This window comes from Microcebus murinus, chromosome X (assembly GCF_040939455.1).
Source record: "Microcebus murinus isolate Inina chromosome X, M.murinus_Inina_mat1.0, whole genome shotgun sequence".
Lineage (NCBI taxonomy): Eukaryota > Metazoa > Chordata > Mammalia > Primates > Cheirogaleidae > Microcebus > Microcebus murinus.
Genome location: NC_134136.1, coordinates 43988833 through 44133011, shown reverse-complemented (window position 1 = coordinate 44133011; position 144179 = coordinate 43988833).

The window sequence follows — 144179 nt, the reverse complement described above, 5'->3', positions numbered from 1 at the left end:
AATCTTAAAAAATAGACATAAGACAAGAAACAGACTAGAATCCCTCAACCTTCCTAGAGAGGATTATGAAGGCATATCAGAAATACACTGATATTATAGATCCCCAAAATCCTGATTATTCAGGATTAATTAGCATGAACTTTGTTGGCCAGAGCATGTATGATATCCAGCAAAAGCTACAGAAGTTAGAAGTGGTTCTCAATTTTCCCATGTTTCATTTGGTTAAAGGGGCTTATAAGATCTTTATAAACTGTGAACAGGCTAAAGAACAGCAAAAAAGTAATAGGGAACCGATTGTATAATTGATGAAGCTAAATGCAGAAAATATGAACTGGTACATCCCTAGGGCTCCTCAGAATCTATGGGAATTACAGCCTGTGATTAATATCTCCCACCAGGAACCCAGGGAAACCATAAAAGTGGGAGAAAAACTGATTGATTTCCTGATTGATACCAATGCAACCTATCCTTTAACTCATTTTCTCTGCTTTTTGACTTTTTGTTTTTCCTATCCATATCTTTTTATACCATTAATACCTATCTCACAAAAAGTCATTGTAGTTATTTTTCATAGGTTTATCTTTTTAGTATTTATATTCAAGATACAGGTGGTTTATGCACTGCAATTACAGCAATCAAGTGTTTTATATTTGTGTCCTTACTGTTACAAGTTAGTTGTATACCTTCAGATGATTTCTTATCGATAGTTCATTAACGTCCTTTTCTTTCAGATTGAAGAACTCTTTTTAGCATTTCTTGTAGAATGAGTCTGATGTTAATGAAATCCCTCAGCCTTTATTTGTCTTGGAAACTATTTTTCTCTTTCATATTTGAAGGATATTTTTATAGGTTACAGTATTCTAGTGTTAAGGTTTTTATTTTTCCTTCAGAACTTTGAGTATGACATGCCCTCTCTCAGCCTATAGGGTTTCCACTGAGAAGGCTGCTGCCAAACATATCGATATTCCTTTAAATATTATTTTCTTATTTTTTTCTTGCTTTCCTTAGGATCTTTACTTTATGATCTTTAGGAGCATGATTATTAAATGCCTTGAAGTAGTCTTGTTTGGGTTAACTATGCTTGATGTTCTATGACTTTCTTGTACTTGAATATTAATATCTTTCTCTAGATTTTGAATGTTCTATTATTTTAATAAATTTCTATCCCAATCCCTTTCTCTACCTCCTCTTTAAGGTCACTCTTAGATTTGTCCTTTTGAGAGTATTGTATAGATCTTGTAGGCATGCTTCATTCTTTGTTCTTTTTTCTATTCTGATTGTGTATTTTCAAATAGCCTATTTTCAAGCTCATTCACTCTTTCTTCTGCTTGGTCAGTTCTGCTGTTGAGAAACTTTGATGCATCCCTCATTTTGTCAATAAAATTTTTAAGGTCCAAAATTTCTCGATTTTTAAAAAATTATTTTAATCTCTTTGTTAAAATTTTCTGAAAAGCTTCTGAATTTCTTGATTGTGTTGTCTTAAATTTCATTGAGCTTCTTCAGGACAGCTATTTTGAATTCTTTGTCTAAAAGGTCACATATCTTTTCATTACTCCATGACTGGTCACTGGTACATTTAGTTTGGTGAGGTCATGATTTCCAGGATGTTCTTGATGTTTGTGGATGTTTATTGATGTCTAGCATTGAAGAGTTAGGTATTTATTTTAATCTTCGGAGTCTGGGCTTGTTTTGACCTGTCCTTTTAGAGAAGCCTTTCAGGTATTCAAAGGGACTTTAGTGTTGTGATCTTTGGTCACGTAATCATATCACCACTGGGCATGCCCCAAGCCCAATAATGCTGTGATTCTTGAGGACTCCTGGTCGTATTGCTTTGGTGGACTTGGGTAAGATACAGGAGTATTTCCGGAATTATTAGGCAAAATCTTTCACTCTCTTCCTTCACTCTCTGTGCTGGGCTGCTAGAGTTAGGGGAGGAGTGTTCTGGGCACCCCCTGTGGCCACTAGTGCCGGGTCACACCTGAAGCCAGCCCAGTCTCACCCAAAGCCTGTGGTACCTGTTGCCTTGCTATTACCTCTGATACTTATTCAAAGCCCAAGGGCTCTTTATTTAGCGGGTGGTGAGTCCTGCCACGGCTGGGTTCATCCCTTCAGGGCATCATATCTCCTTTTGGCTCAGGCTGCATCCAAAAATTCCTTCCAGGAACAAAGGCCTGGACTTGGGAGCATCAGGAGTCTGCCTGAGACTTTGTTTCATCATGCTAAGTTGCAAAACAATGTCCTCTGAACTTTTCCCTTTTTTTCCCCAAGTGGAATAAGATTCCCTGAGCCTCATTGCCTGTATTTGAGGGTGGGATTGACACAGGCAATGGCTTGGCTGCCACTACTGGTGTCTCCTTGGATTATGTGCACCCCAAGTCCATAGGCTTGATGAGGTACCATAGCCACAGGAACTGCACCAAGGACTGTACCCTTTGTGGCCCAACTACCTTTATAAATTTTGTCTAGGCCCTAGGCTTCTGTCAGCTGGTGGTGGAGCTAGCTGGAACTTGGTTTCAGGGCAGAGGATTTCTCTCTGGCTGGGCTGGTTTAAATTCTCCCTGTGTGAGCACTGGCAGAATTCTACCCTATGCTATGTTGCCCTCTTCCAGGGCAGCCCTAGGTTTCAGTGTAAAGTCCCACAGTCACTTTGCTGTCTCTCCCCTGGGAACACAGATTCTCTCTCCACTTGGCATGCTGGTGTGGCACTGCTGAGAGATGGGGAAAGAGTGGCATAGGCAATGGAAGATTGTCTTTTCTGCCCTCTGTAGTGCCTAGTGCCTTTTTCATTGATATAATGTTAAAATCAGATAAAAAAAAAATTGATGTGAGGTAGGAAATGGCAGCTTAGTGGTGGCCTCCAGGTTCACCATTCACAGAGGAGGCGAAGACTTCAGATGGCTATACATGAATGGATTGCTCCCCCCAACAACAGCATTATGAATTTGCCAAGAAAAAGCATGGGACATGTAGTGCAGGAAAAAAAGGTGAAAGGGAGATATGTTCAGAAATATTGGAGAGTGTGAGAAATACAATAGGGAATAGAACATGGGAAGGCCACGCCTCCCTGGCCAGCCAGCACTGTGCAGTTTGACCCACAGGAGGACACCAAACATGCCCATGGACCTCCGTACCCACTAAGACAGGGACATGCCTGAAGTTGATGCAGAGCTATGGTATAGAGATAGCAGGCTCTGTGGTGAGGAAACAATAGCCGGAGCCATACTGAACTCTTGGGTGCATTGTCCTGGGACTGCACTTCGTGGGGGAGGGACTAGTCTGAGTAATTGCTTCCCATGACCAAGTACTGGAGTTTGGAGACAGGCACATCGCCCCTGGAGGTCAGCAGGGCCAGTGCACCGGAGTTGAACGGTGAGCGTGGACTCTGTCCTTGGAGACCACCAGAGATTCAGCTGGCTCTGGATGGGACAAAGAGAGCTGTATCCTCTGCTTGACAGACATGCATCTGCAGGACTTTGGTACTGAAGAAATAGTTGGTGGCCTGTTAATTCAGCCCAACAGCCCAGCTTTGGCTGTCTCCTGAGTGCTTGACCCCAGTGCTTGCTCTCCGGGTTAGGGCAGCCGCCATCTTTGGGGTCCCCTGTCTGGAAGTTATGCTCAGTGGCAGCAGTTTTGAGTGCCACTCCACCCCCATCCTGGGGGCTCTCATGTCAAGTTTGGTGGGCTCCACCCTTAGAGATGGGGAGGGGCTGGGGGAGCCGTGTACTCTGCCGGGTGTACCTACAACTGTGGAGCCCTCGTGCTTAAGAGGCAGATACCAGCTTATCTACCAGAGCCCTCCCTTTAGGTTCTTAACCATTCCCCACCCCCAAAGTTGGATTGGCCTGCCATCTGCAAACTCCTGAGCGACTAGAGAATCCTTCCACATATATCAGCCCAGAGACTGCTGCCACCAGTGAACAGGAAGCTTCCTGCGGTGAGAACACCAGGCTCTCAGCCCACCCCAGGGGACTTCCTATCCACTGCCTTGAGCCACACATCAGGAGCCCTACTGCTTCTACAACTACAGGGCATCTTGGTCCTTCCCTACAGGCCTCAACTACTCAGGCTTCATCCTGTGCATTCCCATACAGACATATCTCATCTAAAACCCAGACTATAGGAGTCACAGGAGTCCATTGGATCCTGGGGTGTTCTGGATGACTTCAGAGCCTGGTCATTCTGGATGGACTGCATCTCAGAGAGAGAGAGAGAGAGAGAGAGAGAGGATTGGAAATGACCAGAGTGTGGACTTTCCTATACCCAGCCCCTTTGTGCAGTCGCAGCCAAGCATACTTCAGTTAGCAAAATTACTGCAGTGGAGCAGAGAGAAGAGCAGTTGCTTGCCTCCACTGGGGCTTGGAGAGAGGAGGGCAGACAGGAGCCCCTCCCCATCTCCAGAGCAGTGCAGAAAGCTCGCAGCCCCTAACACAAACCATAAAAACTGGTAAAGTTCTCTGAGCCAAGTGACCTCCTTTCAGCACCAGGGATGCATCTCCATCCCCATCCTCCTGCCCCCAGGCATTTGGTCCATTTACCTGCTGACAGAGCAGATGGCAGATTGGGGCAGTGCAAGAGAGAGACCCCTTTGCCTGTGCCCATCAGGTGGGTGTGGATGTGCTCAAGACAGCAGGGTTTTATGGGTGAGCCCCATCCCCCCTGGTCAGAGCATTGCTCTGGCAAGGAAATCTTGGGATAGGAGGCCCACCTGAATAACCCTGGGATCTAGTGGCAAAAAAGGGGTACACTATTGAAGAATCCCCTATTCACCACTGACACATGGAGATGTACACCAGTGAGCCAGACACATGAACTGTAGGGAAGCTCGAGAGCCCAGCATGGGTAGAAAGGCAAACACAAGTGAACTGATCAGAGGCGAAAGTAACTGGGTTTGTGAATAGGGAAGGAAAACCCTGGCCAGAGACCTCAGCCATCATACCACACTGGTTGATCCCTCCCATCAGGAGCAGCCCTCCAAGTGTGGTGAAATAGCCCTGAAATACATATTAGCAGGTCCCCCTAGTGGCATGTTAAGCAACCATAGAGGCTCACACACCCAGGCTTTCACACTCCAGCTGCAATCTATCTTGCTCCTAACTGTACCTCATGGGGAGCAGGGTCTAAGCAAACCCTAGGAGTGATAAGTCCCTTCCCAAAGATTAGGACAATTGTATAGCCCACCCAGAGGACCAGAGCCTACAACAGGAACAACATATCACCTCAATAACTGGCTTCTCCATATAAACTACTATCAATGACATAGAGTGAAACCACATAACTAAACATATTGTCTTCCATTGTAAGCTATTAGGAAGCAGTGGATTAATACCAACAAGTACAATCCACCACCTTTGAGCTTAAGCTGGGGGCCAAACTCAATAGACTCCATTGGAAATAGGTGAAGACATCAAGTCAGAGGTAACCCAAGAGGTTCAACAAACTTGCTAAAACACTCCTAAGGCAATGCAGGACCAGCACTCCTCTCCCCAGCACTGTAAAAGAATGACCTTGGAGATAGGTACACAAGCCAGCCCTAGAACCCGCAGTTCTTGAACAAGAAGCCAGATGAGAAAGAGTAAGTGACAGAACTCAGGAAACATGATATATTAGAGCAAAATGTCACCCCCCAAAAGAAATTACTAGCTCCTCAGCAACCGATATTAACTTAAATGAAATGTTTAGAATGACAGAGGAAGAATTTCAAATATGAATTGTAAGAAACCTTAATGGAATTCAAGGGCAAATAGAAACCCAACACAAAAAACCACAAGAGCAATACAGGAAATGAATGAAAAAAGTCTCTAAAGAAATAGAAGTATCACAGAAGAACCAACTGAAATATCGGAAATGAAAGAGACATTCAAGGAACTACAAAACACAGTGGAAAGTCTTAAGAACAGGGTGGACCATGCAGAGGAAAGAATCTCAGAGCTTCAAGATAATATCTATGTGCTAAACAAATCAGTTGAACAAAAAGAACACAGAATCAAGAGACATGAACAAAGCACACAAGAAATGTGGAATTATGTAAAAAGACCAAACATAAAAATTATAGGCACCCCTTAGGGTAAAGAAAATACACAAGGGCTGGAAAATCTGTTTCTGGAAAAATGGAGGAAAACTTACCTGGCCTAGCCAGAACTGTAGATATCCACATACAAGAAGTGCGCAGAACTCCCGAAGATTCAATGTGAAAAGGCAATCACCATGTCACATTGTTATTAGGCTGACCAAAATAAACATGAAAGAGGAACTCCTTCAACCGCTAAGCAAAAAACAGCAGGTAACCTATAAAGGAAATCCTGTCAGACTAATTGCAGAATTCTCAACTGAAATCTTACAAGCCAAAACGAATTGAGGACCCATCCTCAGTCTTATAAAACAGAATAATGGCCAATCTAAAATTCTTTATCCTGCACAACTAAGCTTTTTATATGAATGAGAAAGAAAAACTTTTTCAGACAAGCAATCACTGGTGGAATTTTCAAAGACCAGACCTGCATCATACAATTGAACAGTGCAGTAGACACCCACAAGTATAAGATCTCTCTCTCAAAATTAAAGTCCAGAACCTGGATTCCCAATGGCTTTAGAGGTAAAACAAAACAATAAGAAATTACCTAACAGTATAAACAGAAATCTACCTGAAATATCAATTCTCTCAATAATTGTGAATGACTTGAATTGCTCATTGAAGAAACATAGGCTGGCTGAGTGGATTAAAAAAAAAAAAAAAAAACGCAAGCCAAGTATCTGCTGTCTCCAGAAAATGCATCTTACCCACAAGAATGCATTCAGACTCAAGGTGAAGGGATGAAATACAAATTTACAGGCAAATGGAATCTAAAAGTAAGGGTAGCAATTCTTATATCAGATAGCATAAACTATAAAGCAACAAAAGTAAAGAAAGACAAAGATGGTCATTATATAGTGGTGGAAGAAAAAAATACAACAAGAAGACTTAACAATTCTAAATATTTATGCACCCAACACAGAAGCACTCAGATACATAAAGCAAACCCTGATCTATCTAAATAACATGATAAACAGTAATGCCATAGTAGGCAGGGATTTTAACATCCCACTGACAGAACTGGACAGATCCTCTAAGCAGAAAACAAAGAAACAATGTACTTAAACATATCTCTAGAACAAATGGGCCTAACAGGAATCTATAGAACGTTCTACCTAAACAACATTGAATATACGTTCTTCTCATTAGCTTATGGAACTTTCTCTAAAATTGATCACATCCTAGTCCACAAAATAGATCTCAATAAATTTTAAAAAATATAAACTATACCATGTACCTTCTCAGACCATAGTGGAACAAAATTAGAGACCAATTCAAACAGAAACACTCACCTCTACACAAAGTCATGGAAATTAAACAATCTATTGCATCAAAGAGGAGATCCAGATGGAAATCAAAAGATTCTTTTAGTTAAATGATAAAGGGGACACCAGGTGTCAAAATCTGTGGGATCCAGCAAAAGCATTCCTGAGAAGAAAACTAATAGCATTAAATGCCCATATCCAAAATACAGAAATATCACAAATCAACAAATGAACTATTTCAAGTAACTGAGAAAGGAAGAGCAAACCAATCCTAAACCCACCAGAAGAAAAGAAATAACTACGATCAGAGAAGAAGTACATGAAATCGAGAACAAAAGAACTACAAAGAAGATTAATAAAACCAAAAGTAGATTCTTTGAAAAGATAAACAAAATTGACAGCCCTCTGCTAGATCTACCAGAAATAGAAAGGAAAGGACTCTAATAAGCTCAATTAGAAAAGAAAAAGGAGAAGTCACAACACATCACAGAAATATAAAATATCATCTTTGAATACTATAAAAATCTCTATGCCCCAAAACTTGAAAACATGGAGGAATGGACAACAAATTTGTAGAAACACACAACCTTCTTAAGCTCAACCAGGAAGAAATAGAATTCCTGATCAGACCAATATGAACCACCAAAATGGGAGTAGCAGGAAAAAAATCTTTCAAAAAAAAAAAAAAAAAAAACCAGATAGGTTCACACCTGAATTTTACCAAACCTAAAAAGAAGAACTGATACCCATACTGCAAAAAGTATTCCACAACATTGAGAAAAAATGGAATCCTCTCCAACTCATTCTGCAAAGCCAATATCACCTTGGTACCAAAGCCAGGAAATGACACAATGAAAAAAGAAAACTGCAGATCAATATGGATGCAAAAATTCTCAACAAAATCTTAGCAAACCAAATTCAACAGCACATCAAAAAAATAACTGAGGATTACCAGGTTTGCATTATCCCATATATGCAAGGATGGTTCACCATATGTAAATCTATAAATGCAATACAGTACATAAATAAAAGCAAAATGAAGTCAATAAGATCCTCTCAATAGATGCAGGCAAAGCATTTGATAAAATTCAGCACACTTTTATGATAAAAACTCTTAACAAATAGGCATATATGGATCATGCCTCAAAATTATTAAAGCCATATACCATGAACCCACAGCCAACATTGTACAGATTGGGGAAAAATTGAAATCCTTCCTACTTGCTTAGAACTGGAATTAGACAGGTTTGCCCACTATCTCCACTTCTATTCTACATAGTGCTAGAGGTCCTTGCCATAACAATCAACAAGAGCAGGGAATCAAAGGTATCCAAATGGAAGTGTAAGAGGTCAAACTTTCACTCTTTGCTGATTATATGACATTTTATCTATAAAATTCCAAGGATTCAACCAAAAAGCTACTGGAATTGAAAAATGAATTCAGTAAAGTCTCAGGGTACTAAATCAATGCACACAAATCAGTGGATTTCATATATGCCAATAATAGTCAAGCCAATAATCAAACATATAACAGCTTCCAAAAGAGCATCAAAGAAAATTAAATATTTAGGAATATATTTAGCTAAGATGGTGAAAGACCTATATAGAGAGAACTATGAAACACTGAGAAAAGAAATTGTAATGGATGTAAACACATTGAAAACCTCACCATGCTCATGGATTGGCAGGATCAATATTCTTAAAATGTCTATAGTACCTAAAATGATCTATAGAATCAATGCAATACCTATGAAAATGACATCAATATTTTTCACAGGTCTAGAAGAAACAATTCTATACTTTGTATGGAACCAGAGAAGATCCCATATAGCCAAAGCAATCTGAAGCAAAAAGAACAATTGGGAGGCATTAGCCTAACAGATTTCAATCTATACTACAGGGCTATAGTAACCAAAACAGCATGAGATTGGCACAAGAACAGAGATATAGACCATTGAAATAGGACAGAGAACACAGATATAAAACTATCCTCATATTGTTTTCTAATGTTTGACAAAGCAGACAAAAATATACACTGTGGAATAGAATCTCTATTAAATTATGCTGGAACAACTGGATAACCACATGCACAAGACTGAAACTATAATCCACTTCTCACAAAAATCAACTAACGATAACAGACTTAAACCTAAGACATGAATCCTTAAGAATTCTACAAGAAAATGTTAAGAAAACTCTTATAATTAACCTAGGGAAAGAATTTATGAAGAAGACCCCCAAAGCAATCATAGCAGCAGCAAAAATAAATACAGGGACCAAGATGTAAACAGACGGAAAAATCTACCTTGTTCATAGACTGGTAGAACCAATATCATTAAATTTTCCATATTCCCTAAAGTGATCTACAGAATAAATGCAATCCCCATCAGAGTAACATCATCATTCTTTAAAGATCTAGAAAAAAATAATTCTTCATTTTGTATGAAACCAGAAAAAAAATTTCTTATAGTCAAAGCAATCTTAAGTAAAAAGAATAAACTGGGAGGCAACAGTCTTCCTGATTTCAAGCTGTACTATAAAGTAATAATTAAATCAGCCTGGTACTGCTATAATAACAGAGGCACTAATCTTTGGAATAGGACTGAGACTCCAGAGATGAAAGAATCTGCATATGGTAACATAATCTTTGATAACACAGACAGAAATATACATAGGGGAAAAGAATCTCTTTTAAATAAATGATGCTGGGAAAACTGGATAGTACATGCAGAAGAGTGAATCAGGTTCCTTACCTCTCACCTCTCATGAAAATCCACTCACGATGGATAACAGACTTAAACCTAAGGCATGAAACCTTAAGAATCCTAGAAGATGTTGGGAAAACCCTTTCGCACATCGGCCTTGGTAAAGAATTCTTGAAGAAGACCCCCAAAGCAATCACCATAGCAACAAAAATAAACAAATGGGATCTGATCAAATTGAAAAGCTTCTGCACAGCCAAGGAAACTTTCAGTAGAGCAAATAGACAACCTACAGAATGGGAGAAAATATTTGCTCACTATACTTCTGACACAGGTCTGAACAAGAATCTATCTAGAACTCAAAAGAATTAACAAAAAAAATTCGAACACTTTATCAAGAAATGGGCAATGGAAATGAACAGAAACTTTTCCAAAGAAGACAGAATAATGGCCAGCAAACATATAAAAATCCTCAACATCTCTAATCATTAGAGAAATGCAAATCAAAACCACAATGAGATATCACCTAACCCCAGTGAGATTGGCCTGTATCAAAAAATCCTAAAACAATAAATGCTGGCGAGGATGTGGAGAGACAGGAACACTCTTACACTGTTGGTGGGACTGCAAAATTAGCGCAAACTTTGTGGAAAAGACTTGGAGATACCTCAAAGAGCTTAAAATAGAAATACCATTCGATCCAGCAATAGCATTATTAGGCATCTACCGAAAAGAGCACAAGAAATTCTATTATAAAGACATCCACAGCTGAATGTTTATGGCAGCACAATTCACTATTGCAAGGATGTGGAAACAACCCAAGTGTCCATCAATTCATGAGTGGATTATTAAAATTTGGTGTATGTTTACAATGGAATATTACTCAATTCTAAGAAATGACAGTGTGCTAGCACCGCTTATATTATCCTGGATGGAGCTTAAGCCCATTATCCAAAGTGAGGTGACACAAGATCAGAAGAGTGGTATCCACATGTACTCGCCATCAAATTGGTACTGACTGATTAACACTATGGTGCTCAAGTGGTTGTGGTGTTCACCAGGGATTTGGGGGTTGGGGGGGTAGTCCCACATCTTAGAGATGTGGTGAGCATTGTGGAGGGGAAGGGCATGCCTCTAACCCTTGCTAGGGAGAGGCAAAGATATAAAATGCAACCAAAATGTTTGTACTCTTATATTTTCTTGAAATAAAAAAAGCTTCTGCATAGCAAAGGATACTATCATTAGAGTGAATAGACATCTTACAGAATGGAAAAAAAAATATTTGCATGCTATACATCTGATAAAGGGCTAACTATAATCTATATAGAATTTAAGAAATTTAACAAGAAAAATCAAAAGTGGTCAAAAGACATGAACAGAAACTTTGCAAAACAAGACAGAATAATGGTCAGCAAATGTGTAAAAAAGTAGTCAACATCTTTAATCATCAGAGAAATGCAAATCAAAACCACAATATCACTTAACTCCAGCGAGAATAGCTTTAATCAAAAATTCCCAAAACAAGAAATGTGTGGACATAGAGAGATAGGAACACTTTTACACTGCTGGTGGGACTGAAAAGTAGCTCAATCTCTGGAAAGTAATTTGGAGATATCTCAAAGAACTAAAAACAGCAATACCATTCAACTCAGCAATCCCACAAGTAGGCATCTATCCAAAGGAAAAAAAGTCATTTTATAATAAAGACATTTTCACTTGAATGTTTATGGCAGCACAATTCCCAATTGGAAAGATATGGAAACAACCAAATACCCATCAATACATTAGTGGATTAATAAAATATGGTATATGTATACCATGGAGTACTACTCAACCATAAAAAACAATGGTGAACTAACACCTCTTATGTTATCCTGGGTGGATCTAGAGTTAATTCTTCAAAGTGAAGTAGCATAAGAGTGGAAAAAGAAGCACCACATGTACTTGCCATCAAATTGGTGCTAACTGATCAACACTTAGATGCTCATATGGAAGTAATAGATATCGGTTGCTGGTCAAGTGGGAGGGGTTGGTAGGGGTTAGTAAATTCACAATTAATGGGTGTGGAGTGGACTGTCTGTGGGATGGGTATGTTTGTAGCTCTGGTTTGGTCCATGCAAATGCAACATACATAACCAAAATATTTATACACTCATAATGTTCTGAAATTTTAAAAAAGAAAATAATGTTAAAATCAGATAATATGATCACTCACCAGAGTTTTGATTCTTCTGAAAGTGCTTGTGTGTATAGTTGTTGAATTTAATGTTTGTGCAGTAAGACGATTGCTGGAGTTTTCCATTCTACCATTTTTCTCCAACCCCCTCCTGGAGATTGATTTCTGTACTAACAGATGCCTTGAAATTTAAACTACTGAATTATGGTAGCAATTTTCTAGTTTACATAGGAAGATTTTCATAGCAGGCCAGTGATTCTTAACATTTTGTAATGGGACACAGAATTGTATATTTAAATAATTCCCAGGTGCTTCTCATGTGTACATAGAGTTGCAAAACAGTGACGAGTATACTACCGATGTTTGACAAATTTTTTATTACATGAGATTTCCTTTGATTAATGAGGTATTTCCATAAAATAAAGTGTACTGGTTTTAAATGTACAGCTCAATTAATTTTGACAAATTTAATACTTGTGTGATCAACCTTGCCCAAGCTAACTCTGATATAATTTTTGTTACCATAAATTAGATTTGCTTGTTATAACACTTCATATAAATGCAATCATACAGCCTGTAGTCTTTTGCATCTGGCTTCTACCTCTCAGAAAAATCTTAATGAAAGTCATTCATGTTGTTTTATGTATAGTTTGTTCCTTTGCGTGTAGTATTCTATTGTATGAATATATTGCACTATTTATCCATGTTCCTGTTGATAGACATATGCATTCTTTCCAGTTTTAGCTTTTTAAAATAAAGTTTTTATGAAAATTTTAGTGAACACGTGTTTTCATTTATTTTAGGTAAATATCTAAAACTTGGGTAGGTGTATGCTTAACTTTATAAGAAATGAAAAAACAAACCATTTTTCAAAGTAATTGCATCATTTTACATTCTATGCAGTGATATATGAGGATTCTAGCTGTTCAATATTCTTGCCAGTATTTGGTATTAGAGACGTAATTTAAATTTGAGCCATTATTGTATGTTGTGAAGTGCCATCAGATTGTGACTTTAATTTGCATTTTCCTCATGACTAATGCTATTAAGCGTCTTTTCATGTGTTTATTGTTCACTCATATATCTTCTTTTGTGAAGTGTCAAAGTCTTTTGCCCATTTTACAAAATCAACTTTAGTTATAATTTACATAGTAAAATGCATAGATATAAGTGAACAGTATAATGAGTTTTGACAATTATTTACAGCTCTGTGACCATGACCTCAATCAAGATATCAAACTTTTATTTTGTGCTAAAGCAGTGGTATTCCGTGAAATGTTTAACAACTGGTCTTTAAGGGAAGAAAAAAAGGCCTGTTTTTTAGCTTTTGACCAAATCTGTGGAGTAAATCCTCAAGCTAGCAATGACATCATTGAATGCGAAGGTGGAAAAGGATGCACACAAATGGCTCTCTTAAACTCATTTGAGCTGATTCCAGCATACCACTACCTCAAAAAGTCCCCTTGTGCACCTTTACAGACAACTCTTACCTTCAACTGTGGTCCAAGGTAACCATTGATCTACTTTCTGACATTATAGATTAGATTGGTTTTTCCTTAAATTTTATACAAAAATAATCATATAATATGTGTTTTGTGTCTGGCTTCTTTGCTCAGCAACATGTCTATGAAATTTATACATGCTGTTGCATGTATCAGTGAGTGAGTTGGGTTTTGTCCTTCCTTCATATTGCCAAATAGTAATCCATTGTGTGGATATACCACTGCCCTTTTGCCATCACCTGTTGATGGACAATTGAGTTACTAATTATTTTAAATAATGCTGTTATCAAGACTCATGTGCAACTGTTTGTGTATATACATTTTCATTTATCTTAGGTAAATAGTAGTAAAAGTTTTAGGTCATGTGATAACTATATGTTAAAAGAAATGTCAAAGTCTTTGCCAAAGTTTTGAATAATTTTACATCCTCACTATCAATATATTAGAATTCAAGTTGTGCCGTATAGTCTCCAATACTTGGATTGTCAGTCTTTTTAATTTTAGATGTTAGACTAATTGTATCTCATTGAAGTTTTAATGCATATTTCTTTCGTGATTAATGATATTGAGCATTTTTTCCATTTGTTTATTGGCCATTCATTGATAATCTTTTGAAAAGAATCTGTCCAAGTATTTTGCCTAGTTTTTCACTGCTTTTTTTTATCATCTTATTCAAATATAAGAATCTTCATATATTCTGGGTGCAAATTTTGTATCATATATAAGTAATAAAATATTTTTCTTTTATAATTCATACTTTTTGTATTTTTCCCAGTTTTTCATTTTTTTTTTATTATCTTATTCAAATATAAGAATCTTCATATATTCTGGGTGCAAGTTTTGTATCATATATAAGTAATAAAATATTTTTCTTTTATAATTCATACTTTTTGGTCATTTTAGTTTTTATTTTATTTTTGGAGGCAGAGTCTCGCTCTGTCCTGTTGCCACAGCTAGAGTGCAGTGGTGGCATCATAGCTCATTGCAGCCTCAAACTCCTGAGCTCAAGTGATCCTCCTGCCTCAGCCTCCCGAATAGCTGGGACTATAGGCGCACACAACCACACCAGGGTAATTTTTCTATTTTTAAGAGAGACAGGGTCTCATCTTCGCTCAGGCTGGTCTCAAACTCCTGAGCTCAAGTGATCCTTCCTCCTTGGCTTCTCAGAGTGCTAAGATTACAGGCATGAACCACCATGCCTGGCCTTTTTTTTTTTTTTTTTTTTTAAAGAAAATGCTTACTATAAGATCACAAGGATTTTCTTTTATCTTCTAGAAATTTTATTATACTTTTCACATTTAAGAAACTCATTTTGAATTATTTAATTTTGTGTATGTTGCGAGGTAATAATCAAAGTACTTTTTTTCCCCATATACATATCCTGTTATACCAGAACCATGATTTGAAAATTCTATCATTTTCTCATTGATTTCTTTAGTAGCACTTACGATAGGGGTTTCCTGGGAAAGTCTTCACCCTTTCTTTGGGATTTGCGTTGCTTGAACCTCTCCTCTGACATTTGGTATATTGTGTTTTCATTATCTTTCAGGTGAAGTTTTTTTTTTTTTCATTTTCCTTTTATTAATATTTCTTTTTGGTCTGAGGGTTATTTTAGGTGTGTGACATTTAATTTCCAAACATTTGATAATTTTCTAGACATCTTATTAACTTCTAATTGAATTCCTTTGCTATCAGATAATATGCTCTATAAGATTTCAATGTATTTATTTAATGAGACTTAGTTCATCAGTTAACATATGGTCTATCCTGATGAATTTTCTATATGAGATTAAAAAGTTTTCAAATGTTATTAAGTGTCATATTCTATAAATGTCAACTAAGTCTAGTTAATAGTGTTCAGATCATTTGTGTTTTAGTAGTTTCTTTTCAACTTTCATCAGTTACTAATAAAGGGGCATAAAATTTCCAACTAATATCAAAAGGAGAAATTCTCAATTTCTCATTTTAGTTCTGTCAGGTTTTACTGTCTGTATTTTTTAAATTTATTTCATCGTATTATGGAGGTACAAATATTGTTAGGGTTACAAATATTGCCCCTACCCCCCCTCCCTCCCCCAGATGTGTCCAATCCCCCGGTGGTGTGCATCACACACGTTATGGAAGCATACACCCCTTTCCTCCTCCCCCCTACCGCCTGCCCACCACCCGATAAAAAGTTTTTTTTGATTTTTTTTTTTGACATTTTGGTTACATTGTATATCTTTGCCTCTCCCTGAGAAGGGTTAGAGTTATGCCCTTCCCCTCCAAAATACTTGCCACCTCCCTAAGATTGGGAGCCCCCCCCCCGAATCCCTGGTAAGCATTTTAAAAATCACTTATTACAGTCATACACATTTAGAAGTATTATGTCCTCATTTTAAAGTAACCTATTGTCACTTGCAAAAATTCTATTTATCTCTGGTTATTTTACTTGTTCATAATATGCTTTCTCCGACATTAATATAGCCTCTCTAGCTTTCTTTTTGCATTGTTTCATTTTCAATCTATCTATGTGTCTGCATTTAAAGTACAATGCCTGCAGACAGACAGCACATATTTAGGTCTCATTTTTTTATCCAGTTTGATAATAAATGACTTGCAGTTTACTTCTTCCATGTATATCTTATGTATTTATCATTTTAAGTTTATAATTTGCTAATTGTATTTTAGTTGTTTTATGTGTTTTCATTCATCCATTCCTCTTCTCTTGCTTTCTTTTGGTTTAAACAAATATGCTTTACTATTCAATTTAATTTTCACTGTTGTCCCTGTCATACTTTGCTTTGACTCCACCTCCCTGTATTTAGGTCAGAAATTTTGCACTAGAAGATAGCCTAGGGATAACTTGGTATTCATTTTTTCTGTGGCTCCCCTTTTAAACATTGCATCCCATGCTGTCTTTTGCCTAGTGCCTAAAAACAATTGCTTCATATATTTTGTTCAGTTTCATGAATGTTTTTAAATTTTAATACATATATATTTTCTTTCAGAATATTATGGGGATACAAATATTTAGGTTACATATATTGTCTTTGTCCCACCTGAGTAAGAGCTACAAGCATGTCCATGGGAGGGTAAGCCTGCTACCACTTACTTAAACATGGCTGGAAGTGGAATTATGAGGTTTGATTTTTGGATTCTCTTAATCTTCCTTTTGCTTTTTTTTCTATCTTAAGAACCTCCCCCTCTTTTTGTCCTCTTCATAGTTATCATTATTCTAGTGTCTTACTCTCCAAAACTTTGAATAAGTAACTTTCTTAGGGTTTCATCTGATAAAAATCAATAGTGTGATATTTTCAGGAGTCATATTTATGATTGTAGGTATTCTAGAAGCCTCCACAGCCTATAAGATTCATTGGACTTTATCTCTGTCAGTGGAATGCATACATGTGACAGATATTATTGGATAGCTACTGTGTAGCAGCTCTTTTGATAGTATCATCAGAATGCTATCCCATACCTTGCTGTCTACCTCACCTATTTTTGTAATAAATACTGTGGAAAAAAGAAGGAATGTGATGGCTAAAGTATACCTAGAATTGGGCCAAAAAAGAAAGCCAGGAAAAGAATGAAGTGAGACTATTAAAAGTTGAAGGATTTCAGCATAAGAACTGAACTCAAGACAACACAAAGCAGAAGGAGGCAAGGCATTTGGAAATCCATAGCCCATATTTATAGCTGAGCTTATATAGTCTTCCTGACCTACTACTGGACTGAGCAAAATTTTCTTTACTTCCTTGTAGAATGCTTTTCTCTTTATAATGCATCTTGATGAGCACAATATATTTGTTGTTTGGCACTCTGTAAATGTACTACTCAATGAATTTTGTCTACTAAGAATTCATTTTGATATTATGTTAATTATATCTACCCTATCAGACTTTCATTTATTTTGATAATTTAGAACTTCCTTTACAAATAATGTGTTTAATAACTACAGTATAAAAATATTCTGAAAGAACTCCACTTACTGAGGACTTATGATAAACTAAAGAGAATACTATATTGTCAGTCAAGAATCTGGATTTCTGGTCCTAGCTCTGTCATTAAGTGTGTGATCTTTGGAAAGTCATTTAATGTGGAAATTGAGATAGATAGTCCTTGACATATGTTCCAGCTGTAAGATTCCACATGCAAGCTACATTCCTCTATTTCTTCTCTTCTCATTTCAGGGAATGCAGTTTACATTTCTCTTTCATGACTCTTTATTACCTATATATGTGAAAAGAACATGTTCCAGCAGACAAATATGTAAGTCCAACACAAACTTAGCCCCTATCCTTTCGTTTCCCTGGCACACTACATCCTCTAGCATCTTTCCAGACAGTTATGCTGAGATTGATTTGCCAGATTTCAAACTATACTACAAAACTGTAATAATTAAATCAGTTTGGTACCAGCACAATAATAGGGACATAGACGAGTGGAACAGAACTGAGAGCTCAGATACAAAACCATCCTCATATAGCCATCTAATCTTCGACAAAGCAGACAAAAACATACACTGGGGAAAAGAATCCTTATTCAATAAATGGTGCTGGGAAAACTGGATAGCCATATGTAGACGACTGAAGCAGGATCCACATCTTTTACCTGTCACAAAAATCAACTCTCGCTGGGTAACAGACTTGAACCTAAGGTATGAAACTATTAGAATTTAGAGGAAAACATTGGAAACACTCTTCTAGACATTGGCCTAGGCAAAGAATTTATGAAGAAGACACCAAAGGCAATCTCAGCAACTACAAAAATAAATAAATGGGACCTGATCAAACTAAGAAGCTTCTGCACAGCCAAAGAAACAGTCATGAGAACAAACAGACAACCTACAGAAGGGAAGAAAATTTTTTGCATGCTACACATCCGATAAGGAGCTGATAACTAGAATCTATATAGTACTCAGGAAAATCAGCAAGAAAAAATCAACCCAATCAAAAAGTGGGCAAATGACATGAACAGAAACTTTTCAAAAGAAGACAGAATAATGGCCAACAAACATAGGAAAAAATTCTCAACATCTCTAATCATCAGGGAAATGCAAATCAAAACTGTAATGAGATATCACTTATCTTCAGTAAGAATGGCCTTTATCAACAAGTCCAAAAACAATAAATGTTGGTGTATATGCGGAGAGATAGGAACACTCTTACACAGCTGGTGGGACTTTAAACTACTGCAACCTCTGTGGAAAGCAATATGGAGATCCCTAAAAGCAACGTAAGTAGATCTACCATTTGATCCAGCAAGTCCACTACTGGGTATCTACCCAAAAGAACAAAGGACACTCCACAAAAAGACCCCTGCACTCAAATGTTTATAGCCGCACAATTCACAATTCCAAAGTTGTGGAAACAACCCGAGTGCCCATCAATATATGAGTGAATTAATAAAATGTGGTATATGTATACCATGGAGTACTATTCAACTGTAAGAAACAATGGTGATATAGCACCCCTTGTATTTTCCTGGATAGAGCTGGAATCCATTCTACTAAGTGAAGTATCCAAAGAATGGAAAAATAAGCACCACATGTACTCACCAGCAAATTGGTTTCATTGATCAACATTGGGCATATGGGAGGGGGGAGGAGGGGTTGGGTATATACATACATAATGAGTGCGATGCACACCATCTGGGGGATGGACACGCTTGAAGCTCTGACTCCAGGGGGGGGGGGCAGGGGGGAAGGTAACACAGGTAACCTAACCATTTGTAACCCCGTAATATGCTGAAATAAAACCACAAAGATAGAATTATCTTCTTAGTTGCCAACTAAGTAGTGACATCAGACTTCACATTAGAAAATATGTTGCTACTCTTTTTCTTTATTATTTTTTTCTTTTTTATTTTTTTGCAAATGTTGACTACTTCAGATGGCTTTTAGGATAGGACTGATCTCTTCTAAACCAGACAGAAAGTTGCTTTATAGGTACCAAAAGTAGGTTAATGGTTGCCCAAGGCTAGGGTTGTAGAGATGTTAGGGACTGACAGCTAAGGAGTGCAGGGGTTTTTCTTTTTGGAGTAATTAAAATGTTCTAAAATTGATTTTGGTGATGAATTTAAAACTCTGTGATTACACTAAAAGCTATCAAATTGCAAATTTTAAATGAATGAATTGGTTGGTATGTAGATTATATCTCAATAAAGCTGTTTTAAAACAAAAATTTGCTTTGTATCAGGTTTTAGTGGATTAGGACAAGCCTCAAACTGAGATAAAAACATTGTATTCCAAATATTAACCAAATTTGCAGCCAAGTTTTAAATTCATTTTATAGCAGTGTGATCAAGAACCTTATTTGTATATTTTCGTCTTTAGTTTCTTCTTTCCATGAGAAATTTAAAAAAATGATCTCCCTAAGAAATGTCACTTTGCCCCAACCCCTAAATAAGTGGGATTAACAACTTTTGTCAGAACTGAAAATGCAACTGCCAAAGAAAGAGTATCATGCAAACAATTGTTGCATAGTCTCTTTGTACTCATGGCCTCAAAGCTCAAATGCATTCTATAAAGCAGAAAAAGTAGATTTCATTTTGATCCGAAGAATCAGTACGGGTTGTGTTATATCAAAATTAGTTGACAGATGTGAGAGGGATACTTGGCTCCTCATTCCATCTTCTGATCTCTATTCCCTAGTAATCTCCAACTTTGTATGTTTCTTTAGTGCCTCTGAATAGCAGGGCTCACTTCTTTAACTCTTCCCCACAGATATCTCCATTATTTTATATGGCACCTAAGCATAGTAGAAAGAGAACTAGTTTTGGAATAAGAGCTGTGATTAACTTCTGGCTCTCTGAATTACTGTTCTATATCGGGAAAAAATAACTGTTCTAAACTTCACTTTTTTATTTTTAAACTGGGGATATAGTACTCATAGAGTAGGAATGAGATTTATCTTGTGCTCAGTAATAAATGGTAGCTGTTACTGTGTATATCACTCATTGAATAGTAATCTGGAACATTTAGAGCAGGGGTCCTCAAACTTTTTAAACAGGGCCAGTTCACTGTCCCTCAGACCATTGGAGGGCCATTGGAGAGTGTGGCGCACATTCCACACATGCGCACTGTGGGCCCGGGACGAGTCGGCTGCTAAGCAGGACAGGCAGCAGTGGCAAACACACCTGGCCGGCCAGATAAATGTCCTCGGCGGGCTGTAGTTTGAGGATGCCTGATTTAGAGTCTCGTAGTATTAAACCAGCCTTATATAAGCGGCTTATAGTCCCTTTTGCTCTGTGCATATACGTCAAGATGCTGCTAACACATTCTACATCCTGGAAGTCTAGCAATATATGAATTAGCCTAACCAGTAGAATATTATGAGGTTATTAATAGAAATGTTCAATGCTAGGAGGTTGCAATTACAAATATAACTAACCCTGGTCCCATGTTTTTAATGAAGGAAGGGAGTATTGGGTATAGTCTATATTGAAATAGTCAGGAAAACATAGAAAATTCATGAGACATTGTAGAATGTTTATTATTTTTAATATGTTTCAAGGATATGATGAATCTCATAGCATCTACAAGATGGTAGACATTCAAGTGGACTCATTCCACTCAATTTCTCTTAAGCTTCATGGAAGTGGGGCCTTAATCCTAATGCTGTGGGGTTCATTATGTAGCCAGAACTTCATTTATATCTAGTCTTTTCCAACCCTCATATTCTCTTGGTCCTGCCCTTTTGCGTCTGGCCATATGATAGAAATTGTCAGTGAGTTTGTGTGCTGTGTTCAGTTCATCTACTGAATGGAAAACTTGGGACTTTTGATCTTGGGATTTTGAGGGTGGAGGAAGGGACAAAAATATGCCTCATGGAGTCTGTGCATCAGTTCTATTCTTGAAAAAAAGAAACCAAACCAAGCCTTTTATGCTGGAAAAAGTAGCCTCCTCCTAGCATTATCTCCTATATTTTAGTATGTTTAATAAAATAGCATCTTTCTTCTCAGCCTCAAGATATGTTACAGAATTTCCTTTCATAGCCTCCAGCTTTCATAATCTTCAAGAGACAATTTATAAGGAGAAAATAAATCATGCCACACATTGAAAATAATAAACATATGGAATTTGGGAAGTGCATCTTATAAATACTGCTGTTTTATTTCTTAATTTTAAATTCAATGTGTTTTGGACATTTTCCATGAAGCTATGTGCCATTTTTAATGTTTCATAGTATTTTATGCACATGTTACAACTTATATAACTACTTTCCAATGGTTTGGGGTTTGGGCTTTCCTCCATCTGTATGCAGATTCAGTAAAATAAAGACAAGTAGAAAGAATTTGGTGTGGGACTCCCAGGGCCACTTTCTGCCTTTTTAGACTCTTTCTATTATTGGAAATGCTTAGTGTGGCCACTATTGCTTTCATCACAGTACTCTCGGATTTTTATTATGAGAAGATAAAATGGGTATAAAGAAAAACATGATTGCTGACAAAAGCAGAATCATTAGTGGTGCACTTTAATCATCCAACATAAAACCAAGTAACATGAAGCAAAATACATTGAGTAGTTCTTATCAGAAGTCAGCACATCTATCGGGGCAGAATTTTCACTTTAAATGGATCTGTGTGGAGTGACTTAGCAAAGCAATTTATGACTATATATTAGATATAAAGCCCAAATGAGAAGTTGTCACCTTTGTGACTTTCTGGTGTGAATTTAATATAAAACACTGTGTTCAAAAATAATGAGGGAGAAAGCAGAGGAGAACTATAGCATAATAAAATTCCAACTGTGATTTCTTATCTTAAAGTTGATATCTTGGTTAAATGAATTTATTCTTAGAATATGTTCATGAAGTTGCAACAAGTAATGTACAACTTTATCAAATTGCAGATCTGATGGCAAAAGGATTGACTGGGCCTTGCTTGTGAAAATTATCATGAACATTAATTTTTTGTGATTGAACTGTATGAGAGATTTAAGAAGTACATCACCCATCACACAGTCAGGATATTTGGGTCCAAACAATTGATCAGTTCCATCCAAATATGCTTTTTATAATGTCTATAACTTGTACTTTTCATGATTAACCCCCGCTAAAACTCTCATCAGGTCTTTATGGTGCAGGTAATGAGGATTTAATTGAAATTAACCAACATGTTTAGTACCCACTACATGAAAGTCTCAGTCCAAGGCTCCTCTAAGAAGTGACACAGAGGAAAATATAACCATACTGTCAAGAATCTTGTAACTTACCTGGCAGCAGTGTGGAAGAAAATATTGGTGGGGAAAAATATGACAATAGAAGAACACATTGAGGAAGATTGTGATTAGTGCCATAAGATAAATATTAATATATATGAACTATTATATAACTTCAGAAGAGGAAATAAGGAAGGGAAGACTTGGGGACAGGAGGGAAAATGTAGTAAATAATAGTTCAATGCCAACCAAGATTGAGGCACTGTAAAAAGGAGTAGAGTCAAGAGGAGGATGAGTGAAAACATAATACCTGGCTTTAGAAGTCCAAATCTAAAGGGAAAATTAGACCAGAGCATGTTATGCATATGTGCTCATACCCACCATTATGACTTAAGACAGGGTGTGGTAAGCACAAACTCATATCTGTTCATGTTGCTTCTTTGGGCCTGGCTCTGTAACTGGCACTTTACATATTCTCAAAAGAATGCTGAGAGTTAATTATGATTGCTTCTACTTTACAGATGAGGAAACTGAGTTTCAAGATTAAGAATCTTGCACAAGGTTATATAATTAGTAAGTAGTAGAGGTAATGATGACCCAAGATTAACAGCTTCTTAATAGCTATCATTTGCTGAGTGCCTGCTATGTGTTAGTACTATTAGACACTTGATATGCACTACATTTAGGTTTTGTAACAATTTTGCATGGTATATATTATAATCACCATTCTGTAGATCAGGAAATTGAGTCTCAGAGAAATTTAATAACTTTCCAAAAGTCTCAGCTATTATTTGAGCAATTAGGGTTCAAATCCAGGTCTATGTAATTCTAAGTCCTATTTTTTTTCACAATGCAACTGCTCATTGGAGGGATAGAAGAGATTAATTATAAAGATCTTGGGGGTCTTTTGGAAAGGATAGCATTTGATATAGGTTTTTAAAATGGCTATAACTTCAACAGATAGAGTTAGAATAAAAGAGTATTTAAGGTAGAAGAAAACTATAGGGACAGAGCAGTGTAGTGCAAGGTATGTTTTGAAGAATGGGTTGAAGTGGCGTGCCATTGCTAGATTGTAGCAAACCTCCAGCAGAAGGCCGAAAATGTAGCCAGACACTGGAAAAACTATGATATCAGGAAGAGGAATATTCACCTGTTTGTAATAAGGAAATATTGAAGGTTTTGAGCTTAGAAATGACATGATCAAATCTGTGTTTTGTGTATTTATTTTTTTATTTCCACCACCAGATTGATTAATAGGGCAGAAATTTCTTCTGTTTGGAACACTACTGTGTCCCTATTGGCTACAGTAGTGCCTAGAACATAATTAGGAATGCTGCCCACAGCCTGTGCAGTTTATAACCTGCATAATTTCAGTGGGCACTATTCACCGATACTACAATGCATATAGTGTTTCCTGGAATTATACAGTTTGACAACCACTGGGCATGATGGGCACTCAAATACTTTGGAATGAATGAATGATTACTTATTATTCTTCAGGATGAGTCTGAATGATGTTTATAGGCTCCATTGCAGGAGTGAACAAATTAGGGAAGACAGAATGTTAGTACAATTTTTAATTAGTCTAAGCAAGAGATAGTGATCTGAACTACTTCATTGGAAGTAGAAATAGAGGATAGTGGCAAGACATGCTTCCCTGGTAGAATTAATGCTCTTGGGTACTGATTGGATATTAAGGGATAATAGGTAGAGAAAAGTTGAAGATAATGCAAGGAATTTTAGCTTGAATTTCTGGGAGGATGATAGTGGCACTAACTTAGAAAAGAAACAAAAAGGGGGAAGCACATTTTTTGGATGGGATAAATGGTAGATGATGAATTAATTCAGATGCACATGCTGATTTTGAGAAGATATACGTACATGGAACTGTCTAGGTACTGGAATTTGGGTAAACTGATCTAAAACTCAGGGCAGGAATACAAAGATAGATGATGGAGCCTTTGAAGCCATGGGAAGAGCTAAGATGTAGAGAAAGTGTAGAATGAGAAGAGGCAGCAAAGGCAGCACCTTGAGAAATGCCTATGGTAAAGAAGTGGACAGTTAAAGTGAATATACAAGGACATCAAGAAGATATGGTTAGTGATAGCAGAAGAATAAAAACATTAAGTGTCACAGAGACCAAGAGAGACAAAAGTAGCAATCTGTGCTGACAGCTGTCAAGAGGTCAAGCAAAATGAGAACTGAGAAGTCATCACTGGATTTATTAATTAGAAGGTCATTTTTATAGAGCAAATCCAATGAACTAGTGAAGCAAAAAGCTAGATTGCAAGTTATTGAAGATTGAATGTTAGGTGAGAAAATGGAGACAGTGAATGCATATTACAAATGAAAAGCTGAAGGAAGTAGAAAGATGGGACTGGGACTTGGAAAAAAGCAGGATAAGGAAAAGTTTTATAGGGTAGGGGAAGATTTGATTATGTCTGCCCACTAAGGGGGCATGGGAAAGGGAAATGCTGAAGATGGAAATGATTGATCAAATGAAGTGCCAGAAAGACAGAAGAGATGCAAACAAAGGCACAGAAAAAACATTAGTCTTAGAATATAGAAAGGGCACATTTTAAGATAGGAGGGACAAAGAAGGGATAGTTAGAGATAGGAAATATAAAATGGAAGCAAGGCAATTTTCAGGAGTTCATGTTGTACAGCCTCAATCTTCTCTGTAAAGTAGGGGGCAAGTCTATCTGTTAGCTATGGACTCTTTCTTAGATTAAAGGCTTAAGATATTAAAACACAAATATCTCTAGGATAATTTACCCCTTGAAAGTGTATTGTGAACTTTCTCTTTACCTGTTTTACAACCTAACTAAATTCTATTTAAATGTGTTTTTAAAAGTTTTGTTCTAGAAATCTTAGTTTGGCAACTGTAAGCCCTTTATCAGAAAGCAGTCATATAAGACAGTAGTTTTATTTTACATCTAACCCTATGTGTGGTTGCTATGGAAACAATTGAATGCAAACTTTATTTTATATAGCACCCAGCTAAGCTATTGATCAGGTGGGAGGGAGAAAGCTTCAAGCCATTTCACTCAAGGAGAAGAATAAAGAAAAATTAGAAAGGGTGTTAGGTGAAGAGAAACCTTTTGGCTGCAAAAAATTTAAAAAGACACAATTATGGTTTTCATATATACAAATATAGGACATAGGTGGCTGAGGCTTTATCTTTCTGCTTTTAACAAACAAAAAAAAAGGGTTGGAATTTTGAGTGTTCAGAGACAGGCAGAAAAGATGACATGAGGCCATAGCAGATAGAGAGTGGTAATAAATAATATTAAACTCACAGATGTGAAGGAAGCCATAGGACAGGGTCATTTAAGTCCAAGTGAAATTAGAGCAGAACCAATGCCTGTGCTTCAACATTGAAAAGAGCAACTAAGTGGAGAAGAGCTATATTCTTAATGGGTAGAAGTGAAAAAAATCTAGAACACAGCAATGTAATATCTCTCTAATTATTGGAATTATAAAAATATGTTTATAAGAAGAAATCAAATGAAAACAAAATTATTATTGGTATTTATACCAGACTGTAGTTGGGATCTATACAAAGGTATTTAATTCCCCTATACTTCTCTATCTAAACAGTGTTAGGGTTTATGGAATATGTGGGCTATAGTTAGGGAATTGCACTCCCATCTCTCCATGTCCTTGAAATAGAAATTTTTTTGAAGGCCAGGAAGAACTGAATGTAAACTCAATACATTAATGTAGCCCAAGAAAAATGTGTGTCCATCATAAAGGGGGTTGATCAGCCATATCAACATAGAAACAAAAGGCCATAAAGACAACTGTCTGAAGAAGTAACAATAATTTGAATCCTATAAATAACTCCTCTCAAAGTCCATGTTCACAATGCAGATGTTTTTGGTTAATGTTATAACATTCAATTGTTTGCATATTTAAATGCACTATATAAAAAGTATTGTGTTCATTATATCCATTAGGTAGGTTTTTTCGCCTCCCTTCCTCACTCACTCATGCTTGATTTTCACTGATTTTTACTTCCGTGTATGCATATGTGTGCTTATCAGTTAGTTCCAATGCAATAGTCAGTACAAGTGGAGTTTGTTTTTCCATTTTTGAAATATTTCACTTAAAATCTTGGTCTACAGTTCCATCCAGATTGTTACAAAAGGTATTAATTCATCTTTTTTATGGCTCAGTAGTACTCCATAGTATACATATATCATATTTAATTAATCCATTGATGAATTGATTGGGTTGATTCCACATCATTGCAATTATAAATTGTGCTGCAATAAACATTCAAGTGAAGGTGTCTTTTTGATGAAAAGTTGTCTTTTCTTTGGGTAGGCATACAATAGTGGAATTGCTAGATCGAATGGTAGGTCTACTTTTATTTATTTGAGGAATTTCCATATTGTATTCCATAAGGGATAATTTGCAGTCCCAACAACAGTGTGTAAGCATTCCTTTCTCTATGCATCCATGATAAGATCTATTGTGTTTGGACTTTTTAATGAAAGCCATTCTAACGGGGGTAAGGTAATATCTCATTGTGGTTTTAATTTGCATTTCCCTGATGATTAATTATGTCAAAGATTTTCTTATATTTTTATTGGCCATTTGTCTTTCTTCTTTTGAGATGGCTCTGTTTATGTCTTTTCACCACTTTTTAATAGAGTTGTTTTTTTCTTGTTGATTTGCTTGAGTTGTTTGTAAATTCTGGATAATAGCCATTTATCAAGTGTGTAGTGCTTAAATATCTCCCAGTCTGTAGGTTGTCTATTTGATGTGTTGATTGTTTATTTAGATGTGCAGAAGCTTTTTAGTGTAATCAAATCCTATTTATTAATTATTTTCAGGCATGGTGTAGTGCTATTAAGTAGATGGTGCCTGTATCTCTCAAATGCTATCCTTTTAAACATATACAAATGTACCAGTTTTGTAATAGTCAATTATTTTTATTTATTATTGAATAATATGTGAATATAATGAATTTTGGTACTTATTTTTTTATAATATATCTAGATTCTCTTTTGTTATATATAGATACTCTTTTCTTCCAAACTTTGTTTTACAGTTTTGCTATTTAACCTTACACATGAATTGCTTCTTACATTAAAAAAACATAGGTTTATCATAATTGACTGAATTTATACGTTAAATTTTTGGAAGAATCACAACCTTTATGAAATTTATTCTTTTTATCAAGGAGTATTTATTATACTAAACATGTATCTCTTTTAGGAAAATTTTGAAGATTTTCTCATATACCCATTGCATTTTTCTTCTTTTCTTCCTAGTTTTTTTTTTTTTAATTTTTTTTTTATTTTGGCATATTATGGGGGTACAGATTTTAAGGTTTCAATAAATGCCCATTTCCCCCCCTCCCCCCAAAAGTCTGAGTCTCCATCATGACCATCCCCCAGATGGTGCACATCTCACTCACTATGTATGTATATACCCACCCCCCTCCCCCCTCCCACCTGCCCAATACCCTATTACTGTAGCACCTATGTGTCCACTTAGGTGCTACTCAGTTAATACCAGTTTACTGGAGAATATATCTGGTGCTTGTTTTTCCATTCTTGGGATACTTCACTTAGTAGTGTGGGTTCCAGCTCTAACCAGGAAAATATAAGGTGTGCTATATCACCATTGTTTCTTAGAGCTGAATAGTACTACATGGTGTACATATACCACAGTTTATTAATCCATTCTTTGATTGATGGGCACTTGGGCTGTTTCCACACCCTTGCAATTATGAATTGTGCTGCTATAAACATTCGAGTGCAGGTGTCTTTTTTGTAGAGTGTCACTGGATCATTTGGGTAGATGCCCAGCAATGGGATTGCTGGATCAAATGGTAGATTCACTTGTATCGCTTTAAGGTATCTCCATATTGCTTTCCACAGAGGTTGAACTAGTTTGCAGTCCCAACAGCAGTGTAGGAGTGTTCCTCTCTCTCCGCAACCACGCCAGCATTTATTGTTTGGAGATTTTTTGATAAAGGCCATTCTCACTGGGGTTAAGTGATATCTCATTGTGGTTTTGATTTGCATTTCCCTGATGATTAGAGATGTTGAGCATTTCTTCATATGTTTGTTGGCCATTCTTCTGTCTTCTTTAGAAAAATTTCTGTTCAAGTCCTTTGCCCACTTTTTAATGGGGTTATTTGATTTTTTCTTCCTAATTTTCGTGAGTTCTAAGTATATTCTAGTTATCAGTCCCTTATCGGATGCATAGGATGCAAACATTTTCTCCCATTCTGTAGGTTGTCTGTTTACTTTCATGACTATTTCTTTGGCTGTGCAGAAGCTTTGTAGTTTGATCATGTCCCATTTATTTATTTTTGTTGCTGCTGTGATTGCCTTTGGGGACTTCTTCATAAACTCTTTGCCCAGGCCGATGTCTAGGAGAGTGTTTCCAACTTTTTCCTCTAGAGTTCTAATAGTTTCATATCTTAGGTTTAAGTCTGTTATCCAGTGTGAGTTGGTTTTTGTGAGAGGTGAAAGGTGTGGGTCCTGTTTTAGCCTTCTACAGGTGGCTATCCAGTTTTCCCAGCACCATTTACTGAAGAGGGATTCTTTTCCCCAGTGTATGTTTTTGTCTGCTTTGTCAAAGATGAGATGGCTATATGAGGATGGTTTTATATCAGGATTCTCACATCTGTTCCACTGGTCAACATTCCTGTTTTTGTGCCAATACCATATTGTTTTAATTACTACAGCTTTGTAGTATAGTTTGATATCTGGCATATTAATGCCTCCCATTTTGTTTTTGTTGCCTAGAATTGCTCTTGATATTCGGGGTCTTCTTTGGTTCCATACGAAGCGTAAAAGTATTTTTTCTATATCTGTGAAGAATGCTGATGGGATTTTAATAGGTATTGCATTGAATCTGTAGATCAGTTTGGGTAGTATAGACATTTTGATGATATTGAGTCTGCCGGTCCACGAGCATGGTATGGATTTCCATCTGTTTACATCCTCTGCTATTTCGTTCCTCAGTGTTTCATAGTTCTCCCTGTAGAGGTCTTTTACCTCTTTGGTTAAATATATTCCTAGGTACTTTAATTTCTTTGTTGCTATTGTGAAGGGAATTGAGTCTTTGATTTGGTTCTCAATTAGATTGTTGTTGGCGTATATGAATGCCTCTGATTTCTGTGTATTAATTTTGTATCCTGAGACTTTACTAAATTCATTGATCAGTTCCAGGAGTTTCTTGGTTGAATCCTTGGGGTTTTCTAGATACAATATCATATCATCAGCAAACAGTGAAAGTTTGATCTCTTCTGCCCCTATTTGGATACCTTTGATTCCATTTTCCTGTCTGATTGCTGTAGCCACGACTTCCAGCACTATGTTGAACAGAAGTGGAGATAGTGGGCAGCCTTGTCTGGTTCCAGTTCTAAGTGGGAATGATTTCAATCTTTCCCCATTCAGTATGATGTTGGCTATGGGTCTGTCATATATGGCTTGTATCATTTTTAGGTATGTCCCTTCTATGCCTATTTTCTTAAGTGTTCGTATCATGAAAGGGTGTTGAATTTTGTCAAAAGCTTTTTCTGCATCTATTGAAAGAATCATGTGGTCTTTGTTTTTGCTTCTGTTTATGTGGTGAATTGCATTTATAGATTTACGTATGTTGAACCATCCCTGCATCCCTGGGATGAAGCCCACTTGGTCGTGGTGGATTATTTTTTTGATAAGTGTCTGGATTCGGTTAGCTAAGATTTTGTTGAAAATTTTTGCATCTATATTCATTAGGGATATTGGTCTGTAGTTTTCTTTTTTTGTTGCATCCTTTCCTGGTTTTGGTATCAGAGTAATATTCGCTTCATAAAAGGTGTCGGGGAGGTTTCCGTTCTTCTCGATGTTGTGGAATAGTTTCTGCAAGATAGGTACTAGTTCTTCTTTGTAAGTATGGTAAAATTCAGGTGTGAAGCCATCTGGACCGGGACTTTTCTTTTTAGGGAGATTCTTAATTGCTGTTTCTATTTCAGCTGTTGAGATTGGTCTGTTCAGGGAATCTATTTCTTCCTGGTTGAGCCTAGGGAGGCTGTGTGTTTCTAGAAATTTGTCCATTTCCTCCACATTTTCCAGTTTGTGTGCATAAAGATTTTTGTAGTATTCATAAATTGTATCTTGTATCTCTTTGGGATCAGTTGTGATATCTCCTTTTTTATTCCTGATGGAGCTTATTAGACATTTCTCTTTTCTGCTTTTCGTTAGCTTAGCCAATGGCGTGTCAATCTTGTTTATTTTTTCAAAGAACCAACTTTTTGTTTTATTAATCTCCTGAATAGCTTCCCTGTTTTCAATTTCGTTTAGTTCTGATTTGATCTTGTTGATTTCACTTCTTCTGCTGGGTTTGGGGTTGGTCTGTTCTTCTTTTTCCAGCTCTTTGAGTCGTTTCATTAGATTGTCTATTTGTGATCTTCTTGCCTTTTGGTTATAGGCATTTATGGAGATAAACTTTCCTCTCAGAACTGCTTTAGCTGTGTCCCAGAGGAGTTGATAACTTGTCTCTCCATTGTCGTTTTCTTCATAGAAGTTTTTTATTTCCGTCTTGATTTCTTCATTTACGAAGTAATCATTTAGTAGGAGGTTGTTTAATTTCCACGTTTTTGTGTAGAAATGTGAGTTTCTGTTAGGGTTGATTTCTAGTTTTATTCCACTGTGATCCGAGAAGGTACATGGTATGATTTCTATTTTTTTAAATTTCTTGAGATTTTCTTTGTGTCCTAGGATATGGTCAATCTTAGAGAATGTCCCGTGAGCTGATGAGAAGAACGTATATTCAGTGGATTTTGGGTAGAATGTTCTGTAGATGTCTGTCAGACCCAATTGTTCTAGAGTTTTGTTTAAGTCCATTATTTCTTTATTAATTTTCTGTTTGGAGGATCTGTCTCGTGCCGTCAGTGGTGTGTTGAAATCCCCGGCGATTATGGAGTTGCTATTAATCCATTTGCTTAGCTCCAGTAAGGTTTGCTTTATGAATCTGGGTGCACCTAAGTTGGGTGCATATATATTTAAAATTGTTATCTCTTCTTGTTGGACTGTGCCCTTCACCATTATATAATGACCCTCTTTGTCTTTTACTACTTTTGTTGGTTTAAAAACTAAATCGTCTGAAATTAGAACTGCCACACCAGCCTTCTTTTGGTTTCTATTTGCTTGGAATATTGATCTCCACCCTTTTATTTTTAGTCTATGTGCATCCTTGCAGGTTAAATGTGTTTCCTGAAGACAGCATATACTTGGCCTGTATTTTCTTATCCATTCAGCCAGCCTATGTCTCTTGAATGAAGAGTTTAAGCCATTCACATTTATTGAGAGAACTGATAGATAAGGTAGATTACTGATCATTCTGTTGGGTTGGATGTTGTTGCTATGATTTCTGTCTTGAGCCATTGTAATATCTGGCCTTTAATATCTTTGGGTTTTGGTTGTTTTTATATCCGTGGATTATTATTATGATGTTCCGTGCATAACGCTGTTTTAAGTACTTCTTGTAGGGCTGGTCTTGTCTTGGTGAATTCTCTGAGCCTTTGCTTGTCTGAGAATGTTTTTATTTCTCCTTCATATATGAAGGTTAGTTTTGCAGGGAATAATATTCTAGGCTGGGCATTGTTTTGTTTCAAAAGAGTGAGAATGGGGCCCCAGTCTCTCCTTGCTTGTAAAGTCTCATTAGAGAAGTCTGATGTTATTCGAATTGGCTTTCCCTTGTATGTCACTTGCTTCTTTTGTCTTACAACTCTTAGAAGGGCCTCTTTAGTTGATACTTTGGTCAGTCTGATGACTGCATGACGTGACGTCTTCCTGTTTGCATTGAATCTCCCAGGGGTCCTCTGGGCTTCTTGAACTTGTATATCGAGATTTTGAGCAAGGCCTGGGAAATTTTCCTCTATTATATCTCTAAAAAGCTTGTCCAGCCCTTGAGTGTTGTCTTCCTCCCCTTCGGCTAAACCTATGACCCTCACGTTAGGTTTTTTCACATAATCCCACAGCTCTTGTAGGCTTTGGTCTTTTCTCTTGTTTCTCTGCTGTATTTCTGTGACTGATTTATTTAATTGGAAGGTGTTATCTTCAAGCTCTGAGATTCTTTCTTCTGCTTGATCTCCCCTGTTCTTGAGACTTTCCACAGTATTTTGTAGTTCTCTGAGTTGATTCTTCATCTCCAGGACTTCGGTTAAAGTTTTCTTCACTGTGTCAATCTCTTTGTTGAACCTTTGTTCCATTTCTTGGAGGTTTTTTGTGTTTTCTTGGTGTTGGTTATTGAGTTGTTGTTGCAACTGGGTGAGTGTTCTTATGATCCACATACGAAATTCCTTTTCTGTCATATTGGTTGCCTGATTTTGGTCAGTGTCCGTTTCTAGGGGGCTGGTGCTCCTCCTTGGGGGTGTGTTTTCCGTTTGGTTCTTCATATTTCCTGAGTTCTTTCGCTGATTTCTTCCCATGTCGATCAGTTGTTGTTTCTTTCCTTAGGTTATTGTTTGAGTATTCACACACCTTGTTTAGTTTCTGAGGCGTTAGGTGGTGCCTGTGGGTGAAATTGGACCACTCCCTGTATATTGAGTCAGTGGATGCCGTGGCAAGGCTGTGCAAGATGCTGTCCCTGTCAGTAGGTGGCGTTTGCTTGGAGGAACAGGCTATGGTGTTGATTTTGAGTCCTGTTATCAGCTCTCATTCTGGGCGGAGCTGGGTTGGATAAGCCTGCCCTCAGGCCGTTAGCAGGGGTCAAAGTTCTGTTCTCAGCTTCCAGGGAAAGCTGTCAGGGCGGGGCTGGAATGGTCCCGCTCAGCCAGAAAGTCTGGGGGTGGGGGTGGGGCTGTCTGAGACCCGCAGTCTGCAGCAGGCCTCGCTTTTTTCCACCCTCCCCAACTCTGTAGCTACTCCTGGGCCTCTGCCAGCAGGCCAGACCACAAGCCACCAGGCCTCCCCGGACTGTGGTGCCGGCGGGGAGGTTCCCTGCACAGGAACGCCACCTGGGTTGGGCGCACGGCCTCCTCCTGGGAGGAGGGTTGTCCTCTAGGGCGCCGATCCGCCCCTGGAGGCACACAGCCCTCAGTAGGCTGTTCACGTATAACTCTTCTGTGCCCTGGGCAATGCTAGCCCTCGGTGCAGGGGATCTGGTCTGCAGGTCCGACCTCTGGGTCCCAGAGTTCAAACTGTATTCCCACCAGGGAGAGGATTTCCGGTCCTAATTCACCCACAGGGAGCCCAAGCTGGGTCTATGTCTCTCAGCCTCTGAGTCGGCACCGTTTTCCTGGGAACACGGTGCCAGCAGCACCTGGGAGGGCGGACGGGGTCCCAAACGGGAAGGTCCCGTTCCCTGGAGGTGCCTCCGGCTGGTGGCTGTATTTTCTCTCTGGGCAGCCGCGGGTAGGGTCGGCGGAGGGGAGGAGGAGGCAATATGGCGCCTGCCGCACGGCTCGGGTCCGTGCACACGGAGGTGCCCGGAGGAAGTTGGGAACCTGGTGCCACGTCTGCTACAGGCTCACTGTTGGCAGGCGGCGGCAGTCTCTGGGCTGATGTCCGCAGGTCTCTCCACCCGCTGGGGAGCCCACCAGCAGTCCCGAATGCAGGGGAGGGGAAACAGCAGATCCTACCCTTGCTGCTGGTCTCCGGGCTGCTCCGGTGGTCTCAGCCTCCAGTTCTCCTCCGCAGCCTCCTCCCGTGGAGTCTCCCGGGGTCTCAGGTACCCCTCCTTCTGGCCCTTGTCCGCTGTATGCTCGTCTTCTTGCTTCTTTCCTCTAGTTTCTGCTAGAATCGGTCTTTTCTGCAGAGACCCTCTGTCTGGTGGTGTTATTCTTCTGCCATCTTGCTCCGCCCCCCCTCTTCCTAGTTTTATGCATTGATTTTATACACATACAAACACACAATGGAATTTCATAAATATGAAATATATGCATAAATTAATGTATAAAGAATGGAATAGTCTTCCCTATATCTTGTGACTATATATAGCATTAGGACAGTTAGGGTAGTAAGAAGCAACAGCTCTCTATATGAGAAGGAATTAGCAAAATAACTCTGGAAGTATTAAGAATAAAAGCAAAAGTATACCCCCAAAAGGGAACACCAGCTCTCTACCAATGGATATCAACCAAAATCAGAACATTGAAATGATAGATGAAGATTTTTGAACATGAATTGTAAGGAAACTCAGTGAAAAGCAAGATAAAATTGAAACCAAACACAAAGAAACCATTAAAAAGTGGAAATGAATAAAACATTCACTAAACAAATTAAAATATTAAATAAAAATCAAACAGAACTTCTAGAAATGAAAAATTCATTGAAGGAATTACAAAACACAGTGGAAAGCCTCAAGGTAGGTCAGATCAAGCAGAAGAAAGAATCTCAAAGATTGAAGACAATGCCTTTCAACTAAACAAGTCAGTCACTGAAATAGAGTGGAGAAATAAGAGAAAAGAGCAAAGCCCTCAAGAAATATGACATTATGTGAAGAGTGCTAACATAAGAATCATAGACATCCCTGAGGGTGAAGAAGAAAATACACAAGAGTTGGATAATTTATTAGAAAAAATAATGGAGGACAATGTCCCTGGCCTTGATAGAGGTCTAGATGTCCAGGTACAAGAAGCTCAAATGATTCCTAGGAGATTCATCACAAAGAGGAAAACACCATAACATATTCATCAGACTAGCCAAAATAAACATGAAGGTGGCCCTCCTATGAGTTGTCAGGTGAAAGCATCAGGTAATCTAGAAAGAAAAATCCATCAAACTACCTTGATACTTCTCAACTGAGTCCTTTGAAGACAGAAGGGACCAGGGCCCCATTCTCAGTCTTCTCAAATAGAATAATGTACAGTATAGGATTTTATATCCTGAAAAACTAAGTTTCATATATGATGGGGAAATAAATTCTTTCTCAATAGCAGACACTGAGGGAATTTGTCAAAATAAGACCTGCCCTGCACGAAGTACTCAGAACTGCATTACACATGAATCAGCACAGTAGACATTTTCCAGTGTAAAACAATTAAAAAGCTAAAGGTTAAAAGCCAGATACCAAAATGGCTCAAGACATCAAACAAAGCATCAAAGTTATACTGAACAAGATGAATAGAAATCCGCCCTACACATCAATTGTTTCAATAAATGTCAATGGTTTGAACTATTCACTGAAGGACATTGTCTGTCCAAATGAAGAAATATACACAAGCCAAGTATATGCTTGTTGGGAAAATATGATTGAATTAATGAGATGTAGCCCATAAGACCATTATTTTATTGTATAACCTAATATTAGTGTATTAAAGACAGAAACAGGTGTTCCTCAGGGTTTTGCCCTAAAGGAATGTGTGGACTCAATGATTCACTTATTAGAGGCTGCTATCATGGTAGAGCTCTAAAATCTCTGGTAGGGATGTTTTCCAGGGAGGCTTCCCAGTATCTCAAAATCTGTGAGCTCACCTGTGTCTTGAAAGACAAGGCAAGGCAAATATCGCCCACAAGATGGGAGCCAGAGACAATGAGTGACCTTTGCCCAGAGTTGTGGCCCAGTGGTTATAAACAACCTGTTTTATAGAGATGGGTTTCCTGCTCTCTCCTGTCTATCTTTAAGCCCACAATTATTAATCAAAGAAATATAGAGTAACTATACCTCTTTTGTTATACCTTTGTTAATTGACAACTACCTCTTAGAATTTAGAAGTTAGCCTCTAAAAGACTTCATACCTGTTTGTTCACCTATATAGATTAGAATCCCCTTGAGAGGACTTTTGACCCCAACCCACTACCTATCTCCCCTAGCAACTGCATTCCCTGATATGCAAATATGTTATCCTGACAATTGGTAAATGATTTCTGTGATTATAAAAACCTGTATGAATCTAACCATATTGCTGGTGTTCATGGGGATACGCCAGTCTCTTGAGTATCCCTCTGTATTATATCTGATCTTTTTATATAAAACTATAAACTATACTTTATTCTCTGTGTATTCTTTTATTCTCTCTATTTCCTATCAATATTCTTATCCTCTGTGTCAACCCCTATCTTAGGGACTTGGCTCCATGGGGAGAAGTAGCTAATTTCCTTGCGGGCCTGCCTCAACTACTCTCCTCCACAGATGCTGTCTTCAGGAAACACATCTAATCCACAAGGACTCATTCAGACTCAAGGTGAAGAGATGGAAAACCATATCCCATGCAAATGGAAACCAAAAGAAATCTGGTATAGCAGTTGTGATATCAGATAACTTAGTTTTCAAATCAATGAAAGTAATGAAAGACAAAAATGGTCATTATATAATGGTAGAGGGGAAAACTCAACAAGAAGACATAATAATTCTAAATATTTATACACCCAACATAGGTACACCCAGATTTATAAAGCAAATCCTACTTTAAGCAACAGGATAAACAACTGTAGTGTAATAGCTGGTGATATCAACAGCCTTCTCACAGAACAGGACAGGACTACCAAACAGAAAATAAACAAAGAATCAATGGACTTAGATACAACTCTAGAACAAATGGGCCTAACAGACATTTTAGATCTTTCTAACCAAAACCCACTGAATATACACTCTTCTTATTATCTCATGGGATGTTCTCTAAGATTGATCACATCCTAGGCCACAAAACATGTCTTAATAAATTTTAATAAAATATAAATTATACCATGCATCTTGTCAGAACATAGTGGAATAAACTTAGAAATCAACTCCAACAGAAACCCTCATCTCTACACAAAGTCATGGAAACTAAACAACATATTGCTGAACAACTGTTGGGTCAAGGAAGAAATTAAGAGGAAAATCAGAAATATTCTTTGAAATAAATGATAAGGGGGACACAAGTTATTCAAAATCTGTGGGATATAGATAAAGCAGTCCTGAGAGGAAAAGTCATAGCCTTAAATGCCTATATCCAAAATATGGAAAGATCACAAATCAACAATCTAATGAATCACCTCAAAGAACTGGAAAAAGAAGAGCAAACCAATCCAAATCTCAGCAAAAGAAAAGAAATAACCAAGATCAGAGTATAACTCATTGAAATCAATAACAAAAGAACTATTTGAAAGTTCTTTTTCATTAATCAAATGAAACAAACAAAGATCTGGTTCTTTGAAAAGATAAATAAAATTGACACACCTCTCCCTAGATTAGCCAGAATCAGAGAAGAAAGGACTTTAATAAACTCAATAAATAATAAGAAGAAATTACAACTGATACAACAGAAATACAAAATATCATCTACGAATACTATAAAAATCTCTATGCACATAAACTTGCAAACATGGAGGAAATGGACAAATTCTAGAAACATATAGCATCCCAAGACTCAGTCAGCAAGGTATAGCACTCCTGAAAAGACCAATGTCAAGTACCAAAATTGAATCAGCAATAAAAAAAACAAACAAACAACAAAAAAAAACTTTCCTAAAGAAAAAAAACGTCCTGGACCAGATGTATCCACAGCTGAATTTTACCAGTCCTGCAAAGAAGAGCTTTTTCCTATCCTGCAGAAAATATTTTATAATATACAAAAGGAAGGAATCCTCCCCAACGTGTTTCATGAAGCCAACATTACCCTGATACCCAAAGCAGGAAAGGACTCAACAGTAAAAGAAAACTACAGGCCAATATCCCTATGAATATAGACTCAAAAATTCTCAATAATATCCTAGCAAATAGAATTTAGATGCTCATCAAACAAATAATTCATCATGACCAAATGGTCTTCATCCAAGAGATGAAGGGATGAATCAAAATACACAAATCTATAAATGTAATTTACCACATAAAGAGGAATAAAAACAAAAACCATATGATTCAATAGATATATAAAAAGAATTCAACAAAATTCAGCACTGTTTTATGATAAGAATGCTTAAGAAAATAGGCATAGATGGTTCTAACTTCAATATGACAAAAGTCATATATGACAAATGCACAGCTAACATCATGATGAACAGGAGAAAATTGAATGCATTTCCACTTAGAACTGGAATGAGACAAGGTTGCCTTCTATTAACACTTCTATTCAATATACTGGTGGAAGTCAAAGCAAGAGCAATCAGAGAAGAAAAGGAAATTGAGGGTATCCAGATGGGGGCAGAAGAGGTAAAACTATTCCTGTTTGCTGATGATATGATCTTATATCTAGAAAATACCAGAGATTCTGCCAAGAGACTATTGGAATTTATAAATAAGTTCAACAGTGTTTCAGGTTATAAAATCAATATATGCAAATCAATAGCATTCATATACACCAACAACAATTCAAACTGACAACCAAATCTAAGACTCAATACCTTTCACAATAGCAACAAATAAAAGAAAATACCTAGGAATATATTTAACTAAGAAGGTGAAAGTCCTCTATAGGGATAACTAAGATAAAACACTAAGGAAGGAATAGTAGGGTATGTACTGATGGAAAACCATACCATGCTCATAGGTTGGCAGAATCAACTTTGTGAAAATGTCTATACTACCCAAAGTGATCTACATATTCAATGCAATCCCTATGAAAAAAACCAATATTATTTTTCACAGATCTGAAAAAAAAATATTTATGCTTAGTTTGGAACCAGAGAAGACCCCATATAGCTAAAGCAATCTTAAGCAAGAAGAATAAATTGGAGACATCAACTTACCAGACTTCAAGCTACACTACAAGTCTATTGTAACTAAAACAGCATGGGACTAGCACAAGAAAAGATACATAGATCATTGAACAGGACTGAAAACTCAGATATACAAGCATCTTCATATAGCCCTCTGATCTTTCACAAATAAGACAAAAACATACACTAGGGAAAAGAATCCTCATTCATTAAATGGTGCTGGGAAAATTGGAGAGCCACATGTAGAAGACAAACAGGATCTGCACCTCTCACCTCTCAGAAAAATCAACTCTTGATGGATAACAGACTTCAACCTAAGGTGTAAAATCTTAAGAATTCTAGAAATAAACATTGGAAAAACTCTTATAGACATTGGCCTAAGCAAAGAATGTATGAAGAAGACCCAAAAGGCAATCATAGGAACAACAAAAATAAATAAATGGGACCTGATCAAATTTAAAAGCTTCTGCAAATCAAAAGAAACTATCATTACAGCAACTAGACAACTTACAGAATGGGAGAAAATATTTGCATGCTATACATCCAATGATGGGTTGATAAGTAGAATCTATATATAACTCAAGCAAACCAGCAAGAAAAAAATTACACAACCCTATTAAAAAGTGAGCAAAGGACATGAACAGAAACTTTTCAAAAATGACAGACTAATTGCCAAGAAACAGGAAAAAAATGCTCAACATCTCTAATCATCAGGGAAATGCAAATCAAAACCACAATGAGATATCATTTAACTCCAGTGAGATTGGCTTTTATCAAAAAGACCCTAAACAAGTAATGTTGGTGTGGATGTGGAGAGATAGGCACACTCATATCCTTGTGGTGAGACTGCAAACTAGTATAACCTCTTTGGAAAGTAATATGGAGATACCTCATAGAACTAAAAGTAGAACTGCCATTTGATCCAGCAGTCCAATGGGTATCTACCCAATGGAAAAAAAAAGACATTCTATAATGAAGATGTCTGCACTTGAATGTTTATAGCAGCACAATTCAGAGTTGAAAACATGTGGAGACAACCCAAGTGCCCATCAATATATGAGTGGATTAATAAAATGTGGTCTATGTTTACCATGGATTACTACTCAGCCACAAAAGCAATGGTGAACTAACACCTCTTTTATTATCCTGGTTGGAGCTGGAGCCCATTCTCCCATGTGAAGTTTCACAAGAATGGAAAAATAAGCACCACATATACTCACCATCCAATTGGTATTAATTGATCAACACTTATGTGCACATATGGAAGTAACATTCATCACGTGTTGGGCAGGTAGAAAGTGCCAGGAGGGGATGCATATATTCACACCTATTGGTTGTGGTGTGCACTGTCTGAGAGATGGAAACATTTGTTGCTCTGACTCAGGTGGTACGAGGGCAATTTATGTAAACTAAACATTTGTACCCCTTTAGTATTCTGAAACTAAAAAACCAAACTTGGGAGTCAACTCATTGTGTTCAAGCCTAAGTCATTATCTTTAAAAGTTCATTTTCACAGCCTTGAAGACATAAGTAAACAGTAGGGGTGGGAGCTATATGCCTTAGTCCCTGCCAGGACCACATTTCAAGGTAGATAAGCCAGCCACATAGAGAAAAGAAAAAAAAAAAAAAAAAAAAAAAGGAATGATGGCTTCCTGCCACTCCTGTTATAAGTCTGCTTTGAAGAATAAACAAAAAACAAAAAAAAAAATTTTTTACCTTTTAAAATCCTGAGTTGCTTTTCCCCAGCTGCCAGCACTTTCCACCTTTTTTCTTATAGTGCTATGCCATTTTCCTTCTCTCTCTTTCTTTCCTTCTCTCTCTCACCCTCTCCCTTTCTTTTTTTCTTGAGAAAGTAAAATAAACTTTTTACTACTCCCCATCCTAAAGGTAGAAAAAAAAGAAAATTACTCATTTAACTGAGTTTCTCAGATTTATGCTTTAGATTTAAAACAATGTTTATATTTTAATCTGCGGTTATATCACCTTTTACCTTTGTCTTAATCTGTTTAGCTCCTATAGCAGAATACAACAGACTGAGTAATTTATAAAGAATAGAAATTTATTCTCTCACAATTCTGAAGACTTGTAATTCCAAGCTCAAGGCATTAATCCATTCATAAAAGGAGAGAACTCATGACCTATATACCGCCCAAAAGGCCCTACCTCCCAAAACTGCTACACTGGGGATCAAGTTCCTAACATATAAATTTAATGGACACATTCAGATGATACCAACTCTTAAAAAATGTTAGTTGTTTCCACTTATTTTTCTCTTTTTCTTGATCAAGGTCTTATAGAAGTATGCTTTTACTCCTGCCTCAAAGAAGCCACATGTTTTTGTATCTTATTGATAATAAGAAATAATTTAAAATAAATTTCCTCTGTTTCCTGTTTTAAATAAATTTGAGATGTATATTTCTCTTTTTAAACTTATAATAAAATTCCCTTTTTCTGTTCGATAGTATTTTGATAGTCCATAGATAATATTTTTAAATTATTTTTATCTTTGCTAGAATTACTTATGAGCTAAAGAGAGATCTCATTAAAATCATTCTGTGCCAATAAACAAGCATGTAGCTTGTCCTTTCACTTTCAAATATTCATTTGAGCAAAGTTTCCAGATCATTTCAAAAGAAATACTATGTAGTAAAGTTCATACACCTATTAACCACACCCAACTGGCATAGTATCACATGGTGCAACCTCTAGATTCTTGTGTGTGGATTCCTTCAGAGTATTGTCTTATTTCTGTGGCAGAAAAACTGAAATTCCAGACTCTCTTATTAAAAAGCAGCTAGAATAAGGCAACTCTACCCATGGATATTAGCATAATCTTTCTCTGATCTACCCTTGAGAACAGGTTAATGTAGATATCTAATTATTTGATTTCTGTTTATTAGTTTGTTTTAATGTGTCTCTGCTGTATTGAGGTATAATTACCTACTTCCTTTAGGACAATGCTTACACCATGGTGCCCTGCAAATCTTACAGGTATTCACATAGGCCATACAGGCAAAGGCTTGTATAAAAGCTTGTCTGAATCTTAGTGAATATCTTGTAATCCTCCTGGAATTTGAGAGGATGGGAAGCCTGTGAGTAGGTGCCACCTTATAATCACCTACCTACCTTCCACGTGAAGATGTCATGAGAAAGTTGCTGATTATCTATGATGTTCTGATGAGATATTGGGCTTTCTGTCCTGTCCCCATCAGAATAGAGCTGCAGATTGTAAACCTCTTAGCTGAAGTCTGGAATTGTCTCTTCAGTGATGAGGTATCCCACAACTCATGTTGCAGTCAATTGGCCCCTTTTGTATCAGTGTTCTTTGTGGTATGGGAAAGAAGGATTACAGTGACCTGGTACCTTTGGCTACTCTTCCTTTCACTTTCTATCTAAGTACTAACCTTTCTGAATCTGAAAGTTCCCCCTTGTATCTATCAGGCAAATAGGTCAGGCCTTGGCCTTAGCCTTTCATTGCCTATCTTGGGTGATTGACACCTTCACTACCACCTTTTTTGATGCTCTGAACTAAAGAATTCAATAAAGTAATATAATTTATAATATTTCTGTAATAGAGATATAGCTCACAATTTTCAGTTTGGTATAACCCTTGGATCTTTAGTCATCCAGGGTGCAATAGGCAAAGGTCTGTGTGCCTTCTGATTGTTCTCATGGGAATTGGGTTTCTCTCTCTCAAGTGACAGTGCTTTAGTCAGTTTCTAGTAATGGTTATGATTTCCATTTTAAAATAGTAGGCTTTATAATTAGCAAAAATGTCTCAAAGGCTATGGCAATAGGCAAAGCTGTTGGTTTTGATTTTCAGAGTAGTTGCCAAATTTTGCTTTTGCTAAATCTTCATGGAGAGCTGAGCCAGGGTCATTGAAATGTCAAATGGTATCTATCTCAAACAAGAAGCCTCAGCAAGCAATTTTTTATAATATCAATAGTAATAATAATAATATATAAGACATATTGAGGACTTAATGTGGGCACCTTTTACTTTCCAGTGGAACATCTATAAACACTGATTATGTGTTTAGAATAATCATGTGTGTAGCCTATAATATTCTTACTCAGAAGAGAAAGAATGTTATATTTATTATATTTTCCTTAGCAAGTAAATGCAGTACATATGATTGAATTAGTGCTCTAATAAAGACTGAAGCTAAACAGATTTTCTGATCATTTTTCAGATAATGGAAAAGACTTCATTGATAAGACCAACCTCATTTCATTTAAATAGGATTTCATTGTTGATACCTTTTGACTATAGTGGAGCTGGAGGGACATGTGTGTCATAAAGCTGGGAGGCCTGGAAGCCTCTGATATTCAGTGGTTGCCCCAAAGATTTCTATTGTTAGTTGTCTACCACACAAGTCAGTGCAGTGGATATATCCAGGTCCAAATCTTTTTTCCAAATAGGGTCCCTGTCTTAGTCTATTGTGTGCTGCTAAAGCATAATACCAGACTGGGTAGTTTATAAACAACAAAACTTACTTTTTTACAGTTTTGGAGGCTGGGAAGTTCAAGGTGAAGGGGCCTGCATGTGGTGAGGTCCTTTGTGCTGCATTATACCATAGCTATGTCATCCAATGGCAGAAAGGTAAGAAAGCATGCATAGAGCAAGAGGAAGCTGTACTTGCCTTAGTAACAAGCCCATTCTCATGATAACTAATCCACTTTTGCTATAACAACATTAATCCTTTCATGAAGGCAGAGCCTTCATGATCTAATCACCTCTTGTAGGTCATCCTCTCAGCAATGTTTCATTGGGATTAAGTTTCCAACACAAACTTTGGGGGGTGCATTGAATCTATAGTGTTCTAAGAAAGTATGTCTAATAAATTCTCAGGCATCAACATCTATTGCTTTAAAGTTGAAACTTTAATTTTGATGTAAACTTCAAAGTAGTTAAATGAACACATTTATTTCCTCCCTATCAAGTTTTGTCCTTCACTAGTTCACCCTGCCCAGACAAGCAGAAAAGACTTGCTATTTACAAATGATAATAACCTGGCAGGGCCAATTTGCTTGCTATCTCAGGTCCCTGAGGTGATGCATTGTGCTAATCTTCTCAGGGTTCATTGCCCTTTATATGAGGCTCTTGAAGAGGAATTGCTTATCTCATTGGAATGTGTATCCAAAGCACTCTTTTTTTTGTATGATGCATTTTATTTTTATTTTTTTTTTATTTCAGAATAGTATGGGAGTACTCTTGCAATGTGGTTAAGAGCACGGAATTTGGTGTCGTAGAGTTGTTTGTTCCAATCTCCACTACATCACTAACAAATGTGTACTTTGCACAAGTCCTTAATCTCTTAAATCTTCAGGTCTTTATCAAATTGAGATAATGAATTTCTATCACATGTGATGTGAAATGTTTACCATATTGCTTGGCAAACAGTAACTACTCAAAAATTTTTGGATATTATTATCATAAGTAATGTTTTGCTCTCCAACACACTTAAGGATACAGCATATACTCATAAATGACAGTGGCTCAATTAATGGCAGTAATTAAAACTGAAGAGGAAGGAGGCAAAGTCTCAGAGAGAAATAATCTGAAGAAAAGCCCAGGAGATTCCACAATGTTTCCCAAAGGAAGTATGCCACCACAGAGGGAAAAAAATTATTGCATCAGTGGTAAGATTTCAGATATTGTGGCACTGAAATTACTTGAAAATTTTAAGATAGCTAGGGAATTTCAAATTACCCATGAGATCATGGAAATGTTATTATTTCTCAATATGTGGTCTGTGGGTTTTACCTTCATCTGACTTGCCTAGGGAACTGGTAAAAAAATAATACAGATTCCTAAGACCTTCCCCACCCAAAACCTATTGCTGTAACAGAATATCTGCAGGTACAATCCAGGGCTATATATTTTCAACAGGCTTTCCAGGTAGATTCTGCTACATTAAATCTGAGAACCATTCAATAGTTCAGCTCCACCTACATTAAAGGACAGTCTAGAGCCTTGGGGGAAATGATTTGTCTCTGACTATAATCAATATAGCAATAATAATGACATATTTTGCAGAGCTCTTTGCTCTAGTATAGACAGCTATGAGAAAAGAAAATACCATGGGAAATCACAATAGAATATTCTGTTCACTAGTTTTGGGGGGAGTCCTAACCCCATGAGGATAATTCCTTCTCAATTAGAAGCCTAGAGAAAGCAATCTCAATTTGACCCTTCATTTCACTGAAGACTATACCTGGCTTGTCTCTCTCTTCAAAACACCTCAGAGGATGCTTAGTCAAGTCAATTCTCTATTTACCATCTTTCCCATTGTTAGGACTATTTAGCTATTCAGTGCCTCCTCTTGAAGGCATTTTGACCTTACCTTATCGAGCAACAGTTTAGGCAGCAATATAAACCCACCAGTATCTGTAGTACAATTCAAGGCTTTATTTCTTCTTTTTTCACCATTGCCACCATAGAAAACATTGCTAGGCAACACCACTCTTTTTTTTTCCTTTTATTTCATATTATGTAGGTACAAATATTGCCCCTGCCCTCCTTTCTCCCCCCAATATATTCAATCCCCAGGTGGTGTGCACCACACACATTAAGTAAGCATACGCCCCTTTCCTCCTCCCCACTCCTTCCTGCCCACCACCCAATAAAAAGGTTTTTTTTCTTTTTTGTTTTTGGGTTTTTTTTTGACATTTTGGTTACATTGTATATCTTTGCTTCTCTCTAAGAAGGGTTAGAGTTATGCCCTTCCCCTCCAAAATGCTTGCCACATCCCTAAGATTGGGTCCCCCCCACCAAATCCCTGGTGAGCATTGCCACCATTTGAAAACCATAGTTTTAATCAGTAAGTACCAATTTGATGGCGAGTAAATGTGAGGCCCATTTTTCATGTCTTGTGTCGCCTCCCTTTGGATAACAGGCTTAAGCTTAATCCAGGATAGCATAAACGGTGCTCGCTCACAGTCATTTCTTAAGATTGAGTAATATTCCATTCTGAGCATATACTACATTTTAATTATCCACTCATGAATTGACAGGCACTTGGGTTGTTTTCATGACCCTGCAATAGTGAATTGTGCTGCCATAAACATTTGGGTGCAGATATCTTTATAATAGAATGTCTTACGCTGTTTGGGGTAGATGCCCAACAATGCTATTGCAGGGTCGAATGGTATTTCTATTTCTAGCTTTTTGAGGTATCTCCAAATTCTTTTACACAAAGGTTGCACTAATTTGCAGTCCCACCAGTAGTGTAGGAGTGTTCCTGTCTCTCTGCATCCTCATCAGCATTTGTTGTTTTGGAATTTCTTGATATAGGCCATTCTTACTTGGGTTAGGTGGTATCTCATTGTGGTTTTGATTTATATTTCTCTTAATAATTAGAGATGTTGAGCACTTTTTATATGTTTGAAGGCCATTATTCTGTCTTCTTTGGAGAAGTTTCTTTTCATTTCTGTCGCTCATTTTTTGATGTGCTTGTTTTATTTTTTCTTGTTAATTCTTTTAAGTTCTAGATAGATTCTTGTTATTAGACCTTTATCAGAGGTGTAGAGAGCAAATATTTTCTCCCACTCTGTGGGTTGTCTATTTGCTCTACTGACGGTTTCCTTGGCTGTGCAGAAACTTTTTAATTTGATCAGATCCCATTTGTTTATTTTTGATGCTGCAGTGATTGCCTTGGGCATCTTCCTCAAAAATTCTTTGCCTAGGCCAATGTCTGATAGGGTTTTCCCAACATCTCCTTCTAGGATTCTTAAGGTTTCATGCCTTAAGTTTAAGTCTGTTATCCATCTTGAGTGAACTTTTGTGAGAGGTAGGGATCCTGATTTGCTCTTCTGCATGTAGCTAACCAGTTATCCCAACACCATTTATTGAAGAGAGATTCTTTTCCCCAATGTATATTTTTGTCAGCTTAGTCAAAGATTAGATTACCGTATACTGATGGTTTCATCTCTGGTATCTCAGATCTATTCCAGATATCCATTCTTCTGTTCTTGTGCCAGTCCCAGGCTGATTTAACTATTATTGTTTTATAGTACAGCTTGAAGTCAGGAAGACTGATGCCTCCCAGTTTGTTCTTTTTATTTAAGATTGCTTTGACTATACGAGGTTTTTTCTGGTTCCATACGAAATGAAGAATTATTTTTTCTAGATCTGTAAAGAATGCTGATGGTATTTTGATGGGGATTGCATTGATTCTGTAGATCACTTTAGGTAATATTGACATTTTAACTATATTGATTCTACCAATCCATGAACAAGATAGATTTTTCCATCTGTTTAAATCTTCTGCAATTTCTTTTTTTAGTGTTTCATACTTCTCCTTGTATAAATCTTTTGTATCTTTCATTAAGTATACTCCTAGATATTTAATTTTCTTTGGGGCTATAGTAAAGGGTATTGCATTTTTTATTTGAGTTTCTGCTTGATGGTTCTTGGCATATATGAATGCTTCTGATTTGTGTATATTGATTTTATAACCTGAAACTTTACCAAATTCGGTTATCAAGTCTAGGAGTCTCTTGGAAGTGTCCATAGGGATTTCTAGGTATAATATCATATCATTGGCGAAGAGTGAGAGTTTGATTTCATCTGTCCTCGCTTGAATGCCCTTAATACCCCTCTCTTGCCTGATTGCTATTGCTAGGACTTCAAGCACTATGTTGAATAGGAGAAGAGATAGTGGGCATCCTTGTCTAGTTCCAGATCGAAGGGGGAAAGATTTCAATTTTTCCCCATTTAGAATGATATTAGCAGTGGGTTTGTCATAGATGGATTTGATAAGTTTAAGGTATGAGCCATCCATGCCTATTTTGTTAAGAGTTTTTATCATAAAGGTGTATTGGACTTCGTCAAATGCTTCTTCTGCATCTATTGACAGAATCATATGGTCTTTGTTCTTGATTTTATTTATGAAGGCAACACCACTCTTAATCTCTCTCCAGGAGCTAATATTTCTTTTTTTTTTTTTTTTTTTTTTTTTTACTTTTTGTACAAACCAACCATAAGAACAATAACCAACAATACAATAATCAAATAAAGACTTAAAACTTTCCCATGATATGCACCTGGTTCCTCTCAGTTTTCTCCTCATTTATTTCAGAATGGTGAATAATAACATTCTCTTCAGTTACTCAGGAAGGTGTTTGGGTTAAGACAACTATCCTAGTTATTAACAAAGAATTACTAGATAATGTCCCTTAATTTTTATTCATAGCTGAAGAAAATTTAGTATAATAATTCTAAAGATACTAAACTATCATTCCTATTAGTAGCATTACTATTATTGCTACTACTACAGCTATTATCATAACTAATACCACCACCAGTGCTACTACTGGTTGAAAGTTATTGAATGCTTACATTATATTGTTCCAAATACCTTACTTACAATACAGTATTTAATCCTAACAACAACAATATGAGTTAGGTTCTATGATTTTCACTATTTTTTAAAATGAGGAAATTGAAGTATAGAGAAGTTAAATTATTTCTGAAAATTCATACAGCTTATAAGTAGTATAACTGGAAGGTTTTAATTAATCCAATCTTCCATCAAGAGAAAAATATTTTTTTCTCTCTAAATAGTCCTGGCCTGTGTGTATAGCCTTTTAGAAGATGTGTGCAGTGTGTGATACATTTTGTCCATGACTTCCCTTATGCATGGGGAAGTTTTCTATCATAGATTTCAGTGTTGGTTTAAGAAGTTCTTGGTTATATTATACTTTTTCTTGGTGAGAAAAACAGGACTGGGTTTTTTACCAACATTTTTTATATTTTGAAAACCGAGACTTGAAGAAAGTAACCTGAAGTTTGTATTGGCAAAATCAAGACTATAGACAGACTAGAATGACTATAAGCCAGTATTCTATTGCCAGATTAAAGATTAGCAGAGATAGGAAGAGGCAATAAAGTCTTACTGTAGGAACTATAAGGTCCATGCCATGGCAGTATTTTCTATCTAGTTATTCAATAGAAACAAACAAATCACAATCCAAATTTAGGTTGCAACAGAAATTAACTTCCTGTCATCTATTGTGAAATATTAATTGTATTTATCATGTAAAGATAGAGTTAAAGGCTTTTATGATCTTTGAAGATACAATTCGTAAAACACTGATGTGTGCCTTAACAACTCAAATACATTTCTTGGCATTGAGCATTGCTTTTATCTAGCCAAATTGTGACTTGTGTTGTGTCCAAGTCAATTAATCAAAATGAAAGTTATTGGGAAGAAAGGACAAAAAAGTGAGGAGACCAGCTGGAAATACAAATCCATGTTTATTTTCAAAACAAAATGTAAATGATAGAAATAGCCAGGTTTTGTAGCCTTGAAATATTTTGTGAAAACTGTATTTTGCAGGAGACAAGATTGAATTTAACTGGTAGAAGTAACTTCCTTATATATGAAGGTGCATGCTTAAAATCAACATGAGTTACTTTGGTCTATTATTTCTTTGTACTAGTACAAAGAAACATAAAAATGAATGAATTGTAAAGTCAGAAATATGACAGACTATCTGATATTTTGAATATGAGAACATGACTAAGGAGACCACAATATCACTTCTTGACTTTGGCCTTGTGAAAGAAGGCAATCTATTAATAATATTTTCATGACATACTGATTCATTTAGACATTGGATATTTTGAAAGTGGACTAGAAGTGGGTACAGATGAAAAACCAAGAAGTTTTTTTCATTTGCATATGTATGATGTAAGATATTTATAATTTAGAAGCCAATGGAATTAGTCAAAAGCATATGTATCCAGCTAAATCAAGAGTTTTATATTTAGCATCACAGATACAAAATTGAAGCAGTTGAATTATACAAAATCTTCAGAAACACTTAGCTGACAGAGAGAGTATACTACCTGAGTGATAAACATAGAACTTAAATAGAATTTCTGGAGACCCAAGATTAGGTCTGCTATAATAATGGAGAGACAGCTGAGAATTGTAATCATGACCATGATTAAGTGGTATAATTAAGAATAAATATAGAACTGTTGAATGAAAGACATGGAGAAACCATTTGACATCATTTTGATAATGTTAGACTTATTGTATTAATTACTACAGGTTATAATACTGGGTTGAATAGTGTTTCCCTAAAATTCATGTTTACTTGGAACTAGTAAATGTGACTTTATTTGGAAATAGGGTCTTTGCAGATGTAATAGAGTTAAAATAAAGTCATACTGGATTAGGGTGGACCCTAATCTAATGATGGATGTCCTTATAAAAAGAAGGAAATTTGACACAGATATACACAGAAGGAAGATGGCTATCTTAAGATGGATGCAGAGATTGGAACTATGCTGCCAAGCTGCAAAGAGTGCCAAGGACTGCCGGAAACTATCAGAAGCTAGAAGAGGCAAGAAAAAATTCTTCCCTAGACTTTGGAGTAAGCATGGCCATGCTGACATCTTTATTTTAAATCTGTAGCCTCCAGAACTATGAGAGAAAAAATTTCTGTTGTTTTAAGCCACTCAGTTTGTGATACTTTGTTATGGTAGCCCTAGGAAACTAATATAGCTATATTCTTTGAATTCTGGTTACAATGTCATATCAAAGTGAGAGAGGACTAATTTAACTTTGTACAGCAGAGTTACTGCAAGGAAAAACTATTTAAAATTTTGATCCTAAGGATGGCAATTGAAGGCATCATTGGAGGCAATAACTAAAGATTTGAGTGTGTTCTTTGGGATGCCACATGAAGGGAATGACAATACCATACAGGAGAAAGAAGCACAGACCAATAAAAATATTGTCTGGAAAGCTAATGATCCAACTTATCTGAGGCCTTCAACAAATGCTAGGAACAGAAATAAGGACAATTAAAGCTAGAGTGACCAACCATCCCAGTTTTTCCAGGACTAAGGGATTTCCAATAACATGAGACTTTCAGTGCTAAAACCAGAACAGTCCTAGGCAAACTAGGATGAGTTGATCATTCTGTAAAGCTGTATACAGAACATGAGCTGGCCAAGAAAGAGATTTACTTGCTACTTGGGGTAGATCAGGTAATGTTTATAAATGATAGAAGGAAATCACATTATTTAACTCTTAATGGACTCCTATGTTCTCTGTCAGGGGGTATTATTTTTACATAGAAAGGGAGATAACAAGCATGGCTACAAGAAACTTGAAATTGGTGGAGAGAGAGGAAAGCACCTAACTGCCTCAGATTAGTTCATATTTCATTCATTCAGCATTCAATGCACCAGGCATCATTTTAAAGTCCTGGAGATTAGCAGTAAGCAGTGTTTCACACTGTCCACTTGGCACTCTGTAACCAACAGTGGATGAATCTGAAAGCCATCATTGACACTGTCTATTCCCTTTCCTCCTCAAGCCACCCTGCAGAACCTCTGAGGCCCTACTATTCTGCCATGCTGCCATCCTCCAAAGATTCATGACTGCCAGGATGCTCAGCTCTAGAAAGGCCCAATTATTATCTGTATTTACCCTTCCAAATACAACCAGCTCCCCCCTCCTCTGGGTTTGCCCCCTGATCAGAGCCTTCATTTGCATTCTGGTTTTGAATCTGAGTCCCTCCTTTCCTTTGAAACAAGCTCAAAACTCACCTCCTCCAAAAGGTTTTTCTTGATTGAGTTCACTTTTATCCCTCATTATTTTATGTCTCTAAAGTAATATATTTACTAAATGAGTATATTAATTGTAACTACTACAATCACAACAGTAATTGTGTATCTTGCCCATGACCCATATGACATACACTGTTATAGGCTGTCCAGGATTGTGTGTCTGACAGGAGCCAAGGTATGGGTTACCAGAAAGTAGAATGATCATCTCTGCTCACTTGTGCTTTACCTTGTACATGCTCTTGATTACTGCCTCTCAAAGGAATAGGTAGGATGCTTAATCTCTATCAGGGTACAGCAAGGATGAGGGCTGAGTATCCTGTCCTATACACTGTCATCTTGATGACAAGCTAATTCATGGGGGCTGATCTTTCGAACTGATTAGAATATGCTTACCTAAGATTACTTTTCCACATAGGGATGATTCTAGAACCTCTTTATTTAACATACTTTCCAGCCTCTAGACTCAAATGAATGATATTTCTAAGGCATTGACAGATATTGTATTGTTTAACAGTGCTGAAGGCTACCGTACTACTTTTTATTTATTTTTTATTTTTTTATTTTTTTTGCAATCACACAAGAGGAGGTTTATTTTCTGGCTAGCCAGGGTCCAAGCCCCAGAGCGCCAACGCAGTGGCCACTCTCGCAGGCAAGGACACCGACCGGAACAACGGCATGCCTTTTATCCCCATGGTGCACAAGCTGCGCACAAGCTGACTATGCATGGATCATGTGTTGATCTTTAAAATGATTGGTTGCCCACTATTGCCTTTTGAAATATTTGGCGGGTTGGTTGCCCTCTATTGCCTGATGGGCCAGTTGCCCGTGCTTCAATGACCTCATCCCATAATTCCCCATACAGCGGTGTAGCAAGCAAGCAATGACCAGAAGCAAAAGTTTGCGGTTAGCTCATTGCCCCACCCAAGTAAATTCCCGACAATTGGAAAAATTCCTCTGCCCTTCCTCTGCCCTACATTCCCCCCTTTCTCTAGGTAGCAGACGAGCACTCCTGCTTGTCCTCAAGGTCTCTTAGGTGCTCTAGTTCTATAGCACTTGACCATAGCTGCTGATATTGTTGTTGCAATACTAGTAGCTGGACAGTGTTTATCCGTTCTTTTACAAATGTCACTAGTCTATTAACTACACAAGGCCCAAACGTGAGGACTAAGAGTAACATAATGAGTGGGCCTAGTAGGGTAGATATCAGTATAGTTAACAAAGGGGAACTGTTAAACCAGGACTCAAACCAGCCTGTTTGCTGCTCGTATTCTCGTTTGCGGCGGGCAAGCCCTTCTCTGACCTTAGCCATAGATTCTCTAACAACTCCCATATGGTCTGCATAGAAACAACATTCTTCTTTGAGGGCAGCACACAGTCCTCCTTGCTGGAGGAATACTAGATCTAACCCCCTCCAGTTCTGGAGCACTACCTCGGATAGGAAGGTTAGTGACTTTTCTAGGTGTGAGATTGAATCTTCTATCCTTGCAATATCTTCATCAACAGCTACCCTCAGAGTATTAAACCCTCTTTGCTGCATTGCCAGAGAAGAGATACTAGTTCCTGCTCCTATTGCCCCTAAGCAAAAAAAGAGTAGCCAGGGTTATGGCTGTGAAGGGCTCTCTTTTTCTTTCAAAAATTAGATTGGTGACCCTTCACCCTACTATGCCCTCATACATTGTCTCCTCAGTGTGGTATATTATTTTTGGGAACACTAACACCATTATACAGTAATCTTTAGACTCATGTAAGATTATGGGGTTGGTGGGGGTTCGGGGCAGTAAGTACAGCTGTAGGTCTCCATCCCCAAAACATTAGACCCACAACAACCAACCCCCACTGTGACCCATCCATGTTTGTCACCCAGTTCAATCCTTAGATGCCACAACCCCAGTCCAAGTCTGTGTCAGCAGTCCTGGGCTGTCGCTGCCACGCGGGTCAGTCTGGTCTTCAGAGGATTCTTCGGGTCTGCAGTCGCTTTCCACTGGTCCTGGAACCGCTCCTGGTCTTTTTTATTAGCAGGTCTCACGTGGGAGTGGTGTATCCAGGTCGCTATTCTATCGACCTTAAGAGCAGTGGGGGTAACAAGAATAATTTGATAGGGGCCCTTCCACCTAGACTCGAGGGTTCTGCCGTTATGCCATTTCACCCACACCCAGTCCCCCGGCTGGTGTGGGTGAAACAGGTGTCCGGCACCCTCCTCCTCAGACCGGTAGATAGCATGGAGGGCCGGCCATGCTTGACTGTGGACACGTTGCAGAGCCTGCACCGCTTGTAACACTTCTTTGGGATGTCCCAGAAGAGCCTCAGGGCTCATCCTAGGAACTACAGGAGGGGGTGTGCCGTACATGATTTCAAAAAGGGTTAAACCCAAGTGATAAGGGGTGTTCTGGGCTCCGAACAGGGCGAAGGGAAGGAGGGTCACCCAGTCTCCGCCAGTCTCCAGGGCCAATTTAGTCAGGGTCTCCTTTATTGTTCTATTCATTCACTCTACCTGCCCAGAGCCCTGGGGGTTATATGCACAATGTAATTTCCAGTCTATCCCCATAGCCTGGGCCAGCCCTTGACTAACCTGACAGACAAACGCAGGTCCATTATCTGATCCTATCCCTTCTGGCAGTCTATACCTGGGGACTATTTCTTCTAATATTTTCTTAGCTACTGTCAGAGCTATTTCTCCTTTCGTAGGGAAAGCTTCTACCCATTCGGAATACGTATCTACCATGACCAGTAAATATCGGTACCCGTATTTTCCAGGCTTGACCTCTGTGAAATCCACTTCCAAAAATAGTCCTGGCTGCCTCCCCCTTTCCCTTGTACCTGCGTGTGTCCCTCTGGTCCTCCTTGGCTACATAACCTGACAGGCTTGGCAGCTTCTGATGATGTCATCTGCAACCCATCCTTGTGACTTGAACCTTAGTTGAGCAGTGTCCAGCAGTTGCAGCATCCTTCTCTTCCCTAGATGGTGTAGGTACTCCGACAGGTGGCGCCCTAAGGTCTCTGGCACTATCAGACAATGCCCTTTGTCCCGAAACCAGCCATCCTCGCCTTGTGTCCCATGCAACTGTTCTGTAACCCAGGCTTCATACCATCCCAAAGGCATAGCGGCTATCAGTGTACACTGTCAGCCTTTTCCCTTGGGCCTAAGAGCCTCTGTTAGTGCTATTATTTCCGCCATCTGTGCTGATGTCCCTTGAGGAAGGTGTGCTGCCCAGATAAGTTTGCCCTGGTCATCTACTATGGCTGCCCCTGCGTACCTGCATCCATCCCGGACGAAACTGCTTCCGTCCATGAACCAGGTCAGGTCGCTGCTTGGAAGGGGGCCATCTGGGTTTCAGCCAGGATCTCAAGGCAGTCATGCTCAGGTGTGGCTGAATCGGGGCCAGGCAGAAGCGTGGCCAGATTCAAGGTGACAGGTGTTCAGAACTCAATGCAGGGGGCGTCCAACAGAAGCCCCTGGTAGTGTGTCAGCCTCGCATTTGTGATCCACCATCCCAGTGGCTGCTTCAGGACCCCCTCTATGGCGTGCAGGGTGGTGATCTGCAGCCGCTGCCCTAGGGTGAGCTTATCAGCGTCCTTGACTAACAGGGCTGTGGCTGCGATGATTTGCAAGCACGCTGGCCACCCTGCCGCCACTGGATCTATTTTTTTTTTTTGACAAGTATGCCACCGGTCTCTTCCAGGGTCCCAGGGCCTGTGTGAGTACCCCCTTGGCTATTCCCCTCTTCTCGTCTATGAATAGGTGAAACTCTTTTGTAGGATCAGGGAGTGCTAGGGCCGGGGCTTCCAGCATGGCTGCCCTCAGGGCCTGAAAAGCGTCTTCCATTTGCACAGTCCACTCCCATTCTCACCCCGCCTTACACCCTTCATACAGAGGTCGAGCCTTTTCCGCAAACCCTGGAATCCAGAGACGGCAGTAACCCACCGACCCCAGGAATTCCCTGAGTTCTCGGCTCGAGGCTGGAGTGGGTATCCTCAACACAGTCTGCTTCATTGCCTCGGTTAGCCACCTTCGGCCACCTTTTATTTTATATCCCTAATAGGTGACTTCATCCTTGCAAATTTGAGCCTTCTTTGCACTGGCTGGGTACCCCAACTCACCTAATACTTTGAGTAAGTCTTTGGTGCCCTCTAGGCAGGCCTGGGGGTTAGATGCAGGTAACAGCAAGTCATCCACATACTGCAGCAAAGTCACCTCTGGGTGATTAGTTCGGTACTCACCCAGGTCATCATGGAGGGCCTCGTTGAACAGGGTAGGCAAGTTTTTAAACCCCTGGGAAAGTCTCATCCACGTCAGCTGCCCATGAATTCCTCTCTCATCGTCCTGCCACTCAAAGGTGAAAATCTCCTGGCTGCATGTCGCCACCGCCAGGTTAAAGAAGGCATCCTTTAGGTCTAGGATGGTATACCAAGACAGCGTGGGAGAGAGAGAGCTCAACAGAGTATAGGGGTTAGGGACTGTAGGGTGGATATCCAGGGCCCTTGCATTGACTTTCCTGAGGTCTTGCACAGGCCTATAGTCCTTACCCCCCGGTTTCTTCACCGGCAACAGGGGGGTGTTCCAGGCTGACTGGCATTTCCGGAGAATCCCACTGTCCAGGAGTCTCCGAATGTGGGGCGTAATTCCCACTCTGGCTTCCTGGGACATGGGATACTGTCTGACTCGGGCTGGCTCGGCTCCGGGTTTTAACTCAACGTAAAGAGGCGGCCAGTGTTTTGCTCATCCTATGCCCCCTGTCTTGGCCCACACCATGGGAAATTCACAGAGCCATTGCTCCATGCCTTCCTCTCTGGTTTTTATGGGCTGGTACAGTCTATATTCATCTGCCTGTGTCAGGGTCAGGATCTGAGTGACCCGGGGGCTGTTGATGAGATTGCCTTTATTATCAGTTATTATTACTCCCTCTTCTTCAAAATGAATTTGAGCCTTAAGCTTGGTAAGGATGTCTCTTCCCAGTAGTGGCATGGGGCACTCAGGGATGACCATAAAGGCATGACTCACTTGTCCTGATCCCAAATCCAATCTCCGCCATGTGGTCCACCGATATAGTTTGGCTCCTGTTGCCCCCTGCACCCAACTGGTCTTACTGGACAATTTTCTTGTGTCTTCCGTTAGTACTGAATGTTCTGCTCCTGTATCTATGAGGAGGCTGACTGGGTTCCCCTCCACTTGCAAAGTTACCCTAGGTTCAGGGAGGGGGACCGAACCCCGTCTTCCCTATTCGTCTGTCACCTGTCCTGCAACCATGACTGCAACCATGACTTTTTCAGGACCTCCAAGTCTTTGCCCTCCTTTCTTTTGGTTCACTCTCGGGCCCAATGCCCATGCTCCTTGCAATTGGCACATTGATCCTTGCCTAGCCTCTCCCGCCGGGGCCTTTCCCTATCCTCTGACCCTATCTGCCCCCCTCTTGTGGCGGCTAGCAGGATTTTAGCCATCTCTTTGTTTGCTTTCCGTGCTTCCCCAGCTTGGAATTTCCCATCTTCTATCCTGATCCTCTCTAACCTCTCTTCTGGCGTCTCTCTATTGTTATAGACCTTCTCTGCCACTTCTAACAGGTCCTGCAGAGTCTTCTTGCCTAATCTATCTATTCTGTGCACCTTGTGCTTGATGTCTGGGGCTGCCTGATTAACAAACGCCATCATAACAGCTGCCTTGCTCTCTTCCATAGTGGGATCTATGGGAGTGTACTGCCGGAAGGCCTCCATGATCCTCTCTAAGTATGCTGCCGGGCTCTCCTCCGGCCCCTGACGAACATCTCCTACCTTGGCCAAATTGGTCGGCTTTCGCGCCGCCATATGAGACCGGCCATTAGAGTCTGGCGGTAGACCCGGAGACGCTCCCTACCTTCAGCCTCATTGTAGTCCCAAAGCGGCCGTTCAAGGGGAAAAGTTCAGTCGATTATCAGATTTGTAGTAGGTCTGCCGTCCTCCCCCGGAACCAGCTTCCACGTCTCCCCCTGAATCCTTTCTCTTTCCTCCATTGTGAAGAGCACCTTAAGCAACTGCTGGCAGTCATCCCAGGTGGGCTGATGAGTGAAAAGAACAGAGTCTATAAGATTAATTAGGTCTCTCAGATTCTCAGAGAAGTTTGAGTTCTGAGATTTCCAATTATAAAGATCACTGGTAGATAAGGGCCAATATTAGAATGTCTGTGCTCTGTCCTCCCCCAGGGGTCCCACTGCCCTCAGAGGGAGGGCCTTTAAGGGCTCCGGATCTGGGGCCCAGCCACTCCGCTGTCTGGTCCCATAGGCCGGCCCTCCTGCCGGTGGTCCTGTGTCCTCCTGGGCCACAGGAGCTGCAGAGGCTGCCCCAGGGTTATAGGGCAGAGGCATATTTCATTCGAGACCTGTTAGGTCTGGGTAGAGATTGGAGTCTGGCAACACTGGCGTCCCAACGGACCGCAGACTCCATGCCCTGTCCTTTCTGACTTCTTTAACTGCCAGAACTTCCGCCTTTCCCCTCAGGGCAGGTAGGAGGGCCTTCAGCTAGGGTGGCGGGTCTAGAACCAAGTCTTTCCAGACCACAATATAGGGGATCTGATCAGGGTGGCCGTGGTGGCCAAATACCACCCCTTTTACCTTTTCGATCAAGGAGGCATCAAACGAGCCCTCCCTAGGCCACCCCACTCCAAACGTGGGCCACTCGCCTCACAAAGGGTAACAAACTTTCCCTTCTTGACCTCCAGGGACAGGTTGTGTGCCCTTGCCCTGACATCCTTAAAATGGCTCACCAGGATGGACAACGGCATTGTTAGAGCCTGTCCCATGGCTAGTCGATAATAGGCAGATGTGCAAACCGATATTCTACAGTTGGGGCACTAGGGACAAGGATCTGAATCCCTAGCCTTTCACACTCCCTACGGAGGTAACGGCCGTGCCCCTCCCGCACTAGTCACTCCTGGCACGGGCGGCAGGAGATACACTGTGTGCTGCCAGCCCCTGCAGGGGAATACTCACCTGGAGGTTCTAGTCGCCCCTGCAGATCTTTTCGTGGGTCCCCTGATTCCACAGCCCCAGCCCGAAAACCCATGCAACCCTGATGGGTTCTCGGGCTGAAACCACAGAACCCAGAGACTCCAACAAGCCAACGAGAGATGTCACATTCACTCACACACACACAGAAAGCTGGCAACAAACAAAGCAGACAACAGGCAAGTGGACAGTGAGGTAAACAGACAACCTAACCTGGTCCGGACCTACTCCCCAGTCTCCTCCTGACCGAGCCCTTGGCTACAAGGTCAGCTCCAGCTCCTCCTGACCGAGCCCTAGGCTACAAGGTCAGCTCCGGAGTCCCAACGGGGACAGAGGACATCTCCGCCTGGCTCCGACCAGCGACCCACCAGCGCGTCTGCCTAGGTCCTGTGCCGGCGTCCTGATCCAGGGTCCTGCAAGGGGATTCCATGTCCCTTGCCCAACACCACACCCGGTTAGTCCGGGGGTGGATTTTCACATTCCTCCCTCAGCCCTGAATTCTATCCGGTAGTCTGTGGGGAAGGCAAATCCCGGACGAGCCCCCAAATGTTAGGGACCGACCTTCCACAGCCCCACCGGACAGAAAAGCAGAGACATCGAGGATGCAATCACACAAGAGGAGGTTTATTTTCTGGCTAGCCAGGGTCCAAGCCCCAGAGCGCCAATGCAGTGGCCACTCTCGCAGGCAAGGACCCACACTACTTTTTATTAGTGTCACCATATTGAAGGCTCATTCTCTTATGTATGCAGTCAAAGGTTTTTATGAGCATGTTTAATATAATTAAATGTTTCAGTATCCTCCTTATTATACATTGGATGATGGGAAATTAGTAATTAGCCAAAAGCATCTCAATTTTTAACAAAAAAAAATATGCCTGTCATTCTTTCTGAGCTAAATTCTAGAATGATTTATTAAAAGCATATTTTGTGAGCTGTTAGATATATGCAATTATCACTAGGGCTCAGGTTGGACTTACTAAGTCAGACCAATATAAACTAAAACTTTTTTTGACAAGATAACTAGTTACTTTGTCTAGTAAAGTTAACTAGACTGCGATATCAGGGACATTCATTAAGCAAATCTTAACTTCATCAATGAGATTTGGGTTGATAATTTGATTAGATATGTAATGAGATATATGTTTCAAATGGAAAATATGGCTAGTTGTTAGTACTACTGGGAGAATTATTAATGGCTCAAGTGGCCACACCCAAATGGCCTGATTAGAATATTACTATTCCGAAGAGAAATTTGCAGTTAGAAATCTGTCCTCAATCTGATTATTCCATTAAGGCTTTCATGTTGTATGAAAGATATAAAATCTATATATGTGAAGGAATTGAGAAGGCAGTAAATGCATTAAATGGTAGAATCAAAATAAAATGTGATCTGAATATACTAGAGTGATAGCCAAATCTAAGAAGGTATGATTTAATATGGTTAAATACTAGGTTATATATATATTTGTTTAGAAAACCAACAGTATGTGTATCCATTTGGGAAATATAACAGCCTCTATGGAAAACAGGCTGAAATATTTTCACTGGCTAGTATAGTATTAGTCAGTTCTAAGATGTGGCTCCTAAGAAAGATACTGCATTTTTATTAATATATTATAGTTTAGGTTGCATTATCTGGATAGAGCAATGTGACAGGTCCATAGTCTCATAGTCTTTTGTGCTTAAAAGACCACACCAGAAATACTGTGATAAATTCTGGGCCTTTCTCTTTTAAGTGAGTCTTTTTCTTCCATTCCACACCTCAAGGCAAAAGTTTCAATTGCATCTGGAAATTATTAATTCCCAAATTTACATCTATAGTAAAAACTTTTCTCTAGTTCTCACATCTACATTTCTCTATTTCCAGCTGCTTACTAGACATTTCTAGTTTGTTATGCACTTGGCATCTCAATTTCAAGAAATCAAAAATTAAACTTATCATCCCTACTGCTTATGCCACTATCATCAGTCCAGCGTTTATACAATAAAACCTATTATTTCATGAGTATGTGTAGGTTTTCATAGTAGTCACAGATGATACTTTATATCTGTGGTATCAGTTTTAATGTATGTCTGCTTTTTCATTTCTGATTGAGCATAATATCTAGTCTTTCACTATTAAGTATCATGTTTGCTATTTATTTTTTATAGATGCCCTGTATCAGGTTGAGGAAGTATCCCTGTATTTTGAGCTTGAATGTTTTATCATACAAATATACTGTATTTTTTCAAATGCTTTTTCTGCATCTATAGAGATAATCATGTAATTTCTCTTTGTTTTTTTATTCTATTAATGTGATATATTAATAGATTTTTGAATGTTGAACTATTAATAGTTTTAAATTGCTAGGATAAATTCCATATGATTATGATATAGAATTCTTTTTATATGTTGAAGGATTTGATTTTCTAGGATTCTATGGAGGATGTTTGCATTGATATTTATAAGAAGTACTGGCTTGTAGTTTCTTCTGATGTCTTCATTTGAATTTGTTGTCTGAGTAATACAGGCTTCATACAATAAGTAGGGAAGTCTTCTATTTTTGGAAGAGTTTGTGTGAAGAAATGCTATCTTTTTTATTATTATGTGGTGGACTTTAGTGATGAAGCCATCTGGGTCTGTATATTTATTTGTAGTTAGTTGTTTCATTACTAAAGCAATCTCTTCACTTGTAGGTATATTCAGATTGTCACTTTCTTTTTGAGTCAGTTTTAGTAGTTTGTATCTTTCTAGGAAATTTCCTATTTCATATAAATTATATAATTTGTCAACATACAATTATTCATAACATTTGATGTGGTTAGGAGGTTTAGCCCCTTCAAATCTCATATTGAAATTTGATACCCAGCATTGGAAGAGGGACCTGGTGAGAAGTGTTTGGGTCATGGGGGCAGATTTCTTTTTTTCTTTATTTTTTTATTTTGGCATATTATGGGGGTACAGATTTTAAGGTTTCAATAAATGCCCTTTCCCCCCCGCCCCCCACAAGTCTGATTTTCCAGCATGACCATCCCTCAGATGGTGCACATGTCACTGATTATGTATGTATATACCCGCCCCCCTCTCCCCTCCCCAATACCCTATTACTGTAGTAGTACCTATGTGTCCACTTAGGTGCTACTCAGTTAATACCAGTTTGCTGGTGAGTATATGTGGTGCTTGTTTTTCCATTCTTGGGATACTTCATTTAGTAGTATGGGTTCCAGCTCTAACCAGAAAAATATAAGACAAGCTATATCACCGTTGTTTCTTAGAGCTGAATAGTACTCCATGGTATACATATACCACATTTTATTAATCCATTCTTGGATTGATGGGCACTTGGGCTGTTTCCACACCCTTCCAATTATGAATTGTGCTGCTATAAACATTCGAGTGCAGGTGTCTTTTTTGTAGAGTGTCATTGGATCTTTTGGGTAGATGCCCAGCATTGGGATTGCTGGATCAAATGGTAGATTCACTTGTATCGCTTTAAGGTATCTCCATATTGCTTTCCACAGAGGTTGAACTAGTTTGCAGTCACACCAACAGTGTAGGAGTGTTCCTCTCTCTCCACAACCACGCGAGCATTTATTGTTTGCAGACTTTTTGATAAAGGCCATTGTCACTGGAGTTAAGTGATATCTCATTGTGGTTTTTATTTGCATTTCCCTGATGATTAGAGATGTTGAGTGTTTTTTCATATGTTTGTTGGCCATTCTTCTGTCTTCTTTAGAAAAGTTTCTGTTCAAGTCCTTTGCCCACTTTTTAATAGGGTTATTTGATTTTTCTTACTGATTTTTGTGAGTTCTAGGTACATTCTAGTTATCAGCCATTCATCGGATACATAGGATGCAAAAATTTTCTGCCATTCTGTAGGTTGTCTGTTTACTTTCATGACTGTTTCTTTGGCTGTGCAGAAGCTTTATAGTTTGATCATGTCCCATTTATTTATTTTTGTTGCTGCTGTGATTGCCTTTGGGGACTTCTTCATAAACTCTTTGCCTAGGCCGATGTCTAGGAGAGTGTTTCCAACATTTTCCTCTAGAATTCTAATAGTTTCATACCTTAGGTTTAAGTCTGTTATCCAGCTTGAGTTGGTTTTTGTGAGAGGTGAAAGGTGTGGGTCCTGCTTTAGCCTTCTACAGGTGGCTATCCAGTTTTCCCAGCACCATTTATTGAAAAGGGATTCTTTTCCCCAGCGTATGTTTTTGTCTGCTTTGTCAAAGATTAGATGGCTATATGAGGATGGTTTTATATCAGGATTCTCACATCTATTCCACTTGTCAATAATTCTATTTTTGCGCCAATACCAGATTGTTTTAATTGCTACAGCTTTGTAGTGTAGTTTGATATATGGTATATTGATACCTCCCATTTTGTTTTTGTTGCCTAGATTTGCTCTTGATATCCGGGATCATTTTTGGTTCCATACGAAGCGTAAAATTATTTTTACTATATCTGTGAAGAATGCTGATGGGATTTTAATAGGTATTGCGTTGAATCTGTAGATCAGTTTGGGTAGTATAGACATTTTAATGATGTTGAGTCTGCCGATCCATGAGCGTGGAATGGATTTCCATCTGTTTACATCCTCTGCTATTTCCTTCCTCAGTGTTTCACATTTCTCCCCATAGAGGTCTTTTACCTCCTTGGTTAATTATATTCCTAGGTAGTATAATTTCTTTGTTGCTATTGTGAAGGGTATTGAGTCTTTAATTTGATTCTCAATTTGATTTTTGTTGGCATATACGAATGCCTCTGATTTCTGTGTATTGATTTTGTATGCTGAGACTTTACTAAATTCATTTATCAGTTCCAGGAGTTTCCTGGTTGAATCTTTGGGGTTTTCTAAATATAATATCATATCATCTGCAAACAGTGAATGTTTGATCTATTCTGCCCCTATTTGGATACCTTTAATTCCATTTTCCTGTCTGATTGCTGTAGTCAGGTGTTCCAACGCTATGTTGAATAGAAGTGGAGATAGTGGGCAGCCTTGTCTGGTTCCAGTTCTAAGTGGGAATGCTTTCAGTTTTTCCCCATTCATTATGATGTTGGCTATGGGTCTGTAATATATGGCTTGTATCATTTTAGGTATGTCCCTTCTATGCCTGTTGAATTTTGTCAAAAGCTTTTTCTGCATCTATTGAGAGAATCATGTGGTCTTTGTTTTTGTTTCTGTTTATGTGGTGAATTGCATTTATAGATTTATGTATGTTGAACCATCCCTGCATCCCTGGGATGAAGCCCACTTGGTCATGATGGATTATTTTTTTGATAAGCGTCTGGATTCAGTTAGCTAAGATTTTGTTGAAAATTTTTGCATCTATATTCATTAGGAATATTGGTCTGTAGTTTTCTTTTTTTGTTGCATCCTTTCCTGGTTTTAGTATCAGAGTAATATTCGCTTCATAAAAGGTGTCGGGGTGGTTTCCATTCTTCTCGATGTTGTGGAATAGTTTCTGCAAGATAGATACTAGTTCTTCTTTGTAAGCGTGGTTAAATTCGGGTGTGTAGCCATCTGGACCGGGACTTTTCTTTTAGGGAGATTTTTAATTGCTGTTTCTATTTCAGCTGTTGAGATTGGTCTGTTCAGGGAATCTATTTCTTCCTGATTGAGCCTAGGGAGGCTGTGTGTTTCTAGAAATTTGACCATTTCTTCCACATTTTCCAGTTTGTGTGAATAAAGATTTTTGTAGTACTCATAAATTATATCTTGTATCTCTTTGGTATCAGTTGTGATATCTCCTTTTTTATTCCTGATGGAGCTTATTAGAGATTTCTCTTTTCTGTTTTTTGTTAGCTTAGCCAGTGTTGTGTCAATTTTGATTATTTTTTCAAAGAACCAACTTTTTGTTTTGTTAATCTCCTGAATAGCTTTCCTGTTTTCAATTTCGTTTAGTTTTGATTTGATCTTGTTGATTTCACTTCTTCTGCTGGGTTTGGGGTTGGTCTGTTCTTCTTTTTCCAGCTCTTTGAGTCGTTTCATTATATTGTCTATTTGTGATCTTCTTGTCTTTTGGTTATAGGCATTTGTGGAGATAAACTTTCCTCTCAGAACTGCTTTAGCTGTGTCCCAGAGGAGTTGATAACTTGTCTCTCCATTGTCATTTTCTTCATAGAATTTTTTTATTTCCGTCCTGATTTCTTTGTTTATGAAGTTATCATTTAGTAGGAGGTTGTTTAATTTCCACGTTTTTGTGTAGAAGTGTGAGTTTCTGTAAGGGTTGATTTCTACTTTTATTCCACTGTGATCTGAAAAGATACATGGTATGATTTCTATTTTTTTAAATTTATTGAGGTTTACTTTGTGTCCTAGGATATGGTCAATCTTAGAGAATGTCCCATGAGCTGATGAGAAGAACGTATATTCAGTGGATTTTGGGTAGAATGTTCTGTAAATGTCAGTCAGTCCCAATTGTTCTATAATTTTATTTAACTCCATTATTTCTCTGTTAATTTTCTGTTTGGAGGATCTGTCGTGCCGTCAGTGGGGTGTTGAAATCTCCGGTGATTATGGTATTGCTATTAATCAATTTGTTTAGATCCAGTAAGGTTTGCCTCATGAATCTGGGTGTACCTAATTTGGGTGAATATATATTTAAAATTGTTATCTCTTCTTGTTGAACTGTGCCCTTCACCATTATATAATGACCCTCTTTATCTTTCACTACTTTTGTTGGTATAAAAACTATATCGTCTCAAATTAGAACTGCCAATCCAGCCTTCTTTTGGCTTCCACTTGCCTGGAATACTGATATCCACCCTTTTACTTTTAGTCTATATGCATCCTTGAAGATTATATGTGTTTCCTGAAGACAGCATATACTTGGCCTGTGTTTTCTTATCCATTCAGCCAGCCTATGTCTCTTGAGTGGAGAGTTTAAGCCATTCACGTTTATTGAGAGAACTGATATGTAAGGTAGATTACTGTTCATTCTGTTTGTTTGCATGTTGTTGCTTTGATTTCTCTCTTGATCCATAGAAATATCTGGCCTTTAATCTTTGGGTTTTATTTTTTTTATATTCATGAGTTTCTATTATGGTGTTCCGTGTGTAACACTGTTTTGAATACTTCTTTTAGGGCTGGTCTTGTCTTGGTGAATACTCTGAGACTTTGCTTTTCTGGGATTGTCTTTATTTCTCCTTCATATATGAAGCTTAGTTTTGCAGGGAATAAGATTCTAGGCTGGACATTGTTTTGTTTCAGAAGAGTGAGAATGGGGCCCCAGTCTCTCCTTACTTGTAAAGTCTCATTAGAGAAGTCTAGTGTTATTCGAATTGGCTTTCCCTTGTAAGTTACTTGCTTTTTTCTTCTTACATCTCTTAGAAGGGCCTCTTTAGTTTATATTTTGGTCAGTCTGATGACTGCATGACGTGACGTCTTCCTGTTTGCATTGAACCTCCCAGGGGTCCTCTGGGCTTCTTGAACTTGTATATCAAAATTTTGAGCAATGCCTGGGAAATTTTCCTCTATTATATCTTCAAAAAGCTTGTCTAGCACTTGAGTGTTGTCTTTTTCCCCTTCTGCTAATCCTATGACCCTCACGTTAGGTTTTTTCACATAATCCCTCAGCTCTTGTAGGCTTTGCTCTTTTCTCTTGTTTCTCTGCTCTATCTCTGTAACTGATTTATTTAATTGGAAGGTGGTATCTTCAATCTCTGAGATTCTTTCTTCTGTTTGATATACTCTATTCTTGAGACTTTCCACAGTATTTTGTAATTCCCTGAATTGATTCTTCATCTCCAGGACTTCGGTTAAAGTTTTCTTCACTGTGTCGATCTCTTTAGTGAACCTTTGTTCCATATGCTGGAGGCTTTCTGTGGTTTCTTTGTTTTGGTTATTGAGTTGTTGTTGCATGTCGGTGAGTGTTCTTATGATCCACATTGGAAATTCCTCTTCTGTCATTTTGGTTGCCAGGTTTTGGTTGTTGTCTGTTTCTAAGGGGCTGGTGCTCCTCTTTGGGGGTGTGTTTTCCGTTTGTTTCTTCATATTTCCGGAGTTCCTTCGCTGATTTCTTCCCATATTGCTCAGTTGTTGTTTCTTTACTTTGGTTTTCGTTTGGGTATTCACACGCCTTTTTAGTTTCTTAGCCAGTAGGTAGTGTTGCTCACTGGCGGCAGCCGTCGCTGCGGTGGTGTCTGCAGGTTTCTCTACCCGCTGGGGAGCCAACAGTCCGAGATGTAGTGGAGGGGAAACAGTCAATTACCCTACCCTTCCCGCTGGTCTCCGGTCTACTCTGTTGCCCTCCTGTCTTCTGCCTCCTGAATTACACAGGTGGAGATAGATGGCAGGAACGGGAGCTGTTCCTATCTCAGCTCCACCCCCAAGGCGGGGCTAGAAACTTTGGAACTGAAGGCCCAGCCCCAAATCACCAGAGTGTGTGGGTCGTAACGTCTCTCTGTCTTGTATTCACCAAATGCAGTCTCCTATTAGACTAGGCCCTGCCCAGGCAAACTCCAGGGCCTGGACACCGAGCGCAGAAGACCTGTGCAGATAGAGACTGACCTGAAGCTAGCAGGCCCGTAGCCAAACCCACAGATCCCCGTCTTCTGTCTCTTTAATTGCACAGGTGGAGATAAGCAGTAGGAATTGGAACAGTTCCTATCTCAGCTCTGCCCCCAAGGCAGGGACAGAGACTTTGGAGCCGAAGGCTCAGTCACAAGACACTGGAGCGTGGTGGACATAAGTTCTCTCTGCCTTATAGCCACTAAGGGCAGTCTCCCACCAGACTAAGCCCTGCCCAGGCGGGCTCCGCACTCTGGACACAGAGCGCAGGAGACCTGTGCAGGGAGAGACTGACCAGAAGCAGGCAGGCAGTCAATGGGACCCACCTATCCCTGTCTTTTGTCTCTTTAACTACACAGATGGAGATAAGCGGCAGGAATGAGAACAGTTCCTATCTCAGCTCCGCCCCCAAGGCGGGGACAGAGACTTTGGAGCCGAAGGCTCAGCCACAAGACACCGGATGATGGTAGATGTAAAGTCTCTCTGCCTTATAGCCACTAAGGGAAGCCTCCTACAAAGGTAGGCCCTGCCCAGGAGGGTTCCGCACTCTGGACACAGAGTGCGGGAGACCTGTGCAGTGAGAGATTGTCCTGGAGCCAGGCCCACCAGGCCCCGTCTTCTGTCTCTTTAATTCCACAGGTGGAGATAAGCGGCAGGAACAGGAGCAGTTTCTGTCTCGGCTCTGCCCCCAAGGCGGGGATACAAACTTTGGAGCCAAAGGCCTAGCCCTATGGGGGAAGATTTCTGATGAATAGCTTGGTCCCCTCCCTGGGATAATGAGTGAGGTCTCACTTTATTATTTCACATGAGAGCTGGTTGTTTAAAGGAGCCTGGCATCACCTTTTCCCTCTCTTGCTCTTTCTCTTGCCATGTGACACACTTATTCCCCTTTGCTTCCCCCCTTGATTGGAAGTTCCCTGAGGCCCTCACCAGAAGTTGATGCTAGTGTAATACTTCTTGTACAGTCTGCAGAACCATGAGCCAAATAAACCTCCTTTCTTCATAAATTACTCAGCCTCATGTATTTCATTTATAGCAATGCAAGGTGAACTAACACAGCATTCATTTTTATATCCTTTTATTTAGTAGGCCACGTAGTTATGTCCCCTCTTCCATTTCTGATTTTAGTAATTTGAAGTAATTTTGGGGGGAGTCAATCTAACTAAAGGTTTGTCAGTTTTATTGATCTTTGCAATGAACTAGCTTTTGGCTTCACTGATTTTCCGGTATTATTATCTATTCTCTATTTTATTAATTTATGTTTTAATCCTTATTATCCCTTTCCTTCTGCTTGATTTAGGTTTAGTTTTCTCTTATTTTTTTGTGGTTAAGGTTTAAGTTTAGGCTATTGATTTGAGATCTTTCTTCTTTCTCATTATAGGCATTTATAGATATAAATTTAACTGAGCACTATTTTAGCTGTATCTTACAAGTTTTGATATGTTGAGTATTTATTTTCATTAACCTCAAAGTATTATATGATATCCCTTTTGATTTCTTCTTGGACCCATTGGCTATTTATAGTTTTTTATTTAATTTAAATTAATTTTATTTAAACTTAATATTTGTAAGTTTACCCTAGTTCTTCCTTCTATGTATTTATAATTTAATTCTATTTTTGTTGGAGAATATACTTTGTATTTCCATGCTTTTAAATTTATCGAAGTTTGCTTTATGTCCTATCATGTAGTCTATCTTGGGCAATGCTTCTTGTGAATTTGAGAGAATATATTCTGTTATGTTTGCTGGAATGTGCTATTGATGTCTGTTATGTCTAGTTGATTTATAATGTTGATAAAGTCTTCTATTTTCTTGTTGATCTTTGTAATTCTTCTATTCATTACTGACAGAGGTGTTGAGATCTCCAACTATTATTACTGAATTATCTAAATTTCTATTTCTTTTATTTGGTATTCTGCTCATATATGTTTATAACTGTTGCATCTTCCTGATGTGTTGGCCCTTTTATCATTATAAAATGTTCTTCATATCTGGGAATATTTTTGCATTAAAGCACATTTTATCAAATATCCATTTAGCTATTCCAGTTTTCTTGTCATTGCTGTTGGTATGAAATATTTTTACATCATTTATCTTTCCATCTATTTTCATCTTAATATCTGAAATGTGTCTCCTGTAGATATCATGTATGTGGATCATATTCTTTTTATTTATTTCAGATTATTATTGGGGTATAAATATTTTGGTTATATATAATGCCTTTGCCTTGTTCAAGCCAGGGCTACAAGCATGCCCTTTCCCATATAGTGTACTCCACATCCGTTAGTTGTGAGTTTACCCACTCCCACCACCCCTATCCCACCTGACTGGCATCCAATGATTACTATCATGGGAGCACCTTAGTGTTGACCAGTTAATACCAATTTGATGATAAGTACATGTGGTACTTATTTTTCCACTCTTGTGATAGCTCACTTCAAAGGTTGGGCTAAAGCTCTATCCAGGATAATATAAATGATGCTAGCTCACCATTGATTTTATAGTTAAATAGTACTCCATGGTATCCATATACCACATTTTATTAATCTATTCATGTATTGATGGATACTTGTGTTGTTTCCACATCTTTGCAATTGCAAATTGTGCTTCCATAAACATTCAAATGCAGATGTCTTTATTATAGCATGTCTTTTTTCCCTTTGGGTAGATGCCTAGTAGTGGAATTGCTGGATCAAATGGTATTTCTATTTTTAGCTCTTTGAGATATCTCCAAATTACTTTCCACCTGGGTTGTACTAATTTTCAGCCCTACCAGCAGTGTAAAAGGGATCCAATCTCTCCACATTCACGCCAGCATTTGTTGACATAGATGGGACATACCTTAAAATAATTAAGGACGTATATTATAAACTCACAGCCAATATCATGCTGAATGGGGAAAAATTGAAAACATTCCTGCTTAGAACTGGAACCAGACAAGTTTTCCAACTATTTCCACTTCTATTCAACATAGTACTGAAAGTCCTTGCCAGAGCAATCAGATAGGAGAGGGGAATTAAGGGTGTCCAAATAGTGGCAGAAGAGGTCAAACTCTCACTCTTTGCTGACAATATGATATTGTATCTAGAAAAATCCCAAGTATTCAACTAAGAGACTCCTGTAATTGATAAATGAATTCAGTTAAGTCTCAGGATACAAAATTAATTCATGCAAATCAGTGGCATTTATATGCGCTAATAACAGTCAAGCCGAAAATCAAATCAATGGCACAACACCTTTCACAATAACATACTCTTTCTGGTTTTTATCCAGCTTGATAATCTCTGCCTTTTGACAAGGGTATTTAATCCACTTATGTTTTATGTTATTATTCATAGATGTTAGGTCTGGAGCTGAGAGAGAGAGACAGAGACAGAGAGAGAGAGAGACACATGAAGCCTCATGTGTAGCAAAAATACTGTTTATTTTGAGCATCTGGGTGCAGATGGGTGGAGGCCAAAGAGCATCCACCCTGAAGGAGGGGAAAGCCTCCCTTTTATAGAGGGTTTCTCAGAGAGGAAATGAATACTTGGGCCAGAAGACCCATTGCAGTAAAAGATTTTGGTTTTCAAAAGACCAATTTCTGAGACCCCTGCATCAGTCTCATCCTGTAGAGATAAGGGAGGAGGGTAGTTCGTTCCTTATCAGGGAGAATAGGAATGCCGCCTGCAGCTGTCTGTTAGGTTTACAACCTCCCGCAATTTCCAGACTCCTGCAACTATTCTTTCACAAGCCTAAATTTTGCATTAACCACATTCTGTCCTATATATACTTTTCAGGTTCCCACCTGGAACAAACCTACAATATAGTTGTATTTCTGTCTGCTATTTAGCTTTTTGTTTTTTTGTATGCCTCATGACATTTTTTGTTGTTCTATTCCTCCTTTACTGCTTTTTTTTACCTTAAGTAAATATTTTCTAATATAGTATTTTAATTTTTAATATTATTTTTCACCATTTTTTGAGTTATAATCATAGTGGTTATTCTAGGGATTACCATATACATCAGTATACTCAGTGTGCTAACTAAAGGAGAGTGTTCCATGGGTATGGTTGGGCAGAAGAAAGCCCTAACTTCTCAACCAACTTGCCTGGGACTTAGCCTCACCATTAAGTAGCTGCAAGCAGGATGAGAAATGCTAATATCCTTCTCCTCCTAAAATGAAGCCCTGTGTCTGGGCATTGTGAGGAGCAGGAGTAATGTATTCTTGCCTAATGCATCCTGAGTAGAGCCTCTGTATTGCTAAGCTGGGATGGGGAAGAAAGAAGTAGTTTTGGTTAAACTAGTAAAGTCTCTGGCCTTTCTTACTGAGTTTCTACAGATATTTTTGAATAGGTTTTTCTTCATTTGCCATTTGCCTTTAGGACCATTTCTAGAAGCTTTAAATGTTTTTGTTTATTTGTTTTTAGTTCTTACCAGTTTCAGTAGGGACTGGATCAGTGGAATTGCTAATGCTATTTTGATAGACGTCAAACTCCATGGTTAATATTTGATATAGATCATTTTGGTAGCTGTGAGTAGAGTTGATGGGTAATGAAAACAATTACAGTAAGGGAGGTGAGTTAGGGTTTTATCACCCAAGTCCCAGATATAGATAATGAAAGCCTGAATTTAGGTAGTGATTTAAGAGAGATTTGAGAGACAGAAGGAAAAGAATTAGTATATAGGATTTGGTGGATACATGTATGGAATAGGGAGAGAAGTCTGGAATGCCCCTGCATTTATAATATAGGTGATTGTGTAAGTAGAGCTAGTTCCATGAATGTAATAGACATGGGAGGAGAACTTCAGTTTGGACATAGTGAATCTGAGGTGCTTGTGGATCATCTAGGGGAAAATGTCAAGTAGGTATTCATTTCACACTATGTATGGAGCCTAGAAGAGCATTCTGGGATGGAGTTATATGTTTGGAAATCATATATGTTTGGAAATCATATATGGACACCACACAAGTAAATGAAATTCCTTTTTCATTTGATCAACACTTACGTGCACATAAGATAGTGACATTCATCAGAAGTCAGGAAAGTGGGAGGGGGAGCAGGGGATGTATATATTCACACCTAGTGGGTGAGGTGTATACTGTCTGGGGGATGGGCACACTTGTTGCTATGACTTGGGTAGGGAAAAGGCAAGTTATACAACCTAAACATTTGTACCACCATAACATTCTGAAATAAAAAACTATAAATTAAATTTCTAAAGGAAACTATATATAGAATGAGAAAAGCAGTGTATAGGTGTCAAAGACCTCAAGAAGACCAACAATGAAGGAAAAGAGACAGAACCAGAAGGAGCCAGTAAAAGATAAAAAAGAATGGTTAGAGCAGAATGTAGTAAAATAGAAACCTAGTGTTTTAAGAAGGAAGTGATCAACTCATTGTCTGATATAACAGAGGTTACCTAGCATAAGAATATTAAAATACCTGTTTAGCAATTTTTGCTCCCTCTCTCTTTGTTCAAATGGACAATTCCTATGGAACATTTAAGACACTACTCAGTGATCACACACTAAGCTGTCTCTGAACCTTTCCCTTGCTACCCACTCTCCCTTCTCTTTTCAGATATGCTTAGACTCTCCCTCCTCCATGTACCTAAAGGACCCTGTTCAAAATTTTATTATAACACTTGTCACAGATCTTAGTATATGTTTACCCTCTTATCTATTTTCCCTCATTAAACTAATAATATCCTGAGGGATGGGGAATTTTATACTATTTATTACAATGTCATTTCACCTAGCACAATGCTTGACACATGAAAGGTATAAATTCAATATTTACTAGTGTATGAGAAGACTTTAAACAATATTTCATATAAAATGGTTGAAGGAACTGAAAATATTTATTAAATATGAAAAATAATATCAAGATTGGCCTGCTGTGGTCATATATTTGAAGGTTTAACATATAGAAGAGGGATTTAACTTGTTCTTTGGACCCATCAAGACTAAGAGGAATAAGAAGAACCTTCAAGAAAAGAGAATTTGTTTAATTTGACAAACAGCTTATTAAATAATCAGTACATACATCAAATGAGCTGATTTTTAGGTAGTGGGAATTTCATGCCATTGAAAGTGTCCGGTAATAAGATGGATGACTGCTTATAAGGCATATTATACAGAGCATTTTTATATCAAATGTGTGACTGCATTTGATAATCTGAAAAATTCCCATTTATCCTGCATATATTTATTATCATGTTTCATAATTCCATGTATTATCAGTTGACCACATACATCAAGCTTAACAGACCATGCTCATAGGATCTTGGTCTCAGAAGAATATGAAAATATAATCAGGGTTGCCAGATTTAGTGAATAAAAACACAGGTGTCTGGTTAAATTTGAATTTCAGGTAAAATAAAAGAGAAGTATTTCAGTATACATATATCTCATGTAGTATTTGGGATGGAATTAGACTAAAAAAATACTTGTTTATCTGAAATGCAAATTTAACTGTTATTCTGAATATTACCTGGCAATACCATCTATAATGTTATATATAAACTATTCAGCTGTTACTATCATTGAGGATGAGATAGCACATGGATTTTTAATGTTATATCATAGGAAATGTTATAATTCTCATGTTTGAAGTTTATATGTGAAATCAATAATTGTTAATAAAATATTTAAAGTAAGAAATGGATAGCCCAATGCAAAACAGATGGCATGAGACAGCTCATATATAAAGGTGTAATCACTCCAATATATAAAAAGTATCCTTAAATGAATAGGAAAAATAAGCTAATAGAAAAGTAGGTAAAAGCAATAAAGACATAGTTTACAGAAAAGAAAGTACATGTGGACTTGATTTGTATTTAAATTTCAGGTAGTTTTTCATACATTATAAGAGACCTGCAAACTAAAACTACATTGAGATGACATTTATTACCTTTCTGATTGAACAAAAGTCTATAAGCTAGAGAGTTTGAGGCATGAGGAAATAGGAACTCTCACATATTGTTAAGGGTAGTGCAAATGGCATAACACATATGTAGTTCAATCTGGTGATATCTCTATACATTCAAATATATTTACTTCCAGGAAATCAATCTACAGATATATTCTCCCAATATGCAAAATGAAATATCTTTTGATATATGTACATGCTTACAAACTTCATCATTATTTATAATACCAAAATCAATATAAATGTCTGCTGTTGGGGGCTAAATAAATCAATCATGGTACATCCATACAATGAGCTATTACAGAGTTGTAAAAATTAATGAGGAAGCTCTCTATCTAACAAAAAATTTCTGTAAGACATATGTTAATTGAGGAAAAAAGGTACAGAAAATTGTGTTTAGTATGCTGCCATATTTATAAAAAGCAGAGAGCAATGAGATTTATATTCATATTTGTGCCCAAAAAACACCAGACAGCCACACAAGAAACTAAAAAGACTTACCTGTGTGGGTGAGTGGGGTTTCCACTTACCTGTGTGGAAGTAGGGTTGGAATTGGGCAGAGATAGAAAAGGTATGAGGAGGAGATCTTTCACTGCATACATTTTTATATTTAATTTTCACATCATGTGAATGATCATCTTCAAAAAATGTAGGAAGAATGCCATAATCATTATCTTTGGTTGAGTAATACATATCTTTTAAGAAAGTCTTTTTATCATAATCACTTGGACCTGTCCATCTAGAAACTGAGACACATATGTCCTTGAACAGTATATTGGGCTAGATTGTTGCAGTGCTGGTAACATCTGACACGATTGAGAAGAGCTCACCCTTTTAAATTAACCAAATCTAAATATCCAAAACGTTAATATGTTAATGTGAAGCTTTTTTTCTCTGAACATGTCTTTGTGTGAAATTGTGGACTTGTTCTAATTCTTTTGCTCTGTGACATTAACATTTTTCTCTTCTTATGAGTCCCTATTCACCTGATCTCAGTGACTTTAATTTTTGGTAACCATCGTTTAAAATATTTCCTTTGCTAGTTATACTTCACCTCACTTTGCCTCTTCCTTATCTCCCCGTTCTTTCATTTGAACATACCATTTCTATCAATCTAAGACTTCCAGTATGAGTGTGTACACATGTGCAAACATGCACATCTGTATGGAATTGAGTATGCTTTTTACTGATTCTTCCATGAATCACTGTTGGAGGCATAAGCCTACTTAAATTTTTATTTACTCTCATTTTTCCAACTCATTTCCAGTTAAAAGTTCCAATAAACTAAGAGATTACTTTTATAATCTCCTACATATATGAAATGATAGCTTGATGGCTTAGAGTATATACTGTTTAAAAAAACCCTATTATTTCTTTCTTCTGCTCTATGAGATTAGTTAGTATAGGATGGTGTAGATATTGATAATATGAGTCCTGACTGTTCGAGTTGGCTCAGGAATTGGAGGGGGAGTGGCATGAGCATACTGATGGGCCCATCAGATAGGGAAAGTGAGTGCTGAGTGAAATAAAACAGGGGCTGGAAATCTGTGATGGATGGTAGATTGATGTTAACCCTCCTCTGGAGTTTTGTATAAACCAAAGATCCTGTTCATAAATTAGGTATGTTTTAGCTATGGAATTTCTATCATCAGCCTGCAGGTAGAAAACATATATTTGAGGATGGAGAAAGAACAGGTCTTTTATTTTTCTTACATCTGATATTTACTTCTGTTAGTTCTATGAAAAGTTGGCCTCATTGACCTCATTTTTATGTCAGCTGTTGATTCAAGAAAATAAAAAAGGAAAAGGAACCTCCAACAGGGGCTATTGGCCTATCATTTATTGGAATGACTCAGGCTTACTTGAGGTGATATTAAAGAAGTAGTGAGAGAAAGGGGTTGGAATTTTGTTCTAGGACCACATGTGGGTGTCTAATCAGTGTTGACAGAGCTGAGGGGATGGCTTTCTGTCTTAGTCCATTTTGTGTTTTCATAATACAAAATACCTGAGACTGAGTAAGTCATAAAAAACAGGGTTGTTTAGTTCATGATTCTTCAGACTGGGAAGTTCAAGGGCATGTCTCTGGCTTCTGGTGAGGCCTTTCCTACTGCACCATAACATGGCAGAAGGTCAAAGGGAAAGTGGACACATGTGAAGGGGCAAAACACCTTCACTTTGTAACAACCTGCTCTCATGGGAACTAATCCAGTCTCATGAGAGCAAGAACTCATTCTCTATCATGAAAATGGCACCAAGCCACCCAGGACAGCAAAGGCCCCATGACCCAATGCCTCCTAGTAGGCCTCACCTCTTTAAGGTTCCACCTCACAACATTACTATACTTGAAAGTAAGGTTTTAACATGAGTTTTGTGGTAAAAATAAAAAAGACTATATTCAAACCATTGTGTCATCCACTCAGGATTGATAGAGCTGAGGGGATAGTTATCTATATGATGAGTAAAGGCATGATATACCTGGTCACAGTGTAGGCTAAAGATGGTTTCAATATTTCTTTTTTCCCCTTTTATTTCATCATATTATGGGGGTACAAATATTGTTAGGGTTACATATATTGCCCCTGCCACCCCTCCCCCCTGACGTGCCAGAGATTCAAGCATGTCCAATCCCCAGGTGGTGTGCACTGCACCCATTATGTAAGTGTACACCCTTCTCCTCCTCCCCCCTCCCACCTGTCCACCACCCGATAAAAATTTTTTTTATTTATTGATATTTTAATTACATTGTATATCTTTGCCTCTCCCTAAGAAGGGTTAGAGGTATGCCCTTTTCCCCCACAATGCTTGTCACATCCCTAAGATGTGGGTCTCCCTCCCCCCGAATCCCTGGTGAACACCATTTGAGCACCATAGTTTTAATCAGTCAGTACCAATTTGATGGCGAGTAGATGTGGAGCCCATTTTCCATATCTTGTGTCACCTCACTTTGGATAATGGGCTTAAGCTTAATCCAGGATAGCATAAATGGTGCTAGCTCACTGTTGTTTCTTAGAATTGAATAATATTCCATTGTGAGCATATAACACATTTTAATTATCCACTCATGAATTGATGGGCTCTTAGGTTGTTTCCATGACCGTGCAATAGTGAATTGTGCTGCCCAAATCATTCAGGTGCAGATGTCTTTATAATAGAATGTCTTATGCTCTTTTGGGTAGATGCCCAACACTGCTATTGCTGGGTCGGATGGTATTTCTATTTCTAGCTGTTTGAGGTATTTCCAAATTCTTTTCCACAAAGGTTGCACTAATTTGCAGTCCCACCAGCAGTGTAAGAGTGTTCCTGTCTCTTCACATCCTCACCAGCATTTATTGTTTTGGGATTTCTTAATCCTCAATAAAGCACCCAGATGGTTTCAATATTTTAGTCAGGTAGAGAGAATTCAGTCCATCAATACTGAGTACAATGTAAGGGAGGTAGATATATGGGTGTAATTATCATCTTTGAAGCAAGCTGAATCGAGCTGTCCCTGAGTCACATTGGTCTAGACCCAAAGTCAGCAGCACGGGAGCCCATTGCTTGTTCCCACAATTAGCACGATGTGGCTTGTTGACCAGTGGAAAAGAACTGTTTCTCCAGGAAAATGGCCAAGGGCCTGTGGTCTCGCATGTGAGCCAAGGTTGTCTGGTATCCTGCACGTGGTGCCAGATGTTGCAAGACGGCCAAGGACTTATGGTCTCACACTTGAGCCGAGAGTGTTTGTTATCTGTAAACAGTATCAGGCATCAGAGGGCTATGTCTTGCAGAAGGCCATCTCTGATGCTTTGACTGGAGAAACAGGTGTTGTTGGCTGTGGGAAGTCACGTACCAAAAAGTGGCTGGGAAAGTAGCTGGCATGAGAAAATAGTTGCAGGACGCTTGCCCAATTAAACAGTATAAAAATAAAATGACTGGCACTTTACGGTGCTGCAGTTTTCAACCGTGTCTCGTCTCTGTGTACTTTATTTTCTGGGTCTGTAGCCAACTCTGTCTGTCTGTGTCTTATGTCTATGTCCTATGTGTTCATTCCCTGCCCTACAATCAGGCCAGGACAATCTTGGAGATCTGTACCTGAAGAGAGACTATAGCTTACAAGGGTAAAGTAGTAGAGCATTAGCTCTATTCTTCCTCACAACTCCTCATCCAGCTACTATGCTGGGTAGAGCTCATGGAAAGGTCTTAACCTATAAAGAGATCAGAGTATCAAGCAATTTAGTTGGATGACTAAGGATAATGGTAATAATAGGTAGGTTTTAGTATGTACTTGTTATGTTAAGATACTCTGTTAATGTTAAGTGCATTAGATGGATCATATCATTTAATCTTTTCAATGGATTTATGAGGCCTGTATGATTATTATCCTAATTTTATAGTTTTGAAAATTAAAGTTCAAAAAAATTGAGTTATTTTCACTGGTATTATTGCAAGTCAAGGATAGAGTTAGGATATGAACCAAGAAACCTGACTTGAGAACACAGCTCTTAAATTTCAAGGACCAAAGCAAAAATCACAGATTCAATCAGTACTGGGATGCCAGTGGACAGGGAAGCCTGAAAACAATCCAGGCAACAATATGTCTTTAGGCATAAAATCACCTGTATATGTGGTAGCCAAGTAGAACCAGAAAATAATTTAAAGAACCCTAATGTGTAAATGAAATGCAGACTGGGAATGGTAGTTTACACCTAAGGCCCATTGATTATTGTGGCTGAGAATACAGATAAACTGTCTGTCTTAGTCTGGAGCTTACACAGATTTGCCTAATGAAAGCACCCATAAAACTCAGCTTCGAGGAACTAAGGGAAGCAAAGATAACATTATGAGGTAAAAAACCCTGCTTTCACAGCCTAGTGTAAGTCCTTGTCACACAGGAAGAAGGCTTTCTCCAAGGCTCCAATCTTGGAGAAAGGGAGAATTTGCTACCATTTTTTTTTTTTCTGCCTGGAAGTCTTGTTCTTCTGTATTTGTCATTCAGTTTTTATTGTCTTCTTTTGCATCTGGACATTCTTGCTTGATAAGTACTATTATCTTTTAGATCATCATGGTAACTTTCAATAAAGGACTTAGAATTTGTTCAATATGACCCTTTATGATCTAAAAGGCTAAACATTCACTTTGAAAGTTAATACCACTCAGAATCTATGGGGAAGCACAAATCCCTCTATCTGAGTATAATCACTACCCCCTACAGCAGATCTGTGGCCATCAGACAAGCTTTTATCAGACAAGAGCAGCTGTTGAAGAAGGATTGTGGCTTCTCTTATTGTGAATCACTAAGAACCATAGACATTTCAGGAAGAGATTTTGAATTATGTATCAGAACATTCATTGGCATCAGTTTATCTCTGAATCCTCAGTGCTTCCTCCTTAAGCATTAGCACCTCTTCGTAGGTCCTGATTGGACTTTCCAACAGTGGCAAATAAGCAGGAGGCATGAGTTTGTGGCATTTGCTTTTTCTGTGTTTAGACAAGCAGTGAATATAAAAATAAAAATTAATATATGACCTGAGTCATTGTGTATCTTTTTTTAGGTTGAGTACTATAGCACAAAAACAGGCTGAAATCAGCACAGTTTCAAAAGACATTGGGATTCTGTGTTGTCACTTGTTCAGCAATCAGCTAATGGGCAGACCTTGCACAATAACTTGCTCACTAAGAACATTTTCACTTCTCAAAGAGTACCAGGGCCTGCAAATTGAAAGACAGAAGTGAGATAGTCTCTATAGCTAGGGACTTCAAGTACTTTTGCTCTTTGAAAACTTTTTCAAATTCTCATAGTGTGTCTTATTTGATAGTTGCCTTGAGAGGTGATACCACTGACAGACATTTTGGTCAGTTATCAAGAAGGAAATTTAGTAGCCCTCTCACTCTCCTTTTTCAGAGCGCTCTTGATAGATGCAGAAATCATCTGCATTGTGGAGGCTATCGGTCACCTGGATGTTCTTGGGGGACAGGAAATAAGAAGTCATACTGATGGATGAATCAAGAAAGACCTCCTTAAAGATCACTCACTGCCTGTGGGCAGCCAAGAAAAACTGTTGGATACAATGGCCTAGAATCTCTGCAAACATAAATCTGAAGAGCCTTGTCAAATGTTTTACAAAGAGTAGCACTGTTTTATTAAAATACAAAAGCTTCAGATTGAAATTCCTCCTGAAATCTATTCCTTAAAGAAAAAGCCCTGACCAGATCACAGGGCCCACCTCTCAGGGTAGAGTGTTGAAGTCCCTGTTTCAAATACAGATTTGAGTGAGAGTATAGTGGTGCTATAGTTCACAGTCTGAATTCAGAAAATCTGTGTTCAAATCCTAGAACGTGTCAATTACTAATTAAGCAGTTTAGCCATGGCAGTGCCTTTATCTCTGCCTTTCTCTGCCCATGATTCTCATTAGCCACCAACTGAAGACACCCCAATAATCTAAGATAATGTATTTACTCTGATAACTGAGTTTCAGGACAAGTCCTTTGCTTCTTCCCTTTGTTTACCACTCTTAAATTTATCCTTTACAGAAATTCTGGAGCCATTCTTTGACCTTGGTCAAGGTACTTAAACTTTCATTTAGAAAAAGATATGATGTACTAACCCGCATTTCAATGTGGGGAGTTTAAATTAAATAATTTATGTAGAGAACTTACCATAATGTTTGAGATATATTTATATTTATCACTCAATAAATGGTAGCTTATTATAACTTTTTCAAATTAGCGCAATTAATATTATTAATAGCAATAAAAATAATCTTTGTTTTTATTATTGGTTATATTTAGCTTGACTCAAGTGTTGTACTTCTCCCTAACTCAAAGTTACTTCCTGATGCTTTCTTTTGTGCTTCTAATGATATTTATACCATGTAGAAGACATCCACACTTGAAACTCTTTAAGCAATTAAGATTTATTGCATGTACACTTAATTCTTCATATTAAGCATTCATTATTTTCATAACCATTTCAAATATGTATTTATCCCTACTATGTGCAAGGTTCCATGCCAAACAGTATCATATTTAGACCAGACTTAATTTGTTTAATGACATTAAGATTGAAAGGTCTGAGGAGATCAGGACCAAAGAACTCAATGCCTCCCTTGGATTAGAGTGGGCTCTGGTGAGGCTAACTCAAATGTGGGTACTGGAAAGAAGTCTAATCCAACAAACAAGATATGATATTCAGATCACAGGCAAGTAGTTCACTACCATAGTCAACATCAAGGACTCTATCAGGGAGTAATGAAGTAGATGGGCCAAGGACATCCAATAAGGAACTCTGCATCACCAGACAGGCAACAATTGAGGCAGATCATTGGAATAGGGATGTTTGCTACATGACAATGTAACAGATCATGTCTAGTTACATCACTCCAGACACTAGCTTAGAATATACTATCAAGAATTCATCGAGGAGAATCAAGATGGCGGACGAGAAACACCACCAGAAAGAGTGTTTCTGCAGAAAAGACAGATTCTAGCAGAAATTAGAGGAAAGAAGCAAGAAGGCAAGCATACAGCAGACGAGGGCCGGAAGGAGGGGTACCTGAGACCCCGGGAGACTCCATGGGAGGAGGCTGTGGAGGAGAACTGGAAGCTGAGACCACCGGAGCAGCCCGGAGACCAGCGGGAAGGGTAGGTGGATAAATCACCTTTCCCCTCCCCTGCATTTGGGAGTGCTGGTGGGCTCCAAAGCGGGTGGAGAGACCTGCGGACACGAACCCCAGAGACGGCCGCTGACAGCTAGCAGTGAGCCTGTAGCGGATGCGGCACCAGTCTCCCAAATCCCTCAGGGCACCTTCGTGTGCACAGACCCGAGCCCCATGGCAGGAGCCATATTGCCTCCTTCTCCCCTCTGCCGACCCACATGCGGCTGCCCAGAGAGACAATACAGCCACCAGCCGGAGGCACCTCCAGGGAACGGGACCTCCCCTTTTGGGACCCCACAGCTGACTAAGGGGAACTCAGACTGTGAGCTACCTACCTGCCAGCCCTCCCAGGTGCTGCTGGCATGGTGTTCTCAGGAGAACGGTGCCAACTCAGAGGCTGAGACACACAGACACAGCTTGGGCTTCCTGTGGGTGAATTAGGACCGGAACTCCTCTCCCTGGTGGGGATACAGTTTGAACTCTGGGACCCAGAGGTCAGACCTGCAGACCAGATACCGTGCACCGAGGTCTAGCATTGCCTGGGGCACAGATGGGATATTTGTGAACAGCTTGCTGAGGTGTGTGTGCCTCCAGGGGCAAATCAGCGTCCTAGATGGCAACCCTCCCACCAAAGGGAGGCCGTGCGCCCAGCTCAGGCAGCGTTTCTGCGCAGGGAACATCCCTGCTGGCATCACAATCAGGGGAGGCCTGGTGACCTGTGGTCTGGCCTGCTGGCAGAGGCCCAGGAGAAGCTGAAGAGTTGGGGAGGGTAGAAAGAAGCGAGGCCTGCTCCAGACTTCAGGTCTCAGACAGCCCCACCCCCACAAGCAGACTTTCTGGCTGAGCGGGAGCATTCCAGCCCCGCCCAGACAGCTTTTCCTGGAAGCAGAGAACAGAACTTTGACCCCTTCTAACAGCATTGGAGGTGCCTGAGGGCAGGCTTACCCAACCCAGCTCCGCCCAGAACAAGAGCTGATAACAGGACACAAAAACAAAAGCATAGCTTGTTCCTCCAAGCAAGCGCCACCTACTTACAGGGACAGCAACCTGCACAGCTTTTTCACAGCACCCACTGACTCATTATACAGGGAGTGGTCGAATCTCACCCACAGACACCACCTAGCGGCTCAGAAACTAAGCAAGGTGTGTGAATACCAAACAAAAACCTAAAGGAAAGAAACAACAACAGATCGACATGGGAAGAAATCAGCGAAGGAACTCAGGAAATATGAAGAACCAAATGGAAAACAAACCCCCAAAGAGGAGCACCAGCCCCCTAGAAATGGACACCAACCCAAATCAGGCAACCAAAATGACAGAAGAGGAATTTCATATGTGGATCATAAGAACACTCACCGAGCTGCAACAACAACTCAATAACCAACACAAAGAAACCACAAAAAGCCTCCAGGACCTAGAACAAAAGTTCACTAAAGAAATGGACACAATGAAGAAAAGTTTAACCAAACTCCTAGAAATAAAGAATCAATTCAGGGAACTACAAAATACAGTGGAAAGTCACAAGAACAGGGTAGATCAAACAGAAGAAAGAATCTCATAGATTGAAGATAACACCCTACAACTAAATAAAACCATCACAGAGATAGAGCAGAGAAACAAGAGAAAAGAGCAAAGCCTACAAGAGCTGTGGGATTATGTGAAGAAACCTAATGTGAGGGTCATAGGCTTATCAGAAGGGGAAGAGGACAACACCCAAGGGTTGGACAAGCTATTTGAAGATATAATAGAGAAAAATTTCCCAGGCCTTGCTCAAAATCTCGCTATACAATTTCAAGAAGCTCAGAGGACCCCTGGGAGATTCAATGCAAACAGGAAGACGTCACGACATGCTGTCATCAGACTGACCAAAATATCAACTAAAGAGGCCCTTCTAAGAGCTGTAAGACAAAAGAAGCAAGTGATATACAAGGGAAAGCCAATTCGAATAACACTAGACTTCTCTAATGAGACTTTACAAGCAAGGAGAGACTGGGGCCCTATTCTTACTCTTCTGAAACAAAGCAATGCCCACCCTAGAATCTTATTCCCTGCAAAACTAAGCTTCGTATATGAAGGAGAAATAAAAACATTCTCAGACAAGCAAAGTCTCAGAGAATTCACCAAGACAAGACCAGCCCTACAAGAAGTACTCAAAACAGTGTTATGCACGGAACACCATAATAAAAACTCACGAATATAAAAACAACCAAAACCCAAAGATTAAAGGCCAGATAATACAATGGCTCAAGAGAGAAATCAAAGCAACAACATCCAACCCAACAGAATGAACAGTAATCTACCTTACCTATCATTTCTCTCAATAAATGTGAATGGGTTAAACTCTCCACTCAAGAGACATAGGCTGCCTGACTGGATAAGAAATGCAGGCCAAGTATATGCTGTCTTCAGGAAATACATCTAACCTGCAAGGATGCATATAGACTAAAAGGGTAAAAGAGTGGAGATCAGTAAAAGGGTGGAGATCAGTATTCTAGGCAAATGGAAGCCAAAAGAATGCTGGCGTGGCAGTTCTAATTTCAGACGATTTAGTTTTTAAACCAACAAAAGTAGTGAAAGACAAAGAGGGTCATTATATAATGGTGAAGGGCACAGTTCAACAAGAAGAGATAACAATTTTAAATATATATGCACCCAACTTAGGTGCACCCAGTTTCATAAAGCAAACCTTACTGGATCTAAGCAAATGGATTAATAGCAACTCCATAATCGCCAGAGATTTCAACACCCCACTGACGGCACGAGACAGATCCTCCAAACAGAAAATTAATAAAGAAATAATATACTTAAACAAAACCTTGGAACAACTGGGTCTGGCTGACATCTACAGGACATTCTACCCCAAATCCACTGAATATACGTTCTTCTCATCAGCTCATGGGACATTCTCTAAGATCGACCATATCCTAGGACACAAAGTAAATCTCAAGAAATTTAAAAAAATAGAAATCATACCATGTACCTTCTCAGATCACAGTGGAATAAAACTAGAAATCAACCCTAACATAAACTCACATTTCTACAGAAAAACATAGAAATTAAACAACCTCCTACTAAATGATTACTTCATAAATGAAGAAATCAAGATAGAAATAAAAGAATTCTATACTCCTACACTGCTGGTGGGACTGAAAATTAGTTCAACCTCTGTGGAAAGCAATATGGAGATACCTTAAAGTGATACAAGTGAATCTACCATTTGATCCAGCAATCCCATTGCTGGGCATTTACCCAAAAGATCCAATGACACTCTACAAAAAGGACACCTGCACTCGAATGTTTCGAACTCCTGACCTCGAGCAATCCGCCCGCCTCAGCCTCCCAGAGAGCTAGGATTACAGGCGTGAGCCACCGCGCCCGGCTTTGCACTCGAATGTTTATAGCAGCACAATTCATAATTGCAAGGCTGTGGAAACAGCCCAAGTGCCCATCAATCCAAGAATGGATTAATAAAATGTGGTATATGTATACCAGGCAGTACTATTCAGCTCTAAGAAACAATGGTGATATAGCACATCTTATATTTTCCTGGTTAGAGCTGGAACCCATACTACTAAGTGAAGTTTCCCAAGAATGGAAAACAAGCACCACATATACTTACCAACAAATTGGTATTAATGAACAACACCTAAGTGGTCCCATAGGTACTGCAGTAATAGGGTCTTGGGCAGGGGGAGGGGGCGGGTATATACATATATAATGAGTGAGATGTGCACCATCTGAGATATGGTCATGCTGGAGACTCAGACTTGTGGGGGGAGGGGGGAAATGACATTTATTGAAACCTTAAAATCTGTACCTCCATAATATGCCGAAATAAAAAAAAAATTCATCCTTCAAGTTGAGAATATAGAATAGTGGAAGAGACAGATTCTGGAGCCACATAAGTATGGTTAAACCTCCAAGTCTATCAATTATTTGGTAGATAACTTTAAACACATTATATAATCTCTCTTAGTTTCAAGTTTCTTATCTCTAAAATAGAAGTAATAAGATTAATGGTTTCGAATTATCCTGAGAATTAAAGCAGCTTGACTACGTCTGGCATTTAGTGGAGATACTCCCCTGTTTTTAATGTTTAAGAAAGTTGTGAACAGAAAGTAATAGCTCCAGTTTTGAACTTTTGTGTTGAATGCTTTTAGTACTTATGAAGGAAATTAGCAAGGGCAAAACAGGATTTCAGTCTTTGAAAAACTATGTCTGAGACTGTTATAAATCAGGGAACTGCACTCTGGCACAGGAAACAAATATGAATAGGAATGCAACTATAAGAATAAAGATTCACGGTTGTCACTTTGTCCTAAAAATTGGTATTAACTGATCAGCACCTAAGTGGACACATAGCAATTACACTAATTGGGTATTGGGCAAGTGGGAGTGGGGAGGAGGGTGCAGGTATGTAAATACATAATGAGTGAGATGTGCACCATCTGGAGGATGGTCACACTCGAAGCTCAGACTTGTGGGGGGAGAGGGGAAAAGCGCATCATTTGAAACCTTAAAATTTGTACCCCCATAATATGCTGAAATAAAAAAAAGTTAGAAATCCAGTAATCAGAGCTGGAGCAAAAGGTAAGGGTGGGATTATGGGTAAGAATAACTCAATACTGAGTCTTGTGGCACTGAATAGAACTCCTAAAATCCCTCTTGATATACTAGATTATAATTAGTTCTAGAAACAAGGCTGGGCTCATAGATGTATGTGTGTGTGGAGGGTGTCTTTAGATAGTAGATTAGAAAGATTCAGAAACTGGAAATTAAAGAGGACCAAATATCAATGTATAAAGCACTGGACTTACACTCTAGGTCAGTGCTATCCAATAGAACTTTCAGCAATTACTGACATTTTGTATATCTGTAATATCCAATGTGGTAGCCACTAGCCACAAGTGGCTTTGTACACTTGAAATGTAGCCAGTGCAACTGAGCTATTTTGAAATTATATTTAATTTAAACTGCTTAAAGTTTGCTGAGCTTTTTAGATATAAAAAAAATAATGTTTTTTTTTCCAGAAATTTTTTGACATTTTAAACCATCATTTCTTCAAATATTTTTTCTTCTCCTTTCTTTATCTTCTTTTTATCCTCTTTCTGGAACTCTATGTGTAGCTTAGTACCTTCACATTTTTCCACAGGCCCCTGAGGCACTATTTTTCTTAATTCTTCTTGTTTCTATTTTTATATTGTATAATCTCTATCAATTCATTTTCAAGTTCACTGATTCTTTTGTTTGCTCAAATCTTCAGTTGAGTCCTTCTAGTAATCTTTTTACTTCCATTATTATACTTTTATATACTTTAATAGATTAACTCCAGAATTTCTACCTGGTTCTTTTAAAAATGATTTATTTCTCTATATTTATAATGTAGTAATATATTGTCTTAAAACTTTCATTTAGCTGTTTAGACATTATTTCCTTTAGCTCTTTGACCATATTTAAAGTAGCTTATTTGAAGTCTTTGTTTAGTATGTCCAACATTTGAGCCTCCTAAGGGATAGTTTCTATTAACTGATTTATTTTCTGTATATGGGAAATACTTTTCTATTTTTCTGACTATCCCATAAATTGGACATTTTAAATAATGTCATATTTAAATGTGATATTTAATGGGAAAACTCTGACAATCATACCCCCCACCCAAGGTTTGCTGTTGTTTTGGTTTGCTTAGTGGTATTTCTGAACTAATTCTGTAAAAATCTGTATTCTTTGTCATGTGTGGCCACTGAAGCCTCTGCTTGATTTTCTTAGTAATCTGCTAATAATTGGTTAATTTAAATTAAGTTAAATTAAATTTAAATCTAAATAATCACATATAGCACTACTCTATTAAACAGTGCAGCTGTAGGTTTTTGTAATTATTTGGATAATACACATATTTTTTTTTTTTTGAGACAGAGTCTCGCTTTGTTGCCCAGGCTAGAGTGAGTGCCGTGGCGTCAGCCTAGCTCACAGCAACCTCAAACTCCTGGGCTCAATGGATCCTCCTGCCTCAGCCTCCCAAGTAGCTGGGACTACAGGCATGTGCCACCATGCCCGGCTAATTTTTTGTATATATTAGTTGGCCAATTAATTTCTTTCTATTTATAGTAGAGACGGGGTCTCGCTCTTGCTCAGGCTGGTTTCGAACTCCTGACCTCGAGCAATCCGCCCGCCTCGGCCTCCCAGAGAGCTAGGATTACAGGTGTGAGCCACCGCGCCCGGCTGGGATAATACACATATTAAAAGCTAATAATACATCAGTATGAAATAATTTTCAATATAGTGTTATCTCACAGGATGAAAGAAAAAGCCTAGCCTTCAGATAAATTTGTGAAAGAGAAATCTTTCCCAAAGTGGTAGGATTTGATTTGGGCCTTAAGGGATTTTTAAGAAGAGGGAATACAGCCTTTAAGTGATCAGGCAACTGATGTAAGAAAAGAAAGCCACAATGAGAGGCATGTTGCAGAGACCATGATCAGATTAATTTGTCTTTAACGAATAGATTACAAAGGATTGAGCAATGATAACTTTGAATATGTATGTTGAGGACAGATCAGCCTTCAATCCCAGGCTGAGATTTTTTTAAACTTGGTAAAGTGGGTGCTATTAGAATTTTAAAAATGCATATAGAATTTAGTGTTTTCCTTTTTGGTTAGAGAGGTAAATACATTTATATTGATTTAATATTGGTTTTCAAAGACAGAGGCTGCTACTTTCTTCCATTATTTATACTATTTCTCAATTATACCAACAACACATAGGTATTTTAGTACATGCAGAAAACATAGAAAAGTATGAAGAAGAAAATAAAAATTGTGCATAATCTCAAACCAATACAGGTTTTCCAATAAGAGATTAAAAGAGTGTTTGGGCTTGGTAAAGTCTCAGGTTACAAAATCAATATACACAAATCAGAGGCATTCATATACGCCAAGAACCATCAAGCTGAAACTCAAATCAAAAGTACAATACCTTTCACTATAGCCACAAAGAAAATTAAATATCTAGGAATATATTTAATGAAAGATACGAAAGACTTACACAAAGAGAACTATGAAATGCTGAAAAAAGAAATTGAAGAAGATGTAAACAGATGGAAAAATCTACCTTGTTCATGGATTGGTAGAATCAATATCATTAAAATGTCAATATTATCTAAAGTGATCTACAGAATAAATGCAATTCCCATCAAAGTAACATCATCATTCTTTACACATCTAGAAAAAGTGATTCTTGACTTTGTATGGAACCAGAAAAAAACCTCGTATAGCCAAAGCAATCTTAAGTAAAAAGAATAACTAGGAGTCATCAGTCTTCCTGATTTCAAGCTGTACTATAAAGCAATAATAATTAAATCAGCATGGTACTGCCATAAGGACAGAGGCACTGATCTTTGGAATAGTACTGTGATTCCAGAGATGAAAGAATCTACATACAGTAACCTAATCTTTGATAAAGTAGACCAAAATATACAATGGGGAAAAGAATCTCTTTTCAATAAATGGTGCTGGGAAAACTGGATAGTACATGCAGAAGAATGAATCAGGTTCCCTGAATCAGGTTCCCTACCTCTCACAAAAATCCACTCAAGATGGATAACAGACTTAAACCTAAGGCATGAAACCTTAAAAATCCTAGAAGAAGATGTTGAGAAAACCCTTTCACACATCGGCCTAGGTAAAGAATTCTTGAAGAAGACCCCTAAAGCAATCACCACAGCAACAAAAATAAACAAATGGGATCTGATCAAATTAAAAAGTTTCTGCACAGCCAAGGAAACTATCATTAGAGCAAATAAACAACCTACAGAATGGGAGAAAATATTTGCTCTCTATACTTCTGATACAGGTCTGATAAGGAGAATCTATCTAGAACTCAAAAGAATTAACAAGAAAAAATCAAACAATCCTATCAAGAAATGGGCAATGGAAATGAACAGGAACTTTTCCACAGAATAATGGCCAGCAAACATATATAAAAATCCTCAACATCTCTAATCATTAGAGAAATGCAAATCAAAACCACAATGAGATATCACCTAACCCCAGTGAGATTGGCCTGTATCAAAAAAATCCCAAAACAACAAATGCTGGCAAGGATGCGGAGAGACAGGAACATTCTTACACTGCTGGTGGGACTGCAAATTAGTACAAAATTTGTGGAAAAGAATTTGGAGATACCTCAAAGAGCTAAAAATAGAAATACCATTCGATCCAGCAATAGCATTATTAGGCATCTACCGAAAAGAGCACAAGAAATTCTATTATAAAGACATCCACACCCGAATGTTTATGGCAGCACAATTCACTATTGCAAGGATGTGGAAACAACCCAACTGTCCGTCAATTCATGAATGGATTGTTAAAATTTGGTGTATGTTTACAATGGAATATTACTCAATTCTAAGAAATGACAGTGTGCTAGCACCGCTTATATTATCCTAAATTAAGCTTAAGCACATTCTCCAAAGTGAGGTGACACAAGATCATAAAAATGGGCTCCATAGGTACTCACCATCAAATTGGTATTGACTGATTAACACTATAGTGCTCAAAGGGTGGTGGTGTTCACCAGGGATTTGGGGTTGGGGGGATAGACCCACATCTGAGGGATGTGGTGAGCAATGTGGAGGGGAAGAGCATACTTCTAACCCTCGCTAGGGATAGGCAAAGATATAAAGTGCAATCAAAATGTTCATAGTTTCATATTATCTTGAAGCAAAATAAAAATTAAAAAAAGAGAAATTACTGCTATGGAAATAAAGCAAAATGTAAGCCAAAAAAATGATTAATAGGCAATAGTGTAAAAGATAGATTTAAGGATGTGGCAGATACCTATTCTGTTCTAAAGCAAAGAGGTTGATGAAACATGGAACATCTTGGAGTATGTCTCTAAGAAATCTCGAGTAATACGTACTATTGGGACCCATGTATAGGTAAAAACATTATAAAGGTAGAAGAGTAGTCTTCTAAATAGGCTGCTCAAAACATAATTCTTACAGTAAGAACATCTCTTATAATTATGATTTGACAAAACAGAAACAATTCTATATTAGACAATATATCCAAATTTAAAATGCATATACATTCTGACCCAACAATTCCACTTCTATAGTAGAAGTTTATCTTAGAGATATTCTTACATAAATACCCAAGTTGTATGAATGTTGTTTAATGACAGGAAAATTGGAAACACTCTTAATATCCATCAAAAAAAGGAGTGATTAAATATAATAGAATACTACACAAATGTTAAAAGAAAAACAATAGGTCTTTATATACATGGGAAGACACAGAGCAGTGTAACTAACATGATATGATCCATTCTTTTAGCAAACACTATTGAACCTAGTACTGTGCTAGGCATTAAAAATCCAGCAGTGATAAAGGGAGACATAATCATTGCCTTCGGTGAAGTTTACATTATGCAGGAGGAATTGTAAAATTCATATAATAAGAAAGCACTCTATCAATTACAAGCTTTTTCCTTCTTAGTGATTCATAACATAATATTGTTAGTAAATGTCAATGTCATTTTAGGTTTTATGAGGTATGTTAGACAAATGAAATACAAATTTTAATGTATAATAAAGAGCAAAAAAAGAAAAAGTGAACCAAGTTGATGAACAATAGAAATGGGAAAGCTTGCTTTAGAAAAGGTAGGCCTCTCTGAGCAGATCATAGCAATCCTAAAGAACTGCAAAGAGCTAGTCATAAAAATAATTGAAACATATTATAATGTTTTATATGATTTGATTTTTAAAAACATGAACACATTGTTTGCAAACTTAAAATATAGTAATCAATGAGCTATTAAAAATAACCCCGGGGGATGGAGCAAGATGGCGGACGAATAACATCGCCAGACAGAGTGTCTCTGCAGAAAAGACAGATTCTAGCAGAAATTAGAGGAAAGAAGCAAGAAGACGAGCATACAGCGGACAAAGGCCGGAAGGAGGGGTACCTTAGAACCCGGGAGACTCCACGGGAGGAGGCTGCGGAAGAGAACTGAAGGCTGAGACCACCGGAGCAGCCAGGAGACCAGCGGCAAGGGTAGGTGGATTTGCTGTTTCCCCTCCCCTGCATTTGGGACTGCTGGCGGGCTCCCAAGCGGGTGGAGAGACCTGCGGAAGCCAAAAGACCGCCGCCAGCCAGTGGTGAGCCTGTAGCAGATGTGGCACCAGGTTCCCAACTTCCTCCGGGCACCTTTGTGTGCACAGACCCGAGCCGCTCGGCAGGCGCCATATTGCCTCCTCCTCCCCTCCGCCGACCCTACCCGCGGCTGCCCAGAGAGACAATACAGCCACCAGCCGGAGGCACCTCCAGGGAACGGGACCTTCCCTTTTGGGACCCCACAGCAGACTCAGGGGAACTCAGACTGTGAGCTCCCTACTCGCCCAGCCTCCCAGGTGCTGCTGGCATGGTGTTCCCAGGAGAACGGTGCCGACTCAGAGGCTGAGAGACATAGACCCAGCTTGGGCTCCCTGTGGGTGAATTAGGACCAGAAATCCTCTCCCTGGTGGGGATACAGTTTGAACTCTGGGACCCAGAGGTCGGACCTGCAGACCAGATCCCCTGCAACGAGGGCTAGCATTGCCTGGGGCACAGAAGGGTTATACGTGAACAGCCTACTGAGGTGTGTGTGCCTCCAGGGGCGGATCGGTATCCTAGTGGGCAACCCTCCTCCCAGGAGGAGGCCGTGCGCCCAAGCCAGGTGGTGTTACTGTGCAGGGAACCTCCCTGCCGGCAACACAGTCCGGGGAGGCCTGGTGGCTTGTGGTCTGGCCTGCTGGCAGAGGCCCAGGAGTAGTTGCAGAGTTGGGGAGGGTGGAAAGAAGCGAGGCCTGCTGCAGACTGTGGGTCTCAGATAACCCCACCCCCACACCCAGACTTTCTGGCTGAGCGGGACCATTCCAGCCCCGCCCTGACAGCTTTCCCTGGAAGCAGAGTACAGAACTTTGACCCCTGCTAACTGCCTGAGGGCAGGATTACCCAACCCTGCTCCGCCCAGAACAAGAGCTGACAACAGGACACAAAATCAACAGCACAGCTTGTTCCTTCAAGTAAACGCCACCTACTGACAGGGATGGCATCTTGCACAGCCACGGCACCCACTGACTCAATATACAGGGAGTAGTCCAATTTCACCCACAGAGACCACCTAACGCCTCAGAAACTAAACAAGATGTGTGAATACCCAAACAATAACTTAAGGAACAAAACAACAACTGATAGACATGTGAAGAAATCAGCGAAAGAACTCAGGAAATATGAAGAACCAAACGGAAAACACACCCCCAAAGAGGAGCACCAGCCCCCTAGAAACGGACACCAACCAAAATCAGGCAACCAATATGACAGAAGAGGAATTTCATATGTGGATGATAAGAACACTCACCCAGCTGCAACAACAACTCAATAACCAACACAAAGAAACCACAAAAAGCCTCCAGGATATGAGAAAAGAAATAGACACAATGAAAAAAAGTGTAACCAAACTCCTGGAAATGAAGAATCAATTCAAGGAACTACAAAATACAGTGGAAAGTCTCAAGAACAGGGTTGATCAAACAAAAGAAAGAATCTCAGAGCTTGAAGATAACACCCTCCAATTAAATAAATCAGTCACAGAAATAGAGCAGAGAAACAAAAGAAAAGAGCAAAGCCTACAAGAGCTGTGGGATTATGTGAAGAAACCTAATGTGAGGGTCATAGGCTTACCAGAAGGGGAAGAAGACAACACTCAAGGGTTGGAAAGCTGTTTGAAGATATAATAGAGGAAAATTTCCCATGCCTTGCTCAAAATCTTGATATACAAGTTCAAGAAGCTCAGAGGACCCCTGGGAGATTCAATGCAAACAGGAAGACATCACGACATGCAGTCATCAGACTGACCAAAGTATCAACTAAAGAGGCCCTTCTAAGAGCTGTAAGACAAAAGAAGCAAGTGACATACAAAGGAAAGCCAATTCGAATAACATCAGACTTCTCTAATGACACTTTACAAGCAAGGAGAGACTGGGGCCCCATTCTCACTCTTTTGAAAAAAAACAATGCCCAGCCTAGAATATTATTCCCTGCAAAACTAAGCTTCATATATGAAGGAGAAATAAAAACATTCTCAGACAAGCAAAGGCTCAGAGAATTCACCAAGACAAGACCAGCCCTACAAGAAGTACTTAAAACAGCGTTACGCATAGAACATCATAATAATAACCCACGAATATAAAAACAACCAAAACCCAAAGATATTAAAGGCCAGATATTACAATGTCTCAAGACAGAAATCATAGCAACAACATTCAACCCAACAGAATGAAGAGTAATCTACCTTACCTATCAGTTCTCTCAATAAATGTGAAAGGCTTAAACTCTCCACTCAAGAGACATAGGCTGGCTGAATGGATAAGAAAATACAGGCCAAGTATATGCTGTCTTCAGGAAACACATCTAACCTGCAAGGATGCATATAGACTAAAAATAAAAGGGTGGAGATCAATATTCCAAGCAAATAGAAGCCAAAAGAAGGCTGGTGTGGCAGTTCTAATTTCAGATGATTTAGTTTTTAAACCAACAAAAGTAGTTAAAGACAAAGAGGGTCATTATATAATGGTGAAGGGCACAGTTCAACAACAAGAGATGACAATTTTAAATATATATGCACCCAACTTAGGTGCACCCAGATTCATAAAGCAAACCTTACTGGAGCTAAGCAAATGGATTAATAGCAACTGCATAATCGCCAGAGATTTCAACACCCCACTGACGGCACGAGACAGATCCTCCAAACAGAAAATTAATAAAGAAATAATGGACTTAAACAAAACTCTAGAACAATTGGGACTGACTGACATTTACAGAACATTTTACCCCAAATCCAGTGAATATATGTTCTTCTTATCAGCTCACGGGACATTCTCTAAGATTGACCATATCCTAGAACACAAAGAAAATCTCAAGAAATTTAAAAATATAGAAATCATACCATGTACCTTCTCAGATCACAGTGGAATAAAACTAGAAATCAACCCTAACAGAAACTACATTTCTACACAAAAACATGGAAATTAAACAACCTCCTACTAAATGATTACTTCATAAATGAAGAAATCAAGACGGAAATAAAAAAATTCTCTGAAGAAAGCGATAATGGAGAGACAAGTTATCAACTCTTCTGGGACACAGCTAAAGCAGTTCTGAGAGGAAAGTTTATCTCCATAAATGCCTATAACCAAAAGACAAGAAGATCACAAATAATGTGATCTAATGTGATCTAATGAAACAACTCAAAGAGGTGGAAAAAGAAGAACAGACCAACCCCAAACCCAGCCCAAGAAGTGAAATCAACAAGATTAAATCTGAACTAAACGAAATTGAAAACAGGGAAGCTATTCAGGAGTTTAATAACAACAAAAAGTTGGTTCTTTGAAAAAATAAACAAAATTGACACACCATTGGCTAAGCTAACGAAAAGCAGAAAAGAGAAATCTCTAATAAGCTCCATCAGGAATAAAAAAGGAGATATCACAACTGATCCCAAAGAGATACAAGATACAATTTATGAATACTACAAAAATCTTCATGCACACAAACTGGGAAATGTGGAGGAAATGGACAAATTTCTAGAAACACACAGGTTCCCTAGGCTCAACCAGGAAGAAATAGATTCCCTGAACAGACCAATCTCAACAGCTGAAATAGAAACAGCAATTAAAAATCTCCCTAAAAAGAAAAGTCCTGGTCCAGATGGCTTCACACCTGAATTTTACCACACTTACAAAGAAGAACTAGTACCTATCTTGCAGAAACTATTCCACAACATCGAGAAGAACGGAAACCTCCCCGACACCTTTTATGAAGCGAGTATTACTCTGATACCAAAACCAGGAAAGGATGCAACAAAAAAAGAAAACTACAGACCACTATCCCTAATGAATATAGATGCAAAAATTTTCAACAAAATCTTAGCTAACCGAATCCAGACACTTATCAAAAAACCAATCCACTACGACCAAGTGGGCTTCATCCCAGGGATGCAGGGATGGTTCAACATACGTAAATCTATAAATGCAATTCACCACATAAACAGAAGCATAAACAAAGACCACATGATTCTTTCAATAGACGTGGAAAAAGCTTTTGACAAAATTCAACACCCTTTCATGATACGAACACTTAAGAACATAGGCATAGAAGGGACATACCTAAAAATGATACAAGCCATATATGACAGACCTATAGCCAACATCATACTGAATGGGGAAAAATTAAAATCATTCCCACTTAGAACTGGAACCAGAGAAGGCTGCCCACTATCTCCACTTCTGTTCAACATAGTGCTGGAAGTCTTGGCTACAGTAATCAGACAGGAAAACGGAATCAAAGGTATCCAAATAGGGGCAGAAGAAATCAAACTTTCACTGTTTGCTGATGATATGATATTGTATCTAGAAAACCCCTAGCATTCAACCAAGAAACTCCTGCAACTGATCAATGAATTTAGTAAAGTCTCAGGATACAAAATCAATACACAGAAATCAGAGGCATTCATATACACCAACAACAATCTAATTGAGAACCAAATCAAAGACTCAATTCACTTCACAATAGCAACAAAGAAATTAAAGTACCTAGGAATATATTTAACCAAGGATGTAAAAGACCTCTACAGGGAGAACTATGAAACATTGAGGAAGGAAATAGCAGAGGATGTAAACAGATGGAAATCCATACCATGCTCATGGATCGGCAGACTCAATATCATCAAAATGTCTATACTACCCAAACTGATCTACAGATTCAATGCAATACCTATTAAAATCCCATCAGCATTCTTCACAGATATAGAAAAAATAATTTTACGCTTTGTATGGAACCAAAGAAGACCCCGAATATCAAGAGCAATTCTAGGCAACAAAAACAAAATGGGAGGCATTAATATGCCAGATATCAAACTCTACTACAAAGCTGTAGTAATTAAATCAATATGGTATTGGCACAAAAACAGGAATATTGACCAGTGGAACAGATGTGAGAATCCTGATATAAAACCATCCTCATATAGCCATCTCATCTTTGACAAAGCAGACAAACACATACGCTGGGGAAAAGAATCCCTTTTCAATAAATGGTGCAGGGAAAACTGGATAGCCACCTGTAGAAAGCTAAAACAGGACCCACACCTTTCACCTCTCACAAAAACCAACTCACGCTGGATAACAGACTTAAACCTAAGGTATGAAACTATTAGAACTCCACAGTAAAAAGTTGGAAACACTCTCCTAGACGTTGGCCTGGGCAAAGAGTTTATGAAGAAGTCCCCAAAGGCAATCACAGCAGCAACAAAAATAAATAAATGGGACATGATGAAATTACAAAGCTTCTGCACAGCCAAAGAAATAGTCATGTAAGTAAACAGACAACCTACAGAATGGGAGAAAAATTTTGCATCCTGTGCATCTGCTAAGGGACTGATAACTAGAATATTCTTAGAACTCATGAAAATCAGGAAGAAAAAATCAAATAACCCCTTTAAAAAGTGGGCAAAGGTCTTGAACAGAAACTTTTCTAAAGAAGACAGAAGAATGGCCAACAAACATATGAAAAAATGCTCAACATCTCTAATCATCAGGGAAATGCAAATCAAAACCACAATGATATATCACTTAACCCCTGTGAGAATGGCCTTTATCAAAAAATCTCCAAACAATAAATGCTGGCGTGGTTGCGGAGAGAGAGGAACACTCCTACGCTGCTGGTGGGACTGCAAACTAGTTCAACCTCTGTGGAAAGCAATATGCAGATATCTTAAAACGATACAAGTGAATCTACCATTTGATCCAGCAATCCCATTGCTGGGCATCTACCCAAATGATCCAATGACACTCTACAAAAAGGACACCTGCACTCGAATGTTTATAGCAGCACAATTCATAATTGCAAGGCTGTGGAAACAGCCCAAGTGCCCATCAATCCAAGAATGGATTAATAAAATGTGGTATATGTATACCAGGCAGTACTATTCAGCTCTAAGAAACAATGGTGATATAGCACATCTTGTATTTTCCTGGTTAGAGCTGGAACCCATACTACTAAGTGAAGTATCCCAAGAATGGATAAACAAGCACCAGATATATTCTCCAGCAAACTGGTATTAACTGAGTAGCACCTAAATGGACACATAGGTACTACAGTAATAGGGTATTGGGCAGGTGGGAGGTGGGAGGGGGCAGGTATATACATACATAATGAGTGAGATATGCAGCATCTGGGGGATGGTCATGATGGAGACTCAGACTTTTGGGTGGAGGGGGTGGAAATGGGCATTTATTGAAACCTTAAAATCTGTACCCCCATAATATGCCGAAATAAAAAAAAATAACCCCACCATACTTGTTATTCTGTATTCAGTATTTATTATCCTAAGTTGTAATAATGATGCCATTTTACCTATTGTCATAGATAAATGTAAAGGCCCATCCAAATGGCAGGATGCTTGTGAGTTCACAATGTGTTGCTCTAAGAGTTTCAGGAGAACTTGAAAAAGGTGCTTCTCCTGACTTTTTATATTAGAGTAGAGTACCTGGCAGTTCAGTCCATCAATGGCATGTGTTGTTTGAGGAAACTGAGTAACTTTTTATTCTTTCTGTGCCTGGCATGTAGTTGGGGTGGGGCAGTACCTTCAGGGATATAATCAAAGCTTTTATTCTACATGCCTCTTAACTCCTTGAGGAGACTTAGTGAATTTGGAAAACAAGGTCCAGTGTTTTCCTCTTTTCTTTTGTTTTTGTTTTCCCCAAAGGGTGAGGCGATAGTTGGGGATTTGGGTGACAAAACTTCTTATTTTAAATTATTGTGTCTAAGAACTGAAAGGAATTCTTGGGGCTGATTTTTGCTGCATTTGCAGTCTGATCCTGATTGCAATTTTTCCTATTAAGTTGCTATCCACAAGACAATGAATTAGACTGATTTGCAAGGATCCTAGGCATGGCTTGAAAATATTTCTAGTGAATTTGATTACTTGGTTTGGGAAGTAGTATCACAAACTTTGAACTGTCTATTTGGGTATGTAAATAGCATCTTTATTAGGAAATCAACTATGTAGTAAATGATTCCATTGCCCCTCTGAATAACTCCAGGTTGCCAAGTTACTCAATTTTGCGCTCCTGTCCTTCTGAATTTTCCCAGTCTGTTGTTAAGAATTATGTTATTGTAGTAGTCCAATCCATTGCTAGAGCCAGATTATTATCACCAGAGGATTGGGGAAAAGCGAGTAAAGAAAATGTAAATAGTAGAATGTGATAACCTTGATGAAGTTAGGTATATAGGAGAATATTTGTATGTGATAAGAAAGCCATTGTGTCTCTTAGCTGTTGCCAGGTGTTTGGGACATTTCCCAGTTCAGCCTTTGTCACCCCACCTTAGAAATCATATGTAGGAATCAGGCTTCAAAATATATTTCTCTTATTTAGTTACAGTGAACCATGTGCTGGTAAATGTTTAAGAACTGGCTGGAGGGACAAGATAACAGAGGCTAATTTATAACATTTGTTGATTTCCATAGTATAAATATAGACTTACATGACTTATTTCAAGCTACCAACATAACATCCCTGAACATATTGTTGGGAAAAGATGTACACGATCAGCTCTAAAAATCACTGTTGATTCTATTAAAACATAATAAGAATTGTCCCAGAAACTGCCACTAGTATTAATTACAAATAATCCCTATTTCAGGCTCTACTTCAAAGGAACCAAACATAAGACAATATCCCAAACACTTTCTGCCTTCACTGTTTAAATAATTGCTGAAAACTAATTGCTAATATTTATTGAGTTCTTACTATGAACAAAACACTATGCTAAGTGCAATTTGTGTGTACAACGTTTCACACAATACTCACAGCAACCTATGGTCGTTATCACCATCATTTTATGGTAAAAAGGACTAAAGCTTAGAGAGGGGAATCAGTTTATATAAAGTCACACAGTTTTGGATGGTATAGCTGGGATCTAAAAACACAGTTCTGTCTCGTTTCAATGCTACTATGGTCTATGACAGTGTTCAGAAGGTTTGTTGGCCTGCATTTTCAGGATTAGGGCTTCAATTACTGCTTTTACTTCATCATTTTGCAAATATAGACCTATCTCGTGGCCTGTAAGTTGTCTCATTAGTTATCCAACTGAGCTTTCCAAGTTTTCTCTTTAGACAAAATATGTTAGTCCTGCCCACATGCCTTGACCTGTCTGGATGTCCTGGCTCTCTCTCCATTAGAGAAGGCAAATACAATTAGACTTTTCATCACACAATGGACATCTGCTCACCAATGCCTTTTTACCTATTTGGAAGCCAAGGGCAAATTGAAAACTAGTATTCAGCTACTAGGGAGATGTTTGAGCACTGTGATGCTCTGTACTAATGCCATGATGTCTGAGTATGAAAATTCCAAAAGCTAGACTCTATAATATCCTCATTAGGTGGCCAGAGGAGTCATTTTTCTGCTTTATTGTCCACAAGAAAAACAACCATATGTAGAAACTTCTTTTCCCTCTAGTTCCCTAACAACCCATATGTTTTATCTCCCTTCTTTGCCTTTAGACTTATATCAGGCTTGTGATAAATTCTTAATTTTTGACCAAAAGCTCAGCATTTCATCAAGAATGATCTTGTCAATGATGCTTTATCAAAGGGTAGCTGGTTTGACCTTCAAGCATGAGTGAAAATCATTTAGTTTAAGAACATGTCAATAAGCAATATATCCAGTCCTTGTACATTTAATAGCATCTATCAAACATTTTCCCGTAAGAATTTGCTGACCTTCCTGTAAGAAGATGTTCTCTAAAGCATAGAGGTTCTATTCATCACATTGATTCAAGAAGATTGACATCTAACTCATTTCATTAGCTTATAAATTAGGTCAATAATTAGTAGCAGCAGTGAAGTTTCTAAGTTTATTCCTTTGTATTGTATTAAACACAGTACCTCAAGTCATCTTTTAAATATAAGAACATTAATTTGCATGCCTTCTTTTGATATCAACAAGGAGAAAAAAATCTATAACACAATGTTGATGTTATCTTTGCTTCAGTATCAAGGGTCAGTAAGTAAATATATAATAAGTCAATTCTGAAATATCAAACATTTAACAATAAAATATATTTCAATGAATCATTTGTTCAATTATTTTATACTTATCATACTATAGAAAATGTCATGTGGATTGAATAACTTGCAATTCTTAATTTAATAAAATAGTTTATGAGAATGAAGTTTCTTTTGGATCTAGACTTTTCTTTGATTCAGATTAATTTCAAACCTTTTTGGGAGAAAATTTTTAACTCCTGGAACAGATGTACTCTCCTTTTTCTAAGGGAAAGAAAAGATAATATAAATCTAAATACTGACTTAAACATATAAAACTGAATCCACAAAATCTTCCTATAAAATGAATTCTACTGGCATCTAAAAGTTACAAAAGGAATCAGCTCCAAATAAAAGCTTGCAATCAAACCATATTTGGGTTTTTTGATTAATAGATTATATACTTTGATAAAAATCATAGTGCTGTCTGTAAGGTATATCAATAATTTCAACTAGAATATCTGATGAAGAAAAGTAACAGCCATGATTTCTAAATTAAGACAAATTACATCAACAAAGCATGTAGTATCTGTCCAATATTACTTTATTTCATTGACTAAAATACCTGCATTTGAAGAAACAAGCATCATGAGACTTTTCAGTAGTAGCATACTTTTCAAATACTTAAATGTGTCAATGTTTCTAATACATTCTAAAGCCGTACAGCTCTCCAATCTCTCTGTCACTGAGATAGAACTTGCAGATGCACCAAAAAACTGAACAGATGGTGTGCTGGAGGAGTTTGAATATTGACAGGCCTTACAGAATAAAAAAGCATGTTTATGAGTCCATTATGAATTAGCTGAAAGGGCAATTAATTTTCATTTATCTCAAATTCTATGTAAATATAGTGCATTTCTATTTAATGTCATTTTGCTAGAGGTCCTTCCAAAACAAATTGGGAAAAGGCAATGTGGATGTTCATACTCAGATCAAATCCTGAGCATTAAGTTAAGTTATACAAAATTCTCTATCCAAAACTAGTTTTTCAAATGTTTTCACCACTCAATTATGCTACTTTGAGAAACTATTCATGTTCATCTCCTTTCGCAGTTGTCTTCCAAACTCCTTTTTTTCCCAACTACATATCAAGTAGTCTTTCTTGAGAATGTCTCAAAAATTACAGGCAAAGAATTAGAGAACACAACTTTTTCTTAGAAATAATGAGAGATAATTGGTATGTTTTCACCATAACTGAAATTATGAGTCATATGTCTGAGAGCATCCAAAATTTTATGACTTTGATTTTGTAAGGCTAACTTTATAGTCTATAACATAGACTTGTGGGATATATCTGTATCACTTGACAATGTCTTAAAATGTAGATTACTGTACCACACTCTCAGGGATACTTTTTCATTAAGGTTAGGGTTGAGTTGGGAAGTCTGCATATTTAAAAATCACCACATTTTGTGAAACACTAAGATGATGTTCACAAAACATCTAGCCCTGTAATTTTTATCATACAACTCATATTATGGCCCACTCTTCAGGACTCGGTTTAAATGCAGCCTATTCTATTAAGTCTCCCATGAATCCTGTCTCCCAGACACAAAGCTGTGTTCTCTAGTTATGATGGTATAGAATGAGAGGCTGGGGGAAAAGGTGAGAGAGTGAGAGTGGGGTGATCATGAGTACAAAGAGTATTATTGGATATTGGGATGGAATTGCATGGATGGATCTGGAGTATTTTATTCTGAGATTTGTCACCTGAGTTTGTGTAATGGAGTTGAGGTTGCTATAAGGGTAATAATATGGATAAAACAATAACAACAATCACTCTGCCTCTGATTAACTAGAGCAAGGAAATCCAACCATACAGTTTTCATTTCTGTAGAAGAGGTATAGCAGCCATGTTATGAGAGTGTACAAAGGAAACAAAATGGTTATCTATTAGATAATTGTACACATGCGGTGAAGAAGGGGAGGGTAGCACTCAGTGAGGTAACTTAGAACGAATGCACCAGGCCGGGCGCGGTGGCTCACGCCTGTAATCCTAGCACTCTGGGAGGCCGAGGCGGGTGGATTGCTCGAGGTTGGGAGTTCGAAACCATCCTGAGCGAGACCCCGTCTCTACTAAAAATAGAAAGAAATTAATTGACCAACTAAAAATATATATACAAAAAATTAGCCGGGCATTGTGGCGCATGCCTGTAGTCCCAGCTACTTGGGAGGCTGAGGCAGCAGGATTGCTTGAGCCCAGGAGTTTGAGGTTAAGTGAGCTACGCTGACGCCACGGCACTCACTCTAGCCAGGGCAACAAAAGTGAGACTCTGTCTCAAAAAAAAAAAAAAAAAAAAAAAAAAAAAAAGAAAGAATGCACCTAGTCAGAGAATAGGCAATCAAAACTCAAAATTTTGCAGCTTTGAGCTATGAGAAATTTATATAACAGATGAAGTGTGTGGGTGGGGGTAGAGAAAATGTGTAAGAGAGGTAAGAGTTGGGAATTGATGAGACAAGAGTAGGGTGGAGTCCCCCAAAGATAAAGTCATTAGGTGACAGAAATAGGAGTTAAACATAAGTCTGCCTTATTCCAAACAGCAGGGTATTAACATTTCTATCATTGTTTTTACATTTAATGAACATAAGAGTCTCTATATTTAAAAGTACAGTTTGTCAGATGCCACTCTTAGAGGTTCCTTTTTAGTAGGTTTGGCATGCGTACTGGGAGTCAGCATTTTAATAATTAACACAGGTGAATAGGTTGCAGGTGATGCTCAGGATTGTCTTTCAGAAACACTAGTATTGTTATTCCTTACTTCTTGCAGATTATGCTTAGTGATTAGAGTCATATAGATCACACTTAAGATACATATAATATACTGCAAGTTCCACTTAGTCTTCCTGCTAAAGGAAGCTATTAATGTGCTTGAAAAAGTTTTGCTTTTTCAAAAAGTAACCATCTCATTTTCTTTTTCTGCTTACATTTATTTTATTTCATAATTTTATGGCGGTACATACATTTTGGTTACATAATTTGCTCTTGTACAGTTTGAGTCAAAGTTATAAGTGTGCCCTTCAGTTAATGTGCATTGTAGGTGTGAATTTACCCATCCCCTCCTCCCCCCCCACCTACTTGACTTTCCTTGAATTTTACTCCATGTGTGTGTGTGTTGATAGATTAGTTCCAATTTAATATTAAGTACATGTGGTGTTTGTTTTTTCGTTCTTGTGATACTTCACTAAGAAGAATGGTCTCCAGTTCCATCCAGGTTGTTACAAAAGATAATAGATCACCATATTTTTATGTCTGAGTAGTGTTCCATGGTATATATATACCACATTTTATGAATGCACTCATGTATTGGTGGGCACTGGAGCTGATTCCACATCTTTGCAATTATGAATTGTGCTGCTATAAACATTTGAGTGCAAGTGCCTTTTTAAATAGGATGTCTTTTATTCCTTTGGGCAGATATCTAGCAGTGAAATTGCTAGATCAAATGGTAGGTCTACTTTCTTTCTGGTAGGTCTAGTTCTTTGAGGTATCTCCATATTACTTTCCATAGAGGTTGTTCTAGTTTGCAGTCCCACCTACAATGTATAAGTGTATCTTTTTCTATGCATCCTCACTAGCATCTGTTGTTTTGGGGACTTTTTGAAAAAAGCCATTCTCACTAGAGTTAGGTGATATATCATTGTGGTTTTAATTTGCGTGTCCTTGATGATGGGAGACATTGGGCATTTTTTTTTCGTTTCTATTTTATTTTATTTTATTTTTCTATTAGAACATGATTTTTATTTCATCATATTATGGAGGTACAAATATTGTTAGGGTTACAAATATTGCTCTTGCCCCCTCCCTCCCCCCGAAATGTCCAATCCCCTGGTGGTGTGCATCGTACACGTTATGGAAGCATACATCCCTTTCCTCCTCCCCACTCCTGCCTGCCCACCACCTGCTAGAAAGTTTTTTGTTTGTTTGTTTGTTTTGTTTAACATTTTGGTTACATTGTATATCTTTGCCTCTCCCTAAGAAGGGTTAGAGTTATGCCTCCCCCTCCAGAATGCTCATCCCATCCCTAAGATTGGGTCCCCCCCACACACCGAATCTCTGGTGAGCATTGACACCATTTGAAAACCCAAGTTTAAATCAGCCAGTACCAATTTGATGGCGAGTAGATGTGGAGCCCACTTTCCATGTCTTGTGTCACCTCCCTTTGGATAACGAGCTTAAGCTTAATCCAGGATAGCGTAAATGGTGCTAGCTCACTGTCATGTCTTAGGATTGAGTAATATTCCATTGTGAGCATATACCACATTTTAATTATCCACTCATGAATTGATGAGCTCTTGGGTTGTTGCCATGACCATGCAATAGTGAATTGTGCTGCTATAAACATTCGGGTGCAGATGTCTTTATAATAGAATGTCTTATGCTCTTTTGGGTAGATGCCTAACAATGCTATTGCAGGGTCAAATGGTATTTCTATTTCTAGCTGTTTGAGGTATTTCCAAATTCTTTTCCACAAAGGTTGCACTAATTTGCAGTCCCACCAGCAGTGTAGGAGTGTTCCTGTCTCTCTGCATCGTCATCAGCATTTCTTGTTTTGAGATTTCTTGATATAGGCCATTCTTACTGGGGTTAGGTGGTATCTCATTGTGGTTTTTATTTGCATTTATCTGATAATTAGAGAAGTTGAGCATTTCTTTATATGTTTGCATGCCATTATTCTGTCTTCTTTGGAGAAGTTTCTTTTCATTTCTGTTGCCCCTTTCTTGATGGGATTGTTTGATTTTTTTCTTGTTAATTTTCTTGAGTTCTAGATAGATTCTTGTTATTAGGCCTTTATCAGTGGTGTGGAGAGCAAATATTTTCTCCCACTCTGTGGGTTGTCTATTTGCTCTACTGATGGTTTCCTTGGCTGTGCAGAAACTTTTTAATTTGATCAGATCCCATTTGTTTATTTTTGATGCTGCAGTGATTGCCTTGGGCATCTTCCTCAAAAATTCTTTGCCTAGGCCAATGTCTGATAGGGTTTTCCCAACATCTTCTTCTAGGATTCTTAAGGTTTCATGTCTTAAGTTTAAGTCTGTTATCCATCTTGAGTGAATTTTTGTGAGAGGTAGGGATCCTGATTTGCTCTTCTGCATGTAGCTAACCAGTTTTCCCAGCACCATTTATTGAAGAGAGATTCTTTTCCCCAATGTATATTTTTGTCAGCTTTATCAAAGATTAGATTGCCATATACTGATGGTTTCATCTCTGATATCTCAGATCTATTCCAGATATCTATGCTTCTGTTCTTGTGCCAATATCATGCTGTTTTGGTTACTATAGCTTTGTAGTATAGCTTGATGTCTGGTAAGGTGATGCCTCCTGATTTATTCTTATCACATAGGATTGCATTAGCTATTCGAGGTCTTCTTCTACGCTTTGTATGGAATCATCTTGTTTTAAGTTCAAACAATTACATCAATAAAACTAATACTCTAGATTTTAAGAAAGAAGCTTTAAAAATAGAAGTGTTTCACCTTCACAGAGATCCAAAGCTAGAAAATGAATTGATGAATGCGAAAGGCCTAAAACGCTGCAAATCTTTTGGCTATTGTAAGTAATGTTGCTATTATTGCATTTATTCTACTTGAACTTCTCAGATTTGTACATCCATGTTTTTCTTCAAATTTGGGACATGCCATTTATTCCTTCAAATAATCTCTCTTCACCTTTTTCCCTCTCTTTTCTTTCTATTATAGAATTTCCGTAATGATTATAGTGATTTTCTTGATGATGTTCCATATGTCTTTATCACTCTATTTACTTTTCTTTATTATTTTTGCTCCTCAAAATAAATAATTTCAAATGACCTGTCCTCTAGCTTGCTGACTCTTTCTTTTGACTCTGAGTTCACTGATGAACCATCTAGTAAAGTTTTCATTTCAGATATTGGATTTTTCAGTTACAGAATTTCTGTTTGTTTCATTTTTATACTTCCTGTATCTTTGTTGATGTTCTCATTTTGCTCATATATTGTTTTCCCAATTTCCTTTAGTTTTTTGCCCATGGTGTTTTTGTTTTTTCTTTTAGCTCTTTAAGCATATTTAAGACAGTTGTTTTAAAGTCTTTTTCTAATAAGTCTAAAGCCAGTGTCTTCAGGAATGGCTTTTAGAGATTATTTGCAAGCCATGCCTGATCCTTCCTAGGACTTCCTCTAGCCTGAGATTCTAGTTGCTGTTGGTCATCTGAACTCTGAGTTAGCTTATAGAGATACCAAACCTAATGGCAGCCTACAGATAGGTTAGTATGTTGCAAATTCAGTGTGCTCTGCTCTCTCCAGTTCACAGATGATAACTGGGGATTGGGACATCACTTCTCCTAAATCACATCTCCTCATATCAGAGAGGAGGTGGGCCAAGAGTGAGTTTAAAATCCATAAATTCTCCTACCATTTGAATATGACTTTTTATGAATTTAGTGTTAACTTGGTTGTTGTAGATCTTTAACTGATTTCAAGAACTCTTATAAAGTTATTTTATCCAGCCTTTTGTTTGTTTGTTTAATGTTTCTCGGGGGAAGAAGAAGCCTAGAGCTTTTTAGTCAGCCACCTCACTGATGTTACCCTCTTCTCAGATGACTTTTAAAATTCTTTCCAAGTCTAAAACTCCATTATCTTATAGGTACCACTACCTCAATAATTAAATAACCTAAATCTTTATGGGGTCCAAAGATATGTAATTCATTTCCTGATCACTTAAAACATTTTAATAACTAAATACTTCCCAGAGGGTGCCTGTGTAGCCATACTTTGTCTTAAAGTAGCTTGTCCCATATGTATTGAAGAATTTTCAAAGGCTCTAATCATATAAATAACAAAGTTTCTGTGTTATAGTGGACCACCTATTTTCTGATGTTGAAATTAATTTCATCTTCTCTTCTAGTCATATTACTCCTGTACTTCAAATTCTTTCATAGATTTCTATTTTCCTCAGTCTATTATGAACACAAAAACCACAATGTCCTATGCCTGATGAATATTATTTCTATATGTGCACTTAGGTGTTGATCAGTTAAAACCAATTTGATGGTGAGTACATGTGGAGCTTCTTTTTCCATTCTTGGGATACTTCACTTAGAATGGGTTTGAGCTCTATCCAGGAAAATACAAGAGATGCTATATTGTACCCCCATAATATGCTGAAATAAAAAAAAAACCACAATGAACTTTTAAAGAGAAAGTCAGATCATATCACTTTGTTGAATACCTTTTAATGGTTCCCATCTCACTCAGAGGTGAAGGTAATTATGTGGGCCTATAAGTCTATATAGGATTTGCTCCCTTATCTAACTTCATCTCCCAATTATCTTCTTTTCACTCATTCCATTCCAGCTGCATTAGAATCCTCAATGTCCTCAAAATGCCATATATATTTTGTTTGGAAATCATTTCCTTCAAAGATCCTTGTGGCAGACACACCTTAACGTGAACCCAAATGAGTCATATCCTTCTATAATCCCTGTATTTTGAGTACAGGTGGAACCCATAACTTGCCTCTAACCATTAGAATATGATAAAGAAGGCAGATGTCATGTCTTGATTCCGTTATGTTACATAGCAAAGGCAAAGAGATTTTTTAGATTGAATTATATCTCCTAATCAGGTACCTTGAAGTTCATCAAAAGGAAGATTTTGCTGGGTGAGCCTAACCTAATCAGTGAGCTTTCTAAAAGGATCTAGGCTGGGTGTGGTGATTCACACCTGTAATCCTAGTATTTTGGGAGGCCCAAGGTTGTAGGATTGCTTGAGGCCAGGTGTTCAAGACAGCCTGAGCAAGAGTGAGACACCCTCTCTACAAAAAAAAAAAAAAAAAAAAAGGCAGAAAAACTAGCCAGGTGTGGTGGCACATGCCTATAGTCCCAGATACTCAGAAGGCTGAGGCAAGAGGATTGCTTGAGCCCAGAAGTTTGAGTCTGCAGTAAGCTGTGATCATGCCGCTGCACTCTAGCCCAGGTGACAGAACAAGACCCTGTCTCAACAACAGCAACAACAAAAAACTTTATGTAAATAAATAAAATAAAAGATGATCTGGAGATCATCTAGAGACTCTAATAGCAGAAACTCGCTCTTTGCTGATGGCCTTTAAAGAAGCAAGCTACCATGCTGCAATGAAATGAATCCTACCAATAATTCCATGAGATTGGAAGAGAACTTTAAGCCTCAAAAGAGGCTACAGCCCCAGGCAATACCTTGATTGCAGCTTGTTCAATGGCTGTTCCCTGCCTCTGAATATTATAGATTTTATTTATTTATTTAATGCAGTTTTCAATGGTTTTCATACCATTTATTTTTTTCCATTTTTTTTATTTCAGCATATTATGGGGGTACAAATGTTAAGGTTACATATATTGTCCATGCCCCCCCTCCAGTCAGAGCTTGAAGCGTGACCATCCCCCAAACATTGCAGTTCTCACTCATTATGTTTGTATATACCTATCCTCTCCTCCCCCCTCCCACCTGCCCAACACCCAATAAATGTTATTCCTATATGTCCACTGAGGTGTCGATCCGTTAATACCAATTTGCTGGTGAGTACATGTGGTGCTTGTGTTTCCATTCTTGAGATACTTCACTTAGTAGAATGGGTTTCAGCTCTATCCAGGAAAATACAAGAGGTACTATATCACCATTGTTTCTTAAAGCTGAACAGTACTCCATGGTATACATATACCACATTTTATTAATCCACTCTTGGATTGATGGGCACTTGGGTTGTTTCCACAGCTTTGCAATTGTGAACTGTGCTGCTATAAACATTCGAGTGCAGGTGTCTGTTTTGTAGAGTGTCATTTGTTCTTTTGGGTAGATGCCCAATAGTGAAATTGCTGGATCAAATGGTAGATCTACTTGTATTGCTTTAAGGTATCTCCATATTGCCTTCCAAAGAGGCTGAACCAGTTTGCAGTCCCACCAGCAATGTAGGAGTGTTTCTATCTCTCTGCATCCATGCCAACATTTATTGTTTGGGGACTTTTTGATAAAGGCCATTCTCACTGGTGATAAGTTATATCTCATTGCAGTTTCGATTTGCATTTCCCTGATGATTAGAAATGTTGATCATTTTTTCATATGTTTGTTGGCTTTTATTCTGTCTTCTTTTGAAAAATTTCTGTTCATGTCCTTTGCCCACTTTTTGATAGGGTTGTTTGATTTTTTTCTTGCTGATTTTCCTGAGTTCTAAATAAATTCTAGTTATCAGCCCTTTGAATATTATAGATGTTTTGAGGAAAGAGACACTGTCTTGTCTACCTCTGTATCTCCAGTGTGTAGGATATTGCCTGACACTGTGAATGAATGAAAGTAGCTATTTCAATGAGCAATCTGCTAAACATGATGGGAAGCCTATTTGCTTTTCTCTTGTTACTTAACCTGCTTCCTAAGCACTTTTAATAAATGTTTCAAAAGCATTGAAATAATATATTCCATAAAACTCTGCTTATTTATTTATTATGCTTTATACTCAGAAGGACGTTTCTTCTCACTGGGATGGTGCCTTTCCCCTATCTTGAAGTTTATTTTTAATATATTTTGAAAAGAACAAAATAAAATAATATTTTATTTTAAAAAATACACTTACATAGTTTTTTTCTTCCACTGTTGGGTAATTTGCTATGCATGAGAAAACATCCATAATAATCCATGTGACTGAAAGCAACTGGTGATGACTGAATATTATAAAGACAGAGGTCAAAGACCTTGAAAAAAATCTTTAATTCCTCAAAGTGAAATAAATAAAAAGTTATTTGTAATAATAATAAGCTATTATTAGCTAATACCACCATTTTTTCTAATAGCTAATTTTAGCTCTAATATGTGTGTGTATATATATATGCATGTATATATGTATAAACTATGTAATGCTATATTTAATGTAGCACTCACCTGTAGACCTATTAATTGAAATATTTGTAAGAAATTTTCAAGTATAGACTACATTGCAACATTTTAGAGTGATATATATCTTATAGCTAAAGTATGTAAATTTGAGTATATGTCACTTTATTTAGCAGCCAATGGTTGCCTTTTATGGAATTATGAATCATCATCATCACCACCACCACCAATCTGCATAAAGATGTTGGTGACTATTACTTCCCTGGTATCATTATAAGACTTTCCTTTGGAGTGTTACTGGGTTGTGGTATCAATGTATCTAGGGATTCATATGATTCTTCATTTAGCCAAATTCTGTAGATATTAGGGTTTTATGAAAGAAGAACTTTAAATAATAAACATCTATAATATTGAAAGCCTATTCAAGAGAGAAATGGAAAGCCGTAAATCCCTAATATATTTTCAATTACAAACTGAATTCTAAATTCATCATTTGCACCTAGGTCTAATTTATACTTTTTTCAAGTTTCATGCATTTATCAGATTGATTTATTTTCTGTTTTCCTTTTTTTGACTACTAAGAATAATCCCAGATTGCAGTATGAGTTCTAGGCCTGAGCCGCTCATTCGTACAGTTGTAGTTTAATCCCTTGAGACTAATGTTTTTCTTAGCTGAACTGGATATTTAGGCCCTTTACTTCCCCTACTTTGAAATTTTTGCTTAGAAATAGCTGGTTATGTTTACAATCTAGCTGCATTTTTACCTTCTTACATCATACTGGTTAATGCAAGGAAGTTAAAATGAAATAATATAATTATGATACACAAAATTAAGATGTGTTTGGTTTCTTCTTATATCAGTTTCTACTTATTCCTTTGTGGAGATGCCTCCTTTTAACCATGTCTTCCTAACAGGTGACTATTTTAATTTTCATTCATCCTCCTAGTTATCAGATAATATCTCCCCATTCTAATTAATTCATCTTAATATGTATGCATACCATAGCTTCTTTCCTATGGTAATAACATTTTTGAAAGTAGGAATCAGATAATATTTATTTTTGAATCCCCTCAAAGTACATCATATATAGTAGAAACTCAATATGTTTGTTAAAAGTGAATAAATCAATGAATAAAAAATCGTAGACTGTGTCCCTACACAAGAACATTGCTATATTAATAAGAAACTTAGGCAGATAAGAATGCTTGGGCCCAAGAAACTTTTTGATTGCAGCCCTGTGTGATGCCTATTAAGCACACTGTGGAAGCAGCACCTACTCATTAGGCTGCCTCTAGTAACCACTGTATAGATTAGTACAATCAATAGCTCAATTTCATAAATGGCTTCTTGCAGTGTTGCAGGGATTTACAATCTATGAAATCAAAGGAGTTTGTCAAGTATTTGTACTAAATGACCAAACACATCAATTTCAAAGCTATTTTACCTTCTCAAATGGAGGCAAAATTTCTCTCAATGATTTTGAAGAGAGCAATATTGGCATTTTCCCAGTGGACAGTCTTAAGTCTTCAAATTTATAGGAATTATACATATATGTTTAAAAGATTCAACTGAGTTAAATTTAAATGAACTGATGTTCTCAAGCCAAAATATAAAACACATTTTTCTATCAAAGATCCATAATAGGCATCTTGTCTCTTAACTCCTCTTTTTAAAAAAGTCTTCATCATATAATACCTGCATGCATTCATTGTAATGATGAAATATTATTTCTAAGTGTTGGTCATTTTGTACACTCATTGATTAGCTCTTATGAGCTAATCAATCATTCTGTATCTCATTCTCAGTTCTCCACTTAGAATTTCAAGATGCAGTGGGGGGTGGTTAGGCTAAACTCGCTAGCATTTTCAATTAGTATAACTTGTTTGTTTCAGGAAATACAATAAAATATATGAATGTGAAGGCACCCTGATTTGGTCTCAATAGCCCTTCTTTGTTTTAGTTTTTTTTTTCTGACAGTGTTCTGTAGACATAGCCTTATAAAATATGTTTGCAAGAGATTTCCAGAGATAAAGAGAACTTGGGTTCTCATGGTCATGTGAGATCAAAGGAACTTCACTTTGGAGACTTCTAAGTGAGATAGACTTTGAGAAGGGCAGATCAAAGGAAATAAATAAGCTTATGTGCCTGGCATAGGAATAATTTAATCTAATGTTTCTTTTGGGTGGCTGGACTGAAGAGCTCATGGATTAAGTATTTTTAAATACTAAGAGACATAATCAATATATAAACCATTTCCTCAAACTAACAATTACATTAAAAAAGCTAGTTTGTTTCCTTTCCACTAAACTATGGAACTGAAAGAAATCACATGCATCATATATTTATTTTAAGTAATGGGGGCTGAGATCACAATTATTTGTGGCTCCCTAATCTGTATGCTGTTAGTAAGGACACAAAAATACTGAATAAAATGCCCAAATAAAATGTCTTATGGAGTTAGTCCAGATTTGAAATATATTTTGTCACAAAGGAAATAAAAACTATATTCACATACTAGGATAATCTTGGTTTAGAAATTTGAAGAGCTGACTTGACAGGAAAATTATGCAGCCAAATATTCTCATATAAAAGACCATTGAAACTCTGTTACAGTTGTGGTTTGTCACACAGGTTTCTGCTATTTCTTCCATTCTGCTAACATTAATTTAAATTCTTAGCTCCATATAAATTCTCATTATCAGCCCTTTATTGGATGTGTAGCATGTAAATATTTTCTCCCATTCTGTAGGTTGTCTATTTGTTCTAATGATAGTTTCTTTGGCTGTCCAGAAGCTTTTTAATTTGATCAGGTCCCAATTATTTATTTTTGTTGCTGCTGTGATTCCTTTGGGGAGCCTTCTTTATAAATTCTTTGTCTAGGCCGATGTCTATAAGAGTTTTCCCAACATTTTCTTCTAGAATTCTTAAGGTTTCACATCTTAGGTTTAAGTCCGTTATCCATCATGAGTTGATTTTTGTGAGAGGTGAGAGGTGGGGATTCAGTTTCAGTCTTCTGCATGTGGTTATCAAGTTTTCCCAGCACCATTTATTGAATTGAGATTCTTTTCCCCAGTGTATATTTTTGTATGCTTTGTCAAAGACTTGACAATATGAGGATGGTTTTATATCTGGGTTTTCGGTCCTGTTCCAAAGGTCTATATTGCTGTTCTTGTGACAATACTATCCTGTTTCGGTTACTAAGAATATTAACAAGAAAAAATCAAACAATCCCATCAAAAAATGGGCAAATGACATGAACAGAAACTTTTGAAAAGAAGACAGACTAATGGCCAAGAAACATGAAAAAATGCTCAACATCTCTAAACATCAGGGGAATGTAAATCAAAACCACAATGAGATATCACTTAACTCCAGTAAAAATGGCCTTTATCAAAAGGTCCCAAAACAACAAATGCTATTGTGGATGTGGAGAGATTGGAACACTTACAGTGCTGGTGGGGCTGCAAATTAGTAAAACCCCTGGGGAAAGCAATTTGGAAATATTTCAAAGAGCTAAAAATAGAAATACCATTTGATACAGCAATCCCACTACAAGGCATCTACCCAAAAGAACAAAAGACATTCTATAATAAAGACATCTGCACTCGAATGTTTATGGCAACACAATTCACAATTGCAAAGATGTGGAAACAGTCAAGTGCCCATCAATACATGAGTGGATTAATAAAATGTGGCATATGTATACCAAGGAATACTACTCAACTACAAAAAACAATGGTGATCTAGCACCTCTTATATTATCCTGGATAGAGCTTGAGCCCATCCTTGGAAGTGACGAATGTTAAAACAAGCTCCACGTGTACTTGCCATCAAATTGGTATTAACTAATCAAAACTAAGGTGCTCACGTGATAGTAATATTTAGTTAGGTGGGAGGGCGTTTTTGGTGGTGGGTAAACTCACAACTAATGGATGCACAGTGCACTGTAAGGGGGAAGGGCACATTTGTAGCCCTGGCTTGGGCAAAGCTAAAGCATTATATGTAACCCAAATGTTTGTACCCCCCATAATGTTCTGAAATAAAAAAATACAGCTTTCATTACCATCAAAATCTTTTGCTGCCATAACTGTTTCAGTTTTATGTGTAAAAGAATCATTAATTTGTTTTGGGGTCGGGAAGTGTCTGCAAGGTGTCTTGGGTTTATTTTGGTTCTTTAAAAAGGGAAGTCTTGAGGTTTTAGAAGTGTGAATTATCTTTCATCAATGTGCAGAATCACAATGTGAATTATCAAGTTCTCCTTAACCGCCCCCAATCCTTTGCTGCTATCCACTGTGATATTTATGCATTAAAAGCACATTTCATGTGTATTAAACCCTAAGTAAAGTTGAATGAAACTTAGAGTGAAATTGCTATGTCTTTCTAAATGGCCCATTTTCAAAAAAGATAGTGTTGAATAAACATACCTATGTGATAAAACAATTTACACTGAAAATAATTTTTTTTTAATTTCTACTTTAAAAAGATTTATTTAGAATTATGAATTGACATAATCTTGGGTAATAAAATGCAGATCTGCAACATATCTTTTACAATGCTCTTTTCTAAATTATTTCTAAGGTTGTGCTCATATTTTTAGTTGTGAAAAGTTGAATTTTTCTGTTGCCTTCATTTTCATCTTTTGGTTTATCCATTTTAATAAATGGCCTTACATTTTAAAATTGTAAAGAAATGTATACCACCGATTTAGAAATTGTTGCCTTTTCTGTCATTAAACTCGGGTATAAATTGGCATAACATATATAGACCTATGGAACTAGAACTATTATTAAAGAAATATTAGATGATCATAAAAAATACAATAAAATTTAAAAAATAAATTCTTACTCAGATCTTGAGCTGGTAGTTTCATTGTCTTCAGTTTATTTCTATTCTTCTTTATTATCAGATACCCTTTTAATCAATCATATTGGCCATTACATCACTTGCAAAGAGTTCTGTTTTGTCCTTACTAATAATATTTCATTATTTTCCTATGAAAAATGAAGAGTTAGATTCTTATCTCCCTTGCAGTTCAGCTATAAGAATAGTATAATCTTGTCCATACTTGAGTTTTAGCCATTATGTGGCACTCATTCACTTGGTAACCAAAATAGAGAAAAAAAAGAGCTTTATGGTCAAATTAGTGAATAGTGGGTGACCCTGTTTGCACAATGGAAATGGTTGATTTAGTGGACTTCAATCCTGGGGACTGCTATCAACTTACTGAAAAGGTCTGGCTAACGAACCCATATAAGGGTAGATATAATACTTCCAGGCCTCCCTTCCCTATACCAATCTTGTCAAGGTGGGACTAGGAGCCAGACACATCTATCAATTAGACCCAATCACAAACAGACAGTCTTAACAGAAGCCTAAGCTACATGAAAAAGTCCTCTTTTTTGAATTAACCTTTCTCTTTCTTTCTTCTAGCCTCTCTTTTCCTTCTTCCCTCCTATCTCTTCCCTTTCCTTCTTTAACCCATACCCCATTTTACCCTTTTTCCTATGATCACACGTAGGCACAGTATCAGTAGAGCTAGTCAAGAGAAATGTTGAAATTGAATGGTTTGAGAATTTCATTGCCCACTGAGTCAACACTGCCACAGGGTCTTTTTCTTCCCTCCCTCCCTCCCTTCCTTCCTTGCCAGAGTTTTCTTCTAAACAGCTATAGCTTCATTCTATTGTGCTTCTTTATTGAAAACTTAAGCAGTTTTTCAAGAGATTTTAAATACCTCTTTCATATTTTTAGCCATTTTTTTGTCAAAATGTTGCCTTCTGACTGGACTAACATTTGCTGACAATGAGATAGCCAATCATGATTATAGCTCATAGCAAGAGGATCTTACATGCAACTCCACGAGTTTGTCTAGGCTCTGAGTATCAGGTATTAGTACCCTACCATTGTAAATGTATTAAACTGGGGCAACCTTCTTCCTTATCTCTCCATCGCAAACTATTTTGGAAACAATTTGCTCTGCCCTTTGGAAAAAGTTGAAAATAGTCTCACTGGTCTTAGTTTTTGCTCCATGTTGCTAAGCATCTAGATGAAGAATGAAAAAATGAAGTCAATTAACAAGATTTTTCTGAACATCTGAGCATGTAGTATCATAGAAAAGATCTGCCTTTCTCTATATAAAGTTTAGGGGAGGTTCGCACTATCTCTTCATGTCATTCAGGCTAAGATATACTTAAGTTTGAATGTTCAGATAATTACAATGAAGGTGCAAAACTTCTGGAATTATTTAAAAACACTACATATCTCTTCACTTTGCATGTTTAGAGACAGCCTTTGCCAACATCAGTGCCAGCTGCTAGAATGCTTTACATATTTGGCTTTTTTCCCCTCTGCATTGAATTCAAGCTCTTTGATGTAAAATTTGTTTCCATTTGAGAACAGCAATTTTCACTTTCTAAAAAAGGAATGTAATGCTTCATCAAAGTTACAGAAGATGTTTTAAACTATTTAGATTATAAAAAAGCAAGAACTTTTTGGAATAAAAACGTTTTCCAGTATAGGTAAACTACATGGAAATGTTAGATGCACAGTAAATCTGGTCAGCTTTGCCTTATGAATAGTCAATGGAAATCTCTTCCCTCAAGCCAAACCTACCATTTAGGCTGAGCACCCTTTTCCAGAAGCCCATTGCAGGATATTCTGGCAGATCAAGTTGGGATTCTGTCAGATTCTTTCCCTGCCTATTGAAAGTCATCTCCCATAAGACTTCAGAATTCAGTATTAGATGAAATGAATGTCTTGACTCCATATGTCATTTATTAGGTGATTTTTCTCCCCAAGATATAAACTGAGACTCTTCATCAACCTGTCACGTGAAACACCTAACTACTCTGCAGGTTCTAGTTACCTTTTTATTAAATGTCACCCAGTATGTCCCAAATCTGCTTTTGTCCATCTTCTATGCCCTTTGTATTGTCATTTCCCAACATTACCTTGGAATAGTGATCAAATATTAACCTTATAGTATTTCTTGCATTATTTGATAGACAAATATAGACTGAGACAAAGATAGAAATGGTTTACTATGGAATTGCCCTATATAACAAATATTCTCTCCCTAAAGGTCATAATGGATTTGTTTGGAAATAGAAGATTTGGCTTGGAATTAAAATCTAGTATATCAATTGAGAATTTCTCTAATACATGAATTGCCTACATGCAAATCAAGTTATAGAGATGTGGATGAGATCTTCTTGGCTAGAAATAGTACCTCTAGGCATGAACAGTATTGCTAATAGCACCCAGTAGCAAAGAGTGGAATTGGAGAAAATACTGGGCAGGCCACTATTAGTGGAGGGACTAAGTGGTAATAAGATCACTAAAACTAAAAAAAAAAAATAAGCACAAAGTTGGGAAACAAAGAAGAGAAGAACATGAATAAAAGGAATGTATATGTTGGTGGAGATAAACCACTCTATTCTATTCAGTCATTCATTTACCAAATATATCTTGTCTATTTTGTGCCAGGCATTGTCATTAATCTTGGGGACACAGTTATGAATAGGACATATTCATAGGAAACTTTTATACTCAGAGAAACTGCCTGGGAGTGGATGTTTATATTGTACTTCAAGAAAAGACTGAAAAAGATTTCTTCTGGAGTATAAGTCCCACTGTATGAGTTACAATTGATAGAGGAGCAGAATAGGGAAAGGGAGTGTATGAGAACCTATTTAGACTTAAAGCTCAGAGAACTGAATCAAAACAGAAGACAGATCTTCTAGGACTTTATATAAAAATGAAAGTTTGAAATGTGACAAATAAAGATAAACACACAGAAGGTGAACACACAGGCTCAGACAGAAGAAACAAATCAAACAAGTTATCTCAAAGGTTATGGCTCCAGAAAAGTGGCACTGGGAAGAAAATGGTTCTGTCTTTCAAAGATGTGCCAACTTCAGCATTGTGAAATCATTTGCTTCAGTGTTATAATATCTTTAACACACACACAACGTACCAATAAGGCCAAGAAACTAATTACAGTCATGCACTGCATAATGATCTTTTGGTCAACAGTGGTCCACATATACAACAGTCGTCCCATAAAATTATAATGGAGCATATATAGAAACCTGATATATGGTACTTGATATTGACATTGCAGACCGAGTAGGGGAAATGATTGATATTCAGCAATGGTGCTGGGACATTTGGATTTACATATGAACCATACATATACACATACATAATTATGTGTGTGGGTAGATATATTTTAGATACAAGATACAAGAAACATTGTACATAGGTCAATGACGCTTCAGTCTCCTTTGAAGTAGGCACCTTGGGACCTCACACAGTTCTCCCAGCATCTCTTAACGCATACACATTCAACATTCTCAGGTGTTCTGCTTGTTGCAGTCCTAGAACATGGATCACTTTGTACAGATTATTGATCATCTTTGAAGCATTTGTGCCACACTTTTATTTGCACTGCACTCATTGCATCATCCCTGAAAGGCTTCTCAATCGTCTGAATAATTTCCATGGAGGAATGTTCAAGTTTAACCCAAAATTTGATGTAGAAGCATTTGTGCCACACTTTTATTTGCACTGCACTCATTGCATCATCCCTGAAAGGCTTCTCAATCGTCTGAATAATTTCCATGGAGGAATGTTCAAGTTTAACCCAAAATTTGATGTAGATCCGCTACTCTATTCACTCAGTCATTTTGAATGTGATAGCCACATGCACAGTACACATGTTCACTCAAGGGCGTCTAGTGCCCCACTGATTAGTACAGTGAAGTCGTCATTATTCATGCATACACATTACAGTCCACTCTCCTTGGCTGCTAGGTTATGTTCATGTTGTGCAAACAATTCTTATTATATTAACAATGGCTGGATATTTTCCAGACAGACAATATAATATATATGTTTGTAATCAATTCATTTTGATCCTTTTTGACAATATTGAAATCCAGATCTCTTAGAGTTAACTAAGAGTATAGAATCAAAGATATTTCTTATGGTGGAATAATTTCTTACAAAACTATGTATTTATATCAATCTTACAACAAGGTATTTTTTTCATCCTACTTATGTCTGAATGTGTGGATATATCTATGTGCAATATGTGCATACACAGAGGTTTAAGCCATTAATTATCAGGTCAATCAAAAGCTAGTTTCTGGCCCTACAAAACAGTCAATCTAACTTTCAGTCTGATAAACAATTAAAGTTAAACTAGGGAGGGGCAGAGCAAGATGGCGGACGAATAACACCGCCAGAGAGAGGGTCTCTGCAGAAAAGACAGATTCTAGCAGAAACTAGAGGAAAGAAGCAAGAAGACGAGCATACAGCGGACAAGGGCCAGAAGGAGGGGTATCTGAGACCCTGGGAGACTCCACGGGAGAAGGTTGCGGAGGAGAACTGAAGGCTGAGACCACCGGAGCAGCCCGGAGACCAGCAGCAATGGTAGGTGGATTTGCTGTTTCCCCTCCCCTGCATTCGGGACTGCTGGTGGGCTCCCCAGCGGGTGGAGAGACCTGCGGACACCAGCCCAGAGACTGCCGCTGCCTGCCAATGGTGAGCCTGTAGCAGATGTGGCACCAGGTTCCCAACTTCCTCCGGGCACCTCCGTGTGCACGGACCCCAGCAGCTCGGCAGGCGCCATATTGCCTCCTCCTCCCCTCCGCCGACCCTACCCGCGGCTGCCCAGAGAGACAATACAGTCACCAGCCTAGGCACCTCCAGGGAACGGGACCTTCCCGTTTGGGACCCCGCCCGCCCTTCCAGGTGCTGCTGGCACCATGTTCCCAGGAAAACGGTGCCGACTCAGAGGCTGAGAGACATAGACCCAGCTTGGGCTCCCTGTGGGTGAATTAGGACCGGAAATCCTCTCCCTGGTGGGAATACAGTTTGAACTCTGGGACCCAGAGGTCGGACCTGCAGACCAGATCCCCTGCACCGAGGGCTAGCATTGCCCGGGGCACAGAAGGGTTATAGTGAACAGCCTACTGAGGTCTGTGTGCCTCCAGGGGCGGATCGCCATCCTAGAGGGCAACCCTCCTCCCAGGAGGAGGCCGTGCGCCCAACACAAGTGGCGTTCCTGTGCAGGGAACCTCCCCGCCAGCATCACAGTCCGGAGAGGCCTGGTGGCTTGTGGTCTGGCCTGCTGGCAGAGGCCCAGGAGTAGCTGCGGAGTTGGGGAGGGTGGAAAGAAGCGAGGCCTGCTGCAGACTGCGGGTCTCAGACAGCCCCACCCCCACACCCAGACTTTCTGGCTGAGCGGGACCATTCCAGCCCCGCCCTGACAGCTTTCCCTGGAAGCAGAAAACAGAACTTTGACCCCTGCTAACGGCCTGAGGGCAGGCTTACCCAACCCAGCTCCACCCAGAACAGAGCTGATAACAGGACTCAAAATCAACACCATAGCCTGTTCCTCCAAGCAAACGCCACCTACTGACAGGGACGGCATCTTGCACAGCCTTTCCACGGCACCCACTGACTCAATATACAGGGAGTGGTCCAATTTCACCCACAGGCACCACCTATCGCCTCAGAAACTAAACAAGGTGTGTGAATACCCAAACAATAACCTAAGGAAAGAAACAACAATTGATCGACATGGGAAGAAATCAGCGAAAGAACTCAGGAAATATGAAGAACCAAACGGAAAACACACCCCCAAAGAGGAGCACCAGCCCCCTAGAAACGGACACCGACCAAAATCAGGCAACCAATATGACAGAAGAGGAATTTCGTATGTGGAACATAAGAACACTCACCCAGCTGCAACAACAACTCAATAACCAACACCAAGAAACCACAAAAAGTCTCCAGGCTATGAGAAAAGAAATAGACACATTGAAGAAAAGTGTAACCGAACTCCTGGAAATGAAGAATCAATTCAAGGAACTACAAAATACAGTGGAAAGTCTCAAGAACAGGGTAGATGAAACAGAAGAAAGAATCTCAGAGCTTGAAGATAACACCCTAAAATTAAATAAATCAGTCACAGAAATAGAGCAGAGAAACAAGAGAAAAGAGCAAAGCCTACAAGAGCTGTGGGATTATGTGAAGAAACCTAATGTGAGGGTCATAGGGTTACAAGAAGGGGAAGAAGACAACACTCAAGGGTTGGACAAGTTGTTTGAAGATATAATAGAGGAAAATTTCCCAGGCCTTGCTCAAAATCTTGATATACAAGTTCAAGAAGCTCAGAGGACCCCTGGGAGATTCAACACAAACAGGAAGACGTCACGACATGCAGTCATCAGACTAACCAAAGTATCAACTAAAGAGGCCCTTCTAAGAGCTGTAAGACAAAAGAAGCAAGTAACATACAAGGGAAAGCCAATTCGAATAACATCAGACTTCTCTAATGAGACTTTACAAGCAAGGAGAGACTGGGGCCCCATTCTCACTCTTTTGAAACAAAACAGTGCCCAGCCTAGAATATTATTCCCTGCAAAACTAAGCTTCGTATATGAAGGAGAAATAAAAATATTCTCAGACAAGCAAAGGCTCAGAGAATTCACCAAGACAAGACCAGCCCTACAAGAAGTACTTAAAACAGCGTTATGCACGGAACATCATAATAATAACCCACGAATACAAAAACAACCAAAACCCAAAGATATTAAAGGCCAGATATTACAATGGCTCAAGACAGAAAACATAGTCACAACATCCAACCCAACAGAATGATCAGTAATGTACCTTACTTATCAGTTCTCTCAATAAATGTGAATGCCTTAAACTCTCCACTCAAGAGACATAGGCTGCCTGAATGGATAAGAAAATACAGGCCAAGTATATGCTGTCTTCAGGAAACACATCTAACCTGCAAGGATGTATATAGACTAAAAATAAAAGGGTGGAGATCAATATTCCAAGCAAATAGAAGCCAAAAGAAGGCTGGTATGGCAGTTCTAATTTCAGACGATTTAGTTTTTAAACCAACAAAAGTAGTAAAAGACAAAGAGGGTCATTATATAATGGTGAAGGGCACAGTCCAACAAGAAGAGATAACAATTTTAAATATATATGCACCCAACTTAGGTGCACCCAGATTCATAAAGCAAACCTTACTGGAGCTAAGCAAATGGATTAATAGCAACTCCATAATCGCCGGAGATTTCAACACCCCACTGACGGCACGAGACAGATCCTCCAAACAGAAAATTAATAAAGAAATAATGGACTTAAACAAAACTCTAGAACAATTGGATCTGACAGACATCTACAGAACATTCTACCGAAAATCCAGTGAATATATGTTCTTCTCATCAGCTCACGGGACATTCTCTAAGATTGACCATATCCTAGGACACAAAGAAAATCTCAAGAAATTTAAAAAAATAGAAATCATACCATGTACCTTCTCAGATCACAGTGGAATAAAACTAGAAATCAACCCTAACAGAAACTCACATTTCTACACAAAAACATGGAAATTAAACAACCTCCTACTAAATGATTACTTCGTAAATGAAGAAATCAAGACGGAAATAAAAAACTTCTATGAAGAAAATGACAATGGAGAGACAAGTTATCAACTCCTCTGGGACACAGCTAAAGCAGTTCTGAGAGGAAAGTTTATCTCCATAAATGCCTATAACCAAAAGGCAAGAAGATCACAAATAGACAATCTAATGAAACGACTCAAAGAGCTGGAAAAAGACGAACAGACCAACCCCAAACCCAGCAGAAGAAGTGAAATCAACAAGATCAAATCAGAACTAAACGAAATTGAAAACAGGAAAGCTATTCAGGAGATTAATAAAACAAAAAGTTGGTTCTTTGAAAAAATAAACAAAATTGACACACCATTGGCTAAGCTAACGAAAAGCAGAAAAGAGAAATCTCTAATAAGCTCCATCAGGAATAAAAAAGGAGATATCACAACTGATGCCAAAGAGATACAAGATACAATTTATGAATACTACAAAAATCTTCATGCACACAAACTAGAAAATGTGGAGGAAATGGACAAATTTCTAGAAACACACAGGTACCCTAGGCTCAACCAGGAAGAAATAGATTCCCTGAACAGACCAATCTCAACAGCTGAAATAGAAACAGCAATTAAAAATCTCCCTAAAAAGAAAAGTCCCGGTCCAGATGGCTTCACACCTGAATTTTACCATAGTTACAAAGAAGAACTAGTACCTATCTTGCAGAAACTATTCCACAACATCGAGAAGAACGGAAACCTCCCCGACACCTTTTATGAAGCAAATATTACTCCAATACCAAAACCAGGAAAGGATGCAACAAAAAAAGAAAACTACAGACCAATATCCCTAATGAATATAGATGCAAAAATTTTCAACAAAATCTTAGCTAACCGAATCCAGACACTTATCAAAAAAATAATCCACCACGACCAAGTGGGCTTCATCCCAGGGATGCAGGAATGGTTCAACATACGTAAATCTATAAATGCAATTCACCACATAAACAGAAGCAAAAACAAAGACCACATGATTCTTTCAATAGATGCAGAAAAAGCTTTTGACAAAATTCAACACCCTTTCATGATACGAACACTCAAGAAAATAGGCATAGAAGGGACATACCTAAACATGATACAAGCCATATATGACAGACCCATAGCCAACATCATACTGAATGGGGAAAGATTGAAATCATTCCCACTTAGAACTGGAACCAGACAAGGCTGCCCACTATCTCCACTTCTGTTCAACATAGTGCTGGAAGTCTTGGCTACAGCAATCAGACAGGAAAATGGAATCAAAGGTATCCAAATAGGGGCAGAAGAGATCAAACTTTCACTGTTTGCTGATGATATGATATTGTATCTAGAAAACCCCAAGGATTCAACCAAGAAACGCCTGGAACTGATCAATGAATTTAGTAAAGTCTCAGGATACAAAATTAATACACAGAAATCAGAGGCATTCATATACGCCAACAACAATCTAATTGAGAACCAAATCAAAGACTCAATTCCCTTCACAATAGCAACAAAGAAATTAAAGTACCTAGGAATATATTTAACCAAAGAGGTAAAAGACCTCTACAGGGAGAACTATGAAACACTGAGGAAGGAAATAGCAGAGGATGTAAACAGATGGAAATCCATACCATGCTCGTGGATCGGCAGACTCAATATCATCAAAATGTCTATACTACCCAAACTGATCTACAGATTCAATGCAATACCTATTAAAATCCCATCAGCATTCTTCACAGATATAGAAAAAATACTTTTACGCTTCGTATGGAACCAAAGAAGACCCCGAATATCAAGAGCAATTCTAGGCAACAAAAACAAAATGGGAGGCATTAATATGCCAGATATCAAACTATACTCCAAAGCTGTAGTAATTAAATCAAGATGGTATTGGCACAAAAACAGGAATATTGACCAGTGGAACAGATGTGAGAATCCTGATATAAAACCATCCTCATATAGCCATCTAATCTTTGACAAAGCAGACAAAAACATACACTGGGGAAAAGAATCCCTCTTCAATAAATGGTGCTGGGAAAACTGGATAGCCACATGTAGAAGGCTAAAACAGGACCCACACCTTTCACCTCTCACAAAAACCAACTCACGCTGGATAACAGACTTAAACCTAAGGTATGAGACTATTAGAACTCTAGAGGAAAAAGTTGGAAACACTCTCCTAGACATCGGCCTGGGCAAAGAGTTTATGAAGAAGTCCCCAAAGGCAATCACAGCAGCAACAAAAATAAATAAATGGGACATGATCAAACTACAAAGCTTCTGCACAGCCAAAGAAATAGTCATGAAAGTAAATAGACAACCTACAGAATGGGAGAACATTTTTGCATCCTATGCATCCGATAAGGGACTGATAACTAGAATATAATTAGAACTCACAAAAATTAGGAAGAAAAAATCAAATAACCCCATTAAAAAGTGGGCAAAGGACTTGAACAGAAATTTTTCTAAAGAAGACAGAAGAATGGCCAACAAACATATGAAGAAATGCTCAACATCTCTAATCATCAGGGAAATGCAAATCAAAACCACAATGAGATATCACTTAACCCCAGTGAGAATGGCCTTTATCAAAAAATCTCCAAACAATAAATGCTGGCGTGGTTGTGGAGAGAGAGGAACACTCCTACACTGCTGCTGGGACTGCAAACTAGTTCAACCTCTGTGGAAAGCAATATGGAGATACCTTAAAGCGATACAAGTGAATCTACCATTTCATCCAGCAATCCCATTGCTGGGCATCTACCCAAATGATCCAGTGACACTCTACAAAAATGACACCTGCACTCGAATGTTTATAGCAGCACAATTCATAATTGCAAGGCTGTGGAAACAGCCCAAGTGCCCATCAATACAAGAATGGATTAATAAAATGTGGTATATTTATACCATGGAGTACTATTCAGCTCTAAGAAACAATGGTGATATAGCACATCTTATATTTTCCTGGTTAGAGCTGGAACCCATACTACTAAGTGAAGTATCCCAAGAATGGAAAAACAAGCACCAGATATATTCTCCAGTAAACTGGTATTAACTGAGTAGCACCTAAGTGGACACATAGGTGCTACAGTAATAGGGTATTGTGTATGCCAAAATAAAAAAAATTAAAAAAAAAAAAGTTAAACTAGTTGTGTTTACAGGGACACCCTCTCTTGAGGGTGTTAGTTAAATATTAACATTTAGGACAAATTTCTATTTTAAAATTTCTATTACAAAGGAAAGTATTTAAATATAATATTGGGGGGGAGAACTATTGCAAAATATTAGATCCTCAGTGCAGAACAGTTTACTGTAGAGATTTTACATAATGCTCTTTGACTATGAAGTTTCAGGTGAATAGTAGATTCATTTCAATTAAAATAAATTTCTTTCTCTCTTCAGAAGTTTCCTACACTCCTTTTCCCCTATTACAAAGTTTTATCTATTATTTATATGCAAAATATTCAATGAGGTTTTTTTTCCTTTTTAAAAGGGAAACTGCATTTTATTGTTTAGAATGCTATTATTCATATATGAACGTAATAGAATTGAACTTCTCCCACTTTCACAAAAATTAATGAAAAATAATTTTATGAGCAACTTAGCATTAAATATGTGTTAGCCAAAGAAGTGTTAGTAAAGTAGTCCGGAGTAGGTATTTTACGTGGTTAAAACAGCAGTGTTCAATTTTTAGTATGGTCATAAACTGTAAGTGGGGCAATTCTGTGATCCAGGTAGTCATAATCCCTGCATTTGTTGGAGAAAATCACATTTTATTCATAGTTTGGTCTTTTTTTTTTTTTCAGGAGAGACCTAAATTATTTATTTATTTATTTTTATTTTATTTCACTATATTATGGGGGTACAAATTTTAAGGTTATGTATAATGTCCTTGCCCTCCCTGCCCTCTCAAGTCAGAGCTTCTAGCGTGACCATCCCCCAGACAGTGCACATCTCATTATGTATGTATATACCCGTCCCCTCCTCCCCCTCCCACCTACCCAATACCTAATAAATGTAATTCTTATGTGTCCACTTAGGTGCTGATCAGTTAATTTGCTGGTAAGTACATGTGGTGCTTATTTTTCCATTCTTGGGATACTTCACTTAGTAGAATGGGTTCCAGCTCTATCTGGGAATTACAAGAGGTGCATTGTTTCTTAGAGCTGAATAGTTCTCCATGGTATACATAGACCACATTTTATTAATCCACTCATGTATTGATGGGCACTTGGGTTGTTTCCACAACTTTGCAATTGTGAATTGTGCTGCTATAAACATTCAAGCGCAGGTGTCTTTTTCATAGAGTGTCCTTTGTTCTTTTGGGTAGATGCCCAGTAGTGGGATTGCTGGATCTTTTTCATAGAGTGTCCTTTGTTCTTTTGGGTAGATGCCCAGTAGTGGGATTGCTGGATCAAATGGTAGATCTACTTGTATTGCTTTATGGTATCTCCATATTATTGTTTTCACAGAAGTTGAACTGGTTTGTAGTCCCACCAGCAGTGTATGAGTGTTCCTATCTCTTCAAATCCACACCAACATTTATTGTTTTGGGACTTTTTGATAAAGGCCATTCTCACTGCAGAAAACTGATATCACATTGCGGTTTTGTTGTATTTCCTGATGATTAGAGATGTTGAGCATTTTTTCATATGTTTGTTAGCCATTATTCCATCTTCTTTTGAAAAGTTTCTGTTCATGTCCTTTGCCCACTTCTTGATAGGGTCGTTTGATTTTTTTCTTGCTGTTTTACATGAGTTCTAAGTTTATTCCAGTTATCAGCCCCTTATCAGATGTGTAGGATGCAAAAATTTTCTCCCATTTTGTAGGTTTTCTGTTTGCTCTCATGACTGTTTCTTTGGCTGTGCAGAAGCTTTTTAGTTTGATCATGTCCCATTTGTTTATTTTTGTTGCTGCTGTGATTGCCTTTGGGGTCTTCTTCATAAATTCTTTGCCAAGGCCAATGTCTAGGAGAGTGTTTCCAACATTTTCTTCTAGAATTCTAATAGTTTCATACCTTAGGTTGAAGTCTGTTATCCAGTGTGAGTTGATTTTTGTGAGAGGTGAAAGGTGTGGATCCTGCTTCAGCCTTCTACATGTGGCTATTCAGTTTTCCCAGTACCATTTATTGAATAAGGATTCGTTTCCCTAGTAAATGTTTTTGTCTGCTTTGTCAATGATTAGATGGCTATATGAGGATGATTTTATATCTCGGTTCTCTGTTCTGTTCACTGGTCAATGTCCCTGTTTTTGTGCCAATACCAAGCTGATTTAATTACTTCATCCTTGTAGTATAGTTTGATATCTGGCATATTGATACCTCCCGTTTTGTTTTTATTGCCTATGATTTCTTTTGATACACGGGATCTTCTCTGGTTCCAAACTAAACATAAAATTACTTTCTCTATGTCTGTGATAAATGATGTTGGTATTTTAATAGGTATTGCATTGAATAAGTAGATCAGTTTGGGTAGTATAGACATTTCAACAATGTCGAGTCTGCTGACCCACAAACATGATATGGATTTCCATCTGTTTACATCCTCTGCTATGTCCTTCCTCAGTGTTTCATAGTTCTCCCTGTAGAGGTCTTTTACCTCCTTAGTTAAGTATATTCTTCTCTACTTTATTTTCTTTGTTGCTATTGTGAAAGGAATTGAATCTTTGATTTGGTTCTATATTTGACTGTTTAAATTAGAGTTTATGAATGCCTCTGATTTATGTGTATTGATTTTGTATCCTGAGACTTTACTAAATTCATTTACCAATTCCAGGAGTCTCTTGGTTGAATCCTTGGTATTTTCTAAATATAATATCATATCATCAGCAAACAGTGAAAGTTTGATCTCTTCTGCCCCTATTTGGATACCTTTAATTCTACTTTTATTTGTGATTGCTATATTCCAGCACTATGTTGAAAAGAAGTGGAAATAGTGGGCAACCTTGCCTGGTTCCAGTTCTAAGTGGGAATGCTTTCAGTTTTTCCCCATTCAATATGATGTTGGTTGTGGGTCTTTTATATATGGAGGTACAAACGTTTTAGGTTACATGGATCAGTTTTCTAATGCTTGAGTCCTGACTAAGCATGTGCCCCTCACCCAAATAGTTTTCATAATGCCTGTTGGGTAGGTTTTTGACACTGCACTCCTCCCTTTTCCGCCTCGTTTGATTTCTACTGAATTTCTTGTCCTTCAGTGCACATGTGTGTACATCGATTAGTTCCAATCTAATACTGAGTATATATGGTGCTTGTTTATCCATTCTTGAGACACTTCACTTCATAGAATAGTCTTCAGTTCCATTTAGATTGCTTAAACCGGTATTAATTTATTGTTTTATGGCCGACTAGTACTCCAAAGTATAAATATACTACATTTTATTAATCCATTCATGAATTGCTGGGCATTTTTGAATTGATTCCACATGTTTGCAATTGTGAATTATGCTACAATAAACATTTGAGTATCTTTTTGATGAAAAATCTTTTTTTTTCCTTAGATAAATACCCAATAGTGTGATTGCTGAATTGGATGGTAGGTCTACTTTTAGTTCTTTGAGGAAACTCCATACTGTTTCTATAGAGGTTGTACTAATTTGTAGTCCCACCAACAATGTATAAGCATTCTTTTCTGCCTGAATCTACACCAATATCTGCTATTTGGGGACTTTTTGATAAATACCATTCTCAATGAAGTTAGGTGATATCTCATTTTGGTTTCAATTTTTATTTCTCTGATGATTAGAGATGTTGAGCATTTTTTCATATGTTTACTGGCCATTATTTTATTCTCTTTTGAAAAGCTTCTGTTGACTAAAGAAAACTCACAGGATATAAACAGATGAAATGACATAGCATGCTCATGGATTAGCAGAATCAACATTTTAAAATGTCTATACTACCCAAAATGATTTACAGATTCAATACAATCCCCATTAAAATACCAACATCATTTCTCACAGATTTCTAGGAAAATAGTTCTATGATCATATTGAAACAGAGAAGACCCTGAATAGCCAAAGCAACTTTAAGCAATAAGAACAAATCTAGAGGCATCATTTTGCCAGACTTCAAGCTATACTGCAAGGCTATATAGTAACCAAAACAGCATTCCACTGTCAGAAAAATAGAGACATAATCTTCATATTGCCATCTGATCTTTGACAAAGCACACAAAAACATATACTGGGGAAAAGAATCTCTATTCAATAAATGGTGCTGGGAAAATTGGATAGCCACATGTAGAAGACTGAAGCATGATCCATACCACTCACCACTCAAAAAGATGAATGCATGATAGATAACAGATTTAAACCTATGACATGAAACTATAAGCATTCTAGAAGAAAATGTTGGAGAAACTCTTATAGATATTGGCCTAGGCAAAGAATTTATAAATAAGACCCCAAAGGCAATCATAGCAATAAAAAAATTGACAAATGGAACTTGATTAAATTAGAAAGCTTTTGCATAGCCAAGGAAACAATCAATGGAGTGAATAGCCAAACTAAAGAATGGGAAAAAATATGTACATGCTATTATATCTAATAAAAGGCTGATAACAAGAATTTATAAAGAAATCAAATCAGGAAGAAAAAATTAGACTTTGGTAATTTAATGGGTATTACATGGAATTTGTAAATTACTTTGGGTAGTATAGACTTTTTTGTCATAAAAAATTATTTTTTATTCATGTTTGTTTTACCTATACATGAGCATGCTGTGTTTTTACATTTGTTTGTAACATCAGTGATTTCTTTCCTCAGAGTTTCATAGTTCTCTTTATGGAGATCTTTGACCTCCTTAGTTAAGTATATTGCTAGGTATTTTACTTTGTTGTAATAGTTGTGAATGGTATTGAGGCTTTCAATTGACTCTTGGCCTTACTGTTATTAGTATATAGAAATGCTTCTGATTTATGTACATTTATTTTTTTATCCTGAGACTTTGCTGAATTTATTTATGAATTCAAGAAGACTATTGGTGGAATCTATGGGGTTGCCCAGGTGTAAGATCATATCATCGACAAAAAGTTATAATTTGACCTCTTCTTTCCAGACTTGGATACACTTAATATTTTTCTCTTGTCTGACTGCTCTGGGTAGTACTTCTAGCACTATGTTGAATAGAATTGATGACAATGGGCACCTTTGTCTTGTTCCAGTTCTTAGGGAGATTGCTTTCAACTTTTCCCTCTTCAGTATGATGTTGGCTGTGGGTTTGTTATATATGGCTTGTATTATTCTGAGATATGTTCCTTCTATGCCTAGCTTGTTTATGGTTTTATCATGAAAGGATGCTGGATTTTGCCAAATGCTTTTTCTTTATCTATTGAGTGGATCATGTGGTCTTTGTTTTTGCTTTTGTTTATGTGGTGAATTGAATTTATTGATTTACATAATTTGAACCATCTTTGCATCCCTGGGATGAAGCCCACTTGTTCCTGGTAGATTATCTTTTTGATGTGCTATTGCATTCAACTTGCTAGTGTTTTATTGAGGATTTTTGTATGTATATTCATAACATATATATGATCTGTAGTTTACTTTTTTATTGATTTTTTCCTGGCTTTGGTATCAAGGTGATACTGGCTTCATAGAATGAATTGGGGAATATTCCTTCCTTCTCAATATTATAAAATGATTTCTGTATTATGAGTACTGGGTCTTCTTTTTAGGTCTGAAAGAATTCAGTTTGAATCCATCTGGTTCGTGGATTCTTTTATGTTCTTGGGAGGATTTTTATTACTGTTTCAGTCTCACTGTTCATTATTGGTTTGTTCAAGTTTCTATTTCTTCCTGGTTGAATCCTGGGAAGTTATGTGTTTCCAGGAACTTGTCCATTTCCTCTACAACATCTAGTTTATATATAGAGATGTGTATACTATTCATTAATAATATTTTGCATTTCTTCTGTATCAGTTGTAACATCACCATTTTCATTTATGATTGAGCTTATTTGGGTCCTTTCTCTTCTATTCTTAGTTGAGAAAGAGGTCTATTGATTTTATTTATCTTTTCACAGAACCAACATTTTGTTTTGTTATCCTTTGTAATTTTTTTTTTTTACCATTTCATTTAGTTCTGCTCTGACCTATGTTATACATTATTTCATTTCTTCTGATGGATTTAGGTTTAATTTGTTCTTCCTTTTCTAGTTCCTTGAGGTGTGACATTAGGTTGTTAATCTGTGATCTTTCTGTCTTTTTGATGAAGACATTTAAGGATATGAATTTTGCCCTGATAAGGACAATTTTGTATTGTCCCATAGATTTTTATAGCTTCTGTCCCTTTTGTCATTCAGTTCAAAAATTTTTTTGATCTCCATCTAAATTTCATTCTTTTCCCAGTAATTGTTCAGCAGGAGGTTGTTTAATTTCTATGACTTTTGTAGGTTTGAGTGTTTCTGTTGTTATTGATTTCTCATTTTATTCTTCTATGGTCTGAAAAGATACACAGTATGATTTCAATTTTTTACAAATTTCTTGACACCAGTTTTGTGGCCTAAGATACCATTAGTCTTAGAGAATGTCTGATGTGCTGCTGAGAAGAATATATATTCTGTAGTTTGGAGTAGAATGTTCTGTAAATATCTTTTAGGTCCATTTGATTTAGAGTGTGGTCTTACTCCACTATTTATTTATTTTTTGCTTGGGTGTTTTGTCAAGCTTTGATAGTGGGGTGTTGAAGTCCCTGGCAATTATGAGGGTACTGTTTATTTCTATGCTTAGCAATAGTAAAATTTGCTTTATGTTTCTAGGAGCTCCTGTTTGGAGCACATATATATTTAACATTGTTATGTCTTCTTGTTAGACATTGGATTAAAGTCAATTTTATCTGATATGAAAATAGCTACTCCTTTTCTCTTTTGATTATCATTTGTGTAGAATATTTTTTTCTGTCCTTTCAAGTAGAATCTGTGTGTCCTTGTGATTTTGATGTGTTTCCTGGACACAGCATATACATGGGTTGTGTGTTTTCATTCATTCGGCCATCCCATGTCTTTTGAGAGAAGGATTCAATCCATTAACATTGATTAATAGCATTGATATGTGGGATAATTGTCTATTCATCCTGTTGTGTAGTCCCTTATTACTTTGTTTTACCTTTTGTTCTATTGTTTTATGAAAGTTGTAAGGTTTTTTTGTTTTGGTGAATTTAGGATAAGGGGTATCTGTTGTGCTGATTTGTGTATAGTGCTGTTCTGAGTATTTCATGCAGGGAAGATCTGGTAATGACAAATTCCCTCTGTGTTTTCCTATCTGGAGAAGACTTAATTTCTCTGTCAGTTATGAAACTTAGTTTATCAGAATACAGAATTCTAGTTTGGCAGTTGTTCTGTTTAAATCAATTGAATGTGGGGCCCCAATCCTTTCTGGCTTATAAAGTTTCTGTTGAGGCATCTGCAGTTAGTCTGATGGGTTTTCCTTTGTGGGTCATTTAATACTTTCATCTTGTTGCTTACAGAATTTTCTCCTTCATTTTGTCTTTGGTCAAGATGATTATTATGCGTCCTGGAGATGATCTATTTTCTATGAATTTTCCCAATATTTGATGTCCAACTTGTAACTTTATATCTGAATTTCTGATAATACCAGAGAGTTTCCCACAGTAAATTCCTCAAATAGGTTTTCCATGTTTTTAGTTCTTTCTTCTCCCTCAAGAATACCTATAACTTTAATGTTAGTTCACTTCACATAGTCCCATATCTTTCTCAGTGATTTTAATACTCTTCTCTAACTCATTGAATGCCTTTGTTATATTAAGAGCCTTGTCTTAGAACTCTGAGGTTCTTTCTTTTCCTTGGTTTAACCAGTTGTTAAAGTTTTCAACTGCATTTTGAAATTCCCTAAATGACTCTTTCATTTCTTTACATTCTATTATATCCGTTGTTGTGTTGTCTAGCTCTCTGGTGACATTTTCATTTTTTTAATTGATTTCCTAAAATATTTCCTTGGTTGGTTTTGTTGGTCTTCAACTTTCACTTGAATTCCATTCATCTTATTTGCCATCCATATTCTGAATTATATTTCTGTCATTTTGGCGATTTCCTTGTCAGTGGAGTCCACTACTATTGCTGCATTTTGTTCCCTTGAACATGTTGAACTATTACTTTTTTTCTAGTTGTCAGGGTTATCCTGCTGGTTTCTTCTCAACTGACCCTCCTTTTATTAGCTTTGTGTTAATAGGATTTCAGGGCACCTGTTCTTTGTTGCTGAGGATGCTCTCAAACCAAGTGCAGGAGAGACAGCTGCTTAGGGGCTGGGGCTCCTGAGTAATGTGTTGGACCTTGGTGAGGATCTGTCATCCTAGTGGGATTTTTGAGGAATCTGCAGTGGCATCTTAAGGCCCATGCTCAATTCTGGAATCTTGGGAATGGTGTTACATGCTTGTCTGGGGCCCTAGAGCTACAGGGACAGAGCCTTGGTCTCAGGCACAGCAAGAGCCTCAGAGCTGGTTCTGGGGATTTTGGGGACAGAGTCAGCCTTATGCAGGGCTCTTCCACCAGTGTAGGGACTTCTGATGCCCTGTCATTCATTCTCAATGGCTGGTCCACATAAGTGGACCCGCGTTCCTATTTGGCCCAGGTTCTCCCCCTACACCTAGGACCCACTGATGCAGTCACCCCAGGATTCTCAAATGGTGCCTGTAGATTCTGGGGCTCCTGCTTTATTTGGCTCACATACCAAGGAGAAGGTATTCTCAGACCCTAGTCACAAGGCACTACACAGGGGAGTATCTTTCCCCTCCCCAGCTTGGCAGGGGTGGTGCGAAGGCTATTTCTGGGAGGCTGGGTCCCATTCAGACATGTATCCATGGGCAAGAATTATCTTAATGGTGTCAGTTTCAGAAACCTGGGATTGGCAAATACCAGCTCTCTGCTGTACCTGCTCTCTGGTGTAATGTCTCTGCACAGACTCAGAGTAGCTCCCTGAGCAGCCCAGAATTCTACAGTGGAGAAATAAAACCCCTCACAGATCAAGCTACCTGTAACGTTTGTCTCTTTCCTAAGAATCAGTGTGGTCTTTAAATATATACATCAGAATTGCTTGAGTTGCCTGTTAAAGGTACACATTTCCTTGCCTTATTCCAGAACTGGTGAATTGGAATTTCACAGTGTGTAGCATGGGATCCAACATTTTAAACATGTACCTCAAGTGATGCTTCAGGGGCCTGAAGTTTGAGAGCCATTGCCTTACAAGCATTTATTTATATCCATTTTATATATGCATATATCTTGCCAGGTTGCTCTTTCAACACAAAATATGGATGTTTCCAGCTGGAAGGGCCCTTAGAAGTTACCTGGGTTATCCCCTTCTGAACTTAGCATATTACCAGGGTTGCTAGATTTAGCAAATAAAAATGCAGGACTCCCAGTTAAATTTTATTTCAGATAAACAATGAATGATTTCTTTTACATAGATATATTCTGTATAGTATTTGGAACATACTTATACTAAAAATTATTTGTTGTTTATCAACAATTCAAATTTAACTGAGAGTTAATTGTTTGACAAGCTATGATAAGGAAATTGAGGTCTAGAGAGGTGAAATGACATTCTACAATTCTATGCTGGCCCTAGGATTTCTTTAGTTTCTATTTTTGCTATAAATCACTGATTTCTACTCTACTTAAGGCTTTATTTTTTTGATAAATATACACTCTTATAAGAATAAATAACTGTAGTATCAAATAACTTTTAAGTGCTTAAGGACCTAAAATATTTACTTTATAACAGATAAGTTATTATACTGTACATCAAAGTATCTTCTTTTCATAAATCACCCAGTGCTACTTAATTGGTTATAAAAGTATTATAGAAACATATCTCTACACAATTAATGTAATTTTACATCAGCTTCCCCTTCTTACTGAGAACTTCCTAAAGTGTATGTTTGTCATCTACCTACCTACCTATTAACTATCAATCCTCTGTAACTCTATCTCAAAGAGTCACTGGCTGACCAAGAAAACATGGGTGGAATTCTGAGATCTCAATTCTACTATCTAAATGGCAGCCAAGTTTATGAGGTTCCAGAACCAAGGCAGGTCAGTCTGAAGACAGAACCATGGAATTTAAGTGATTTGAGCACAGAAAGGAAAGCTTGCTTTCACCCTTTAAAAAAATTATTTAGGGACAAGGCCAAGGAATGGTGTGTGTGTGTGTGTGTGTGTGTGTGTGTGTGTGTGTGTGTGTGTGCGCGCGCATGCATGCATGTATGATGCCACCACACCCTTTCATCAAAAGGTTAGAAAAATGTAGCAATTCATCCAAAAAAAAAAAACCAACAAAGCAGTTTGGTATATTTTATGTGAATTGAATTGACTCTCAACATTTTATCTAGTTTCATATACTTATCCAAACTGTATTATCCTCCAAAGAATTCATACAGCTATAGAAGGGGTCAATCATGTATATGCATAAGGATGTTCATTTAATACAATGGAAACCAATTCTACTCTGCAACATATTTCATATACAAATCAACTTCAAATACAGTACTATATTTTGCCTACAGAAAAATCTTCTAGACTTGTTAGATTACACCTGCCTTCTTCTTTAATACAAATTTAGGTCCATATAAATGCTAAGGAACAAACTAAGAAGTTATATATCAAGCACCACTTATCTCTATCACATACTTGCCTAACACAGCAGACTACACAGACTGTTTTTGGTAGTAATAATCATTTAGAGACTTCTTTTGAATTTAGTTGGTATTGAAATGCTTTCATCTCCATTATCTCATTTGCATCTTATAATAGCCTTCTGTGTATGCATAGCAATTATTATCATCAGATTCTGGATTTTGCACAATAGAAAACTTAGGCTCAAATAGATGAACTAATTTTCTTTCAGTCACACAAGCATTATGGCAAAAACCCATGGTCTTCACCACCATTCCACCACCATCACGATCACCATTATTTCTTACTACTTCTACTTCTCTTCCTCCTCCATGTCCTTCTCCTCTACCTGTCTTTTCTTTCTCTACCATCTTTTTCTCCTCCTCCTCTCCCTTCTCATCATCTAAAAGTATTTCTTTTTTATTTATTTTTTTCATCATATTATGGGAGTAAAAATGTTGAGGTTATGTATATTGCCCTTTCCCCCACCTCAAGTCAGAGCTTCAAGCGTGTGCATCCCCCAATTGGTGCGCATTGCACTCATCATGTATGTATATACACATCCTCTCATCCTCCACTTGCCCAACACCTGATAGATGTTATTCCTATATGTCGACTTAGGTATTCATCAGTTAATAGCAATTTGCTGGTGAGTACATGTGATGCTTATTTTTCCATTCTTGGGATACTTCACTTAGTAGAATGGGTTCCAGCTCTATCCAGGAAAATACAAGAGGTGCTATATCACCATTGTTTCTTAGAGCTGAATAGTACTCCATAGTATACATATACCACATTTTATTAATCCACTCATGTATTGATGGGCACTTCGTTTGTTTCCACAGCTTTGCAATTTTGAATTGTGCTGCTATAAACATTCAAGCTTGCTAGGTGCCAGAAATGATGCTAAGTGCCTTCAGTACATTCTTTTTGTTGAATTCATACAATGACCTTATGATTGTCTTCATTAAAAAGACGTGAATCACCTATGACTATCCTTATTCAACAGATGTGGAAAACTGAGTGTGGGAGAGTGAAATGTCACATAATTTATATGTGATAAACCACAGTTAGAGCATAGGTCTTCTAAAGGCTAGTTCATTGTTCTCAAATCTCTGATGATATCTGATCTACCAAGCACATTACTAAGTATAATAATGCATGCACTGTCACTGGAACCAGGTGAACAAAATGTGATGTAAAGTAAAAATTTTTTTGTATAACTTGCATTTCCTCTGCTTAGTTTGACTCTCATTTTTTATTTCCTCATGAATTGAATGTCACCTAATGCTATAGGGGTATTATATGAATAATAGTTCAGGCAAGGCTTTGAACATAAGGGATAAAGGCAGTGTCCTGGCATGTACTGAAATTAGGAGGCAGGTCAGTGTCCATGGCAGTATCTTTGATTTGATACTGAATCTCAGATCTTTGGATTTGTTGGTGTGGGTCTTTTACTTTACTTATCTAAGGGCTAGGTTTTTTCCTACAGCTGCAAACCTGGTTGAACCATATGGCAAGAGCTAAGGAGCTTCTGCTAAAGATCCTGACAATAGAAACAGTAAACCAGGTTTGTCATTATAGCATGTGGATAAAGGGCTGCGTTCATGCTCTGAGCAGTGAGAAAGTGCTAACCTGCCATAAACTTAGAGAGTTCGGAAATATCTTTATTCTCCAATGCCTGGAAGATGTACATACAGAGCTTTAGTAGCCTGCTACAGCTGCTAAAAGTTTGCATTGGATGAATTTGGATGCCAAATTTCCATATAAATATCAGTAAATGTTCTTGCATAATCAGGAAAATTAAATTTTCTCAATTCTCAGGTTGTACCATTTGGAAACTTATAACTTTCCATTTTGAATTAATTAAGCTTGGAAAAATAACAAACTACTTCCAGACACTCACTTCTTTTATGGGTTATAGAGGATAATTATACATATTAGAGTGTGGGAACTTGAAAACACATATAATATTACCATTGATGGATAACTGATACACACACTTTTTATTTCAATGGAAGCAGTGATTTTTGGCACGTCTTGTAGGATATTTCCTTCTTATTAAGGAAAAAGTAAGATATCCCTTAGTCCCTTTTTGTGAGACATGACCAATAATTGGCCCTCTTGGACTTCAATGATATTCCATATATACCATCTTGTTTCATCTTCTCTAAGTGCCATTTCTATCCAGTGATTGAAATATTCATTCTGAAAGATCATTCTTGCCATTTTTGTTTAGGGAAAAGATAATAGGCTAAGGAGGAAGACCACAAGAATCAGTTGCCCAGTATGAATAGCATTTTCCTTGGAAACATTTGTCCAAACCAATCATGGGGAATTATGGAACATTATGGCTGCTTGAAAGTATGTATAATATTTGGTGTACATAATAGTATAAAAAGTTAAGAAAATTTGTTGCTAGAAGATCTTCATTACAAGAAATACTAAAGGGAGTCCTTTAAGCTGAAATAAAAGGACACTAGACAATAACTCAAGTCTACATGAAGAAATAAAGAGTGCCCCAAAGGGTAACAACATAGGAAATATAAAAGAGTATAAATGCAATTTTATAACTCTTTTTATTTCTTATTTGATCTTAAAAACACTAAACAAAGAAATAACAAAAATCTGTGTTATTAGGTGTACAATGCATAAAGATGATCAACATCATTACTCATTAGAGAAATGCAAACCAAAACCACAGTGAAATACCATGTTACACTCACTAGAATGGCTATAATAAAAAAACAAAGATAATAATTGTTAGCAAGGATATGGAAGAAATTGAACCCTCATACATTGATAGTGGGATTGCAAAAAGTACAGCCACTTAGAAAACAGTTTGGAAGTTCCTCAAAAAGTTAAACATAGAGCTACCTGATACCCAGTAATTCTACTCCCAGGTATATACTCAAGAGAATTTTAAATATCTTTCCACATAAAAGCTAGCACATGAATGTTTACGGTAACATTATTCATAATAGTCAAAAAGTGGAAATAGCTCAAATGTCCATAAACTGATGAATGAATAAAAAATGTGGCATATCAATACAATAAAATAGTATCAATCATAAAAAAAGAATGAAACACTGATACGTGCTAGGACATGAATGTATCATAAAACATTAAACATATACTAAGTAATAGGAGCCAGACAGAAATGCCACATATTGTATAATTACATTTAAATGAAATGTACTGCTCAAGGTACACCTAAGCTTGGGCATAGCTAACAGGAGAGCTGCCTTGAAAACATTATCTGATTTCCTCATAGTGTTGAGTCTATCATTCACATCATTTTTCAGTACCTTGATCTCTGAGGTGAGGAAAAGTGGTCAAAAAAGATTGAGAACTTTGGCCAGTCTCTACTAGAGGGAATAAAAATGGATCAATTTCATCTTGATGCACACTGTGGAAGAAATGCAAATCCTAGAAGAAAAGATTTTGCTCCTTGGGCTATTATTCTTTCTGCTTTTAGTAATGATATTTCTAACAATAAATTAAATTATTAGAATTTAGCATTTTTAAAAATTAACTTTTAAGAATAGTTTTAAACTTACAAAAAAATTTACGATACTATCGAAAGTGTCTGTACATACCATATCCAGTTCTCCCTATAATTAATATCTTGCATTAGGATGGTACATTTATCATAGTTAATGAACCAATATTGGTACATTATTACTAAATAAAGTCCATATGGTATTCAGATTTCCTTGGTTTTCCTTAGTTTTTACCTAATTTCCTTTTTATGTTCTAGCATCTCATCTAGGATATCACATTACGTTTAGTTGTCATGTCTCTTTAGGCTCTTCTAGGCTGTGACAGTTTCTGAAACTTTCTTGTTTTTAATGACCTTAAAAACAAGGAGTAATGGCTGGGCATAGTGGCTCATGCCTCTAATCCTATTACCTTCAGAGGCCAATGTAGGAGGATTACTTGAGGCCAGCAGTTTGAGACCAGCCTGAGCAAGAGTGAGACCACCTCTCTACAGAAAAATAGAAAAATTAGCCAGGTGTGGTGGCATGCACTTATAGTCCCAGTTACCCAGGAGGCTGAGGCAGGAGAATCACTTGAGCCCAGGAGTTTGAGGTTGCAATAAGCTATGATGAAGTATTTGCACTCTATCAGGGCAACATAGTGAGACCCTGCCTCAAAAAAACAAAAACAAGGAGTACCGATTAGGTACTTTGTAGAATGTTCCTTAATTGTGATTTTTCTTGTGTTTTCTTATGATTAGACTGGGGTTTGGGGATAGAGGAAGACCATAGATATAAAGTGCCATTTTTTATATCATCATATCAAAAGTACATGTTACCTACATGGCTTGTCACTGATTATGTCAACCTTGGTCACCTGGCTGACATAGTTGTCTCCACTGTAAATTTACTATTTTTCCTCTCTCCATACTCTGTGTATCCCACACTTAAGGACTGAGATTTATGCTATACCACCTTGAGGATAGAATGTCTACCTAAATTATTTAGAATTCTTTTATTGAAGTACTTGTGTTTTCCTCCCTATTAATTTTTTATTTCTAATTTTTTGTTTATTTATATTAGTATGGACTTATGCTTATTTTACATTTTAAGCTATAATTTGACATTGCTTTGTTCATTTTGTTACTAAAATTGTTCCAGTTTTGGCCATTGGGAGTTCTTTCAGTTGATGTCTGAAGGGTCTGATTTTTTGAGCATTTTCTTAATTTGTGATACTACATGATGTTCCAAGCTTATCTTGTATAATTCAGCAGTCCCCAACCTTTTTGGCATCAGAGATCATTTTCATGGAAGTCAATTTTTCCACAGACCAGGAAGGGGGGATGGTTTTAGAATGATTCAAGTATATTACATTTATTGTGTGCTTTATTTCTATTATTATTACATTGCAATATATAATGAAATAATTATACAACTCACCATAGGTTGGGGACCCCTGGTATGTATTACCTGCCCCATTTCTAGAATCAGCCATTTCTATAAGGAATCTTGATTCCTTTTATTGAAGATTATATTAGAACTCAGGATTGGGGTACCAGGTACCCTCATTGATAGTAGGGTGTCATTCCTTCTAGACCTTCTATATTATATTAATATATTAATGCATATTATCTTGAAATACTATGATAATATATAATATATGTATTGCACTAAACATGAGTTCAAGTTAATATTTCCAACTCTAAACCATCAACACAAGTATCATTCTAACCTTTTTCCATTGCTTGTCTGTAACTTCTTAGGCCAATAGCAAGAAACTTGCCTATTATCATTTGCCATCACTTAATTGTTCATTTCCAGTGTACAAGTATATATATTTGATAGTTGTTAACCTGTATCCCCATAGGAGACAATTTTATCAATAGTATGCAGTGCTTATGTGAAGTTCCTTTTGCCTTTAGTCTTACAGTCTCCACTGATTTCCAGAATTACTTATATTAGCATCTTCTGCCCTTCTATGCCACCAATTCAGTGAATTTGTTGCATACATTTAAAATACAGTTAAATTATGTTGTCATAGTCTGCATTTCATCTTGGGCTTCCCTAACCTCCTTTTTGATTTATATTAAATTTACATACATTAAGGTTAACTCTTTCTGCTATAAACTTCCATAAATTTGTAAAAATGAATAAACCATGTATTTACAGATATAGCTTTTATGATCTTGACCATATTAATACATATGAGACCAGTGCTTACTGTAGGTAGAAGAGAATGTCCAAAACTGATGCTTTCACTGAACACAATATTAGAATGGCTTGAAAACATTTTTGGTAGAATTTCTCTTCTTATTATTTCAAATATTTATTATTTCTCATGATAAATCTCCTGAAAGGATAGAAAACTAATTTTTAATCTCTTATTAAAATAGTACCTTATTTGCAATTAATCTTCCAAGAGTTTGATGACTTTCTTGTATCTTGATGTCTAAATATCTAGCAAGACCAAAGAATATTTCCTTTTTTATTCTATCAAATAGGTTTGCAAATAGGACATCACCAAGGCATATAATCATCAGTATGACCAAAGTCACAGTAAAGGAGAAAATCCTACATGCTATGAGTTAAAAGCGTCAAGTAACTTACAAAGGAAAACCTGTCAGACTAACAGCAGAATTCTCATCAGAAACCTCATAAACCAGAAGAGAATGGGGTCTCATCTTTAGTCTTCTTAAACAGAATAACTGGCAGCCAAAAATTTTGTCTGATGCCAAACTAAGTTTTGTAAATGAAGGAGAAATAAAATCTTTGCCATACAAGCAAACACTAAGGGAATTTTTCAACACTAGACCTACCTTACAAGAAATTCTTAGAGGTGTTCTAATACCAAAAAGAATAGTTGATTCTCACCCAGGCAAAATGCACAGTTCCTTGAAATTAGTAAAACAAGAGAGAATACAAATCAATGAGGCAGCATCGACATGATGACTGGAACAGTGTCTCACCTATCAATATTAACATTGCATATAACCAGTCTAAATGCCTCACTTAAAATATACACATTTACTGAATGGATTTTTTAAAAAACCAAAATATCTGCTATCCCAAGAAAAATCCATTGGACTTGTAAAGAGTTTCATAGACTCAAGATAAAACAGTGGAAAAAAATATTCCATGCAAATGGAAACCAAAGGCAAGCAAGAGTGGTTATTCTTATATCAGATAAAACAGACTTTAAATCAACAACAGTACAAACAAAAATACAAAGATAGTCATCAGTGTATGATAAAGGGATCAATTCAACAAGAAGATATAATGAAATAAAAAGCAACACAGAAATACTGGGGGACTTCAACCCTCCACTGACAAAATTAGATCATCAAGTCACAAAATCAACAAACACAGCACTTAAATGGGACTCTGGAACAAATGAACCTAACAGACATTTACAGAACATTCTACCCTAAACTGCAGAATATGCAGTTTTCTCATCAGTACGTAGAACATTTTCCAATATAGACCATATATGTTAGGCCACAAAAGAAGTCTTAGCAAATTATGAAAAATACAAATAATACTATGCATCTTCTCAGACCTTAGTGGAACAGAACAAGAAATCCATTCTAAGAGGAACTCTCAAAACTAAACAAATA